The sequence below is a fragment of the Silene latifolia genome, chromosome Y (assembly GCF_048544455.1).
Source record: "Silene latifolia isolate original U9 population chromosome Y, ASM4854445v1, whole genome shotgun sequence".
NCBI lineage: Eukaryota > Viridiplantae > Streptophyta > Magnoliopsida > Caryophyllales > Caryophyllaceae > Silene > Silene latifolia.
This window is the reverse complement of record NC_133538.1, coordinates 62399836-62544014: the sequence shown is the minus strand read 5'-3', so window position 1 is coordinate 62544014 and position 144179 is coordinate 62399836. Positions and strand designations below refer to the sequence as shown.

General features: G+C 40.1%; 1 protein-coding gene and 1 pseudogene across 1 annotated transcript; one reads left to right on the top strand and one right to left on the bottom strand.

The window, feature by feature from the left end:
- Window positions 1-28114: 28114 nt before the first annotated feature.
- LOC141628199 (amino-acid permease BAT1 homolog) lies at window positions 28115-129573 on the bottom strand (annotated as a pseudogene).
- Window positions 129574-130437: 864 nt separating this feature from the next.
- LOC141628198 (uncharacterized) lies at window positions 130438-131978 on the top strand. Its single transcript, XM_074441371.1, has 4 exons — window positions 130438-130963; window positions 131061-131339; window positions 131433-131559; window positions 131756-131978. Exons 1-4 carry the CDS (start codon window positions 130438-130440, stop codon window positions 131976-131978), a joined length of 1155 nt encoding a protein of 384 aa, XP_074297472.1.
- The last annotated feature ends 12201 nt before the right edge of the window (window positions 131979-144179 follow it).

Genomic DNA, 144179 nt, shown 5'->3' with positions numbered 1-144179 from the left:
TACCCTAACCTAGTTATTCTTTTAAGGAGAGATTTGTGAGGCAAACATATTGAGAGTTTTAAGAGGCAGATCTAGAAAAACTCTGTGCTCATCTTTTGTAATCTGTAATTCTCCCGACATAGTGAATTATTCTCCCTCGCCCTGGTGGATGTAGCTATCACATTGATAGTGAACCACGTTAAATTCTTTGTGTCTTTTATTTTTGCATCTACTCCGTATCGCTTCCGCACAACAATTGGTATCAGAGCTTAGGTTTTTGGATCCAGGGAGGAGAAGATGGCAACTGACACTATAAGGATTGAGAAGTTCGACGGGAGGAATAGTTTTGCACTATGGCAGATAAAGATGAGGGCTTTGCTAAAGGAGCGGTGCATCTGGAAACCCTTGACGTCGGGTTTCTCCACGAAGGTGACGAAGACTGAAGCTTCGGCTGCGGTCTTTGAATCTAGGGTGACCGAGACGGAAGATCCTGCCTTGTTAACAATGGAGGAGAGGGCTCATTCATCGATCTTGTTGAGTTTGTCAGACGATGTCCTAACTGAGGTAGCCGATGAGTCGACTGCAATGGGGTTATGGCTGAAATTGGAGAGTTTGTACATGACAAAGTCGCTCACCAATAAGTTGTTGTTGAAACAACGTCTGTTCTCTTTCAAGATGCAAATAGGTATGTCACTTCGTGATCATCTAGACAAATATAATACTATATTACTAGATCTGCGTAATATAGATGTTAAGATTGAGGATGAAGATGCTGCTTTAATTCTGCTGGTTTCTTTACCTGCGTCGTATGAGAATTTTGTGGATTCTTTTGTTCTTGGTAAAGAAACATTGACCCTAGAGGAAGTGAAGTCAGCACTTTGCACTAGGGAGTTGCGACAAAAAGCAAATCTGTTGACTTAGAAAACGGATCGGGGCGGGTTTAGTTGTTGATAATACTAAAAAGGGTGGAGTTCGGAAGAAAAAGGCTAAGTCTAATATTCCGGACACCAATCTGCTGATAATTCATTATCTGTTATCTATGTAAAGAACCCGGGCATAAAAGACCTAGTTGTCCTAAGTTGAAAGCTAAGTCTAATGCGGTTGTAGTTCAAAGTAAGAATTTGGAGTACGATTCTGAGGCGGACTATGCACTTGTGGTTGATTCTGTTCGTCCTATTGATCGTTGGATTCTAGATTCGGGATGTTCTTATCATATGTGTCCACACAAGCATTGGTTTAATACTTATGAGTCCTTTAATGAGGGTCGCGTTGTTGTTGGTAACAATGCTACTTGTGAGGTAGTGGGTATTGGGTCAATCAAGGTGAAGACGACTGAGGGTAAGAAGTGTACTTTGACTAATGTGAGACATGTTCCAGCTTTAGGGAAGAATCTTATATCACTTGGTTTATTAAGTGATTTAGGATATGAGTTCCAGAGTATAGGGGAGATTTTGTCATCACGAAGGGTTCTAGTTTGGTCTTTGAAAGGTGTCAAACAAAATTCCTTGTATGTATTGCAAGGTGAAACACTGACTAATTTTGCAAGTTGTGCATCCGTAAATCACAAGAAGAAGACTAAGGTTTGGCATAAGCGGCTTGGTCATATGGGTGATAGAGGGATACACCAATTGTGCAAGAGGGATCTTCTTAATGGTGTCAAGGTGAGTAACCTTGAGTTTAATGAGCAGCGTGTGTTTGGTAAGAAACACAGATTTAAATTTAGCAAGAGTGTTCATAAAACAAAAGAAGTCCCGACCCTTCGAGTCTTGAGCTTAAGGTGGAGCATCCTTGAGCGGCCCGGTCCGGGGCTAAATGGACGCAGCCTAGTCCAGGCTTATTGGACGGGAGACCATCCGGGTATATTGGATGGTTATAGATTCGAGGTGGAGTCTATGGTGTTCTAGTGTGAGAGCTCAATTTTCTAGAACATGGCAGATATAAGTCTACTTGAGTGACTTGTATAGTGGTCGAGTGATTTGGAAGTCGTTTGCTAAATGCGACTGTCCGAGTCAAGGTGGAGAATTGTTAGAATGTGACTCGTATGTCGCATTACGTATGTCGAAGTTTGATTACGATGAGATAAATTAGACTAAGGAAGAAAAGGAATAAGAAAACAAATAGCTGCAAGACGGTCGACATGTCTGCGGGTCGCATGGGATCCTGGAATATGGCGTTTATGCATGCGTGATTTTCCTACGTGAGAATTGATCTTATTGGCTTGTTTTTAAGCCTTTGACTTTTTCTTTGGTTTCCTTATTTTAATAAAGTGAGTGGGTTTATCACGTCACTTTTATTTCCTTAGCTAAGTTGGTTTAGTTTATTCCGTGAGATTTGTTTATCATTATTTCCTAATTGTATTAGTCTTTGTTAGGGTAGTTTAATATATAAACACTACCCTAACCTAGTTATTCTTTTAAGGAGAGATTTGTGAGGCAAACATATTGAGAGTTTTAAGAGGCAGATCTAGAAAAACTCTGTGCTCATCTTTTGTAATCTGTAATTCTCCCGACATAGTGAATTATTCTCCCTCGCCCTGGTGGATGTAGCTATCACATTGATAGTGAACCACGTTAAATTCTTTGTGTCTTTTATTTTTGCATCTACTCCGTATCGCTTCCGCACAACATTGTAAGGTGGTCATACGCTAATTGTATATTTATAGGCACTTCTTGGCTCACGCTACTACACTTCCATGAGCATCATTTAACTAACAGTGGCTACATGACGACCTGATCGATACTTAGATTTAGGTTTCATGTTGGTCTTTAGCTTAATTCATCATTAATACATACTTGTCTTCATTGCAATTCTCCATCCTTTGCATTAACATTAATCACCATACATATCACTTTCAAGTTTCTTTCTTGTAAAAATTAAGGGTCTTATTTAATTTTTTTTTTCCTTCTTTCTTTTAATTTTTTTTAGTTTAGTTTTCGAAAAAAAAAAAATCTCATTTATGATCCATTGTAGAACTCTTTGTGTCACCCTCGTCACATTAAAAAACTACCCTGCTTCCAAATTGCTCTCGAACTCTTAAATTACCTTCAAATGGTCTTATCTCATAAAATCATAGTCGAACAAGAAATAGTGACTGCACTTTCATGCGTACATACGTTTTGGCCTCGATATGTTAGAGGAAGGAAAGATTAAGTGACGTACAGAAGAACCAAAGTACTAGTATATTCTTTTCCCAACGAGATGCTTGTCAAACTTTACGTACCTTTTTGCTTATGAATCATTCCTGGAACATGACAATAACCCCTATGAGATGTTAATAAGGAGTGTCCACTAAACCAAAAATAATTTCATAGCATTGGTTCCATTGTTAACGTGCATATCATTCAAGTTTGATAAAATGTAGGACCATTTTAGTCCTTTTTAAGTTGCATAAAAGAAAAAAACGAGCATATGTCTTTTTTATTAGTCACTTGTTCTACTTTTTACCTTTAACTAGTAGAATAGACTTGAAATACTTTAGGTCGTATCTCTTTAGTGTAGATCAATCAACCTTTTAGAATCAGCCTGAACGAGGGCGTGCATATGACCACCTTTTCCATCTCCTGTGGTGTGATAATTCCTTGATCGCCGTGTCTCTAGGTGACCACTAGGTTTGGAGATTCCATTTTTCTACCAGATTCGTCAACTTTCCATATTTCAAATGACTACCAAATGAGCACAACTCTTTATCTACCAGATTCGTCAATTTCCAAATTTTCAAATGACTACCAGATGAGCACAAACTCATATGACCATTTTAGCAAATATTGTCGTCCATTCCCATTAGTGCTAGAAAACTAGCTCAAAAATATTCAAACCAGATTCATAGTACACTCGTGGCCAAACATATCAAATAAAACACGGGAGCGCACACTCCATGCCCTTAAAATAAGGGAGGTGACCACTAGTCCCTTAGAATGAGCTTAAGATGTGAGTCCAAATTCCAATACAAGCTCAAAATTACTCACATCAAAGACTCTCATAAGTCAACCAGAATTCTAGTCAAAGTTGCAATCAACTCTAGTGACAGAAGTCTCAAAAAGTGAAAGACAAAAAAAAAATATGATCTCCAATGGATACAACTCCAATGTCAAAAGTCTCAGAAATTCTCAAGACGAAAAAAAATCCAGCCAAAGTTGCAATCGAATCCAATGTCAAAAGCCTCAAAAATTCACAAGGCAAAAAAAAAAAAAATCCTAGTCAAATTTGCAATTCAAATCCCAGAGTAGTCAGTTCTCCTTTCTCAGACGAGTCAATCCACACTTACATTGTCTCCATTCCTCTTGGGACGATCCTTTCATTCACTTAGGTGAGTGAGAGAGGCACACAAGTCTCCAGTGTCTTCTAACACCATAGAACCTTCTACTCCATTCCATTTATCACCCTCGTTCAGCATCTAAGAATTCGGGGGATGTACACTAAGTTTATACGGTCATATAAGTATTTTGTTTCTATGGTATTAGTTTTGCTTAATTAGTAGAGCTTGTTACTGTAAAGAGGGCAGAACTCGTCAAAAAATAACTCAAATTAATAGGTCAAATAAAAATGATACAATTATTCTCAATACCAGAGAAATTGTTAGAAGTTGCTTTTAAAGTAACAGTGTGAAGTCTTTCTACTTGGATCACATTTGGGTCAGGCCCCATATTTTTCAAAATCTTTTAAAAAAAAAAAAATCTCAATTCAAATGTTTTCAAAAAAAAAAAGAACTTTTTTACATTCATCATAGCTAGCATCATATCTAGGACATGCATTTTCAATTTAGGTGTCATATATTTGTCAATAATTACTCTCAGTCGACTACTTTGTCATTCATTTTCTAGATTCATTCAAAGTGAGGGCTTTCTCATAAAGTCCCACCACCCGTAAAATAAAATTTTGCGAATTTCAAAATCAATGATTGTCAAAAATTCATGTTTAATCTTTTTGCGAAATAAATTTTGCAATTCTCCAGCTCTTTTCGTGAAATAAAACTTTACGATCCTCAAATCAGCTTCTCTTTTCAAAATAAAATTTTGAATCACTTGGTTGGCAGGCCCTGACATGCATTCCGGGTTCTTAAAATAAAATTTTCTGAACTTGTCCTTTTTGTGAAATAAAATTTTGCAATTTTCAAATTTATCGGTCGGCGGGCCCTGACACGCATCTAAGTTTGTAAAATAAAATTTTACGATCTTACCCATCCTTTTTCAAAATAAAATTTTGAATCCCTTGGTCGGCAGGCCCTGACATGCATCTGAGTTATTAAAATAAAATTTCTGAACTTCCTTTTTGCGAAATAAAATTTTGCAAATCCTAGTTTGTAAAATAAAATTTTACATTCTAATCCCTTTTCAAAATAAAATTTTGAATTCCTCGGTCGGCGGGCCCTGACACGCATTCGAGCTTGTAAAATCAGATTTTGCAGGTACACTCTTAAGTGAAACAAAGTTTTGCTTAACCAGATTCCAGACCAGTCAAACAAAGTTTGGCATTCCAGATTCCAGACCAGCTAAACAAAGTTTGGCTATTCCAGATTCCAAACCGGCGAAACAAAGTTTTGCCTTGCCAGTTTCCAAATTGGTGAAACAAAGTTTTACCAGCTCCATTCCAGATTGACAAAACAAAGTTTTGTCATGCCAGTACCAGACAAGCTAAACAAAGTTTGGCTATACTGATTCAGATCAGGTGAAACAAAGTTTCACTATGCTGATTTTGCATCAATGAAACAAAGTTTCATTGCACCAGTTCCAGCTTCATTCCAGATTAGTGAAACAAAGTTTTACTAAGCCAGTTCCAGTTTCCAATTACTCCAAACAAGTAATATAAGAGGCCCAGGTACGTTTCTTATCTTTTATCTGTCCCGACCGGACTACTTTGACCTCCGTCTTACTCAGACTCGGTCAAAGTGGGGGCTTCTGTAGACACCTCAAAGTTGTCTACTAGCCTTACGGGTACCCGATGATGAGGCTAATATTAAAAGACTAAATGAAAATTGACAATGTTATAATTTACGGCTCTTTACGCTTATTTCCCGAAAACCACTCAAAATGGCATAAAACCATTCATAAATATTTGTCTCATTCATTCCAATTTAACACACCATTTGTAACCAAACCTTACCATTAATCACCCATTTTTGTTAATAGGCCCAAGTAATTAAGGCAAACCACCTTATTAATCAGTCCGTTGATAACTAAAGCTTATTAAACACGGAAGCCCACGACTATGTTAAGTATTTAGACAACGGCATAATAAATAAATAAGTGCACAATTTGACAGCTATGGGATATGTTTGTGTTGCGATCGAACAAAGGAATCTGGCTATTAAATCCAAGTGGACTTCAGGTCAAACACAAATAGTGGAAGGGGCATTATTAACTATAAAAGGGGACTTTCGCTTGATAATACGGGGGGCATCTGATATACACAAAACCAGCGACACACAAGTCGATCCAGACCCGGAAATTCTACTCTCTTTCAAATCAACTTTCTCAAATATACTATCCCAGTTTTAAATCAAATCATTCGAATAAATCATCCCAGTTCATATAAGCGCATAAGAGCCGTTAATTAACGACAAAGTCGAAATTCATTAATAGTCAAACATCCAGATAGGCCTGAGGTACCAGATTCAAATAAGTTTTTTCTTTACTCTTTTTTTTATTTAATTCTTATATTTTGTCTTTTTATTTAAATTCTATATTTTATTGTATTTACTAACCTAGTTAATTTGTTTTTGTAAATAATTTGTATTAAATTGTATAATTAACCTTCTTGTCGTCTTAATTTCGTCAAATATATAATATTACAAATAAATAGTGGAGGCCGTCAGTTTGATGGGCGATCCGGGTGCCTAACACCTTCCCTGATCGTACCTTTACCCCCGAATCCGCAATCTTTCGTTCATACCGGAGTGACGGATCAGTCCCCATACCAGGGATCAAAAGGGGCCTTTCTTGTTAACTTTATTTTTGTATGTTTTTTATAAAACCTACTGGCGACTCCATGCTATTTACTTATTTTCAAAAAGGAGATTTTTTCAGGGATCTCACACAACATGTCCATTCAAGACGAAGCAGTGAAGAAGGCAAGATCCAAAGGCTCTGCGCATCGTAGCATAGGAAATGGAAAGGTCTTCCCTATCTATGAAACGGTCTACAAAGTCAAACATTCATACACCCTTAGAGGTTACAACATGATCCACCTCGGCTTTGGTCAATCCTAGAAGGTCCCTAAATTTATTTTTATATCCTTGGGAGCTAAACGGTAGGGCCGGAAGATTTTCTATGTCCCACACTCCAATCGCTGCAAATTCTTCGGGAAAAGGGCAAATTTCGCCTCCGGGAAAGGCAAAAACGTGATAATCCGGGTTCCAATATTCAACACAAGCATCAAGAAACGGTCTTACCACTTTCACTTGTTTAAAACTAATGGTCGATACAAAACTGCCCATGTCATGCTTCTTTGTGTTTGAAAACTCATTGGTCCATTCCTTGAGTCGGTATTCAAAAGCATCCTTTTTTTTGGAAATATTTTTTTGAGAGAAATTATTATACTCCCTCCGTACCGGACCAAAGGTAACACTTACTATAAACGGACGTACCACACCAAAGGTAACATTCCTTATTTGGCCCACAACATTACCAAGTTATCCTTATACCCATTTGATATTTACACAAAATGCCATTACATACCCCACCTACCAACCCACAATTAAACCCACAATTATATACCCCACCTATTTTTTTCCCTCTTTACCCTTATTTTTTCCACTTTTTCTTAAATACTCCAATTTTCCCTACGTTACCTTTGGTGTGGTACGGAGGGAGTATTTGATATGCTACGGAGTAATAGAGGGGAGAATTATGAGAATAGAAACTAACCCAAGGTATTTATTTATACTATTCGGCCTTTCCTAATTTCGCTCAGGAAGAGACTAACTCAGGAAATAACGCAACAAAAGTTGCGCCCTTTGGAAGCACCACAGCTCCTGCTGCGCCCCATCCCCAGCCTTGTTCTCTGCTAATTCCGCGAGGATCATTCCTAATTTGGTTTTAGCTGTTGTTTCCTATTCCTATAAGGGTTGTATTTGGTAGATTCGGAAGTTTTCTTTCCATACCAAATTTTCTCGCCGCGGAATCCAATTCCAACACGGGTTCGCTTCTCGAGACGATATCGTCATTTCACATTTCCTCACAAGCACACTTACTCATTTCATTTCTTTTTATAATTTTGGGGAATCATTTCGCTACCTCACTTCTTTTTTTATTATTTTTTTCAACATTTTAACACTTACTTTCTTCCATTTTATTTCTTTTTTTTTAGGGGAAAGCACTCCCGTTGTCCGTCGGGCGTCGAATCATTGTTGCTCATTATGGGGCACTTTTTTTCTTTTTTCTACATTTTCTTCATTTCTACGCTATTTTCGACTTGGTCAAATTGCATTTTGTGCTGTTTGGGCCAGTTTTACTTTGCCACATGTCTTTCTATTTACAATTTTTTATGTGAATTTCGGCAGCATGACGACGTAAACCGTCAATATGCCAAACCTGTTTCCAAGCTAACCTGCAGGGACGATAGATTTTACACCTAACAGCAGTAAATGGCTCGCAGACCATCATAGATACACAGCAAAATGTTCATATATACAAACAAATTCGAGCTCATGCCCGAAAGCAAAGCAAAATATACAAAAATACAAGTCTAGCTATGACGATCAACCAGACGACCCCTCAACTCTGCCACCATCGCCTTGAGAATGGCGATGTCAGCATCTCGAAACTCCAGCTCCCTCGACAGGCAGCCTATCTCCTCGCGTTATTCCTCCCGCTCACGCTCCTTCTGAAAGTAAGAGAAGGCTGATAAGTAATAATAAACAAGGCGTAGAAGGGCAAGTACTCAAAAAAAAAACTTCTAATGGATATCATAAATAATAAAGGGAGGTCATACGTGCCGACTCACGCCACCTGAAAGAGCCTCTGCAGCCGTCGCTCGCAACCAGTTGGCCATCCTCCACAGTTCCACGTGCCTCGATGGTGCCACCTGCATTTTCAATAAAAAAAAAACAACAACAAGGATTAATATCCTGTTCTGACACGATGTTTTCAATAAAAATAAGAAAAGTCCAAACTGGGGGCTTACCCTCCTCACGTTGTGCTGCCACTCGTCGAGTCCAGCCTCTGTCACCGTCTCAGTGAAAGACGGAATCTCCATGGACACCGTCATACAAGCTTGGCCCAGGTACTCCAGCATCTTGGGAAAAGCTGGGGGCTCGATGCCGCCACCTCGATCTCCTGTCAAGCCAAGTTCGTCATTTCCGAGCTGTGTTGAAAAGGATTCATCATTTCTATTTCAAACAGCCATGAAAGAAGTATACTCACCACGATCGGCCATTACGCTAGACTCCTCCGCACGAACTCCGAATACTCAAGCTCGGGAATAAAAAGAGCGTCGCCATTCGCTCCCGCCAGTTCATGAAAGGATTCAATTAACCCTCTAATTAAAATCATTTAATTGATGATCTAAATTATTCTTTGATTTATTCATTAGATCTAGTGCATGCAAAACAAAATTAACAAGGTTTGGAGAAAACGATTTTATTACATTGATAATGGAAAAAATATGGGCACTAGGTTAGAACACCTTCCTAACCTAGATCTTGAGCTTAAACATATTAGGATGATCCTCCAAAATCTTCAAGTATTCATAGTGGAATACCTCCTCTTAGTTGCACCAAGACTATCCCACAATACTACAAATATTATTAACTAGATAATATTTGTAGTGACCTTAAATTATTAATTCTAATATTAGTTATATTACTACCATAGTAATGTTATGTGAATATTAGAATTTATGAACAAAATTTATGCATAAAACAATTTTTATGTAGAGAGAAGAAGAGATTTTGAGCATAAGAATCGTGATACAAAATGAGCACAATTCTCTTGTTAGTAGATAGAGGGGCAACCGGTTTTTGGCACATAGGGTAGTCTAATTTTTCTTCCCAATTTTTCCTTTTGTTCTTCACAAGAAAAGCTAGAAGAGGTGTAGGTATCTTTCATGAAATAGGGTCATCATTATGTTCCAATTAGCATAAAATAATCATCCACTAACCCTTACATAAACCGGTTTTGGCCACTTAAAATGGATACCATTTTATTTTTGTCATTTGTCATTTGTAATATGTGTGACATGTGACATGTAACATATCATTAGACATAATAATGCATATTTAACAAATTAAATATCATTATATATTAAATAAAATCACATTTAACAAATTAACAAGTAATTCCCAATTACATGTTTATAAAATGAGTCACATTAGGTCTAGTTAATTTAATCTACAATATTTTATAATTATAACTAACTAATTACTCTTATCTTAAATGTTTCATAAACAATAATCAATTTTAGTAATATAACCTTTTAATTACTAAATTGAATCTCATTTAATCATATTACAATAAGATATAATATTCTCTCTTATATATACCAATTTGTTAAATTTAAGGATTTAATGAATTTGTATCGTCATACAATCGATTAACTTTACAATTGAGGGAATCGTCCTTTAGGTGTGACCTTAAGGGATCAACTGACCACCACCGTCAAATAACAGTAATGTTAAACTCTAGTTAGCCAATCATTACCGATTAATGTTGATCAGTTGACTATATATATTGAATCATCCCTTATGTATTCTTATCATGAGTTTTAATAATGTGACCGCACCATTGTTGAGGACACTTACTCCAACAATCTCCCACTTGTTCGAGACAAGTGTGCATCACTAATTCTCTTGTCCTATTACATCATCTCCCACTCAATGCAAGGTGTCTTACAGGTCGTACTTGCATTAGATCATATCTATAGTGGTTTCCTAGATCTTGAGAGTAACTGTCTGACCGGAATTATCTACCGTAGATACTTTCCGAGCGTGGTCACGCATTTTCAGTACACTACTCCTTGAGTGGCCTTGAGATTTCAAATAACCCTGACAAGGGGTGGACAATTCTTATCGCACTATTCCCTTCGTACACCCACCCCTTTTGACAGAATGGCTTGGGGCAAAAATCAATGTCAATTAGAAACTGTGCCGACTTGGGCGAACAGTCTCTAGTCAAAGAATTGACTCAAAAGAATGCTATAGTCTGCCTATGTGATCGATTAGTCATCCCTTATGACCCTATGGCACTTGAACTTGTCATCAATCGACTCACACTCTAGTCACAAGGAGACGTCACCTCATATAAGTGACTAGGGGCGAATACTATGTTAATCGAGTTCACTTTAATAGGGTTCAATATTGTCTCTATAACCTATTTGGAAAAAACAAAGCATTAATGAAAAGAGTTTTGAATAAAACTCAAACGATGAGTGCATTATCACATATGTAAAATTGATACAATATCAATTACTACATAATCTATAATTCATTTTTAATCTCGTATATAGTGGATCATCTCAATTCAATTGAAATGGCATGACACATAATGCTAAGCCTATGAGAAGGCCTTGATTAGTAAGTCTTAGCAATATTTTGCACTTTACTAACTTTACTATATACTTTTTCCCTTTGTTATGTGTAATCTTTAATATAAAAACTTTTTGAGTATATGTGTCTAGATCCAATCTAGATATAGGCTATCTTGCTTTAGAATAGCTTCCACTGTCCTCACAGTGAGTAGGGATAGGACCTTCGGTTATTGGAACGAACTACCATAGTTCCTCCAATTCACAAAACCGAATCCTAATATCATCCCTTCCTTCTTGTGTATCTCATTATTGCAAGTGTACTCACTTTCTGATGTATATATCTCATTGTTCAACTGCCTAGGACGTTTCTAGCAGATATCCTCCTTAAATAATGTAGCCAATATGGTTCTCTAACCATCCTTATGTGTTTAGAATATGGTTTTCGTCTAACTCCTTGCACATAAATCCATCTCATTTCTAAATGGTTAGCTTCATATATATAGTACTTCCTGAGTACTAACTAATGAACTATGTGGCTATATAGAGACTTCTCTTACAGATTAGATTTATAACTTCTCGTCATACTCCAGGTATACGAAGTTTAAGAATGGTAATACATCTTAGCGTAATAAATTAATCCCGCAGCGGAAGCATGTGGATTTAGTTTCTACATGTTCAACACCTTTGAACTTGTCAAGACTCTTATCAATATAAGAATATTCATTTAACGCTAATATCCTCTTAGATCTATCTTTATAGGTCTGTATACCTTAGAGATGTATTATTCTTCTCCTAAGTATTTCATCATTGACAATGATCAATATGTCGTTCATATATAAGACTAGTAACCCAACTTTACTCCCACTAAACTCCATATATAAACAGAACTACTCGACAAATCGAGAAAAGTTTATTACATGATAGAAACACACCCTTCAATTTCTTGACTTCTACTTAAGATTTCTTCTTAAGTTCGTATCCTACCTTAGGATAGTTGCGAATTACAAAAGTCATGCAAGATGATTTTAAAATCCAACAGTCAAATATTATGAAATTCGAATTTTAACGAAGCGTTGCACTTTGGTGTAAACCTCTTACCACCAATCAACCAAGTCATGGAAACATCTTAATGTTTATGTTCAATTCGGATTTTTGCACAGTTGAAACTAGATAAAGCATTTTAATAAGTTACAGGTTTGTTATTTTCAAAAATAATATGACTCCTGTCCACTTTAGGTTTCAATGAAATAATTACTGATTTTGACCAAGAAGGAACATCTTCCTACATTTTATTCTCACTTTGTGGCTCTTGAACATTTTCTCCCACTCTGTCTTTAAGAAATAACCCTCTTTTCTTTAATAGACAGCATCACGAGCCACAAACCCTTTGTTTTCATGATCATATAGGAAGAGAGCACATGTTTACTACCGAAACAAGCTACAATTTAGGTACCATGCCTAACCATATCTCATATGAAAAATAGATGATTGCTTTAACCATGTTTTATAACATTGGAAAATTTAAATGCCAGACAAATTTTATAACAGAAACTACCTCCAACTATAATGTAAAGATTCAATCATATCGTAATGAAAATGAACTTGTGATACCATATCACTCTCTATTTGGTGTAAAATAAAGTCATTACTTCATGGTTCTCATTCTAAACAAAGTACTAATGCTTTGGTTTTTATGCTTCATAAGAAGAATTCATTGAATTTATTTAAAGAATTTCTCTTCTTACCTCATTAAGTGGATACCAAGTATCTACTCAGTTCGTCGGTAAAAGAGAAGAAGTATTAATTACATTCTCAGATTGAAAATATATTCGACCATACACATTGAAGTGTAATTAGGTGAATAACTTATTCTATTCGCTATACTTTTCAAGAAAAGTCTCGAAACATCTTGCTTTGAATACAAGATACGCACATTTCATGAGATTCACAATCAAATGGTGTGGGATACTAGTCAAAACTAGTTTTAAAGCAACTTTCAATCGAGAAATGAGAAATAATTTGGGATCACCAACTCGAGTCTTGTATATATATATGACATTTTATCTATAGTTTGAATATAATAACCTTGATTTGTATGGTCTCATCATAAACTTAATCGTGGTATGTGAGGGCACCACACTTGTTTTAATTGCATAATAGAAAACCCCTTGCGTTTTATATAAAAACTTGAATTATATTCTTATTTAGTGTACATCATAACAATTATTGAGGTACATTCTAAATACAAAACTATAATGAGTACGCTACAACATTCATATGTTCATGGATGAAATGACAACTACCCTAGCTCCATTCATGCAAATTTCTGAACTTATTATTGCGAATCGTCACACGATAATGCCAAATATCATGATGAAATCCACAAATTTGTATCAATTACTCATGATGTGGTAATTGGCAAGAATGCAATGTCAATGTCAGAGATATTCAGGAAGGAATATGTTGGAGTCACACGACCAACTTCCTAGATATTTACTTATTTGGGGTTTGTCTCTATTTTAGTGTCTAACACCTTCACTTTCGAGCCTAGTTCTATCATTAACAATTAAGATAGGTACTTACTTCTTATTTCTCCCATTGACTTCAAGAATTTCTACTTGATGAAAACTTATCTTCATTTAAATTCATAGTTAATCCTTCACAAGGGTTAACTCTACTGTGGTATTTGGTTTAATCAAAATTTCTAACAAATCAATTTACCAATTTAACATTTGTCATGTTCTTAATAATCTTAAGTGCTTGATGACAAGTGTTTAGTTTAAGCAATAAGACTTTTGAGCCGTGGATGCATAGATGATATTATCAAAACATATTTTGACTAATCATTACTTCTATTTACACTTCTTCACAAGAAATCATACATAGGCATGTTAGGAATTTAAGATGCTAATCTTATATGACATAGGACAACTCTTATGTCATTCTATGGAATAGAACGATTCCTATGGAACTAGTCCATTACCTATGATACGGTTCATTTGGGGATTTAGAAAGAGATTCTATTTGTCGTTAGTAATAGTGGTTTAGCGGAGACTCATGTTACAATCGAATTAATATCGTTTATTAATAGGAGAAATGATAAAGAACAACATAAAACAACGGAATATTGGGAAAAGAAACATCCATCGTTAAAATATGATAACATTTTAGCATGTTTTAGCATTTATATAATGACCTCCACCCAATTATATAAATGATTCCAAGATCCATCTTCACACAAACATGGGCACGGGAAACCGATATATCCCATACTTGTATAAATTTGTTGAATTAACTCTTTAATTGATTCTACCTTAAAACTCCCGGTCGATGAATTTCATAAATTTCATCTCTAGCCCCGGAACATAAGACTAGTCTTTATATCCCGTTGAGTCCAACCAAATTTCGCGTGTAATAACGTTTTATTACCCCACTTACCCAATGAAAAATAAAAGTATCCCGGGAAACCGAATCTACTCCAAATGTCAAAGGGATTTGTGAGTCCTACTATTTGGAAAGGCTAATCTCAATTTTAAATATGTCAGAGGTCTTGTCGATTTATTATCTATCACTTTTATGTGAACTATATTAGTGAACTAACGATAATTATAATCGATACTATTGAAAAGACGATATAAACATATATAAAAATGCATGTGATGTTAATGGCGATTTGGCAATGCATGCAACATATAAAGAAAAATGCAAAGCAATAAATAAATTTCCTAGTATGACCTTTCCTAAAATAGAAAATCTAATAATCTATTACAAATTCGGAAACTAACTCCTTTGGTCCCTAGAATCTTCATATGGCACGCCTTCTAAGAAAACTTCGTCTTGTCGAAACACCTTCCGAATGGCACCATCTTGAAGGAACTCCGGAAAAACAAATATAATAAAATACATAGCTATTCCTATTATACATTTGTAATATGAAAAACTAGTAAAAAATAAAAAATAAAAGTGATACGAGATCACAATAAAATTACAACCGAATCGGTAATCCCTTACATTACGGGTAATACCTATTAAAACTAAGGCCATACTAAGATAAAATTACATAATTCAAAATTATATAAATAAAATCTGACATTCATCAATAAAAATTGCAGAATTAATATATGTGTCTAACATGCCAAAATAATGTGCCAAATCGCCCTACTAAAACATTATATCTTTTATAATACGGTTTTTTTGGAAATGCGTGATAATAACTTATCACAAATCAATACTTAAATCAAATTTAAGCCCAAGTTAATTATCCTAACCTTTTTAGGACTCAAAAACTAGTCTTCACTAAACATTTGACGATAATTCAACTTGGTTATGTATTATTGCTTATTTAAACTTCTTTTAATCATAACAATTATGAAATAATTCCCAATAAATCATAAAAAAATTGGAAAAATTAAAAATCACATTTTTGTATATACTGGAATATTACCAAGATTCCAAAAACTTAATAAAATTTTCCCACAAAAATATTTATAATTTACTTTATTAATAAATCGTATAAAACATAACTTTTAATTACCATTTAATTCCAAATTAAACATAAAAATTATGAAAAAATCAAAATCAAAATTTTGAACATTCTTAAATAATTTCCAGAACCTGAAAATGGCAAAATTTCAACCAAAAATTTCAATTTAATTTTTATGACTAATAAAGTTGCCCTTTTATCGACTTTATCACATGAAAATCAATAAATATATCAAATCAATTAAAATTAATCAAACAACTTTATATCTGATGTCCATATCATATATACAACACTAGGGAAAAATTTCATGCCATAAAATTCATTTTAGCTATTTTGGCTAAAAATAGTCACTATTTATATCATTTTAACTATTAAAATTATAAATCATGCATAATAAAACACATTTATCTCAAATTTTACATACATTCTGTAAAATATGCATGTGACATTATATTAAAATTTCATGACCTGTTTTGAAGTTTAACTATTTTTAATCATTTAACCTCCATTTATACCATTTTTGTCACATAAAAATCATAAAACATGCAAAACTAATCACAGTGATCCGAAATTTTACATACGATATGAAAAATATGCATGTGAGGTCATACTAAAAAATCAAGGCCAGTAGTGAAGTTTAACTATTTTTAGTAAACAAAAGTTCATTTTATTCATTAAAATGTAATTGTTTCACTAAAAATCATTAAAATAAGCAATAATCATCCATAAATCATCAATATGACCTAAAAATATTTTAGAACCAGAATATACTATATGCAAAAAATTTCGTGGCTTTATCCTTATAAATCACAAATTTTAGTTTAATTAAGTTACATTTAACTAGGAAAAACCAAACCGATTATGCATGCACGACCTATGCTCTGATACTACTTGAAAGGATTCAATTAACCCTTTAATTAAACTCATTTAATTGATGATCTAAATTATTCTTTGATTTAGTCATTAGATCTAGTGCATGCAAAACAAAATTAATAAGGTTAGGAGAAAACGATTTTCTTACATTGATAATGGACGAAATATAGGCACTAGGTTAGAACACCTTCCTAACCTAGATCTTGAGCTTAAACATATTAGGACGATCCTCCAAAATCTTCAAGTATTCATAGTGGAATACCTCCTCTTAGTTGCACCAAGACTATCCCACAATACTACAAATATTATTAACTAGATAATATTTGTAGTGACCTTAAATTATCAATTCTAATATTAGTTATATTATTACCATAGTAATGTTATGTGAATATTAGAATTTATGAACAAAATTTATGCATAAAACAATTTTTATGTAGAGAGAAGAAGAGATTTTGAGCATAAGAATTATGATACAAAATGAGAACAATTTTCTTGTTAGTATATAGAGGGGCAACCGGTTTTTGGCACATAGGGTAGTCCAATTTTGCATCCCAATTTTGCCTTTTCTTCTTCACAAGAAAAGCTAGAATAAGTGTAGGTATCTTTCATGCAATAGGGTCATCATTATGTTCCAATTAACATAAAATAATCACCCACTAACCCTTACATAAACCGGTTTTGGCCACTTGAAATGGACACCATTTTATTTTTGTCATTTGTCATTTGTAATATGTGTGACATGTGACATGTAACATGTAACATGTCGTTAGACATAATAATGCATATTTATCAAATTAAATATCATTATATATTAAATAAAATCACATTTAACAAATTAAAAAGTAATTCCCAATTACATGAATATAAAATGGGTCACATTAGGTCTAGTTAATATAATCTACAACATTTTGTAATTATAACTAACTAGTTACTCTTATCTCAAATGTTTCATAAACAATAATCAATTTTAGTAATATAACCTTTTAATTACTAAATTGAATCTCATTTAATCATATTATAATAAGATATAATATTCTCTCTTATATATACCAATTTGTTCAATTTAAGGATTTAATCAATTTGTATCGTCATACAATCGATTAACTTTACAATTAAGGGAATCGTCCTTTAGGTGTGACCTTAAGGGATAACTGACCACCACCGTCAAACGACAGTAATGTCAAACTCTAGTTAACCAATCATTACCGATTAATGTTGATTAGTTGACTATATATATTGAATCATCCCTTATGTATTCTTATCACGAGTTTCAATAATGTGATCTCACCATTGTTGAGGACACTTATTCCAACAGTTCAGCTGTCCTCTTAGCCTCCAAAGGCTCCCTAAACATCGTTAGCGGAGGATCGAAGGTAACCACGAAAACGTCACGGAGGTACTGCCGAGCTAACCGCTTACCCAGGTACCACACAGGTCCCATGAGCGTCGTCAGAAGCAACCTACTCAAACTCCTAGGTCGGAGAACATCAGCTACGAAAGCTGGAGCGCCAGCATAGTCCTCCTAAGGTCTCGGTACCCACTAAAATGGATACCAGGGGTCATTCCTATGATCACTACTAATCAAGCAAATACGGTCGAAAGAAAGAAAGGGTGCTTACACTGTCAAGCTGCATAGCATTGACACCCTCCTATAGGTGTCATAAGAAGACCAATGGCTCTTCCGCCGACACATGATCCAGTCTCTGACAATGGGGTACTCCCCCGCCACGTCCATAGCTCTCGTCGGAGCAAAGTCGGGGAAGTACGAGTACACCCATGCCTGAAAAGAAGAAATGATCATTCATTTTGTCAAGAATAATCGTCTATGGCCATTCATTCAAAATGATCCTTTATTCAATTCAAAATTTCTCGAAGATTCATTTTCAAAACGATCTACCATCCACTTTACTTCAATTTTTCAAACCATACGTCTCACATTTCAAAATGATATATCATTATTCACTTCCTACTCAAATTCATTTCAAATGATCTTTCATTCACTCCCTATTCAAATTTATTTCAAATGATCTTTCATTTCCTATTCATTTTCTTTCTAAATAATCTTTTATTTATAGAGCGATCTATCACTTCTAAAGTTATCTAATAAAAGAGAGTTAAAGGAAGGTTCATACCTCAGGAATGAGACCTGGACCGACAACAGAAGGAGAAGTCCCCTTCTCCATCACCTCAGGATGAACCATGGCCCTCATGTACTGTGTGAGGACCACAAAGCTAGTAGTAACCCAGTCTATACGGCCTAGGCTACTCAAATTAGCAAGAAGAGGAAGGAGATTCGTCGACAGCCTCTTCCCATGTCTCCGAAGTAGATCGAAGACAGAAACCACCAGAGTCACAATCGGGCTTGCTGCTCAGCTGTACACGGTGGAGGAGGCACCGCACTACCACCTCCAGTCATCTGTACTCTCGCCGGGGTCTTACCGTCAAAGTAATCCTTGACGTAAGAACTTGAAACTAGGCCGGGTACCATAGCCGCAGCCTTGCCCGGGTTCCAGCCGATCAAACTCCTAGCCTCAGTTGAATCCGCTCTCATGGCCGTTGCAGGCCACACTATTGGCTCCTCTCCGCAAGGTAGGCCGGAGATTATGCCGTAGTCCTCCAAAGTAACCCCGACCTCTCCAAAGGGCATATGAAAAGTCGAGGTCGTATCCCAGAAGTGATCCAGGAAGGCTCGAAACAGGCACATGCTGGCCCGAATCTTCTTCCCCTCGATCTCATGCGAGCCCCTCACCAAAGCTCCAAAGGCTCCACGACCGATGATCGCCTTCTCCTCCTCTCACAATTTCTCAAAGACATCCATCATGGTCGTATATCCTGAAAACGACCTCGTATTCCCACCCTCCTGCATTTTCCGAAGATTCGTTAGGATCTAAGCTAAGTAAAGCAGATAAAATATAAAGAAAGACTCAATACAATACAAGACCAGATCTAAAGCTCACCATGCTTCTTGCTGTACGGAACGACAAGTAGCTCTCTGCTGCCCAAATGAGATACCAGACATCCTATTTATCAGCCCACTGAGGCGCAGGCACAAGCGGATGCCCTCTCCTCCTCTTGGTGACCCTCCTGGCCGCCTCTTCCTTTTCCTCTATCTCCTCCGTGGCCCCCATATGAACCACCATGGCCGTAAATGGATCGATATCCACCTCCATGGGGTCTCGCCCCGAAGTAGAAGGTACGTCCTCTGGAAAAAAAGAGCAAACTAAAGCATTTAGAGGCCATTTTAAGCCGTATTTTCAAACCATTTCTTTCACTAACATCAAGCAAGTCAACACATGTGATAAAGTCACGTTCCTACGTGTCTATGAAACACCCCCATACACCAAGGTGCCTTACCAAGACCACCTAATGCATAAGAATGCCACCATCTCGGTTACCCGAGGCATAGTAATCGAAAGCGACCATCATGAAACGTACTTTAAGTAAATAAAAGTGTTTACAACAATACCAAAACTGAAAGAATACGATACAAATGTTCCAAACCAAAACCAACAGATATAAATAAATTGCCATGACACTATAGCGGAAGACTACTACTCGGACTCGTGGTGCCTCATCCCCAGCTAACCAGCGCGCATCCATGTCATACCTGCTAAACAACTGCTCAACATCCCCGAATGGATCACCACAGTTTTCAAAACATTTAACGGGGTCAGTTACTGCATAAACAATATAAGATAAAACAACAACAGAAACACAATCACAATTCCCCAGCAGCGTCATATCACCAATCATCTGACTACTCACTAAAGTGTGTAGCCCTGCCAGAATACCCATCGCAACAGGTATTCTTCGCCGCCAGTGGGGGACTGCAACCGTTCCCACCTAAGCCCCGCTCATCTCCATCGAGCGAATAACCCATGTTCTTTAATGTGCACATCCCCCTTATGACGGGAACCACAAGGGGCAAATCAAGGGCGTGAAGCCACTCCCGCAAGTGACTCCACTCAGCCGAGGGCGCGTTTCGCGAACCACAGATAATCAACAACAACCAATTACAATATCAACAACACCAAAACCAATTACGATATATTCACATGTCAATCAACCATCCACCATCTCATAATCATGTATACAATAACTGAGTAACGAAACCCTGCATGGAATGCAATCACCAAAATCAACACAAGCAGCGGATCAAAAGCGTTCCTTTACGACATCACCTCCTATCAACATATAATCATACAATTACAATCTATCATCAACAATACTCCCAAACACCCCCAATACACCCAATTAGGGTTTATCCATAACTAACGAATTAACATAAAAACGGTACAAGGATCTTCCCCACAATACGACGATCTTAACGATATAAAGAACTCCGAAATCCCATGACTCTAGCCCTTGGATTTGATAGAAATGAGAGAAAAAGAATCGACGTTGCTTTGTTTTCTTTGTAAAAAGTTTAGATGTTAGGTAAAAGGTAAAAAGAACTGACGTAAGTAGTTTATATATCATTTCACGCATTGCTATGCTACCAAAACCTGGCAAAACCCGTATAAAACCCGACTTACTCGATCGAGTAGCCCCTACTCGATCGAGTTGCCTCTACTCGATCGAGTACCCAACATGAAGTACTCACTCCAGAACGCAAAACTCAGAGTAGGCCTTTCTTGATCGAGTACCCAACAGCTCACAAATCTGAGGTATTATAGTCTTCCCTCCTTAAAAATGAACTTCGTCCCCAAAGTTCAAATCCGTACTGAAAAACAAACTTACTAACTCAAATATAACACAACAAAAACTCAAAAACCAAAAACTAAAACCCAAACACAACTCATTATGACTCAAAACAAATACTAACTTTACCAAAACTTAAACAAAACCGTACCAAAACCTCATGCGATCATCTCCTACCTCCTAAAAGAAACATGGTTACGTCACCGTAACCACGCATACTTGATCAAAAAGAGACGGATACCACTCCTTCAGAACCTCTTCCGCCTCCCAAGTTTCTTCCTCAACATTGTGATTAGACCATAAAACCTTTAGCAACACTGTTTCCCCAGTTCTAGTCTTGCGAACCTTGCGATCTAGGATCTCTTTAGGCACTTCAAGGTAAGACAAGGATTCATCCAACTCAATGTTCTCAACCTCTAGCACATGAGAAGGATCATTCACATACTTTCGTAGTTGAGACACATGAAACACATTATGTATACGGTCCAAAGCTGGTGCCAAAGCTAACCGAGAAGCAACCTCTCCCACACGATCCAAAATCTCATCAGGGCCAATGAACTTTTGGCTTACCTTCCCTTTCTTACCGAACCGCATTACCCCACGCATAGGTGACACTTTCAAAATAACCTTATCCCCAACCTAAAACTCGATGTCCCGACGATGTAAGTCCGCATATCTCTTTTGTCGATCCTAGGCCGCTTTCATCTTTTGCTGAATCACTTTCACTTGTTCTATCATATCCTATACCATATGTGGTCCTAAAACCACTGCCTCAACAGTATCATCCCAGCAAATCAGACTACTACACCTCCTCCCATATAAAGCCTCAAACGGAGCCATCCCAATACTCGTATGGTAGCTGTTGTTGTAAGAAAACTCAATCAAATCCAACCTATCTTCCCAACTACCACCAAACTACATCACAAAAGCCCTTAACATATCTTCCAAAGTCTTGATTGTTCTCTTTGTCTGTCCATCTGTCGCAGGATGAAATGCAGTACACATCTTCAAGGTAGTTCCCATCAATTCCTGCAACTCTTGCCAAAACCGAGAAATGAACCTCGCATCCCGATCTGACACATTGTCCTTTGGCACTCCATGTAACCTCACTATGTTCTTGATGTAGCCATTTGCCAACTGCACCTTACTCCACGTATCTTACATGGGAATAAAATGAGCTGACTTAGTCAAACGGTCAACGCTCACCCATATCATGTTATTACCTTGCTGGCTCCTCGGTAGACCCACGATGAAATTCATGGAGATAGATTCCCAGTTCCACTCAGGTACCTCAAGAGACTGAATCTTACCCTGCATTCTTCGTTGTTCCCCTTTGACTCTCTGGCAAGTCAAACATCTAGCCACAAACTCAGCTGTCTCCCTCTTCATCCCCGGCCACCAAAACATGTTCTTAAGGTCTCTATAAAGCTTGTCACCACCTGGATGTACTGAATACGGTGTGTAATGAGCCTCTGTCACGATTACCTTTTTCAAGTCTTCATCCTTAGGTACACACCATCTCCCATCAAACCGAACACTCCTATCTGAATGAATAGAGAACCGGGACACCGTCCCTTTCTCTACTCCAGCTCACCACTCCTGAATATTAGGATCAAGAGCCTGTTTCCTGCGAATATCATCATAAAGATCCGGCTAAACTGTCAAATCACCTCTACCATCCCCTTTATGGATCACATGTATTCCCATCTTGGTAACTTCATCTTTCAACCTCATCAGTGACATAGGTGTGCATAGAGAATGCACACTCTTCCTGCTTAACACATCGGCCACCAGATTGGCCTTACCTTCATAGTATATTATATCCATGTCATAATCTCCTATAAGCTCCATCCACCTCCTCTATCTCATGTTCAACTCCTTTTGAGTAAAGATGTACTTGAGACTCTTGTGATCAGAAAATACCTTAAAGGTCGACCCATAAAGGTAGTGTCTCCAAATCTTGAGAGCAAACACAACTGCACCCAACTCTAGATCATGTGTCGGATAGTTCTCCTCATAAGACTTCAATTGCCCAGAAGCATAGGCAATGACTTTCCCGTTTTGCATCAACACACAACCCAAACCGTTCTTTGAAGCATCTGTATACACCTCGAAGTTCTCACTCCCTTCAGGTAAAGCTAAGACTGAAGTTGTGGTCAAACGCTCCTTTAATGTTTGGAACACCGTCTCACAACTTTCATCCCAACGAAACCTGTTCTCTTTCCTTATCAACGCTGTCATAGGCTTGACGATCTTAAAAAAGTCTTTCATGAACCATCGATAGTACCCTGCTAGACCCAAGAAACTTCTTATATCGGCCACATTCTTTGGTGCCTCCCAGTTAGACACTGCCTCAATCTTGCAAGGATCCACAACTACACTCTCCTTAGAGATCACATGACCCTAAAAAGCTACTTCTCTAACCAGAACTCACACTTAGACAACTTAGCATACAATTGGTTGTCACGGAGAGTTTGCAACACCAATTATAAATGCTCCTCATGCTCCTCCTTAGTTTGGAGTATACTAAGATGTCATCTATAAACACCACCACAAACTGATCTAAGTACTGGCTGAAAACCCGGTTCATCAGATCCATAAACGCTGCTGGCACATTTGACAACCCAAACGGCATCACCAGATACTCATAGTGACCATACCTCGATCGAAAAGCTGTCTTTGGTATGTCTTCAACCCGAATCCTCACCTGATGGTACCCCGATCTCAGATCAATCTTTAAAAAGACTCCGGCCCCATTCAACTGGTCAAAAATATCATCTGTCCTTGGTAAAGGATACTTGTTCTTTACTGTAACACTTTTCAACTCCCTATAGTCGATACACAACCTCAGGCTCCTATCCTTCTTCTTCACAAACAAAAATGGTGCACCCCACGGCGATACACTAGGTCTAATGTAACCCTTGTCCACCAAATCATTCAACTGTTTCTTCAGCTCCTCTAACTCCTTAGGACTCATAAGGTACGAGACCTTAGAGACCGGTCCCATCCCTGGTTTCAACTCCACACTGAAATCTATCTCTCTCTTTGGTGGTAAACACGACATCTCCTATGGAAAAACATCTGGAAACTCTCCTACCACTGGTATCTCGTCTGCCGTCGGCTCTACCATACTATAATCTTTCATATAGCATAGAATCAAAGGACACCCCTTACTCAAGTAAGACTTCAATGTCACCGTTGCAATCACTTTAATTTTGGGTTTGACAACACACCCACGATAAGACACACTAACTCCCTTAGGATCTCTCAAAGAAACTTTCTTTTGGTGACTGTCTATTCTAGCCTTATACTTACCCAACCAGTCCATCCCAACAATCATTTCAAAACCATCCATAGGAAATTCTAACAAATCCACTGAAAGATTAACCTGCCCAACTATCATGGATACCCCCTTAGATAGCCTCCCACAAGACACTGACTCCCCCAACGGTATAAAAACTTCTATCTTTTAAAGGCTCAAAATCTCTCAAACCCATAGACTTAGCATGGCCCGACGATACAAAAGAGTTCGACGCCCCCCGAATAAAACAAAACAAAGGTAGAAACATCGTTAACAAGAAAGGTACTGGTGATCACAGGTGCTCATCCTCAGCAGCTTGCTTGTCCTTCATAAATAGTTTGCCACTGGTCTTTTGTCCACCCCCTTGTATTGTACTAGCTGATGTAGAAGGCTTGGCAGGTGACCCCTGATTGTTGTTAGCCGCCGATTTCTGATAAGAATTACCGTCATTGCGGTTTAACCCACCGTTGTTGTTACTCTGCCCTCCTTGATTATTCCATGACCCAGGTGGTCGGTTGCTAGCATAGCTCTATGTTGGACCTTGCCAAAAGCTCCCCTGTGATGGCCTCTTAAAACCTCTCCCCACTGCACTAGTACACTCATGCCTCTTGTGACCCATACCACCACAGTTAAAACACGAGATACCCCAACTGTTGCTACTACCTCGACTACGCTCATAAGAAGATCCGTCACTTAAACCTGATCCCAAAGAATAAGCCCTTGCCTGGTTGTGGTTACCCCTCTTAAAACTAGACTGACCACCACCATTACTCTTAGCCTTTCTATTTTCTGGACCCCTCTCTTTATTTTCCTTGGCCATCTCGACCAACCTCTCAGCTCGTCCAGCCCTCTCATAAGCTTCTTTCACATCTGCATAAGTCCCCACCGGTAGCTTCTCTATGATCTGATAAGTCAACCCCTTCTCGAAGCGAAGTGCTAAATTCTCCTGATTTAGCCCCATATCCTCAGCATATCTGGCCTTTTTATTGAACTTGTGATAGTACTTGGTCACTGTCATATCTCCGGTCATCTTGAAGGAATCAAACTCATCACGGAGTTTGCTACAAACATGCTCCAGAACAAACTCCTGCCTCATAGCTCTTGTTGAACTCAGACCACGGGATTACAGTCTTACCCTGTTGTTGGACCATATAGATATATGTCCTATTGATTTTTGATAATGACAAGTATGTTGTGTTTATATATGTGGTACTTGTAATTGTTTGTTGAATGTTTATCTAAAGAAAGGAAGAGACAAAGTTATGGTAACTTGAACTATAACTTTGGAAGATGATGTGACTTATATTTACGCACATTTAGTCTCCGAACTAGCCTCGTTCTTATGCTTTATTGCATATATTAGGGTCGTTTCTTATCTATAGCTTCCTACTTTGCATATTCTATGAGGTTTTTTTTGTCATTGCTAGGAGAGGAATGCTAACCTTGCTTATATGGGGCAAAACGGAGCTTAATGGATCGCATCTAACGGCCAAGCAACAAAGAGGAGACCAATACTAAAGGCGTAAGTCAATAAAACAAGTATATGGGCAAAGATGAAGGACCTCCACAGCTCCCCAATGATCCCCACGGATTATGAGGCAGCCAATTGAAGAAGAAGCAAAGCTGCCCTTTGAGACGAGCGTCCCAGAAGGAGTCCGGGCGTCCCAAAGAGCAGGACGGGCCTCTCCAAGACTCAGCCCGAGCGTCCCACAAGCAGGACGGGCGTCATTCGTTACAGCATGGGCGTCCATCAAAGGGAGGTCGTGCGTTACCAAGCGGGACTTGCAAGGCGTTAAACTCATTTAAGGGGCTTAATCGTCATTTAAGCCCTTAGTTAACCTAATACTTGTACTTAGTATAAATACTCAATTGTAATAGGAGATTATCATCAACTTTTATTAGGAGTTTATCTTAGATTAATCCACGTTATTTAGTAGATTAATACAATGCAATTTACACAATTCAATCTTAATTACATTTTAATCTTTCCTTAATTGTTCAACTGTTCTTAGATCTAGTTGGGTAATATGAAGATTATTTGGGTTTATTGGAGAATTGACAACTCATCATCATCCATCAAGTTTTCCTCTATTATTCTTGCTTTCTATTTGATCATCCTATGTTGGTACAATTTCTCTACTCTTTACTTAATCCTTGTTTATTGTCTTACTCTTTCATCATGTTTAGACTTGTTAATATGATTGACACCATTGTTAGCATGTCTACCATGATAATGAGTGAGTAGTTTCTTAACTAGGGTTAATGGGGGATTAGGGGAGTTAATCATGGGGTAGATCTTTACTTACTAAGTTCATATGATTGTTTGCTTGTTGTAGTTTCAACTTATGGACATGTTATGCTTGATGAAATGCTTGATTGACAACCTAGCATGAATCTCTTATCTTTTAAACAAGACTTGTAAGACATAAACTAACTCAAGGCTTGTTAGACCATGCATATAGTTGAATAGGGAGAATTAAGTCGACTTGTAGGTGTTATAAAGTCTTGACTGACTTGGCTCCGAGACCCAAAACTTCCTAGGAATTGTAAGATATAAACTAACTTGATTCCACTATAACAGTAAATTGCTTGCATCTTGAGTGCGATCCCAACATGCCATGGCAGTGGATTCAGCTTCAACAATAGTCTCGAGGAGGTCATTAGTGACCATTGCATAGATCCGTTGAATGACCGTTGCATCAAGGACTTCCCACATCTTTTTTTCATCATTAGTCGCAGATGGTTTGGGTCCGCCGGATTTAAGCTTGATGATATGGTGTAGCACTCGATTCGACTTAGCATAGTTCGTAAAAAGTGCTACGCAATAAGGATATTGGTTGTTATCCATCCCGAGTTTGACGATAACATGGTTCTTGATATTATTGACGAAAAGAGGAGTTTTTCGTTCCAGTCATGGCGATATGGTGACGTGAGGTCGGATTTTGTGACGAGAGGTCGAGAGAGAAAGGATGTACCGCCGTGAGTGAGACGAGAAATGCTAGGGTTCAAGCGAACGAGAGATCGAGATGCCCTAGGAAGCTGATACATTATTCTTAAAGTAATAATAAAATAAGGTTATATGGACACAATTATGTTTGTAGTCAACCTGGCTGGTATCGATGATTAAGAGTCTTATACTTCTAATAATGATAACATCATAGCAATATCTCTTCCACATGTATGATAGCGTCAAGCCACATCAGATAAGGACTAAAGAAAATGAATCCAGGCAGGAGAGATCAATCAGATGATGTTGAATACACTAAAAAATGGTGTACTGCCATTCAAAATAAGTACTACTACAAGTAAATCACATTTCAAACATCTATGTTCTTCCCAGGACCTCTAAACCAATGTCTTGCACTAAAAATCCAAGATCCGACAACGACAAGCAGTAGACCACCCACTGCCACTGGAGTGTAATTGAGTGTCACGGTGGTGATGGGATAGGACACCAGGAGAGAAAACAGGACCGAAATTGTGACTACCCATAGTACGGCAACCCAACCTACATATCGTCCAAGAATAAAAGGTCCATGGAGGAAAGACTTCCGAGCCAAGGGCACTCTGAAAAAGATGGGCAATTCATAGGTAATGTATAGCCCAATGGTGGTTATCGATAGCATTGCTTCAAAGGCCACCAAACTTCCAAAAGACTGCGCAGGGAGATAAGTTGTGAGGATACCCTTGATTAAGATTTATACTGAATGGTGTCTAGGATAATGCATACTGTAATATACAGCCACCAAGCTGCCAAAACAGGGTTGTCTATTTGGTTTGAGAGGCCTGGATCGAAATATCAATATATGGACCAAATAATAAGAAAAATAAATTACTATACTAGCATTCCCTATCGTTAGTGCCATGCAAAAGGAGATGAAAGCAGACATCTAGACGACTAGACCCCACTGATAGGAACCTCTTGCTTGTTAACTTTATGCCAAACAGATGAAAAAGGCATTGCACCGTCCCTTAAGAATGCATATGCCATCCTATAAGTCATGTTTAGCAGTTTGTAAGGGTTCATCAAACTCACTATAAAAGAACAAACAAAATTGGAGACGTAGATCAATAAGAGCAATAATTACCTAGAATTACTTGTCACTGAACTCATCCCACGGAAAAATATTGCCACAGCAACTATGCCTAAGCATAATATACCACCAATTCCAGATTCATATCAGCCCTTGAATACACTATAGAACATCTGAGCTATGGCATACCCTCCTGCATCATTCTCGGTACTCAAAAGGGAGGGAATATCGGTCACTGCGAAGGTGATCCCGAGGATATAAGCCCAACCAACAACTATTGATATGTCAACTACACTAATGATTCCTTTTGGTCCATTCTTATCTGCATCCTTGGTTTCCTCGGTCTGAAATTGAAGGTTTAAAATGTAATATATGACGAATGATTGTTCTTTTCATATTATCATAAACATTATCCCACTAAGGATAGGTTATGTAATAATGCCCTCTGAAAGATGTACCAAAGCAAAAACTGAAAATTCATCATACAAAACACGTTCTTGAAAACTAAAGGGTATGTGCATTGTGAGTTTATAACACTTCAAGTATTTTGACTCTGACATAACAACTATGTTTACTCTCTCAGTCGTCAAAGGCTCCTATCTAAAGCACATTAGGGAGGTAAGATATATTATGAATGTCTCGGTGTTGAAAAAACAAAGATGATGTTTTCGAATGACATGTAATGGTTCTATTAGACATACTACTTCATAGTATCTATTGAGCCAAGATTTATCCTGCCTGGTCAGACAAATGTCAGGCAACAACCATCAGGCCAGGCCAGACAGGGGCAACCCAGAATCAAATACCTGTCACAGATATTGACACCAGCCAAGAAGGAAGAGCAGGTCTAGGATCTGCATCCTGCCTGCCTAGAAGAAATACATGTCTAGCATGATCAGATTATGTTTATATACATCAAGCAATGGTCAGGGTACAAAAAGACGGTTCCTACTTTCATGGAAGAACCACTCTACCAGCCCATAAAAGAGGAAGACGTAGTCAACCAAGCAAGACGTGCAAAGAAGCAATTACAAGGTCAATACCTACTTCCGGATTAATAGGGCACAAGGCCTATTAACCAGGAACGACCAAGCCATATTGAACATTGAAGATCATTGAAGCCTACTATAAATAGCAAAAGTAAAGAAGAAACAATGACATCATTCATTTACTTACTCACTGTCACTCTATTGTATACATTTTACTCAGTTGAGCATATGTACTTTCACACTATAAGTAGCCTAGCACACTTATATCCTGCCAACCCATATCAATTATAGTAAAATTCCTCATGGCTTGGTGCCCGTGTTTTTTTCCCTTATTCCCAGGGTTTTCCATGTACAAATCTTTGTGTCTTTTTCAATTGTTTACTCTTTACTTATTTATTACACTAGTCATGCATTATTTACTGAGTTAGATCACCCTGCAAAATAGTCCCCTGGCAAGACAATACATCCGTGTAAAATCTTGCTAAAACAATTAGCGCCCACCATGGGGCATCTAGCTCAATAATAATCAAAATCCAATCTCAAACAAACCAAATACTTTTACAAAAATGACTGGAGATAGTGTTGAACAATAGTTGGCTGCCGCCAAGCAACAACTACCGGAAATAGAACAGCTGAAATAGAAAATGGCTTAGGCTGAAGCTGAAGTCAAGAAGTTGAAGGGGTCAGAGTCCAATCTGAAACAAAAGCTGGAGAATAAAGCCTCAGGCTCAAAACTAAAGATCCAGCCTGGAACTCCATTTTCCTCTATGATCAGGAATATCGATTTCTCCACCTTTGGTACTCCAACCGCATCAAAAACTAAGGCAGAAGATCTTGATTCTGACTCAGAAGAGATTCCAAATAAAGAAACTGGTCCAGATCAAACCAATGTAGCCATAATAATGGCAATGGTCCAGGAGATCCAAAAGCTTTATGAGAAATTTGAGAAGATTCCTGGAGTACCTACCAGCATAGAAGAGGTCAACCCTGAAAGCTATGCTGACTCTCCCTTGGTGGACGAGATAGCGAAAGTAGACCTGCCAAAAACGTTTGTAGTACCATCAATCAGGTCCTATAATGGAACTGCAGATCCACAAAACCATGTAGCCTACTACAAGCAAAGGATGTTGGCAGAATCAATTCCCAGTGAACTACCACAAGTATGTATGTGCAAGCGCTTTGGAATAACCCTGGCCGGTCTTGCCCGACAATGGTACATAAACATGCCAAATGGAAGCATCAGATCCTCTGCAGACATGATAAACTCATTCAACCATCAGTCTGCCAACAACAGGGAGCTCGAGAAAAGATCCAGTGAATTGTACCGAATCAAACAAAAACCAGATGAATTAATCTGGGCATTCTTAACCAGATTTAATAAGGAGAAAGTGTCAATCCCTAGATGTGACGTTGGAACAGCTGTGGAAGCATTTAGGCAAGGACTGCCACTAGATAGTGATTTCTACAATGAGCTAACCATGAACCCTTGCGATACTTTCGAAGACGTTCAGGCAAAGGCACTTGGCTATATCAGGCTAGAAGAGGATAAGAGCTTCAAAGCAGAAACCACAACCAGTGTTGCAGGTTACGAAAGGTCTAGCAAGAAAAGTTCCAACCATAGAGGAAGCAGCTCCATGCCATCTCCCTATACTAGACCTGACAGATCAGAAGTCAACTATGCTCATAAGCAACGAGCTAACTCCTATACATATCCACGTATTCAGGAATATAAGTTATCCGTTGATTTTGCATGACTCATCAAGAGGCTTGACACCAAGAGAGACGTTGTCAAGTGGCCCAAAAAGACAGACTACCCCAACTCTAGAAAAGATACAACCAGATGGTGTGAATTCCGCATGGACATAGGACACACCACAGAGGAATGTCTGGGCCTACGCAGACAAGTGTCTTACCTCCTAAAGAAAGGATATTTGAAAGATCTAATGCCATCAAAGAACATGGATGACAACAGATCAAATAAGGATCGGAAAAGACCAAAACGTGATCTGCCTCCAGCACCACCAATCTATGAAGTCAAATTCATCAATGAAGGTTCTGAAACTTATGGCCTGACTAGCTCAGCTGCAAAGAAAATGGCCAGGGAGTCCAAAATTAAATCTCCTTTTAAACCTAAAAATTTACCTCAAATTACATTAGACGACACTAATATGCAGGGAATTTCAGACTAACATCACGATGGCTTGGTCACCACCATGCAAATTGGTACTGCTCGTGTTTTGAGGATCCTAGTAGATGGTGGCAGCTCAGTCAACCTGATCATGTTTGATGTCCTGAAGGCCATGAAGATTGACGAGGATTAGATCATAAAAAAGTCAAATGTCCTAGTAGGATTCAGTTGTGAAAACAGAAACACTTTAGGGGAAATATACCTGCCAACCTACATTGAAGGAGTCTCGTCATACAAAAGATTTGGAGTCCTAGACTACCTTTCATCCTATAATGCAATCCTGGGCAGGCCTTGGATCCATAATGTTATAGCCATTCCCTCAACCTACCACTAGTGCGTCAAAATTCCAACAGAATGGGGAATAGCAACAATTAAAGGTGAACAAAAATCCGCTCAGGAATGCTATACAGAGTAGCAATGACAGATAAGTCGCTCGCGTAGCAATTACAGTATCCTGTCAGGAGAACTTATGTGGCACAGACTCAAATGGAAACAGATCAGGTAATTTTAGACCCTGAGTATCCTGACAGGTATGTACTGGTAGGATCTGATGTCCATGATAATGCCAGGCCAGAACAGGTAAGCTTCCTTAAAAGTAAATCCACATGTTTTGCCTGGTCACATTTTGATATGACTGGCATAGTGTTGGAGCTTGTGTCCTCCACAAATTAGTGTGATAACATTTGTAAATCTCTTACAGCTTCAAAAGGGTATACTTCGTATATTTAATCAGTTGATTAACGTTTACCTAATAACGGTTCGCTTGCTAGAAAGTTTGACGTTATTATCATACAGATGGCGGTGATCAACTGGTCCCTAATGGTCACACCTATAGGATGTGTTTGAGAAATGTGGTTATAGAAATATAATCACATTGATGCCCAATATGACTAAATAGTTAGTCAGTGTGTTGATGAGATAATTATTTAATGAAAATTAAATAATATTAGTTGAGACGAATTAACTGTCAATTCGTAAATTAAATATAATAAGTTATATTTAATTAAATATATGTAATGTTAGCTTGGACGAATTAATCTGTTAATTCGTAATTAAATATAATCAGTTATATTTAATATCAACAAGATGAATGTGTCATAGTGGTAATAGTGAGGGTACACATACCAAGAGGTCATGGGTTCGATCCTCACTAGATGACAATTCAACACATTTTATATTTTTGGAAAGACCAAAAATAAGGAGAATATACTCCTTATTTCGGTTAGATGGTCGAAATTAGGAAAGGATTATTCTTTCCTAATTGACTCCAAATTTCGGTCAGTATAAGAAAGAAAGGGAGAAAATTATTCTACCCTAATTCTTTTTCTTGACCTTGCCTCTTCTCTCATCAGAAAAAACACAAAACAACTAAATTTTACAGAAAATTTTAGATCGATTCTAGCACAATCATTAGGGCATATCTCATATCGTCTTGGGTGCAACTGATAGGCGAATATCAAGTTTGATATTGTTCTTAGGCCAATTTTGCTAGGACCGAAGGTTAATTCTGAATCCTTTATACTTTGTTTATGTATTTTGTTTATGACTATTGATCATCACTATTAAATTCGTTATAATCCTTCAATATAAAGGGAAGTATACAGATTATTTCCCACACATAGATGCTAATGTGATCACCCATAATGTCAATATTGACACTTCTTTCAAGCCTGTACAGCATAACAGGAGGAAATTTGCCCCTAAACGTAATGTAATCATTAATGAAGACGTGGACAAACTCCTAGACATGGGAATGATCATGGAAGTAATGTACCCTGAATGGCTCACCAATGTGGTTGTGGTATAGAAGAAAAATGGCAAATGGAGAGTCTGTATATACTATACAGACCTAAACAAAGCCTGTCAAAAGATCTCTTCCCACTCCCTCACATTGACGCAATGGTGGATGCTACAGCTGGACATGAACTGCTAACATTCATGGATGTCTCAAGTAGATTCAACCAAATCAAAATGCATCTAGCTGATCAAGAGAACAACGCATTTACCACGGAAAGAGACATATATTCCTACACTACAATGCCCTTCGGCCTAAAGAATGCAGGGGCAACCTATCAGCGCCTGGTAAATATGATATTTAAAGATCAAATTGGTGACATAAAGAAAGTCTACATAGATGATATGGTGGTCAAATCAAAAAAGGGTGAGGATCATGTCAAGGACTTGGAAGTAACATTTAAAATCCTGGAATAGTTCAACATGAAACTCAACCCCTCCAAACGCCACTTTGGAGTATCGTCAGGCAAGTTCCTAGGATGCATGATGACAAAGAGAGGAATCGAGCCAAGCCTAGAACAAATAAAAGCCATTTTGGAACTAGAGTCACCTAAATCAGTCTAAGATATCTAGAGGTAGACAAGAAGAGTTACAGCCCTGAACAGATTCATATCCAGGTCATCCAAAAGATGCAAGTCATTCTACAACCTGCTCTGAAAGAACAAATCATTCCAATGGACACCTGAACACGAAACAGCCTTGCAGGAATTAAAATCTTACCTGTCCACTCCACCATTATTGGCCAAACCAAACAAAGGAGAACCACTGACAGTTTACCTGTCAGTCACTGAAACAGCAGTAAGTGGAGTCCTGGTTAAGGAGATTAAAGGCCAACAGCACCCCGTCTATTATGTAAGTAAAAGCCTCTTGGAGGCAGAAATAAGGTATGGATTACTTGAAAAATATGTACTTGCATTAATTGTATCCAACACAAAACTCAGACCTTACTTTGAGAGTCAGCCAATAATAGTCCGAACCAATTTACCTATCAAATTTGTACTGAGAAAACCTGAGTTATCAGGCATAATGGCAAAGTGGTCAGTCCAACTTAGTATTTATGATGTCACATTTTAACCTAGGACGGCAATAAAATCCCAGGCCTTAGCAGACTTTGTGGTTAATTTCAGTCCCAACCTAGAACAATACCTGATAAAAGAGATCAATCGACTAGACACACAAAAATCAGATCAGGACTGGATCCTGCACGTTGATGGAGCAACCAATATGAAAGGAACTAGCCTAGGGTTAGTACTAAAATCACCACAGGGGGATATAATAGCTTAGGCTGTTAGTTGTGAATTCAAAGTAACAAACAATGAGGCTGAATATGAAGCCCTGATTGCTGGACTCAAGGTATGTATAGATTTTGACGTGCAAAATCTCAAGGTAAAAACTGACTCACTTTTAATTTCAAATCAAGTCAAAGGAAACTATGTTGCAAGGGATTCAAAAATGATTTTATATTTGGAATATGTTAAAAATCTTTGCACAAAGTTTATTTCACTTGACATTGATCAGATACCAAGGGACTTAAACACCTAGGCTGATGCCCTAACCATCCTAAGATCAAATTTCAGACCTGTTGTATTTGACAAGATACCCATCGTTCACCTTCTTGAACCAGCCATTACCAAGCCTGATCAAACTTGTCCCATAATTGAGGACACAAACTCCTAGACCAAACCATACTATGATTGGTTCTTCCACGGGATATTACCTCAAGACAGGCATGAAGCAAGAGCCCTTAGAATTAAAGCATTCACTTACACTATCATCAATAACACATTGTTCAAAATATCTCAAGCTGGACCTTATCTGCGATGCCTGGAACCACATAAAACCAAACAAGTCATTAAGGACATACATGATGGATACTGTGGAAATCACGAAGAGGGCAGGAGCCTGACAAGCAAAGTTCTAAGGACAGGCTACTTCTGGCCAACCTTAAGGGCCGATTGCCTGGCATACAGCTTGAAATGTGAAGCATCTCAGCTTCACTCTCCGTTCATTCGTCAACCGTCTGAACTAATACATTTCATCTAAGCCCTCTCGTCATTCATGAAGTGGGGGATGGACATTGTAGGCAAATTACCACAAGCCCCTAGGCAAAAAACTTATATGTTAGCTTTTACTGACTACTTTTCCAAGTGGATAGAAGCTGATTCATACAGGAAAGTCAAAGAGAAGGACATCATATCATTTATCAAGAGAAATATATCATATGTCGTTATGGCATCCCCTCAGAAATAGTTTGTGACAATGACACATAATTTTTGGGAACGAAAATAATGGCCTTTTGTGCAAATGGAACATCAACCTGGCGACCTCTACACCAAGCTATCCAAAAGCCAACGGTCAGGCTGAATCCAACAACAAAGTGGTGATTAACTGCCTAAAAAAGAAGCTAAAGCAAAGAAAAGGCGGATGGGCTGAAGAACTCCCTCTACTCCTCTAGGCTGACAGAACTACACCTAAAACGTCAACTGGCCAGACACCTTATTCCCTAGTCGATGGTTGTGAGGCAGTAATCCCAGCAGAAATCCACGTGCCTACCTCTAGCTGCAGCCTGAATACTATTAAGGAAAACCAGCCATTGCTGCAAGGTAGCATGAGCTTAGCTGAAGAGCTAAGAGATGCAGCCAAGATCAGAATAGCATCCTACCAACAGACAGTAGCCAAAAGCTACAACAAAAACTTTCATGTCAGAGTATTCAGGGAAGGGGACCTAGTCCTTTGAAAAGTCTTTCCAAATACAAAAGACAAGACTGCAGGCAAACTTGCCCCTGAATGGGAAGGTCCTTTCCTGATCGATTCAATAGTTGGTCAGGGAGCTTACAGACTTCAGACCCTGGATGGAGAGATGATCCCTAGATCGTGGAATGTCTCTCACTTAAAGTTATTTCATGTATAAGTCCTTTTATTTTTGCCTGAACTAGGTAAGGCTATCAAATCAATTTCTTACCTGGCATGCTTCTATGTGTAACTGTTCTGAATAAAATAATCCATGTTTTTTCCTATGTGATTTCTTGCTACTTGAAATTTCCTGATTTTACCATAACCTAAACTTCCCAATAATTTCTTCACTGTACATCTCAAGTCATTATATTGAATCCTGAAAACTTGTTTTATGCTTTTTCTGCAATTATTTAGCATAATATACTTGTCTGCTTCAACAAATATTCTGGATTGAGGGCCACTCCACCCAACCTGAATAGCATCCCAAAAATGCTTTATAAATTATGACAAATAGAGATTAATAAAATCTCAACATTTTGTCACATATAGAATACATAAAAAACTGAACTCAGTACAAAAGACAGGTAAGATAGTGAAAAAAATCCGGACTACTTGTCATAAGCCCTCCTGACAGGTTGAGGGCCATAAGCCCTCCTGACAGGCAACTTCCCCTCCTTCTCAAAAAGCCCTCTAGACAGGTTGAGGGCCACAAGCCTCTAAACAGGCTGAGGGCCACAAGCCTCTAAACAGGCATCATCTTAACAGGCACAAACTTCAAACCAGGTACATAAGAAGAAGAATTAAAAACCTGCCTCAAATTGCATACTTATTCACAGTGCAAAAGCAAAGTTAATCCAGGGAATATCCCTCCCTGGTTGGGCCAAAAACCAAATAAAATATTCAAAGTTTTTTTCCAGGGAACATCTCCCGTCGATGCGCCAAAGACTTATCCTAAAGAAAAATAATTAACGTGCCTTGGAGGCAGTGGCAGAACCAATCCCTTCATCATATGTCTCTTCCTCATCATCATCTTTATCAGCTTCATCTCTACCAGAATCTGTAATACCCAGGATATTTAAGGACTCTGATGACCGACTCTCTGACCAAGAAAGACCTTAGGGAGGAATGAGTGAGAGATTAAGATGGGAACATATACTATATAATATTGGCTAGTCGGCCTAGTAGAGGCTACTAGGCCGAGTATCATCTATACTCGACCGAGTAGAGCCTACTCGGCCGAGTACTCCAGTACTCGACCGAGTATGGCTGCTGTTGACGCGTTAATATAAAACGCAAGTTCGCAAGATTCATTTCATTTCTCATCTCTCGAAAGTTCCTCTTTCTCAAACCCTAACCTATCTCTCTCCCCTATCATCCCTACCTCCATACACTCTCATGTTCTAGCCTACACTCCACCATGGGAAGGATGGGATTGCTTAGGAAGGATGCGTGTGAGGTCGTCCGTGTCATCGTCGATCCGCGTTATTAGGTAAGTTTCTGGCTTGTACCTCTTTTGGTAGGTTAATGAGGATAGTTGTATAATAGGGGATGGTTATCATTGTAGGATGCATGTCGGAGTCGTGCCTGGCTATATGTGGATGCTTGTCAAGGTTGGCCATGAGGTAGGGTTTCCCCTACTCAGTTACTGTTGATTGATTAAGATTGTGTTTGTTTTGTAATTGTATTATCTACTGATCATCGGAGTATGGGTGTTGTGGTGACGGTGGGATGTGGTTGTGTTGTGACGGTTGTGGTGTTGTGACAGCTGTGATGTTGTGGTGTGTGTGATTGTGGTGGAGTCACTTGCGGGAGTGGTTTCACACCCTAGTTCGCCCTCCGTGGAACCCGTCACGGGAGGGGATGTGCACATTAAGGGACAGGGATTGATAGTGGCTCGTTGATGAGCTGGACTTGGTGGGGATGGGCTGCGGTCCCCCACCGGCGGAGTGGATTACCTGTTGCGATGGGTAATCCGGCAGGGCTATACATTTTGGTGTGTAGTCAGTTATCGTGGAGGATTATCAGCCGGTTACATTGTTTGTTTGACTTTATTGATTAGACAGTACTGACCCCGTGTTGTTATTTTATGGAATCTGCTGTGATCAATTCGGGGATGGTGAGCAGTTGGCTTAGCAGGTGCTGTGAGTTTGTGGCTGCTGGGGTTGGAGGGATCGAGTCATCACGCTACCGGTTTAGAAGTGAAGAATCACGAGTTATAGTAGTCTCTATCAGTACATGTAATTAGTTTTGTATCGAGTTGTAAAGAGTACAGTAATGTATTATAAATGTTCTTTCATTGTCTATTTGATCTACTGCCTCGGGTAAACTTGATGGTAACACCTTCATATACTAGGACGGACCTTGGTAAGGCATCCTGGTGTACGGGGGTGTTACAAAGTGGTATCAGAGCCGACGATTTTGGAACCTGAACCAATGAATTCAATGAATATAGGGTGTCAACTAAAATGAACCTGATGTATGCACGTTGGGAGCCCCAGCCGATGCTTGATTTAGGGTGAGTAGGCGCCTTCACTTCAAAATCATGGCCCCATTGTACTTATGCCAGTCACGGGAAAAAGGGTAGCTAGTAAGAGTCGTTGCTTAACGGTGGTTGTTGCATGCATCTGTGGATGGAATAATGTGTATCAATGTGCGTGGAAAAAGCCTAGAATTGGTGAATGAGTTTGCCGAAATGTGTGATGAGGTTAAGTCAAATGATTGTTTGATAATGGCTGCGTTATATGATGATTGCTGTCTTGCAAACGTTTTGTCTAAGGTGAGTGTAACATGAATCGTGGAATGTGTAATGATGTGGTATATAGATTAAACTTTGCAGGTGAAGTAGTTAATTGTTATACATGTCTACTGGTTGTGTTTAAGTTGTTCTAATGACAATGTAAGGAATGTAGGTAGAAATGTTCATTGAATTGGTAATGGATATGCATAATTTTTGTTGATGCGTGTTTATGTGGTAGCAGTAAGCTCTAACAGTGACGAGTCCGTTGCACGGAACTCCGAACTATGCTACCTGTTTTGCAGGTGCATTAAAATTCGAGATTTTATCCCAGCTTTTTGAACACTCGGCCGAGTAGAAACGCATACTCGACCGAGTAGGCTACACTCGGCCGAGTATGATTGTGCTCGAACGAGTGCTCATTTAGTGAGAATTAAAATCGCTACTGTTCTTGAAAACTTGACCGAGTATACAGAATACTCGACCGAGTAGTCGACACTTGGCCGAGTAAACCCAATACTCGATCGAGTAATACTTTATCGGGATGTATCCGGGTTATACAAAAACCCTATTTTGGCTCATTCTTTTCTTATTTCTTCTTCCCACCTCTTTTTCTCCCTCCCTCTAAAACTCCATACTTCTTATCTCTCAAGCTCTTGGGCAATTTCTTGGTGGTTAATTGTTCTTACTTGCTAAAAATCTCTTCAAGGTAAGGTTTTAACTCAATTTCCTCCTTTATTATCAAAGTTATGGTATGATTTTGCTTATATTTCAAATCCCCATCATGTGTAACTGAAATCGATTCTTCTTCTTGCGATTCTTTAGATTTAATTGCATATAAACATCGTTTATACCGTTACTGGAGCAATTTCATGGTCTAAATTGGATTTTTTTTAAGTTTTAGAGTTTGCTAAAATCGAATTACTTCATCCTTTGTTTGATTATCATGCTGTTTCAGGCTTCTTGGTGTTGGTAATGATGTTTGAGTAAAATACCCGGTGTTTTGATGAGAAAAATTTGTCTTAAAAGTTTGTCTTAAAATGGTATACAATCGAAAAACAGTCCATCTTTCGCAAAGTTGTTGGTGTGTCAAGTACCCTTGTTAAAACTTGTCTTTTTGCAGTATGGTGAAAACCAGAGGTGTAACAAACAAGAGGACCCGTCCTAGTGCCCAATTTGAGACGGGTCAGTCTAGTCTAGATCTCGTAGTTCCACCGGGGAAGGCATATCCATCGGTAATCTTCTCTGATTTTAAGCAGCATAAGGCCTTTGTAGCCTTAATGAGTCGCCCTTTTCGCCCCACCCGCTGTGTTAATCCCAATATTTTAGAGACCTTGGTGATTAAGGAGGACATATCTCATATCTTTGAAATTTTGGGAATGGAGGGGTTATACCATTTGAGAAAGAAGTCCTACCCCCACCTGACTTTGGAGTTTTTGAGCTCTTACGAGTACAATGCAAAGGGGAAAACTTTCTCCTTCCGCCTCATGAATGAGGATCACGAGCTGACTTTGGATGAGTTTGCGGGTCATTTGGGTTTAGAGGCTGAGGGGACGGGATACCTTAGTGATGTGGCTAAGAATAGTGGAGCACCTAGCTACCTTTCTTACTTGACTGGTCGACCTGCCCCTAGTGCCAGTGCTATACATATAAATGATGTGCAGCATGTTTCCCTTCGTATGTTTCTGAGGATGATGACTTGTTTGTTGTATGCGAGAGATGACGTGAGCAAGCTTAATTCTCATGAGGTCATGTTGCTTATGTCTTACCTTAACCTGCACCGTAGGAAGCTGTTCTATTATAGTGCTCCGGGGGTGGTGTGCTCCAGTCTTGAGCGCATGGCACAGTCCCCGAACCGACACGTTGCTTACAGGGCCATAGTGACCCGCCTAGCTCAGCGTCTGACTGATTTTGAGGCCCCACCTCCCTCGGGGAATGAGTATGTTGAGACTGTGCCTACCATGAACGCCAAGTATTTGTGTCAGAATAGATGGTTGAGGAAGATGGCTTATGGGTCTTATGCCTGGAGAGTGAGAGGATCTATGTGGATGGTACTTCCCGACCCTGCCTATCTCCCTGTTGTTGACCACTTAGCTGAGTGGGAGCCTTGTGCTGTACCTAGACCTGAGCCCCAGACATATCTGATTGATCCTACCATTCTCTTGGATCTACCTGAGCCTCTCACGGTACTTGAGGGACAGCCGCCACCTCCCCCACCTCGTGAGCGCCGTCGGGTTAGGCAGTCTAGGGCAGACCCGGTCGAGCCTGAGCCCTCTTACTATGCCCCTGACTTCTACCCTCACCAGTACTCGCCCTACACCACGGTGCACGACCCTAGGATGCAGCCAAGTGACTTGACTGAGCGAATATCCACCACTTTGGTGCTCCGAAACATGCATGAGAATGACCTTTAATCAGGGCATAGGGACTCAGTTGGCACAGCCTGTTTGGTGGAGGGGACCTGGAGTGGACACGGGAGTCTTCCACAGCTACGGAGTTGATCCCGGTTTCTAGAAACCACCTGAGGAGACTGAGTTTGGCTGCCTCGCGGGACCGTGGGGAGCCAACTACGGCAGCCAGCTAGGTGGGGATTACTCAGCAGCGGCGGGTTTTCAGGGAGCAGGTAGCTCGGGTGCAGGTACTTCTGGTGCAAGTGGTGATGAGAACATGGAGGAGGGTCCTGGCTTTTGATCCTTTTGTTGTATTTCCTAGACTTGTTTCATTTGTGTTGGATACTTATCTTCCGGATTTATCTTTTACTTTTGGATGACTGTACTCGGCCATAAGGCCATTACTTATTTAACGCTCTATGTGGTGACTTATTTGACTTGGTTATGCTGGGTAGTGTGATAGTTGAATTTGGTTGCAGGTGAATTCGTGAATGAATTGTGTGGAATTGCCAGGAAAAGCTCTCTCCCTGTAAAAACTCGACCGAGTATGCTATTATACTCGACCGAGTAGAGCTTACTCGACCGAGTAGCCACTAACACTCGGCCAATTATTGCTGTTACAGGAACTTCTTCTGTTTCATATTTTAGTTCATCAGACTTCTTTTAGATATTTATATATCAAAGCTTGTGGGTGCCTAATAGTGTCGCTTAGCACAACCGATTGTCCCCGTATGAAGTGCGATCATGTTATATGTATGTATGTGCTTGGATAACACATTAAAATATGAATGTTTTGTCACCTTGCCATGGCTAACATGAATGCTCTTACATGGTTCAAAGTGCTGCAATGCGGTGTATATATACATATATAAGTGATGTGAGTATAATTATGTAATGACAAGAGTGTATTGTAGCTGTCACGAGTCCTAAACATATATATGTTTGGTTATCTAACGCAATCTTCCGTGGTGTCAGTGATTGATTACAGTTATAACAGGTCGAATTGGATGAGTGAAACTCAATGGCTATAATTTTGTAACATGAATTACGTGACTAAATACAGATAATTGATAAAGTTACTATTACTTAGTAATAACATTCCGAGAAATATATTACCTAATTTCCGTCAGATTCTGTTATTATGAGTTGTGGTTGTGTAATGTCATAGCTTAGGTTCCGTTAGCAGGAATCAATGTTGGTTGCAGTTTACGAGTAATGTCAGCAGGCGGATTTAAGTGTCAATTTAGGATCGGGGAAGTGGTTTAGTGGTGAACTTCGGGGACGAAGTTCCTTTTAGAGGGGAAGATTAATGTCGCAAATGCAAATGATTAAATTATGTCTATGTTATCGAAATTGTATTCATGTTACAGTGTTTTGGTACTTGGTGGCATTTTAAGTTATATGAACGAGCGTTTAAACCACTTTGTATGATCGTTAGTGGTTATAATACAGTTTTGTAAGACAGCGGGATGTGTATCTTGCCGATTGTTTGAACTGCTTTAACGAGATAGCGTGATACGGTCAATGGGATAGGAACACATTTTGCAGTGAATCTATGATTATTTTGCTGGATTTTTTGTAAGTGATAGTTGTGGGCCGGTAATACATGGAAGTTTAGTTTTGTGGTCGTACGGACGTTTGTCTGAATAATGTGATGTGGTGGTAGTGTAAATGATAGCCAAAGTTCGTATGTTTCATGTATGTGGATCGTCATCATAATGCGTGACCTCACTGTTGGAGTCGTGTGGGCTGAACTTCGGGGACAAAGTTCTTTTTAAGGGGGGAGGACTGTAATACCCAAGAAATTTAAGGACTTTGATGACCGACTCTCAGACCAAGAAAGACCTTAGGGAGGAATGAGTGAGAGATTAAGATGGGAACATGTACTATATAGGATTGGCTACTCGACCTAGCAGAGGCTACTCGGCCGAGTATCATCTATACTCGACCGAGTAGAGCCTACTCGGCCGAGTACTCCAGTACTCGAACGAGTATGGCTGTTGTTGACGCGTTAATATAAAACGCAAGTTCGCGAGATTCATTTCATTTCTCATCTCTCGACAGTTCCTCTTTCTCAAACCCTAAACTATCTCTCTCTCCTATCATCCCTACCTCCATACACACTCATGTTATAGCCTACACTCCACCATGGGAAGGATGGGATTGCTTACGAAGGATGCGTGTGAGGTCGTCGTCCGTGTCATCGTCAATTCGCGTTATTAGGTAAGTTTCTGCCTTGTGCCTCTTTTGGTAGGTTAATGAGGATAGTTGTATAATAAGGGATGGTTATCATTGTAGGATGCACATCGGAGTCGTGCCTGACTATATGTGGATGCTTGTGATAATTGGCTATGAGGAAGGGTTTCCCCTACTCAGTTACTGTTGATTGATTAAGATTGTGTTTGTTTTGTAATTGTGTTGTCTGCTGATCATCGGAGTATGGGTGTTGTGGTGACGGTGGGATATGGTTATGTTGTGACGGTTGTGGTGTTGTGACAGCTGTGATGTTGTGGTGTGTGTGATTGTGGTGGAGTCACTTACGGGAGTGGCTTCACACCCTAGTTCGCCCTCTGTGGAACCCGTCACGGGAGGGGATGTGCACATTAAGAGATAGGGATTGATAGTCGCTCGTTGATGAGCTGGACTTGGTGGGGATGGGCTGCGGTCCCCCACCGCCGGAGTGGATTACCTGTTGCGATAGGTAATCCGGCAGGGCTACACATTTCGGTGTGTAGTCAGTTATCGTGGAGGATGATCAGTCGGTTATATTGTTTGTTTGACTTTATTGATTAGACAGTACTGACCCCGTGTTGTTGTTTTGTGAAATCTTCTGTGATCCATTCGGGGATGGTGAGCAGTGGCTTAGCAGGTGCTGTTGGTTTGTGGCTGCTGGGCTTGGAGGGATCGAGTCATCGCGCTACCGGTTTAGAAGTGCAGAATCACGAGTTATAATATTCTCTATCAGTACATGTAATTAGTTGTAAAGAGTACGGTATTTTATTATAAATGTTCTTTCATTATCTATTTGATCTACTGCCTCGGGTAACCGAGATGGTAACACCTTCATATACTGGGACGGACCTTGGTAAGGCATCCTGGTGTACGGGGGTGTACAGAATCACTCCTGTCCTTAGTTGGAGGAGAGTCAAACACATCATCAGCATGCAGTATTTGAAGATCAGGGTAGGTAGCATTAAGGTCAGCCATCTCTTGCTCAGAGTTCCAGTATGGCCCGACTTCAGTAGGCTCCTTCATAGCATCAACCCGACCTTTGCCAAAAACAGTACAGGGCAGCATCCTTATAAATTCTTTGCACCGTGTCCCTCTCAACAGCCAGCTCGTCATTTGCTTTCAGAAGATCCTGTATAGCTTGCTTTTCAGCTTTGAGCTCATCCTGAACAATAGCAAGCTTTGCCTGGGCGGACTTCACTGCATTCTGAGCAGACCCTAGCTTGGATACTTCAGCAACCAATTTTACTTTGCCTGCCTCATTCTCTTTTTTCAAGGCCTCATTTTCCTCTTCTAGCGCCTCCAAGTTAGTCTTCAGAGCTTCAGCATCCTTTTTCAAACACTGCACCTCCCAGTCTAGGACATTCTTCTTTGCATTAGAAGACTTTAACTCACAAGCTCCCCTCAACATGTCATTCACATTCTGCACGAAATCATGAGCAGGTACGAAGAGCAGGGCTAAAAAATGAAAAATGGAATAAAGACCAGGAAAAAAGAGTTATACCCCCTGCAGCATAGCAACCAGGTTAGCAGCACAATCCCTGGAATGATACATAGAAGTCACAACCTGGGTAGATGATTCCTCAGCCTGGGACATGGAGTACGGATCGTCAACTAAGAAAGAATGAGCTTGAATCTGCTCCTTGAATTGGCAAACTGAATGTCACTAAGCCTTGCCCTAACTTCCCTAACCTCGCTTACACCTTCTCCAGCAGCCCCAACCCCTTCAGGAACCTCTTCTTGTGTTTTCCTTTTACTAGCCTGCCTGGATTCACCAGGTTCACCTACAGCCTGCGGAGGGGATAACAGTTGAGCCTGATGAGTAGAAACCTGAATCTGAAGAGTACTGTCATTCCTAGTAGCCTCACTGCTCCGAGACTTCTCCCCAGTAATTTGGGAAATTCCTGCCTTCACTTCCACCAGACCAAAACCATCGATCCTTGCAGAAGTCCTGGTAGGTACACGATGAAATCCTATAGCAGCAATATTGACGTATGTTCAAGCATAGAAATCAACACAGGAGAATAAGACTTACTTCCAGATGTTGAGACCCCTAAAGCCTTAACACCCTTAGCAGCCTTGTAAGTACTCACTCAGCTTAGGCTTCTTAAAATGAGGCAGAGGTTCTTGGCCAAGGCAAGCCGGCAAAGTCCTCTCCTCCTCTGGCAGTGCCAAGAAGGCTGCAATACGATCAGCCGACCCTTCAGCATCAGGATCATAAGCCCAATCAACCACTAAGGCACAATACAAGTAAGTTCGTATTAGAAATTTTATGTATCGATCATTATGTTCTAAATTATATGCAGGGAAATACTTACCACCCTCCACAGCTGGATAGGTGTGATAGTCCAGGTCAGGGGTAATAGAGTCACCCCTGACAAACATATAGGTCGTGGCCCAGCCTTTGTCATCGCCTGAATCAAAATTGGTTATCAAGTGAGCCATCTTCGCCCTGACGCAAAAATTGAAACGCCTAGTAGTATTGCTTTTCAGGTGATGGGCATTTTTGAAATCCTCAACAGTAATCACCAAGTTATGCTTGGCACACAAATGTTCAACAGGTTGAACAATTTTCCACACTATGAGCATGAGTTGGAAAGGAGCAACCTTTATAGCCCTCATAATATCAAACATAAATGGAGTAAAAGGAAGCCTACAGCCTCCCTTAAACGCCCATTCAAAAATGCAAAACCAGCCAGGACTACACCAATTGGCCCTGACTGGGCCACTCTCTGGAATCAAAACCTCAGCCTCACTAGGAAGGAGACCTCTACCCTTCAACTAATGCTCAAAAGAAGGTTTGAGGTGATTGGCCTCAGGAAATGAAGCAGACAACTGTTTCACAGGGGTAAAGCTGACACCTTTATGCATAATAGCCAAAATTTCCGCAGGAGGAGAAACCTCAATGACCTCATCCTCAGGAATGACATCAGGAATATCGACCACCACTGGATGTTGCTCAGCCTCAACAGTTTTTGGTGCATTAGTTCTCCTTCTCCCACCAGCCATCTTTTTGGATTAATTTGAAGTTTTTTGAGAAACGAAATTTATCTTGCAAAGAATTCAGAGAAAGAGGGAGAAAGTTTGGATATTTGAAGAAATGAAAGTAGGGAAAGAATAATTGACGACTCAAATCAATTTATATGCAGCAATCAAACTAACGAATAACACAAGTGGATGAGTTAAATCATGACTGTCCTAGGGTTTGATGAACCTACCCCATTTAATGTATAGTAGCCGTTAGGAAGTTGAATAGAACACAAACTCTAAAAACTCATTTACAACAAGTCTCTCATTTTTGCCTGGCCCGATATTTTATATTCCCATTCCTGGCCAGAACCAGCGGAAGTAAGGAGATAAGGGGCAATTATTGAGCAAAGATTTATCCTGCTTGGTCAAACAAATGTCAAGCAACAACCATCAGGTCAGGCCAGACAGGGGCAACCCAGAATCAAATCCTTATCACAGATATTGACACAAGCCAGAAGGGAAGAGCAGGTCAGGGATCCGCATCCTGCCTACCCAGAAGAAATACATGTCTAGCATGATCAGATACCGTTTATATACATCAAGCAACGATCAGGGTATAAGAAGACGGTTCCTACTTTCATGGAAGAACCACTCTACCAGCCCATAAAAGACAAAGACGATGTCAACTAAGCAAGACGTGTGAAGAAGCAGTTACTAGGTCAATACCCACTTCCGGATTAATAAGGCACAAGGCCTATTAACCAAGAACGGACATATTGAACGTTAAAGATCACTGAAGCAGACTATAAATAGGAAAAGGAAAGAAGAAACAAGAACATCATTCATTTACTTACTCACTCTGACTCCATTGTATACATTTTACTCAATTGAGCATACGTACTTTCACACTATAAGTAGCCTGGCACACTTATATCCTGCCAACCCATATCAATTATAGTAAAATCCCTTATGGCTTGGTCTGTGGTTTTTCCCCTTATTCCCAGGGTTTTCCACGTACAAATCTTTGTGTCTTTTTCAATTGTTTACTCTTTAATTATTTATTACACAAGTCAGGTATTATTTACTGAGTTAGATCACCCTGCAAAATACTCCCCTGACAAGACGATAAATCCGTGTAAGATCTTGCTAAGACAGTATCTGAATCCAAACCACATATCAAATCATTATCTTTAATATAATTATACATCAAAGCCGAATTTAAACTCCGCTTGTGAGTGTTTTTGGGCATTCACTACCGGTCCCAAGCCCAGACAAAGGAAGAGGGTTGTGGTACGTCTGTGGGATCCAGCATAAAAACTTAGTCACATTTTATGGACATGAATTGGAATTTGAACATCGTTGGGGCGTCTCCTTATAGAAGCGACGCGCTGCACTTCTTAGACCCGGATATAGTGAAACGTATGTGAGGATTCCTAGGTCGTCGCCCAGAAGCGACGCGCCATATTTACATCTGGGGGTGGTGTCAAATAGCAAGGTTGCGCTACATCTTCTAGGCCCGGATATAGTGAAAAATATGCAAGGGTTGTTAGGTCGTCGCCCGAAAGCGGCGCGCCAACTCGAAGTATGGGTGTGGTGTTAAATGGGTTTGGATCCAGGAAGCATGGTCAACATGGGGTAAAGAAATCGGGGCATGACTTTTGAGAGGGTAGTAGGTTACGTTTTGGTACTTGGAATATTGTCTCTTTGACAGGAAAACTAGCTGAGGTAGGGGATGGAACACCCCCATACTCCAAGTGCCTTACCAGGACCACTCAGGTATAAGGATGCAACCATCTCGGTTACCCGAGGCAATGATAATCAACAGACAATAACGAAACAGCATTTAAATAGTATAACTTTAGTGAAAGGTTACAGTTCAAAGCCAAAACCAAAATATGAATACAAGTTCTCAAAACCAACTGTCTAATCAACTAAATGAAATGTTTATTAAACTACTAAAGCTACAGCGGAAGACTTCTATCATAAGACGGTGGCACATCCTGCTATCCCGAGAACTCGACTCATACCGCTCAATAATCGCTCACCATCTCCGAATGGATCACCACGATTTTTAAAACATTAAACGGGGTCGATACTAATCACACAATTTATATAACCAACAACACAAGAAACAAACAAACTCAACGATCACACACACAATCACACCCACTCCAATTAATCTCCGACCGATCGTCCACTGGACCACCACGCCATGGGGGACCGCACCGTACCACCAAATCCTCGCTCATCATACCGAGCGATAACCCTGTCCCATTAATGTGCACATCCCCTCCCGTGGCGAGTTCCACGAAGGGCGAAACTAGGGCGTGAAGCCACTCCCGCAAGTGACTCCACTCAGCCGAGAACGCATCTCGAGAACCAGAGACAAACAATCACAACCATTAAGCAACAATCAAAACCAACAACCATCACAATACGAATACGATAATATTCAACAATCACACAACACCAATAATGCATTATGGGACTAATACTGAGTAGGGAAACCCTACCTGGAAAGCAACACAATTAGACGGTCTCACAGCTGGTATCAAAAGGCTTCCTCTACGAATCCTCCTCCTAACATACAAACATATAATCACTACCAATCACGAAATACAACAAAAACCCCCAAATCCCAAATTAGGGTTTAACCAACTTTAACGAAATACTATAAAAACGGTACGTAGATCTTACCCTCGACGCAAAGATCACAAAGGTATAAAGAAAGCTAAAAACCGACCTTCCAAGCTCCGGGATTTGTCAACAATGCGATTGATGCGAAGAACGTAGTTTTTTTCTCTTTTGAAAGAAATTAGGTTTTAAAAGTGTTTAAAGAAAAGTGGCGGAAGTAATTATATACTTAATCGCATTATTAACAAAACCCGAGAAATCATCACCCCGTAAACCGGCTACTCGATCGAGTAGCTGAGGTACTCGATCGAGTGCCCCCTTACTTTATCGAGTATCAACGTTACTCGATCGAGTACCCAACAGGTCAGAAACTATTTTTAAAACGCAATACACCCTTACTCGACAGATTAAGGCCTACTCGATAGAGTACCCAGAGACTCATAAAACCGTAGTATTACAGTCTTCCCTCCTTAAAAAGAACTTCGTCCCCGATGTTCAAACCACAACAAAACAAAGACACACACTACAACACTCCCGATTCAACAACCAAACAAAGCTCAACATAAAACATGTTACTAACCCATACTCAACCCGACTCAACCACAACAAACATACCGACACAACATAAAAAGGGTATAAAAAAACTCTTAAAACTCTTCGCGATCACCTCTCATACCCCCCCTAAAAGAAACAAGGTTACGTCCCCGTAACCATACATACCTGATCAAAAAGGAAAGGGTAACGCTCTCTCATGGCCTCCTCTGCCTCCCATGTAGCTTCCTCAGTCTCGTGGTTAGACCAAAGGATCTTAAGCAAAACTGTCTCACCACTCCTAGTCTTCCTAACCTTCCGGTCAAGAATCTGCTTAGGTACCTCAAGATATGATAAGGACTCATTTAGCTCTAAGCTCTCTGCCTCTAACACATGTGACAGGTCACTCACATAGTTCCATAGCTGAGATACATGAAACACGTTATGCACTCTCTCTAACGCAGCTGGTAAAGCCAGACGATATGCAACCTCTCCAACCCGCTCTAAGATCTCATAAGGCCCGATGAACTTCTGACTCATCTTGCCTTTCTTCCCAAATCTCATAACCCCACGCATAGGAGACACTTTCAGAAGAACCTTATCCTCAACCTGAAACTCTATATCCCGGTGATGTATATCTGCATAACTCTTTTGCCCATCCTGAGCTGCTCTCATCCGTTCCCTGATCATCTTAATCTGTTCAACCATCTCATGTACCATCTCTGGTCCTAGAACCATCGCCAAAGATCGTCTGTCCCAACAAATCGGACTCCTACATCTCCTCCCATATAAAGCCTCAAACGGTGCCATGCCAATACTAGTGTGATAGCTGTTATTGTAAGAAAAATCTATCAAATCCAACCTCTGTTCCCAGCTACCACCAAAGTCCATCACACAAGCTCGTAACATATCCTCAAGAGTCTTGATCGTTCTCTCAGTCTGACCGTCTGTCGCAGGATGAAATGTTGTACTCATCTTTAAAGTTGTTCCCAAAGACTCCTGCAACTCTTTCCAAAACCTTGAGATAAACCTCGCATCTCTGTCAGATACTATGTCCTTAGGGACTCCATGTAACTTAAGCACATTCTTCCAATAAGCCATAGCTAATTGTGCTTTAGTCCATGTATCTTTCATTGGCACAATGTGAGCTGACTTGGTCAGTCGATCCACTATTACCCATATCATGTTGTTACCCTGTTGACTCTTTGGCAAACCCGCGATAAAATCCATAGAAATGGATTCCCACTTCCACTCAGGTACCTCTAGAGACTGAATCTTACCTTGTGGTCGTCGCTGTTCCCCGTTAACTCTCTGGCATGTCAAACAACGGGCCACAAACACAGTTGTTTCTTTCTTCATCCCAGGCCACCAAAACGTGTTCTTTAAATCCTTGTATAGCTTGTGACCACCTGGATGTACTGAATATGGTTTACAGTGTGCCTCTGTCATGATAGTCTTTTTCAGCTCCTCATCATTAGGGACACGCCACCTACCATCAAACCTCAAACTACCCTCTGTATGAATAGAGAATCGAGACAGTGTCCCTTTCTCTACTCCAGCTCTCCACTCAACCATCTTAGGATCCAACGCATGTTTACCTCGAATCTCATCATAAAGATCAGGCTGTACTATCAAATCTCCCACGGCATCCCCTCTCTGCATCATATGTATCCCAAACTTCCCCACCTCATCTCTCAACCTCATCAAAGATTGAGCTGTACACAAAGAATGCACACTCTTCCTACTCAAAGCATCTTCAACAACATTGGCTTTCCCTTCATGGTAGATAATATCCATGTCATAATCGCCAATCAGCTCCATCGACCTCCTCTGTCTCATGTTCAACTCCTTTTGAGTGAAGATGTACTTGAGACTCTTGTGATCCGAAAATACCTTAAAGGTCGCCCCATAAAGGTAATGTCTCCAAATCTTGAGAGCAAACACCACTGCACCCAACTCCAGATCATGTGTAGGATAGTTCTCCTCATAAGGCTTCAACTGCCTAGAAGCATAGGCAATCACTTTACCGTTCTGCATCAACAAACATCCCAACCCATTCTTTGAGGCATCTGTATAAACCTCAAAGTTCTCGATCCGTTCAGGCAATGCTAAGATAGGAGATGTTGTCAAACGCTCCTTTAATGTTTGGAACACCGTCTCACAACTCTCATCCCAACGAAACCTGTTCTTTTTCCTCATCAAAGCTGTCATAGGTCTAGCTATCTTGGAGAAATCTTTCACGAACCGTCTGTAGTATCCAGCTAAACCCAAGAAACTCCTGATCTCAGCAACATTCTTTGGTGCTTCCCACTTTGTCACTGCCTCAATCTTTGCCGGATCCACAGCTACTCCCTCCTTAGAGATCACATGCCCCAGAAAAGCAACTTTCTCTAACCAGAACACACACTTGGGCAGCTTAGAATATAACTCATGCTCCCTCAAAGTCTGCAACACAATCCTTAGATGCTCCTCATGCTCCTCCTTAGTCTTGGAGTTGACTAAGACGTCAGCGATAAACACCACCACAAACTTGTCCAAAAAATGTCTAAAGATTCTGTTCATTAAATCCATAAACACAGCCGGTGCATTAGATAACCCAAACGGCATCACCACATACTCATAATGGCCATACCTCGACGTGAAAGCTGTCTTTGGTATGTCCACCTCGCTAATCTTCACCTGATGGTACCCCGACCTCAAATCAATCTTGGAAAAGACTGATGCACCAATCAACTGATCAAACAGGTCATCTATCCCTGGCAAAGGATACTTGTTCTTCACCGTCACTCGGTGTTAAACCACTTCACTACTTATTTTTCATTATTTTACGAGCACATAGTTACTTAAACAAATTTGTATCCAGCTTATCTAAATAAGAAAAACATTATTCTTTATACTTAATCTTTCCCTGTTATTCATTTACAATATTCCAAACTTATAGAGCTAGATACCCAAATTATTCTTTAATCAAGCCGGACCTATTCAGGGAAAATCCTGCTAAAACAATTGGCGCCCACCGTGGGGCATCTAGTTCTTCAACCAATAAAATTCCCTTTATCATTTTTTCGTTTAATATTCACACATAAAAATGGTGGAACTCACCCCAGAACAACAATTGACGGCTGCCTTGGCTAAAATCAAAGAATTAGAGGCAATTCAAGAGAAGGCAGTCCAAGCAGAAGCAGAAGTCAATAGGCTGAAGGAATCTGAGTCTAACCTGAGGAAAAAATTGGAAAATCAGGCCTCAGGCTCCAGGACCAGATTCGAGCCAGGAACCCCATTCTCATCCATTATCAAAAACAATGACTTCTCCAATTTTGGAACCCTGAAGAAGGATACATTATCCGGTACCCCAACCATTTCCAATGATGAAACAAACAAAATCAAGCAAAGAATAATGATGGCTATGCTTCAGAAATCCAAAACTCCACAACAAAATAGAAAATATACCCGAGTACTGCACTGTGGGTGAAGTGGAAATTGATAGCTTTGCTGACTCGCCCTTTGCAGATGAAATTGCAAAGATCGACCTCCCCAAGAAATTCATCGTCCCATCCATGAGAACCTATGATGGAACCTCTGATTCACAAAATCACGTTGCTATATTCAAACAGAAGATGTTGGCTGCCTCAATACCCAGTGAACTCAGGCAGGTCTGCATGTGCAAAGGCTTTGGTACAACTCGACCGGAGCAAAGATTACAATGGTTCATTAATCTCCCAAATGGAGGTATCAAGAATTTTGCACTTGATCAATGCCTTCAATCAACAATTCGCAAGCGCAGAGATATGGCCAAGAGACCCAGAACTGCTGTTCGGGGTAAAGCAACATCCTGAAGAATCTCTCAAAGAATTCCCGGCCGATTTGTCAAAGAGAAAGTGGCAATTCCTGTGTGTGATGAAGAAACAACGGTAGAAGCTTTCGTGCAAGGAGTCCCGCTGACAAAGTGACATCTATGCAGACTTGACCAAGAAGGCATGCCCAACCTTTCCACTGTTCAATCCATTGCCCTAGAGCATGTCAGATTGGAGGAAGATCTCAACTTCAGGACCAACTCGTCCGGAGGAAAGCAAGGCTATGGACACACTAACAGGAAAAGCTCCTACCGAAAGGAGGCAACCCCGATCGGACCCTATTCCGGGCCCGAACGATCCAAGTCAACATGGCACAAGAACATAAAGGTAACCTTTCTAGCCTACCAACTATTCCTGAATATAACTTCTCTATTAATACTCGCAGGATTAATCAAACGCCTGAAAGCCTCGGGAGATACGGTCGATGGCCCAAGAAATCCGACAACCCCGGAAAGATCCAACGAGATGGTGTGACTTCCACCAGGACATTGGGCACACTACAGAAGAATGCATCCAACTTAGGAAACAAGTGGCATATCTTCTAACGAAAGGCTATATAAAGGACTTAATCCAAAGACGAAAGAACAAAGATGAAGGATAAAACAAAAGAGATTCAGGGAACGCCAGAGATCCACCTCCTCCCCCCCCATCTATGAAGTCAAGTTCATAAATGGAGGATCGAGATCTATGGTCTAACCAAATTTCTACCAAAAGAATATCCAGGGAGTGTAGACTTGACCCCCTTCCAGTCCAAGTCATTGCCCGCTATTAATTTTGATGACTCGGACTGCAGGAATATCGATCTACACCATGACAAACTTGGTAATCACCATGCAAATTGGCACAACTAAGGTATCAAGAATCCTGATAGACGGAGGCAACTCAATCAACCTGGTGATGCTTGACGTCCTAAAAGCTATGAAGATAGATGAAGGAAAGATCATCAAGAAATCCAGCGTCTGGGCCGGATTCAAATGGAGAAACAAAGAACACCCAGGGAGAAATCGGCCGCCAACCTATGTCGAAGGCGTGGCTTCATATGAAAGATTTGGAGTAATGGATTGCCTATCCTCATATAACGTAATCCTGGCGCACCATGGATCCACAATGTCAAAGCAATCCCATCAACATACCATTAATGTGTGAAAATTCCAACGAGAATAGGGGATAACCACCATCGGGGAAAACAGAGGACGGCTCAGAATGCTACACCCGGGCTTTGAAACCTTCAAAGTCGAAAAGTCCCTTGCATAGCAATTAAAGTCACTTGTCGGGAAGAATATATTGCACAAACACGGATGGAAACAGAGAGGTCATTTTGGATTCGAGTTCTCCGACGGAAGGTACTTGTAGGGTCCGATGCACCTGGACTCGGTCGGACCCGATCCGGTCGCTTTCTTAAAACCAAAATGTCCTGTTTTGCTTGGTCGCATTTTGATATGACTGGCATAGGTGCTGATATTATAACTCATAAGTTGAAGATTGACAAATCATTTAAGCCTGTACAGCAAAAGAGGAGAAAATTTGTTGCAGAGAGGCATGAAATCATCAACCAAGAGGTTGACAAGCTACTGGACATGGGAATGATCAGGGAAGTAATGTACCCTGACTGGCTTGCAAATGTAGAAGTCATCCAAAAGAAAAACGACAAATGGAGAGTCTGTGTAGACTACACCGACCTAAACAAAGCCTGCCCAAATGATCCATTTCCCCTGCCACACATCGATGCAATGGTGGATGCCACTGCAGGCCACGAGATGTTAACATTCATGGATGCCTCCAGGTGGATTCAATCAAATAAAGATGCACCTGGACCAGGAAAGCACAAATTTCATCACATCGAGAGAGGAATATATTGTTATCTTTCGCTATGCCCTTTGGATTAAAGAATGCAGGTGCAACCTATCAAAGGCTAGTCAACATGATGTTCAAAGACCAAATAGGAGATACCATGGAAGTCTACATAGATGATATGGTAGTCAAGTTAAAAAAGGCAGAAGACCACGTCAAAGACTTGGAAGTAGCCTTTCAAATACTGGAGAAATTCAATATGAAGCTCAACCCACAAAAATGCCACTTCGGAGTCTCAGCAGGCAAATTCTTGGGCTATATGGTGACAAAAAGAGGAATAGAAGCTAGCCCTGAACAGATCAAAGCTATCCTGGAGCTAGAACCACCAAAGACGGTCAAAGACATACAAAAGCTAACTGGAAGAATAGCGGCCCTGAACAGATTCATTTCAAGATCATCAGAGAGGTGCAAATCATACTATAACCTGCTAAGGAAGAACAAGGACTTTCAATGGACCCCTGATCATCAGGCTGCCTTTGAAGACTTGAAAACATATCTATCCTCTCCTCCCCTACTAGCAAAACCACAAAGATGAACCCCGACAAAGATACCTTGATCCAAAAACTTCTTGTCGGTGCGGTCTTGGTCAAAGAAGCGGACGGACAACAACATCCCATGTCTACTACGTAAGTAAAAGTCTACTGGATGCGGAGATCGTGTATGGCCTACTTGAAAAATATGTTTTAGCTTTAATTATGTGTTGCACAAAATTAAGACCATACTTTGAAAGCCACCTTATAATAGTCGTAACCAATCTTCCTATCAAGTCCGTACTTAGGAAGCCGAATTGTCCTGGACGAATGTGCAAATGGTCATCCAAATAAGCACATACAACATAACATTTGAACCAAGGACAGCAATTAAGTCACAAGCACTAGCAGACTTTGTGGCTGATTTTAGTCCAACCCTAGAACCCGACCGATAAAAGAGGTAAATAAATGTACCAAACCAAACAGACCTAGAATGGACCCTATTTGTCGATGGTGCAGCCAATATGAGAGGCACGGGCCTGGGGTAGTACTAAAATCGCCACGGGGGATAAGATAGTACAGCCATAAGTCGTGCATTTGAGGCTACCAACAATGAGGCAGAATATGAAGCCCTAATAGCTGGATTAAAGGTATGTATTGACCTTGGTGTGCAAAACCTAAAGGTACGTACTGATTCCCTTCTTATTTCCAACCAAGTAACGGAATATATACTGCAAAAGACTGAAAAATGATACTCTATTTGGAAATTGTTCAAATTTTAAAAGCAAAATTCCGCAATTTTAATATTGACCAAATTCCCAGGGACTTGAATACCCAGGCCGATGCCTTAGCCGGCCTAGGATCCAACTTCAGTCCCCTTGACTTCAACAAAATACCCATCGTACATTTATTGGAACCTGCAATAAATAAACAAGATGAAAGTTTTCCAATTTATGTTGTTAATTCTTGGACAAAACCCTACTATGACTAGCTACAACAGGGAATCCTTCCCCTAAATAAACAAGATGCCAGAGCACTAAAAATAAAAGCTGCTTCATATACTATTATTAACAACGTGCTTTTTAAGAAATCGCAGTGGGCCATACCTCGGATGCCTGGAGCCACAAGAAGTCGAGCAGATATTATCGTAAATCCATGAAGGATACTTGTGGAAATCATAAAGGTGGAAGAAGTCCGGCAAGCAAAGTACTCGGAATAGTTATTATTGGCCCACCTTGAGGGCCGATTTCCTGGAATTTAGCTCTAAATGTAAAGCTTGTCAGATTCACGGACCATATATCCATCAGCCATCTGAGGAACTACATTCCATATCCGCGCCCTGGCCATTTATGAAGTGGGGCATGGATATAGTAGGGAAACTACCTCAAGCACCCGGACAAAAAGTCTTCATGCTAGCAATGACTGATTACTTCTCCAAGTGGATAGAAGCCGATTCATACAGGCAAGTCAAGGAAAAGGATGTCATAGCATTCATCAAACACAATATCATATGTAGATATGGCATCCCCTCTGAAATAGTATGTGACAATGGCACGCAATTCGTGGGAAAAAAGAACAAAGACCTTTCGTGCTCAATGGAACATTAACCTGGTAACATCCAGGCCAGGATATCCAAAAGCTAACGGTCATGCGAGAATCCAAGAACAAAGTAGTAATCACCGCATAAAAAAGAAGCTAGAAAGAAGGAAAGGCGGATGGGTGAAGAGCTCCCCCCTGGTCCTCCTGGGGCCGACAGAATTACGCCTAAAACATCCACATGCCAAACCCCCTACTCCTTGGTCTATGGATGTGAAGCAGTAATCCCGGCTAAGGTCGACATTCCATCAGCCAGATGCAGCCTGAACACAATAACAAGCAATATACCACTAATGGAGGACAACCTGGACTTAACGGAAGAGTTAAGAGATGCGAACAAAGATTAGATTGGCAAAGATATCAACAAAGAGTCGCAAAAAGCTACAACAAGACTGTCAAAGCCAGGGTATTCAGTGTAGGAGACCTTGTCCTCAGGAAAGTCTTCCAAAACACAAAAGAAAAGAATGCTGGCAATTTGGCCCCAACCTGTGAAGGTCCCTACCTAATTGACTCGATAGTCGGGCCAGGGAGCTTATAGATTACAAACCCTGGACGGCGAAATGATCCCAAGAGCTTGGAATATTGCACACTTAAAACTGTTTCACATATAGAATATATCTCCCGGTCCAAGTATAATTTTCATGTTCACATTTCTTGCCTGACCTGACGTGAAACTAAATGTATGATACTTGCCATTATATGAATAAATGCCTTATATAATTTCTTCTATTATGTGCCTAAATACTCGTCAATATTCGTATACTTATTTTTACCAAGTAGAATCTTCAATACTTGTTTTACATACTGCATTTATTTTAAAACAAATCTTAAAGATTGGGGGCCACCCCACCAATATCCAACTGATACCCTATTTTCAGTTGCAAAACAGGCCTTAAAATACTGAGCTCAACTTAACATACAAACCTGGAAAATCTATTCCTGGATTGTATAACATAGATGGGTCATAAGCCCTCCAGACAGGCGGGGGGACGTAAGCCCTCCGGGCATGTGCAATAACCCCACCCATAACACAATAAACGCGGATCCAAGACAAAATCGGCCCGATCCAGCCGAATAATCGGCGGATCCAAGAAGACATTCAATACTACAAATGCCTTATCAAAACACAAAAAGGAACCAACAAAGACCAAATATTTATTTACCCAAAATAGCTGGCCTTGCCACAAACCTAATTATCCATTCCGGAGACATCCCCCGGATGAGCCAAAAAATACCTAAATATTCATTCCAGGAACACCCCCGGATGGGCCAAAACAAAAAGAAGGAAAAAATAAAAACTCCAAACTAAGTAGGTTTCTCACGATGAATCGACTCACAACCATCCACCATTTCCCGATCACCGATTTTTCTTTGGAAGGAGGAGAGTCCACTTCTTCTTCCCGACCCATGTTCGCCAAATCGGATACCGAGTGTCCAATCTTTGTCTCATCCCGGTCCGGATCCCAATTAGCCCGGTCGATTCCGATCCCTCATAGCATCATCCCGGCCTTTCCCAAAAATTAATGAGCAAAGATCGCAAAAACCGCGCCTCCACTAATTCCTTCTCGGACCAAGCTCCTCATTCTTCCTCGTATGATCCTGCATTGCGTGCTTCTCGGCACCAACTCTCCCTTAATAGCCTCCAACTCCCGCCGACAACCTTCTCGGCATTCTTTGCGACCCACCTCACAAACTATAGCACCCTGGATGTCTCTCTAGCCGCGCAACGAGATTGAAGCACTACTTCATTACCCCTGGATGTGTGCAGCTCACGGTTAATCTTATCCAGTTTTTCTTCCAAGGTAAGAATCCTGGCCTGGCATCCCCGAATCGGCAAGCGAGCCAACCCGACATCCAATCCCTACAAGAAGCAAAATTAATCACTCGATACAAAGCAACACAAGAAGCACATGAACAATCGAAACATCCCTTAACAACTAACCTCCTTAGCCTCGAGAAAGCAACAGTTCAAAGCACCTTCGTCACAAGAGAAGTCGAATAGAAACCACTCTAGTAGACGACTCAAGGGTATTGCGCGACAAAAGCGGCCGCCCATCTTTGCAGAAAATTCATCTATCCGTGCCCGGGCAGCATCCATATCATGAATCCTGGTAGGCACTTGCCTGACACTCTTGATGGGTTGAGCCTGAATAGGCTCTCTCTCTCCCCCTTCCTCTTCAGGAATAACGTCTTCCCTTCTCCTTTTAGAAGCTTGAACAAACTCCGGTGATACTAGCCTGGGCGGTTCTTGGGGAGGCCGGACATCGAAAACCAAAATATCAAGCGTCTTATCGCTCCCACTAGCCTCCTCCTGGCTCTTGGACTGTTCAAAGCAATTCTAGCCACCCCACCTTTAAATCTTTTGCAGTAAAGCTAGCCAACCTAGCAGAAGACCTGAACACTGAATATATAAAGAATGCACATAAATATGAGAAGAGAAGACATAACAAGACAATAATCAAACACAAAAACATGCAGAAAACATACAGGAAAGAGCAGTGGAACTAGGCTTGCCTTTAGGCACCCCGACAAAGACACTCGACTTAGTCTTCATATACCGAGGCAATATTTCCCTGCCCAGACTAGCAGGCCAGGCCCTCTCTTCCTCAGGAATAGCGAGGAAAGCCTCTACCCTGGAAATAGCTTCCTCATCGAGGGGATCAGAGTTCCAATCAGAAGCTGCAAAAATCATCAAATACAAAGGTGAAAACTCAGAACATCCTAATTTCGTATAATATATATTGCAAATTAACAGTACAGGAAACCTACCACTTTCCAGAGGGGGATATCTCAGGTAATCAAAGCCTGACCCCAAGCTCTCAGTCCGGACAAACATGAAAGTCTTTGCCCAGCTTTTATCATCTCCAGAATCCAGGTTAGTGATTAATGGAGACATCTTCGACTTGATTCTTAAATTAAAACGACCAGGAGAAGGATTTTTCATATGATAAATTTCCTTGATATCGTTAATGGTAATTGTGAGATTGTGCTTAGCACATAAATTTTCAACAGAATGGATAAGTTTCCGAACCATTGGCATAATCTGAAAAGGTGATACTTCCATAGCACGAATGATATCGATCATTAAAGGGGTAAAAGGTAACTTACAGCCTGCTTTGAACGCCCATTAAAAATACAGAACCAACCAGGTGACACCCAGTTAGCTCTGACTGGACAAGATTCAGGGATCCATACCTCAGTCGAATCAGGAATAATATTTTTCTCCCTTAAAACCCTATCATAATTTGTTTTCAATAAGTTCTCTTCAGGAAAGTAAGGATCCAAAGATTGAAGAGCAGAAAAGATAGAATCCTGATATTTAAAAGCTATAGCACGAGCAGGAGGATCAATTTGAACAATCTCCTCCTCCTGGACGTCTTTAGGTTCAGGTTCATCAGCAGCTTTCTGGGGTGCAGAACGTTTTTTGGCTCCCATATCCTTTTCTACTTTAGTTTATTATGATGAATTTTATTTTATAAGTTAGCAGAATAAGAACTCGGGAGAAATAGGGAAGAATTTTAGAGAAAAATTTAGCAAAGAAAGTGGAAGAAAATTGGTGGAAAACAAACTCATCACAAGAATCGTATTTATAGAAGGAGTTTAACGGTGTAAAAACCCTAGGAATTGCAAAACTGTCAGCATGACATCACACAAATTAGCCGTTGCAAGTGTTTAACTCGGTAAAGTTGACATCTCACCCCTGGCCTGATCCAGCACGGGTAAAATGTCAAGGGGCAATTGTTAGGCCCAATTTAGCCTGGTCTGACTATAACCTGGCCTGACCTTCTAAGGCTGATTGGGGCAAACGGAGACCGGACAGTTCTAACCACTGTCAGGCAAATGAAGAATATTACAGGATGAATAGGCTACTTAGTCCCAGAAGAAAGGCCTGAAGGTAAGCACGGAATAGCCTGGCAGTACACCTAAACAGGCTGGATTAAGCTGAAGAGCAACAAAACGATTGTATGAAGATGAATGTTCATGTCCTATTCTCAAGGAAGACCAAGTCTAACCATGAAGCTATATCACCAATGAACCTGGACATACAAGAGGAGAATGAGTTGAAGAAATAATCAAAGGAGAACGAGTCAACCGAACTAATAGGGAATGTGCCCTATTAATCCGGTAACAGGTCCAACAAAAGAGGAAGACGTTGAAGATCAATGTAACGTTTATATTTGTATAACTATAAATATTGTAATCGGGCATTTGTAATTTGATTCATCATTCATCGGTGTTAAACCACTTCACTACTTATTTTTCATTATTTTACGAGCACACAGTTACTTAAACAAATTTGTATCCAGCTTATCTAAATAAGAAAAACATTATTCTTTATACTTAATCTTTCCCTGTTATTCATTTACAATATTCCAAACTTATAGAGCTAGATACCCAAATTATTCTTTAATCAAGCCGGACCTATTCAGGGAAAATCCTGCTAAAACAGTATGAATATCGTTAACAAGAAAAGTACCAGTGATAACATGTGCATCATCCTCAGCTGCTTTCTTGTCCATCATGAATAGCTTTCCACTGGTCTTATGTCCACCTCCCTGGACAGTACTGGCTGATGTGGTCGGCTTAGCACCCGACCCCTGATTGTTGTTGTTGTTCGTAGCTGGTTTCTGATAAGAATTATCGCCATTGCAGTTACCTCCACCCTGATAGCTCTAACTTCCCCGGTTAGACCATGACCCAGACGGTCTATTGCTCGCATAACTCTGTGCAGGTCCCTGAGAATAGCTCCCCCGAGCCGATCCCTGAAAAGCTTCATGCATACTCGTGCACTCATGTCTCTTGTGGCCTACACCGCCACATCCATAGCAGGTCATCCCCCAACTACCACTACTACTCATACGGCCACTCCCAAAGGAAGCCCCAGCACTGAACCCTGACCCAGAAGAAAACCCTCTAGTTTGATTGTGGTTGCCTTTCTTGTGACTAGATTGGCCACCTCCCTCACTCTCAGCCTTTCTTTTCTCACCCACTCTCTCTTGAGTAATCTCCACCAACCTTTCAGGTCTCCCAGCCCTCTCATAAGCTTCCTTAACATCAGTAAGGACTCCCACGGGTAGTTTATCCTCACTCAAACCCATATCCTCAGCATACCTAGACTTCTCATTAAACTGCTTGTAGTATTCAGCCACAGACATATCAGATGTCATCTTAAACCCATCAAACTCCTCTCTCAGCTTACTCCTCACATGTTCTGGTACAAACTCTTTCCTCACAACCCTCCGAAACTCTTCCCAAGGTATAGCAGGTAAGCCCTGGTTCGCATACATCTCCCTAGCACTCACCTTCACCTTATCCCACCACTCGCCAGCTGCTTCCCTCAGGTAGAATGCAGCTTGTTCTACTCTCATCTCATCAGGACAGTGAACCAGGTCTAGTATGTTCTCCATCTCTCGATGCCAGTTGTCAAGAAGGTTTGGTTCCCCAGTTCCCTTGTACTCTTTTGGGTTAAACCTCGCTATATAAAGGCTGATCTTAGAGTAATCAACCTCCTTATCCTTTCCCACTTTATTTAAGGACTACGTAAGAGCATCCTGATGCTCCAACATCTTAACGATATCATCTATGTTCATGGTCTCAGCTCTCGCATACAAAGCGTTTCTCTTGGGCGGCATCTTGAAACTATATAAGAAAGGGTAGATATAAACATACGCACTAAAACCTCAAAACACGATAGCAGACTGCCCAGAACACACTCGATCGAGTGCCTAAACCTACTCGATCGAGTAAAGGCTGCTCGATCGAGTGCCCACCATACTCGATCGAGTGCCTCGACATCAGACCCCAAACAGACCTTCTGATCTCTAACATACTCGACCGAGTAGGACCCCCTACTCGATCGAGTGCCCTATGTACTCGATCGAGTGCCCAAAAACACGATTCTGGTTGTAAAAACGCCAAATACCCCCCGATCGAGTGAGACCCACTCGACCGAGTACCTCACCTACTCGATCGAGTACCCCCTTACTCTATCGAGTCATGCTGACTTGTATATACTACCCGCATGTTATCTCACATATCCCAACATACTCTATGCAACTTTATAAACTCAACTTTATAATATAGTTAAGATGCAATTCTACCAAGCTTTTCATATGATCAACAAAACAACTATATCATATTATCAAACGCCACATAGTAAACATCCAACATGCTTCTTGTTCAAACAACAGTTCTATATACTTCACCAACCTTTCATTCACAATCTCAACCTTCTACTCCAAACATCCAACAATTACAACATACCTCATCACATCCACATACAAGCTAACAAGCATCACATACGACCTTGACATATACCCCCCATGTGACCGGTTCAAAATTGTAGGGCGAGTTCGCGACTTTAGGACGTCTGCCAAGCTTTTGCATGAGCTCCTACAGCCTTTACCCCGGGTTCATTTTAATTGACTCCATATGTTCATTAGATTCATTGGTTACAGGTTTCAGGATGGTCGCTCTGATACCATTTTGTAACACCCCCATACTCCAAGTGCCTTACCAGGACCACTCAGGTATAAGGATGCTACCATCTCGGTTACCCGAGACAATGATAATCATCAGACAATAACGAAACAGCATTTAAATAGTATAACTTTAGTGAAAAGTTACAATTCAAAGCCAAAACCAAAATACGAATACAAGTTCTCAAAACCAACTGTCTAATCAACTAAATGAAATGTTTATTAAACTACTAAAGCTACAGCGGAAGACTTCTATCATCAGACGGTGGCACATCCCAGCTATCCCAGTAACTCGACTCATACCTGCTCAATAACTGCTCACCATCCCTGAATGGATCACCATAGTTTTTAAAACATTAAACGGGGTCAATACTAATCACACAATTTATATAACCAACAACACAGTAAACAAACAGCTCAACGATCACACACACAATCACACCCACTCCAATCAATCTCCGTCACCGATCGTCAATGGACCCGGCCCACCCGGTGGGGGACCGCAGCCGTACCCACCAAATCCCCGCTCATCATACCGAGCGATAACCCTGTCCCATTAATGTGCACATCCCCTCCCGTGGCGGGTTCCACAGAGGGCGAAACTAGGGCGTGAAGCCACTCCCGCAAGTGACTCCACTCAGCCGAGAACGCATCTCGAGAACCAGGGATAAACAATCACAACCATTAAGCAGCAATAAAAATTAACAACCGTCACAATACGAATACGATAATATTCAACAATCACACAACACCAACAATGCATTATGGGACTAATACTGAGTAGGGAAACCCTACCTGGAAAGCAACACAATCAGACGGTCTCACAGCTGATATCAAAAGGCTTCCTCTACGAATCCTCCTCCTAACATACAAACATATAATCACTACCAATCACGAAATACAACAAAAACCCCCAAATCCAAAATTAGGGTTTAACCAACTTTAACGAAATACTATAAAAACGGTACGTAGATCTTACCCTCGACGCAAGGATCGCAAAGGTATAAAGAAAGGTAAAAACCGACCTTCCAAGCTCCGGGATTTGTCAACAATGCGATTGATGCGAAGAACGTAGTTTGTTTTCTCTTTTGAAAGCAATTAGGTTGTAAAAGTGTTTAAAGAAAAGTGACGGAAGTAATTATATACTTAATTGCATTATTAACAAAACCCGACAAATCATCACAACGTAAACCGGCTACTCGATCGAGTAGCTGAGGTACTCGATCGAGTACCCCCCTTACTCGATCGAGTATCAACGTTACTCGATCGAGTACCCAACAGGTCAGAAACTATTTTTAAAACGCAACACACCCTTATTCGACAGAGTAAGGCCTACTTGATAGAGTACCCAGAGACTCATAAAACCCTAGTATTACAGGGGAGATTATAAAAAGGAAGAGGGTGCATATAATGTGTCTACAAGAGATAAAGTGGGTCGGAGATAAAGCAAGGGTGGTAGTGCCTTGGGGTTATAGACTATGGTACATGAATGAGGACAAAAGTCGTAATGGAGTGGGTATTGTCATTGATAAAGATTAAATCGATGATGTGGTAGAAGTATCGAGAAAGAGTGATAGGATTATGAGCATTAAGCTTGTAGTCGGGGATTAGGTGCTAACTGTTATAAGTGCTTACACACCTCAACCAGGATTGTATGCTTCTTTTCGACGCGCCTTTTGGGATGACCTGGAAGAGGTTGTAGAATGATGTTAGAAATTTAATCTGATTAATTTACATATTCATATATGTGACATTTAATTTAGTCATAAAATTAAAAACTAGATCTTATGCATGCAAACTTAAATAAGAATAGAGAAGAAATCGTCTTTCTTACTATGGAATTTCGGATTAAAGGGCACAAGTAAGATCTCCTTCTTACTTGTTATTGAGCTTTCCTTATATGGATGAACAAAGATTCAATCTTAGAATCCCTCCCAAAGATGAATACCCAAGATAACCTCTTAAAAGATTAATATTATTAGAACTAAAATAATATTAATCTTATTAAAAATTGACCCAAAATATTTGTTTTGGTCTCTTGTTATTTCGGTCAAGAGGAAGGATTTTTGGAGTTTTTATCACTCAAATTTTTCATAAGATGTAGAGAGAATGTGTATAATTTCTTACACTAGAAATTATAATGTAAGTAGTGAATGAATAATTAGAGGGAAAAACCCTCTATTATTCCCTTTGAAAACCGGTGGGGAGGGGTGGAGGAGAGCCAATGCATGGGCAAGTTTTTCTACCCAAGAAATCATAGGCATGCATGGCTATATTAGGTTGCAATCATCATGTTTTCCACTTAAAAATAATCAACACAATTTTAACCTAATACTCCCTTCATTTCGGCACTTATATAAAATGGGAGGTCCATTTTATATTTGTCATTTGTCAATTGTCACATGTTACTAGTCATGTGAAATTGTCATGTATTTTTAACATATTAAAAATCAACGTATTAATAAAAATACGTCATGTACAAAAATCGACTTAGTAATTCTTAATTACTTATACCAAAATGGTTTATCAATTATAAATCACAACGTCTTGTATTTATAATAAATTATTCATTCAGTTTCAATTGTTTCGTAAACAATAATTTTATCTAAGTAATAAAACAATTTGATTACTTAGACCGTATCTTTATTTAATCGAATTACAATAAGACACGTCAATAATACTCACAAAATCGTCCGTCAATTTTAAGCAATTTAATTAACCCGTATCGTCATACGATCAATTAAATAATCAATTAAGAGTGTTGCCCTTTAGGTATGACCTAAGGGGATCAACTGATCACCACCGTCGCACGACAGTAATGTCAAACTCTAGTCAGCCAAGCATTACCGATATGTGTGGACCAGTTGACTGTAAAATATTACATCCCACATGTATTCTTAAAATGAGATTTAAACATGTGATCATCATGATCGACAGTTGTGATCGCATTATTGTCGGAGGACACATATTCTTAAAATCTCCCACTTGTCCTCGACAAGTGTGTGTAACACTCCCATACTCCAAGTGCCTTACCAGGACCACTCAGGTATAAAGATGCTACCATCTCGGTTACCCGAGGCATGATAATCATAAGACAATGAAGAAACATACTTTATTAAACAAGTTAAGTGATTACATAACAAAACCAACTCGTAAGCAAAATACAATCGCTCTCAAACTATAAACCAACGAAAAGGAACTGTCCTAACAAACACAAATGGAAGACTAAAGACTACGATATGTGATGACTCCATCCCCAGACTAGATCCCACGCGTATCCAAGATATACCGCTTGCAATCGCTGCTCACCACCCCCGAATGGATCACCACGCTTTTAAAACATTTAAACGGGGTCGAGACTAATCACACAATTTATATACATATCAACAATCCGATAAACAGACAGCTCACACCGTCACACATACATTCACACCAATCCCAACAATCTCAATCACCGATCGTCCACTTTGGACCCGACCACCGATGGGGGACCGCAGCCGTACCCACCAAATCCCCGCTCTTCATACCGAGCGATAAACCCATGTTCATTAATGTGCACATCCCCTTCCGTGGCGGGTTCCACGAAGGGCAAAACCAGGCGTGAAGCCACTCCCGCAAGTGACTCCACTCGGTAGAACGCATCTCGAGAACCATAGGCAACCAGTCACAATCACAATATCAACAACCGTCTGAATCTATCAACAATGTACAATCACAATCACAAATTAGTCACAATACAATTACTATAACAAACAATCAATCTCAACACATCAACAATCATACCATTATGGGACTAATATGCGAGTAGGAAATCCTGCCGTAAGCACACAATCGACGGTCTCTCTTCTTTGAGTCAAAAAGCTTCCTCTATGAACCCTCCTCCTATCATACAACATATAGAGGCTACCAAATCACATACTACACATAAACCCCCAAACCTCTAAATTAGGGTTTAACCAAATCAAAGGAAAGACAATAAAAAGGGTACATAGATCTTACCCTCGACGCAAGGAACTCAACGGTATAACCAACGACGCGAACTGACCTTCCAAACTCCGGGGATTGCTAATTATGCGATTAGAATGAAGAACTTGCTTGCTTTCTCTCTTAAACAGTAATTTAGGTTTTGCAAAAGTGATTTAGAATAATGACGACAAAGCTTATATACCTTAATCGCATAATTAACAAAACCCGAGAAAACTCCCCATGTAATACCGCTTTCACTCGATCGAGTAGCTAAGGTACTCGATCGAGTGCCCCTTACTCGATCGAGTACCCACGTTACTCGATCGAGTACCCAACAGTCGAAACTATTTTAAAACGCAACACACCCTTACTCGACAGAGTAAGGCCTACTCGATAGAGTACCCAAAGACTTATAAATACGGAGTATTACAGTCTTCCCTCCTTAAAAAGAACTTCGTCCCCGAAGTTCAACCCATACATAAAAACAACCATACTGACTCGACCAAGACACAACAACTTAGCTAAGGACTCAAGAACTCGACCGAACATAGAACATGAACTCTTGACACCCACTCCACCAACTATGTTTACTTCCACAACATGACTCACTATATCGTATCTACCACATATATATCTCTCACGACACCAACTCCATGCATAACCAACTACCATCCTCTAATGCTGCTAGCTCCATAATATCATCAACTATCAAATCCAATACCAAGACACTCATAGACATCAAACGGAATGTTACATTCTACCACCCTTAAAAGGAACTTCGTCCTCGAAGTTTACTCACACTCGTAACCTCATCATCCAACTGTCAACACTAGTGAAATATTCTCACACTCCTAAACATCACGCTACTACAAGCACGGTCATGACCTTTAATAAAATCACCCACAACACGAATCGATCTTATATTCTACATCAAGACTCAACTTCCGAATATATTATCATATGTACAACCATCAAAATCTGTTTTATCGCATCCTACTCCTCTTAAGACAAATGTTTCGCCCTCGTAACTCACTAATACCCAAACCATATCTATATCTCATTACCCTTTGTACCACCACATGTCAAAGATAACCGTCTATAAACCAAACACTCACCATTCTTATATCCAAGGCTCCCATACATAAACATTTCTCATTCCTCAACTCATTCGGCATAGCACCTAACCTATACCATAAACTCGTAGCAAATCACCATACCCACTCTTCATTATTACTGCCAAACAACATACCTCTCTATGTAAGGCACTTATCTCCCAGAAGCATAACTCAGGATCCGTACTCGTTACGTACACGCACACTAGATCCTCAAGTTCTTTCTTTCATTACCGTAAAACTCATACACAACTTAACATGACACTAATTCCCCAAACACCCTACACTCACTGTCTCAACAAAAGATTATGAACTACCTGCCGCTTTCAGATCATTACAACACATGTTCCACGAATCATTTTCCATTACCATGTCTACCGATGTCTCATCTGAAAACAAGATCAAAATTACTGTAACAACCTCTCACAACCGTGTCCCATCAACAGAATATCACTATAACATGACAACAACGAAAACATATACAACTCTATTTCATATCATATTCTACCTCATTCCCAACTTAACTCGGTAAAGAAAACATCAATCAACACACAATCGTCTATCTCGCACAAACCGAAACTCGCAGGAGCAACATCAAACAAAACAACAATCTATGTATAATCTGGTATGTACTTTCGAAACTCGAATCATAATCATCCCGCCTACTCCACCACAACCGGTGACGGCATCACAACACCGCCACCAACAGCCACACCGTAGTGCGAAAATACCCGCATCACAACACTAAATATCGTGCCCGGATCACCACCCGAGGCACCACAACCACACCGATAGACATCACAACTGCATACAATTCCCATAAATACGACTCAAAGATAACTTCTCAGACAAGAAAAACTTACTCAAATCGACTTTATTAAATCACCACGCAACATATTATATGAATGAACAGATAAGCATCTCATGAACATCATTTCTACCATTTCACGGAATACACATGTGTTATCAATACACATAAAATTATAACTAGCCATGTCAAATCAATCAAATTATTACCTTTTTGGATATCATTCAATTAAATTACCGTGTCCAACATATATATTACCGAACATTCATAAAACAACTTTATAATTATCACACCATACCACTTCTTGTGAGGTCAGAACCTCACACTAACATTTACACATAACATAGACTCGTAATCACAACCAACTAGTCAATCCTGACCACGTAAGTTACCACTCGATAAAGGTTACCTGTCGCCCGAGTTTAACTCATATGCCCCTCATAACATATTCCCCCATTCTCACAACCATCACTTCCTGCCAAATATAACCATACCTTTACTATTCAACTATTAACATCCGCTTCATCTAACCACATCTTATACCCTCTCCCAATCATACGCAACAATCAGGTCCCTACCAAATCAACCTCTTTAGAATTGCTACCTTTCTAATATACCATCACTCTTAACCACTAGTGATAACACCACAATGCCACCACTGCTCGTATATCAACCTCTTACACTCATATCAACATAACATGGTTTTTCTCCTATTTTTGGTTAACATTCCAAATAACGAACATCAAACCCATCCACAAAATTATCTCAACATTATTCCCAATACCATCTTATTTGTATTGTCATCCAACTCTCCACCAAATATCTCGTATCGTGCCAATACTCCACCAACTTCTTACTCCCTTAATTCCTCGAAACTCATTATCAATCATGTTGTCCTGAAACTCCTATATAACCTTTAGCTAACATCCTCGTGATACTATCACACATTTCGATGATTCCTTACCTTTATATCACATAACTCCGGTGAACATTTTCCTCAGCTTACTTTTATCCTTCTTTCCTCTTTACACTCAATAATACCAATTAATAGTCCAACTCCTTATTCCTTCTAGCTAACTCTTTAGAAATCCAGTTACCCCTTCGTTGCTCCAAAACTCAAATTCCATTATTTTCTACCGACATCATCTCACTCTTTCTTACCATGGATCTTCTCTTATTATGCTATCACTAACACTTGCCACTAATCTATCCATAGAATCAACGTTTAATGTTCAAACAATTGCATCTCCTTTTTACATCTCTAGAAATCGGAATTCATTTAATACCGTTAATTACCCAAGGAAATCACACAATAGTTTCATCTTTTAATAAACCAAACCTCCCAAATTCACTCATTGTCTACAAATACACCTCGTGACATGTCTCCACAAAGTTCACTATATATTACTCTTCTCAACCCCTTTAAACGAACTTTCACTACATATATCCATAACCCACACGACTCCTAACCATTTCCTTCCATAATTCTTTACACATCTCAAGCTGCCACTATCCACATCCTTACTTTCAATCTTTTATTCTCACGTTCATTATACTCACATCATCCCTTGCCCATATTCACTTACTTTTACATTACTCAACACACAATCATATCACTCATCCCGTCTCGCAAAACATGCGCCATGCCTCAATAAACTATACCAATCTTCCTTTTCTTTTTCCACCGTCTATCATAATCACATATAACTCATGTCCTCCCCACCGAACTCATACTCATCATAAGTGCCACTCTTTACATCATAAGATTGGGTAACTTACGCTTCAGGACCAACACATACGTAAAACAATGCATAAAGAAGTAATACAACACCTTTGAATTAAACATAATATGCAACGAATGTCAAAAGATAAACATATGACCCGAAACATGCATATGACCTGCACAGACCCCACTCGATCGAGCACCAGAACCTACTCGATCGAGTTTAGGCTACTCGATCGAGTGCCCAATCATGCTCGATCGAGTGCCCCGACTCCAAAACCCAAACAGACCTTCTGATCTCTGACTTACTCGACCGAGTAGCCCGGCTACTCGATCGAGTGACCCCATACTCGATCGAGTTCCCGAGGTACTCGATCGAGTGCCCAAAAACACGATTCTGGTCAAAATAACGACAAATACCCACTCGATCGAATAAAACCCACTCGATCGAGTCATGCAGACTCGTGAATACTACCCGCATGTTATCTCACATACCCCAACGTACTATGCATTCATTATTATTTCAACATTATGATTACAACTACGCATTCAAATCTGCGCGACTCCTCATACAATCAACAAAATAATCTACTTCGTGTTATCAAGTGCCACGTTATAAACAACCATCATGCTTTTCATCCAATTCGTTATGCAAAACACATATCATTGAACCTCTATTCTTCATGTTACTACTTACCAAAAGCCAAACATTACCATCTATCATGCTCATATAACATTCAACTTTCAATCATGTATTACCCGCATGTTTTAAACTTTCATAACTTTTTATAACACAACAACATTACAAATCCACTTCATCACATAAACACTTCCATAATCAAGAAATTCATATCCTTACGAAATTGCCACTTCATCTTTTCCAATCAATTCATCTAGTTCAATCATATACTTCATCTAACAAGCGCATATGATACGATAGTAGACAATTATACGAACTTAATATATAGCTTTACGCAAACAAAACTACGAAAACAAATCTTATCACACCCCTTAACCACATGTTATTAGGATTGCCTCACTATAAACCATTCGTCCTGCAACATCATTATTCATCACGCATCATCATATACGAAATACTTTCTTTTTCTACCATATCATTCGTCATTCTCATATACTTTTCCAACGATTCCAACGAACATGTAAACCAACTATCATGCAACATGCTTTCAACAAACCATATACAAAATCACATCGTCACCATCTTTGTCTACACATTCCCCATTCTCCACAATCATACATCCACTGGTTCATACCACACATTACTATATAGATACACAATACACAAGGTAAACACATAGCGATCCCGACTCGTATCCCAAGGTGACCGGTTCAAAATTGTAGGGCGAGTTCGCGACTTTAGGACGTCTCCCAAGTCTTTGCATTAGCTCCTACAACCTTTACCCCGGGTTCATTTTAATTGACTCCCTATATTCTTAGGATTTATTGGTTACGAGTTTCGGGATCGTCGCTCGATACCATTTGTAACACCCCCATACTCCAAGTGCCTTACCAGGGACCACTCGGGTATAAAGATGCTACCATCTCGGTTACCCGAGGCATGATAATCATAAGACAATGAAGAAACATACTTTATTAAACAAGTTAAGTGATTACATAACAAAACCAACCAAAGCAAAATACAACTGCTCTCAAACTATAAACCAACCGAAAGGAACTGTCCTAACAAACACAGCGGAAGACTAAAGACTACGATATGTGATGACTCCATCCCCAGACTAGATCCCACGTGTATCCAAGATATATCGCAAGCAATCGCTCATCACCCCGAATGGATCACCACGTTTTTAAAACATTTAAACGGGTCGATTAATCACACAATTTATATACATATCAACAATCCGATAAATGAAAGCTCACACCGTCACACATACATTCACACCAATCCCAACAATCTCAATCACCGACCGTCCACTTGGACCAGCCACCGATGGGGGACCGCAGGCCGTACCCACCAAATCCCCGCTCTTCATACCGAGCGATAAACCCATGTTCATTAATGTGCACATCCCCTTCCGTGGCGGGTTCCACGAAGGGCGAAACCAGGGCGTGAAGCCACTCCCGCAAGTGACTCCACTCGGTAGAGAACGCATCTCGAGAACCATAGGCAACCAATCACAATCACAACATCAACAACCGTCCGAATCTATCAACAATGTACAATCACAATCACAGTAGTCACAATATAATTACTATAACAAACAATCAATCTCAACACATCAACAATCATACCATTATGGGACTAATACCGGTAGGAAATCCTGCCCGTAAGCACACAATCGACGGTCTCTCTATCTTTGAGTCAAAAGCTTCCTCTATGAACCCTCCTCCTATCATACAACATATAGAGGCTACCAAATCACATACTACACATAAACCCCCAAACCTCTAAATTAGGGTTTAACCAAATCAAAGGAAAGACAATAAAAAGGGTACATAGATCTTACCCTCGACGAAGGAACTCAACGGTATAACCAACGACGCTTGAACCGACCTTCCAAACTCCCGGGATTGCTAATTATGCGATTAGAATGAAGAACTTGCTTGCTTTCTCTCTTAAACAGTAATTTAGGTTTTGCAAAAGTGATTTAGAACAATGACGACAAAGCTTATATACCTTAATCGCATAATTAACAAAACCCGAGAAAACTCCCCGTAAAACCGGCTACTCGATCGAGTAGCTAAGGTACTCGATCGAGTGCCCCCTTACTCGATCGAGTACCCACGTTACTCGATCGAGTACCCAACAGGTCAGAAACTATTTTAAAACGCAACACACCCTTACTCGACAGAGTAAGGCCTACTCGATAGAGTACCCAAAGGCTTATAAATACGGAGTATTACAGTGTGCGTCACCAATTCTCTTGTCCTATTACTATCTCCCACTCAATGCAAGGTGTCTTTCAGGTCATACTTGCAAGTGATCATATCGAGAGTGGTTTCCTCGATCTGGAGAATAACTGATTGACCGGAATTATCTACCATTGATACCATCCGAGCGTGGCCACGCATTTCCAGTTCATTACTCCTCGAGTGGCCCTGAGATATTGTTATAACCCTGACAAGGGGTGGACAATTCCTATCGCTCTTACTCCCTTCGACTAGCCACAGCCATCATAACCCAAAATATGCCCATTTAACCCCATTTACGAAGATCGTAGTAACATAAATCAAAGTTAATCTGAAACTGTGCCACCTTAGGCGAGCAGTATTTAGTCAAAAGAATCGACTCATTAAAATATTATAGTAGCTCTCGCCACGACCAGGCTATATAAATTTGCCAGAACTCTATAAGCGGTCATAAGGCCCGACAAAGTGTTCCTAACAGTCTGACTATGTGATCGACTAGTCATCTCATATGACTCTATGTCATTTGAACTTTCCATCAATCGCATCACACTCTAGTCACTTCGAGACGTCATCTTATGTAAGTGAATATGGGCGAATACAATGTTAATCTGTGTTCACTTTAACGAGGTTCAACTGTCTCTACAACCCGTTTGGATGTAACAATGTATAAGGTGAGTTAATAATAACTCAAGCGACAAATGTGGACATCATATTCGGGTAGTCAATACAATATTACTACCTTGTGATGTATATAAGTGTGAAAACACTTGTTGATTGCAATAGAAGTTTAACATACCATGTGTCCATGTGTTCATACTTCTTGTATTGCACTTTCCTTTATATTCATGCTATCTCTCATAGCATGAACTTTACCAAGTACACATCTAGGTTCCCAACCTAGGTTTAGGTTCTTTATCTTGAAAGAACTTTCTAGTTGTTTATCACATAACCAACGAATTGTGGTGGATGATATAACTTGCACTGGTCAAGTGTTCTACCAACTCGCAATGCACTAGGTATACGTTTTGTAGGGTCTTGCAATAATTGTCAAGATAATTAGCCTAGCACTTCTCATAAGTCCTAGCATATTAGAAAATACTAGTTTTGAGTAACTTCTTACTAACTTAGTATCCTTCCAACTCCTTATTTCACTTTAAGCTTAATTAGCTTAGGATCTTCATCCATCCTTACGCGTTTTCGAATTTCAATATGTGCAACTTCTTGTCACATAACAGAGTGTTCTGTCAAACACTAGAATAGCTCATTAGTTCTCCTCGAGAATTCATGACGATTCTTCTATGTCTTACCAATGACTCATCATGCTCTTAAGCATATGATTCATTATTGGACATGTGCATGATTATTCTATTGGCGGAAACATTAGTAATCTTTAATCATGTGATCAACCATTCTTAGGTTCATTGAATGGCCATGACTGCTTATAGTAATTCCATTTTCATCGATATGAATCACCTATGTTTCTCGTTGATTTAATGTGTATATCTCAATACTTATCCAACATTCCATGATGTGGTTGGATTCATCATAGTCCATTTTCATCCAGAATTGAAAACTCAAATACTTCTTTGTGAAAGATAGTACTAGCTCGTCATTCTCAATGAGTAATGAGTTATAAAGTTTATAAGATGATTGCTCCCACTAAATTTCATGTCTTCACATGATAATTTCAAACTCCCACTTAATTCCACATGTTTCGCAATTGACTACTCAATCGAAACATTTCAAGAATTGAAATACATTTTGCTTTGCCAAGTTATTAAGATTAAAACCATATATGTTCCCAACATATCCTTTCAAAATACCTATTTTGAAAAGGTTTCAGTCTTAAACTTTATGGAAAGAGATTTTAATCTCTAACTCATTCATTTTTATAATGATGCGTAGCAATGTCATTATTTAAATGTGAAATTCCATTTAATACATGTCCTTCTCAAAATACCCTTTTTCGGAAGGAGGTTTAAACCTTTCATTTTCATAATGAGGTTAAGTAATGACACTCGCGTGGTTAACAATTAACTTAGCTTTTGTAGATATCGGCATATCTTCCTTTGCAACTTTTAATCATAAATCTCATTTATATTCGAAGATGCAACTCTGTTTCATTTCGGCTCTTAAGTAAATATCAATATTGAAATTCTTGGTCATATGTTGTTCATAAACTAGCCAATCTCTTGTTAAGACTTTTCTTTAGTCATTTTCTTTCAAAACTTTCTTTTGGTCTCCTCGTGTAGTTATCTTAAGAACATATTCTTTTGATTACTTCACTTGGTCTCTTTTGTCAAGTAGATCTCATCTATTCGAGACCATAGATCTCATCTATTTATGTATACTATCTATTTAGGTATACAAATCATTCTTTCTTTCGTAGATCTTATTTACTCAAGCATACAAATTATTCTTTGTGTCTTCATTTTTCTCCCACTCTATCTTGAGAATAAATACACTAAATATTCAAAGATAGCTTATGAGACACAAATAATGATTTTGAAGTAGAAGGAGGACTATCTCATAGATTGACTAATAGATTTTAAATTTGATGAGTGTACTTGGTAATTGACATTTCTTTAGGAGAGTTCATCAACTCAACATCACTTTATAATTGATCATACACAAACCTTAAGCTTGTGGACATATAATGAATCCCATCATTATAGTTGTCTATTGGATCACTTTAAGTAGATGATCATATGTTTCTATGTGCAAGCATATAAAGACGAATTTTTAGAACAAGGAAATACGATAAAAGGGGTGACTTGGGTTGCAAGCCAAGCCACCATAATCCAAAATACAACCATTGTTTAGAAAGGATCAACCATTTCCATGTCGAACACGGAAATCAAAATAGTTCTAAAAATTCATAACATTAAAATAAAGACAATAAAAGCTAAGCTTCATCGGTAGCTACTCCTAGCTCCTTCATGATTTCACAAGCTTTCTTCTCTTTTCCATTGTCTTTGCTTGGAGGAGGCCCTATTTACAATAAAAAGAGGATACATTATCACAACTTTGTATCAAAATACCATAGTTGAATTATAAACATAAAAGAAAGGATAGTCATTTACCTACTGGAGTGATCTTTCCAGCTTTGATGTCACCAAGATACTTGGAACAATTCCTTTTCCAATGTCTAACACCATTACAATAATGGCATTTGTCAAGAGGACCCTTCTTGGTCTTGGAAGTGCTAGCTTCAAAAGTCTTAGCCTTGGTGGACATGGGAGCTTGCCTCTTACCCTTTTTCCCATTCTTTTTGAACTTCCCTTTGCTCTTAGTGCTTATATTAAGCACGTCCTTAGGTGGGTTAACATTCAACCCCATGTCTCTTTCGACTTGCACAAGTAACTTGTGCAACTTTTCAAGAGACACGTCCTTGTCTTGCATGTTAAAATTCACCCGGAATTGAACATATGCTTTGACTTTGGATAAGGAGTGTAGAATCCTATCTACAATGAGCTCTTTGGGGATTTCAACTTTTTGAATCTTCAAAGTCTCGACTAGCTCCAACAATTTGAGCACGTGAGGGCTAACCTTTTGGCCCTCCTTAAAATCGAGATCAAAGAATGCTGAGGCCGCCTCATATTGGACGATCCTCAAAGCTTGCGAAAACATTGTCACAAGTTTGGAATAGATTTCATAAACGGTGCCCATTTTAAAGGCTCTCCTTTGGAGATCCGCCTCCATAGCAAAAATCAACATATTTTTCATAGCGGCGGACTCTTTGTGGTAAGCCTCATATGCTTCCCTAGTGGCGGCACTCGACCTAGCATTAGGTTCGGGTGGAGAGGCCTCGGTGAGGTAACGAAGCTTGTCGTCACCTTGGGCGGCTAATTTGAGTTGGGCATCCCAATCGGAGAAATAAAGGTGGTCTACAAAACAAAATAGAAGGAATAAAACATTTGTCGTTTTCAAAATAATAATAACACTCGTAAATTTTTAATTTAAACAAGTTTTATTGAATTTATCTAATGACCTCTACCCAACTTTGATAAATGATTCCAAGACCCAAATTCATATTAACTTAGGCATCGGTAAAGCTGAATACAACCCTCATCAATATAACTCGGTGGATTAACTTTTTAATCGATTCTACTCTTAGAACTCTTGGTCGATAAATTTACATTAATATTTATCTTTAGCCCGAAACACATCTGGCAACCGTCGATAATACTTTCGTTGAGTTCAACCCAAATTTCGAATAAATGTGTCCATGATCCAAATTTACATCAACTTGGGCATCGGTAAAGCCGAATACAACCCTTATCTTTATAAATTCGGTGGGTAGACATTTATCACCCACTTCCCCTACGTAGCAAGGTTTGTACCCCAGTAAGGCAGAGTGCACTCCCTCACGAAATAGGTTTTCATGGTTTCTACTTTTTGGTAAGGCTAAGTCTCAATTGTTTATTTTAGCGAAAGGTCATGTCAATTTATTATCTATCACGTTTTAAGTGAACTAAAGCGGTGAACTACGATAATTGTAATTGACACGGTCGATAAAATCGATTTAAATGATAATGCATGTTTTAGTTATGGCGATTTAGCAATGCATGTAACATATAAATAAAATGCAAAGCATAAATAAAATCCTAGTATGGCCTTCCTAAAATAGTAAATCTAATAAACTATTACAAATTCGGAAACCAACTCCTTTGGTCCCTTGAACTTCGGTCTTGGCAGTATTTCAAGGCAACATTTTCTTTGATGGATCGCCTTTTCGAGTGGGACCGTCTTCAAGAAACTCCGGAATAAATAAATTACATAATAAATTACATAATTTCCTATTATACATTTATAATTAAAAATAAAAATAAATCTATTAAATTACAAAACGGTGATACGAGATCACAATAAATTACAACCGAATCGATATTCTCACACATTTCGGGTAATATCAATTAAAACTAAGGCCATACTAAGTAAAATTACATAATTCAAAAATTACATAAAATTAAAATATGACAATCATAAATAAAATGCAGCATTATAATATGTATAAACATGCCCAATTTTATGCTAAATCGCCTTTAAGGAGCCAATATCGTATATTAATCGGTTTTTACGGATTTGCGTGATTTAACCTTTTAAAAATCACAATAATTACATAAATTCATATTTATGTACAAGTTAATTACCCTAACCAACTTAGGACTCAAAATTAGTCTCCACTAACATTTGACAATAATTAACCTAGATTTCTTAATATTGTTCATAAATGGACCTAAAATACAAAATTATGCCATAAACTTCAAATTAAATCATAAAAATTTCAAATAATTTCAAAATTTGAAATTTAAACTCATGAACATTCTGGAAAAATACCATGACACTCATATATTCAAAACATAGGTTAAAAATTTCGAAAAATTATCGAGAAAAACAATGTTGCGGTTTATCGATTGTAACAATTATCACCTAACTTAGTTTATCATCCAAACATATGAACAAGTCTTGAATTATTCTTTAAGGCTTTCACAAGACAAATTATGGGGATTATCTTGTTATTGACTTATCATGCCCTAGGCATATATCACATCATGGCATGTGCGTCTGTTGGCATACATGATCATTCTAATGGCGGAAACATTAGAGGTCGATTTCATGTAATCAATAACTTAATAGGTTCAGTGAATGACTATGACTTCATCATAGTAATTCCACTTCCATCAACATGAATAGCCTATTCAACCTTGTCAATGTTCAACAGATATGAAAGATCTTATCATCATAAGATTCTCAATTCTATGCCAATATACTCTCACATAGATTCGGTAATCTAAAGTATATTGGACCCTTTCCTAGTCTCCCAATCACTCTTCAGAAGAGAGCATTGGTACATTATTCTCAATAAGTAATATGTTATCAACATATAAGACATAGGAAAATAATTCTAGCTCCCGCTTAACTTCATGTATAATCATGATCTTCAATCATGTGAATGATACCATTCTCAATTATCACATGAACAAAAAGTATAATCCTTTAAAGCTTGCTTAAGACCATTCTAGGATCACTTAAGAAAGCTACGCATAATATGTTAGAATTCTTAGATCTTTATCTAAGATTTTGTGTTCCAAACACATCGTTCTCTAAATTCCCATTTTAGAAAAGCGAATTTTTAAATATCATTTGCCATTCTTCATCAAAATGAAATGCGGCAATTCCTAACATAATTTGTTTTGATCAACATCTTCATGCCAATCTTATGCATTTGAATACTCTAAAGCTCTTTTTACCTTTAAAGAGACCCTCGCTTTAAAGTAAATATACTCTTGAGTAACAATTTTCGGATTGTAATGTTATGGCTCGTATGTAACAAGGTCATAATACTATCACTTTCGCAAAGCAATATTTTAACCAATAAGATATGTGCGATAAACTCCCACTGAAATATACTCCCATTCTATCTTTATAGATTATAGTTCCATTACTTTCACAAAGTAAGACATTAACTATAAGACATGTTTGTGACGATGCAATCTACTCCCACTCTATCTCTCAGAAATACCTCTATCTTTTTTTAGAGATAGCTTTATGAGTTACAAACATATATATGGTGTAGTATTAGGTGTTTATCTAGACTATATATTAGCTTTCAAAAGGCCATCCCTATCATGGCAGTTTGATTCATGTAATATACGAGTCTTATCCATGTCATCTGTTTAATAGACTCTCTATTCTAGGTATCTCATGGTTGACCATCCGTTTAGAATAATGTGTCCGTATGGTATCATAAATCCCTACTTTACGAATTCAATAGCTCATCCCAACTTTATAATTGGTCTTACATAAGTAAGTTGTTAATTTTAGTAACAATGACATAAGGAGAATCAAATTCATAGCTTATGGACATATAATGATCCAATCACTATATCTTGTCTATTTGATTAACTTGAGTTGTTAATCTAATGTTTAACTATGCAAGTAGCATATGATGGTGATTTTAGAACAAGTAATATAATAAAATAAGTGATTTGGGTTGAAAACCAAATCACAAATATCCAAAGCACAATAATTGTTTAAAGGATACAAACCAATTTCCAAGTCACACAAGGAAATAAAAATAGTTCTAAAAATCACAAATACATCATAAAATTAAAGACAAAGCAAATCAAAGCCAAGCTTCCATAGATCCATCACCACGGTCGGCTACCTCTAGCTTCCCATATGATTCTCTAAGCTTTATTTTTCCTTGCCTTTGTCCTTGCTAGGATGCCCTATTTACAATAAAAAGGGTAATCATCACAACTTGTATCATCATACCAAAGTTGAGATCGAAACATAAAAGATAGGGATAGTCATATACCTACTGGAATAACCTTTCCAGCTTTGATGTTACCAAGGTATTTGGAACAGTTTCTCTTCCAATGCCCAACACCACAACAATAGTGGCACTTGTCCCCGGAGGAGGCACTGTACTTGGGCTTGGAGGTACTAGCTTCACAAGCTTTACCTATATTCCTGTTGGCAGTTCGCTTCTTTCCCTTTTTCCCGCTTTTCTTGAAAGTTCCCTTGCTCTTATGATTGACATAAAGCACATCTTTGGTGGAGCTAACACTTAGCCCCATATCCCTTTCGGCTTGCACGAGCATTTTGTGCAACTCATCAAGGGAAACCTTCTTATATTGCATATTAAAATTCACCCGGAATTGAACATATGCTTTGATTTTGTTGAGGGAATGAAGAATCCGATCAATCACGAGTTCGTCGGGAATCTCCACCTTATACATTTTCAAGGTCTCAACATGCTCCATCAACTTGAGCATATGAGGGCTAACTTTTTTGCCCTCCTTTATGTTAATTTCAAAGAATGCGGAAGCCGCCTCATATTGTATGATCCTAGGAGCTTGTGAAAACATGTTCACAAGTTTCATGTAGATCTCATGAGCGGTGCTAATCTTTATAGCACTTCTTTGGAGTTCGGCCTCCATTGCAAAGATCAACACATTTTTGATCGCGGCCGACTCCTTTTGGTAAACCTCATAGGCTTGCCTAGCGGCGGCGGTGGACCTAGCATTAGGTTCGGTGGGAGATGCCTCGGTAAGGTAACGAAGCTTGTCGTCACCCTTCGCGGCCAAGCGATGTTGCGCGTGCCAATCGGCGAAATTGGACCCATTTTTTTCTAACTTACAACGATCCATAAAGGATCGGAGCCATGACACATTGGTGAGCGTGTTGGAACTAGTGGTTGCGGATGTAATTGGAGTTGCCATTGCAATTGAGAAAACGATTTTGACTACAAAATAGGAAGTGAAGGAATTAATGAACATCTATCGTTTTATAGTACTCGTATATTTTAATACAAGTATTTAAGCATTTATGTAGTGACCTCAACCCAACTATCATAAATGATTCCGAGATCCAAATTCATATTAATACGGGTACGGTGAGCCGAGTCATCCCTTATTAATATAACTCAGTGGATTAACGTCTTAATCGATTCTACTTCTAGAACTCTCGATCGATAAAAATTACTCTAATTTTCATCTTTAGCCCGGAACACATGCCACTACGGTCACGAATACTTCCGTTGAGCTCAATCCAAATTTCGATGTAATAACATTTTATTACCCACTTACCCAACGTAACAAGTTTAGTACCCCGGTGAGCCGAATCTACTTCCTTATGAAATTGGGATTCATGGTTTCTACAATTTCGTAAGGCTAATTCTCAATTATTATAGGTGAGAGGTCTTGTCAATTTATTATCTATCACGTTTTAAGTGAACTAAAGCGGTGAAATACGATAATTATAATTGACACGGTCGATGACTCGATATGAAATGCATGTTGTTGTTATGGCGATTTGGCAATGCATGCAACATATTAAAAGAAATGCAAAGCAATAATAAAATTCCTAGTATGGCCTTCCTAAAAATAGAAAATCAAATAAGCTATTACATATTCGGAAACCAACTCCTTTGGTCCCTTGAATCTTCATGTGGCACGCCTCTCAAAAGCACCGTTTTCGTCGGAACACCTTTCCGAATGGCACCGTCTTGAAGATACTCCATAATTACAAATAATAACAAAAATACAAAGCTATTCCTATTATACATTTGTAATATGAAAAACTAGTAAAATTAAAAGTGATACGAGATCACATTAAATTACAACCGAATCAATATTTCCTTTCATTACGGGTAATAACGATTAAAACTAAGGCCATACTAAGATTAAATTACATAAATCAAAATTATATAAAAAAAAGACATTCAACAATTTAAATATGCAGCATTATAATATGTATCTATCATGCCAAATTATGTGCCAAATCGCCCTATTTAACTTATATCGTACATATAACCCAGTTTTATGGAAATGCGTGATCGTAACTTCTTAAAATCACAAATTAACACTTAAATCACATCTAAGTTCAAGTTAATTATCCTAACACTCTTAGGACTCAAAAATTAGTCATCACTCAATTTTTGACAATAATTCAACTTGATTTATTTTTTATGCTCATTCTTTTACCTTAAAATCATAATATATATGAAATAAATCAAAATTAATTACAATAATTTCAAAATTTGAATTTTAAATTTTTGAATATTCTGTAATAATTCCATGACACTCATAATGTCAAAAATCATGGTTAAAATTTTAGAATTAATTTTGAGAAAATATAGTTGCATTTTATCGGTTTTATCTCATAAAACATCTAAAGTATCCAAAATTTAATCCAATAAATTTTACATTCTTAGATATGATTAGTGGGATATTTATGCAACCTAAACTAATTTCCTCATGCCTTGCAATTCGTTTTAGCTATTTTTGCTAAAATAGTCACTATTTATGCCATTTTTACTCTAAAAATTCATAAATCATGCTAAATGAGATCATTTAATCTCCAAATTTACATAAGCTCTGTAAATTATTAATGTGACAACATATTAAGATCTGATGGCCTAATTCGAAATTTAACTATTTTAAACCATTTTACCTCTTTTAATCCATTTTTATCTCATAAAAATCATAAATCATGGAATATTAATCCAATTAATACGAGATTTTACACACAACTTATAAAATATGCATGTGAGGTCATATAAAATTTCCAAGGTCAGAGAGTAAGGTTAACCATTTTTAGTCATTTTAACCTCTATTTATGCCATTTTTACAATAAAAATTCATAAATCATGAAATATTAATCACATTGATATGATATTTTATAAAATATTCATGTGAGATCATACTAAAATACCACGACCATTAGTGAAGGTTAACTTATTTTAGTGAATAAAAGTTCATTTTACTCATAAAAATGTAATAAAGTCACAAAAAATCATAAAATGAGCAATAAATTTCCATAAATCATAAAAATGACCTAAAAACATTTTAGGACCAGAATATATAACATGTATAATTATTTCGTGGCTTATTCATATAACTCACAAATTTTTAGTTTTATATGTTAACATTTTAACTCGGAAAAACAATAACCGATTATGCATGCAACATCCTATGCTCTGATACCACTTGTTAGGTTTGTTTACCTCTTATTAGACTCCTCTAATAGTAAACTAATTAACTTCTTAATTATTTATTCTTTAGATCTAGTGCATGCATAACTAAATGAAAGATTTATGAGAAAAACAATGTCCCTTACATTGTAAGATGGTTCGAAATATGGGACACAAGTAAGGTCACCTTCCTTCACTTGTTCTTGAGCTTAATGTGTTGGATGATCCTCCATAGACTCCAAGTATAGAAGCCACTCCTTAGATTGCACCCAAGACTTACCCTTAAACTAGTATACTAATTAACTAGATTATTATACTAGTACCCTTAATATTAATTCTAATATTATCCCTATTACTACACTAGTAATCTTTATTTGATATCAGAATGAATGAACAAATGCTAGTATATCTAAAAACTTGTTTTTAGAGAAATTTAGAGAATATGAGAATTTTTGCATGCAAGAGATGTATGAATGAATGAACAACCAAAAATGAGAACAAAATGTTCTCATAAGAGGAGATAGAGCCGGGTGGGAAGAGGCCAAAAATGGCATCTTTGCCTTTCGCTTTTTGTCTTCACAATGCATTAGGTATGTAAGCTAATATGTAGGGTATGATTGCATACTACTTTATCTCATAAAATAATTAATCACACACACCACCATGACTCCCTCCATTTCGTTCCATGTACCATAAAATGGAATACCATTTTATTTTGTCAATTTGTCATTTGTCACACAATATGTCACATGTAGTATTTTACATGTTATTAATTAATTTAATACATATTTATCACATAAATATCATTTTACAAGTTAATTAAATTACATACAACAAATTGACTAATGATACTTGATCATATGAATAAAATGGGTCATATAATTATAATTCACAACATCTTGTAATTATAATTAACCATTCATTCTTATCTCTATCGTTTCTCAAACAAAAAGCAATTTTAGTAATAAAACATTTTTATTACCAAAATAAATCTTATTTAATCTTATTACAATAAGATATCAATATTCTCTATCACAAGTAAATTGCTCAATTTTAAGGAATTGATTACCTTGTATCGTCATACAATTAATCAATTTATCCATTAAGGGAATTGTCCTTTAGGTGTGACCTTAAGGGATCAACTGAACACCAACGTCATATGACAGTAATGTCAAACTCTAGTCAGCCAATCATTACCGATTAATGACGATCAGTTGATTATATAATAAATCATCCCTCCGTATTCTTAATATGAGATTTAATTCTGATATTAAATAATGTGATCGCACTATTGTTGAGGACACATTTTCCAACAGTAAGTAGCGATATTTGGTCGGATTGCAAGGAGAAAGATATAGATGTAGCGTGGGATAAATTGGAGCATGTTGTAAAGGATTTAGCGATAGAGGTGTTAAGGGAATCTAAAGAAAATAGACCATCAAGTAAGGACACATCTTTGTGGAATGATGAGGTGAGACAAGCGATAAACACAAAGCGTGAATGTTATTAGGTTTTGAGGAAATGTATCAGTGATGAGAACTTTCAAAAGTACAAGGAGGCTAGACGAGCCGCCAAAAAAGGAAGTGCGTGATGCAAGGGCAAAAGTTAACCGAGAAGTGTATGCCAGGTTGGACACAAGAGAAGGAGAGAAGGGTATCTATAAACTGGCCCACATAAGAGACCAGAAGACGGGGGATATTGGGAGAGTTAGGTGTGTGGAAGATATGGATGACAAGGTTCTGGTTCAGGATAACGAAATAAAGGTTAGATGGAGTTTTTACTTTGATACTTCATTCAATGGACATCAGGAGCAAGGTTTTGGAGATTTACAAGTAACACCAAGCATGGTTAATCGGGAATTTGTGCGTAGAATACAAAAGAGTGAAGTTAGAAAGGCGCTATAGAAAATGAGGTCAAGGAAAGCATAGGGACCGGATAGTATACCCATAGAAGTTTGGAGGTGCTTGGGGGAGAGAGGAATCGAATGGGTAACGATGCTCTTTAACAAGATTTGGAGGAGCAACAAGATGCCATCAGGAGGAGAAGCACTCTTGTCCCTTTGTATAAGAATAAAGGTGATGTTCAAGAGTGCTCCACTTATCAGGGAATTAAACTTAAGAGTCATACGATGAAGTTATGGGAGCGGATAATCGAGCAAAGGCTTAGGAAATGTGTACACATCTCGGATAACCAGTTTGGATTTATCCTTGGGAGATCGACTATGGATGCTATTTTTATCATGAGACAGTTGATTAAACACCATCGGGACAAGAAGAAAGACCTGCATATGGTTTTTATTGACTTGGAAAAGGCATATGATAGGATACCGAGAGAAGTACTTTGGTAAGCTTTGGCGAGAAATAAAGGGTGTGTCTCGAAAATATATTGACCTCATAAAGGACATGTATGAGGGGGCTAGTGCAAGTGTTCGCACTAATGTTAGGAGAACGGAAGATTTTCCCATTACCATTGGGGTGCATCAAGGTTCCGCACTTAGTCATTTTGTCTTTTCTATAGTTATGGATGAGTTGAAAAGGGATATTCAGGACAATATCCCTTGGTGTATGATGTTTGCGGATGAAATTGTGTTGATTGATTAGACGAAAGAGGGGGTTGAGAGAAAGTTGGAACTATAAAGGCATACACTGGACACTCGTGGGTCTAGGCTAAGCAGAAGTAAGACCGAGTACTTGAGGTATCAGTTCAGTAACATGGCGAGGCCGAGATCGACAGAGGTGGAGAGTATTATTTTCGATGGAAATATTTTTGAGGGATCAGATTTCTTTAGATATCTAGGATCTATTATTCAAAAAGATGGGAAGTTAGACGGAGATGTGGCTCATAGAATTAAAGGGAGATGGTTGAAATGGAAAAGCGCTACAAGGTTTTTATGCGATTAAGATATGCCCCAAGGATTAAAGTGAAAATTTTATTGCATGGCGATTAAGCCTGCCTTACTTTACAGCTCCAAGTGTTGGGTCGTGAAACATTGTCACATTCAAAAGATGAGTGTGGCGTTGATGCGTATGTTGAGGTGGATGTGTGGCCATACAAGGAAATATCGATTAAGGAATGAGGTGATTAGGGAAAAGGTGAAAGTGGCGCCAATAGAGGACAAGATGATGGAAAAACAACTAAGATGGTTTAGCCATGTGAGAAGGAGACCTATGGACGCACCAGTTAGGAGACTGAAGACTCGGGGAACAGAAAAGGTTGCTAGGGGTAGAGGGAGACCAAAACAGATATGGTTGAGAGTGATACAGCACGATATGAGATTTCTCGGGCTTGATGAAGGAATGGTGACGGAGAGGGAACAATGGAGGGCAATGATCCATTTGGATTTTTAGTATTTGACATTATTTGATATATTTAATGTTTTTATTAATTTTTAAAATTTATTTGTTCTTTTCGAATTTATTACACCTTTCGACCAACAACTTTCTTATATATTAATACTTGGTTCACTTTTTAGGTATTCCGGACCCTTAAGTTTTACTTCATTTTTCAAAATCATTTTAATCTTTATTCTCGATTTAAATTCTAAGTTTTTATAAAATAAATCCGGACATCCATTTAAAAACATACAAGTTTACTTGGCTTTCGTATTATGTTTCACTCCCCTTTTGTTTTTTACCGTTTCTTTTCTATATTTTTTTCGTATTTTTGAGGTGTGCGTTCACTCATGGACGGTTCTAAAGGATGATTCATGTCGGCCGACCCCAAATTATCATTTTGGATTAAGGCTCTGTTGTGTTCTTGTTGTTGTTGTTGTTGTTGTTGTACACCAAAGCCGAATTTAAGGACGATAATGAATAAGTGTTTGTGTTGGAAATGAAGATAATTGTGACCATATGACATAATTAAGAGATATTCTTCTACTCATTATTCCTCTCCCTTTTTTGAGTAAGAAGTTATCATGATTTATGCTTCTTCAAAAGTCGAAGAGATAACAAGAATCCATACCATGTGAGCAGATGCATCATAACCTGTCAATGTCTATTGGCTCATTAGAAGTCTGTTTAGGTAATTTTCACCGTATTTAGGTTTTGTCAGGTCAATGTGGTCTTACTTGTTGTATATTGGTTGCACGTTTACGTCAATGCTAACTAATGAAATAAAGAACGTAATCAAAGGTGACACATAAGATTTGGTGACGCGGAAAACCCAACATGGGAACAACCGCGGGAGGGACGGTACCCTTCCAAGCATTGCACTAGCTTATTAATCAGGGATAGAGTACAATGAGACGGAATATAAATCTAGCTAGCACAATGTACTTCGTGTATATGTGATGTCTTGAATGCCCTTTCTTGAATGCTCATTTGGCTATTTATAGAGTAAGAACCCTAGATATGTCCTACTTAGTTTATGGAAAGTAATATTACTTCCATAACAACTCTTTCCATATCCAGCCGTCTCCCTCCATTCTCCCTGATCTCCCCGAGTTCTCCCTAAAATATCCCTGAAGTCTTTCCAAAATGCGGGACTCTTCCATCAATGGACTTCTTCACCTTTAGCCCAACTCCTCAGGCGAATCCTACTTCGCGTCCGGGCCCCTCTTGCTTGCTCTTCCTTCACGGCCCAATTCTTCAAAAGGAATTAAGTGGACTTGCCTCATTAGGACAATATGTAAATTTTGGCCCAAAAAGTTTGCCCCTAATTCCTTGTGAAATACGTCTCGAGGCATCGAATAAGGAATTACGTATCTATTTTGAAAATAACCTGCGCAATCTTTTGCACTCCTTCCTGCGTACTCATCATTAATATTGTCCCCTTACTCCCTCATTTCTCGCGCTCTCCCTCTCTCTCTTCCTTTATATTCTCAACCCCCAACTTAACCCCACAGTCTCAAAAACCCTTCCCCTTCAAAAACTTTCCACTTCCCAAAACTCTCCTCCTTCCTTTTGTTTTCTCCCACTGGACTGCGCCGCCGTTCCTCGCCGCCACTTTCAAGTATTCCTTTCTTACCACCTTTCTTTAACCTCTTCTTGCTCTCTCCTCCGACCATGGGAAGAACCCGTCACACCTCCTCGACCTCCATCCCTGCCGACCAAAACCCGGACCCCGTCTACCTTTCCCAGAACCTTTTTACTCACCCCCATGACTGCAACTCTGCTCTGACCACCACCGACATCCCTTTGATCAAGGGTTTGCTCAGTCTAGGTGATGGGGTCGACATCGTCATCCCAAAACCGGGTCAAAAGGCAGACGCCATCCGGCCGGGTTGCGTCTATCTCTATCTCTACCCGTTTAGATACGGCCTCCGCTTTCTTTTTCTAAAGCTTTTTCAAGACTTTATTTATACCAACAATTTCGCTATGGCACAAATTTCCGCCAATACTTGGAGGGTTCTCCTCTGATCTACTCCCTAACAGCTAGTCAGAATACCTGCAGCTCTATTTCCTTGGGCGATCTTGCTCATATGTATGACATCAAGTCCCTGGGAGGAGGCCAGTTCTCCTTTCAGGGCTCTGGGGAGACCCCCTTTCAGACACGTATCAAAATCCAGGGATGATAAGTGTTTTGAGGACTTCTTCTATATGAGAAAGGCTTCTATCCAGCCGCCTGCTAACTACATCTTCGAGAAATGGGTTATTACTTTAAGTAAGTAGGTCTCCTGACGCCTGACTTGTTCATCTCAATGCTTACTGGCTTACTTTGTTGCTTTCGTGCAGGTCCCTGCTACCTGACGCGTCTGGGCGACCCGATTGCTTCTCGCAACAAGCTATTCTGCATCCCTCAGTCTGAGAGAAAGTTTCCTGACCTGCTACCTGGTTTTTCACCTGCCTCCTCTTCTAACCCACATCAATCAGCCCACAGCATGTCTTCTGGTAAGCCACTTCACACTATTTTTGTTCATAATCTTGCTGCCTATCCGGTACCTCTGACATTTGATATTTTGGCTGCCTGTAGGTTCAAGAGTTGATCCCTTGGAGTCTATCCTCCAGAGTGCTAAATAAAAAAGATCTGCTGCGAGTCCTGACGTGACTTCTGCCTCCAAGAGGAGTGCCCCTGCTACTTCCTTCCAGTCTCCTCCTACCCATTCCAATGACATGCGTCTCGAACCTTTAGAAGTAAGCCCATTGTCCCGTCATCCTCCTACACCACCTGCTAGTCCTCCTGCTGCTGCTAGTGGTGGCATCATTGCTCACTTTCCATAGGGCTTTGGAAACATTGGCAAGGTACCATATTGGCCTGAGATTAACCAGCTACTCTTTCCTTCCTTGGTGGATGCCTTCTCAGAGTTCTCCCCAGAGGAGATGGCTGAAAATGACGTGCATAATGCTTTTATGGTGAGTATCTTCCTTCTTCTGCCTGTTCCAAGTTTCTTATCTTCAATCTTTGCTAATTTCAACTTTCTCTGCCCCCAGGCCTTCCAGACGGCCCTCTACAATAGGAGGATGATCAACATAGTGCAGACCACCAGCCGTGCTACCAGCGACAAGAACAGAGAGCTGACTGGGACTATTGCTGATCTGGAATGGCAGCGTGCCGACTTGAGAGGACGGGTGACTGAGCTGAAGGTTGATCTTGCTGGAACCAAGAAGAAGCAGAAAGAATGAGCTGATGAGCTGGCTCGCACCCAAGAGGTCTGCACCATGTTCTCTGACTCCTTGAAGCGTTCTGAGGAGAGGATCAGTGAGTTGATCACCCTGGCCACTAACATTGATGCCTATGCTACCTGGCGGGGAAAGATCAGCGAGATGCGTACTGCCCTTGAGGAGGCTCCAACTCAGCAGGCCATAGAGGAGGAGGAGGAGAGGCAGCTAGAGATGCTTTACCCCGTCTAACCTGATTTGAGTGTGTTGATGCCTGAGGTTGGCGAGGTGAATTCTCATGCACTAGCGGAGCAGATGGCCGCTGGAGGTGTCAGCTCACTTCAGGAGGCTGATGTTGCTGAGGAAGCTCAGGAGGCTGCTGTTGCCGAGGGCGTGCAAGTTGGTCCTGTACCTAAAATGGGAAGTCAGTAGGCGGAGGCAGGAGAGATGCCAGAAGTGGAGGTCATTAATGTGACCTAAATTATTTCAAATTAGTTGGATGGCCGTCTGACCCTGTGTGGTGCAGACTTGTAAAATTTGAAACATTTTCTCGTTTTTTGTTTTTTCTGCCATGGTGGCAGTTTCGAACTTGGGGCCGTACTTTTAGCCCAATATTTTGAAATGCCCCTTGCCTTACTTCGACAAGTTTAATTTTCGTTATATTTTGTATGTTTTGCTTCATGCCGTTATGTTTAGCTTAGGAAGTTGCCGTGTCAGCCTGCTGGGTGATTTAGGTAAGTCGTGTCAGCCTGAGAAGGCTGATTTAGACTCAGCTAGCTGCCGTGTTAGTCTACTGACTGTTTTAGGCGTATGCCGCATTGTAGGGGAGGTGGTCGTGTTAACCTTTGAGGCCGATTTAGACCAGTCGTGTCAGCCTGAAGAGGCTGATTTAGACTCAGCTAGCTGCCGTGTTAGTCTACTGACTGATTTAGGCGTATGCCGCAATTTGACTACTTAACGTTGTTCATGACGCAAGGTGTGTTCATCATGTTTAAAGCCAACATGGGCGTACCTTAGGCAAGTTTATCGTCATTCTAGGATCGATGGCACGTTGCAGGATTCTGGTAGCTCAGAGATCCCTGCGCTCCATATGTATGTGCATGCATACTGGGGCCCTGATTAATTGCAATTAGTGTGAGCTACTTCCAGGGGTGGTATCAGGGGTAGCTGGGTAAGAGTTCAGCTATCAGCCAGGATCCCTTTCGTATGTTCCACAGTCCGCCTGGTGAGGGTGCTCATGATGAAGAAAGTAGGTGAGGCATGTTGGAGTGCCATGTGCCTTTTCACCGCACGTTTGCAGTTGACAGTCCTGCTAGATACCCTTTCAATGAACCATAGACGTTAGAATTCAGAGAGATTCATTTAGAGAAGCCTGAAAACACAAATTTATCAGAGCGATGTGAAGTACCTGATGCCATCTCATGGGATAATAGAGCAATTGTGGTCCCAGGAAGCTTACAGACCACACAACTCCAATAGTTTTTAAATTTTGAAAGAAATAAAAGAAAAAGAAATTGACGCGAATTTGGTAGTATGCCTACTACCGTTTTTTTTTTCTTTTCTTCACACACTTCACTGTACACTAGTTTCTACTTATTATTAAAAGTGATACCTCTTCATATGAAGTATGTTCTATGGTTTGTGTATGATCTGACCGTCCATGGTCATTAATCTGTACGCCCCATGGCCAACAACTCCTTGTACCTGGTATGGTCCTTCCCATTTACAGGCGAATTTGCCTGCCTTACGGTTCTTTGTGTTTTGAAACACTTCACGGAGGACCAGGTATCCTACCTCCAGGAGCCTGACTTTCACATTCATGTTGTAACTTCTGGCGACTGACTTCTTGTAGGCAGCCAGACGTATTTTTACGCTTGTGCGCAGTTCGTCTATCGTGTCCAGACTCCTGATCATTTATGCGTTGTTCAGTTCCCCTGTCATACATCCATACATGTGGGTTGGAACTAGAACCTCTGATGAAATCACTGCTTCCGCGACAAACACCAGGCCGAAGGGTGTTTGGCATGTTGCTATCTTTGGCGTCGTTCTGTCTGACCATAACACTAGTGGCAACTCATTTTCCCACTTTCCTCCTAACTCCTTTAATCTCCTTCTCAAGTTATCCATGATTATTTTGTTGCTGGACTCAGCTTGCCCATTGGACTTTGGAGTCCTGGGTGCTGACTTTTTTAAAGTGATGTTCCATCTGGCACACTATCCCTCGACATCGTTGGAGATGAATTGTGAACCGTTGTCACATATGATTTCTAATGGGATACCAAACCTGCAGATGATATTTTGATTAATAAAAGAGATGACCTACTTGTCTTTTACTTCCGTGAATGCCTCTGCCTCTATCCAGTTGGAGAGGTAATCTGTCATTGCTACCATCCATATCATGTTTCTTGTGGCTCTAGGCAGAGGACGCACTATGTCCATTCCCCATGTCATAAATGGCCAAGGAGAAATGATGGGGTGTAAGGGTTTTGCCGCTGATGGATCATTGGTGCTGAGCGTTGGCAGGCATCACATTTGCGAGCATATTCTGCTGAATCTGCCCTCATCGTGGACCAAAATAGCCTTCTCTGAGGGCTATTTTTGACAGACTCCTGCCTCTGCATGGTTTCCATATTCGCCACTATGGAGGGCATGCAACACAGTCTGTGCTTCTTACTTGTCCAGGCATCGTAGGTAAGGTCCTGTTGTTGACTGCTTGAAAAGTATGTCATCAATTAGTATGAATTTGGAGGCTTTCATTTTAAAACCTCTTATCTCTTTTTTGTCGTCTGGCAGCTTGCCATGTCGTAGCCAATCTAAGTAAGGCGTCCGCCAATCCCAGTCATCTGCCTTGGTATCTGGCTGATCTGGTGATTTGCCAGCTGCCTGGTCAGCCTTCTGGTTGTTTGGCTGGGAAGCTATATGGCCTTCTGTTGTAATCTGAACTGCCAGCTCATCTTGTTGGTCCTTTAATTCTCCTCTGTCTGCTTCTTCTAATTTTTGGATAGACGGTTCCAGCATGTGCGCAATGAGAATATTGGACAGCTCGGTTGGCTTGAAGGTTTCCCCCAGAGTCGCTAAGGCATCTGCTTCCACATTTTGGTCTCTAGGGATCTGCTTGAGCTTACAGTCTTTGAATTTTTGTTTCAGCTCCTTTGCCACTTTTAAGTAGGCAATCATCTTTGAGTCCCTGGCTATGAATTCATCATTCACAAGATTAACTATTAGCAAAGAGTCAATGAATATTTGTAGGTTCCTGACTCCTAGCTCCAGGGCTAGCTGCATCCCTAGTATTAAGGCTTCATATTCAATTTCGTTATTAGTTGCCTTAAATTCACATCGTACTGCTTGTGCTATCAGAACTCCCTGCGGTCACCGCAGGATTAATCCTACACCTGCTCCCCTTTGGTTGGAAGCTCCATCAATGTGCATCTGCTAGACTTCTGCTTCCTTATTTCCTTTGAGGGTCAGGATCTCCTCGTCTGCCAGGTTCTGGATAGCTGGGCTGAAGTCTGATACAAAGTCTGCCAGTGCATGTGACTTGATTGCTGTCCTAGGATCATACCTGATGTCATATCCACTAAGGTGTACGGACCACTTTGACATTCTGCCTGATAGCTCAGGTTTCCTCATTATTGATTTCAATGGGTAGTTAGTCACGAAATTTATGGTATGGGACTCAAAGTAGGGGCGTACTTTATAAGATGCAACTACCAGTGCTAGTACTAATTTTTCAAGAGATGTATATCTGGTCTCTGCTGGAAGCAGAGACTTGCTTACGTAGTAGACTGGCTTTTTCTCTTTATCCTAATCTCTGACTAGAACTGCGCTTACTGCTACCTCTGTGACAGCTAAGTAGAGGAGCAATGGTTCTCCTGCCTCCGACTTTGATAATAATAATGGGCTGCTGAGATAATGCTTTAGCTCCCTGAATGCCTGATCGTGGTCTGCGGTCCACTCGAACTTCTGGCTCTTCCTTAGTATATCGTAGAATAATCTGCATTTGTCTGAGGATCTCGAGATGAATCTGCTCAAAGCTGCTACCTAGCCAGCTAGTCTCTACAAGTCCTTTGGTTTTCCAGGTGACTCCAGCTGCAATACAGCTTTGATTTGTTCGATGCTGGCTTCTATCCCCCTCTGGGTTACAATGTAACCTAAGAACTTGCCGGAGGACACCCCAAAGGTGCATTTAGATGGGTTCAGCTTCATTTTGTATTCTCTAAGGGTGTTGAACGTTCCTGCTAGATGTCGCATGTGATCTGCAGCTTTTTCTGATTTTACCACCATATCATCAATATACACCTCCATGGTTCTTCCTATCTATTCTTTGAACATGCGGTTGACCAGCCTTTGATATGTGGAGCCTCCATTCTTTAGGCCGAATGGCATTACATTGTAACAATATATTTCTCTTTCAGACATGAACGCTGTCTTTTCCTGATCTGATGGATCCATCTTGATTTGATTGTACCCACTCCAGGCGTCTACGAATGTCAACATCTCATGTCCAGCTATCGCATCCACCATTTTATCGATGTGTGGTAGCGGGAAAGGATCCTAGGGGCATGCCTTGTTCAGGTTAGTGAAGTCCACGCACACACTCCATTTTCCATTCTTCTGAGGTACCACTACTACGTTTGACAGCCACTCCGGGTATTTCACCTCTCTTATTTTGTTTGCTGCCAGTAGGCTGTCTACCTCCTGGTTGATCACCTTATTTCTCTCAGCTGCAAATTTCCTTTGTCTCTGCTGGATGGGTTTGTATTTTGGGTCCACACTGAGTTTATGTGTTATGATGGACAGATCTATCCCTATCATGTCGTCATGTGACCATGCAAAGTAGTCCATATTAGTCTGCAAAAATTCGATTAGGTGTTGTCTGAGGTCTCATGTGCACCAAGATCCAATTAGCACGGTCTTCTCTAGGTGCAGCTTGTCCAGGTTAATCTTATCTAGCTCCTCAGTTGGAGGCTCAATGTATTCGTCCTGGACGTGCTGCTTCTGTAATTGCTATGCTGGGGGGCTGGCAATGCACTTCAGTACTTTCTTATAGTAACTTCTAGCTTCCTCCTGGTCTCCTCGTCGTGTTTCTACTCCCCATGATATGGGGAATTTTATGTATTGATGATATGTTGAGGGAACTGCCTTCATCAGGTGCAGCAATGGTCATCCTGAAATGACGTTGTAGGTAGAGGGTCCATCTATGACTAAGTACCTAACCTGCTTGTTGACTCCTCCCACGTAGGTTGGGATAACTATCTCGCCCAACGAGCTGGCTGTCTTCCCACTGAACCCTACCAGCGGAATAGTCTTTTTTTGCAAATCCTTCTCGCTGAATCCCATGTTTTCTATGGTTTTCAACATGATCAGGTTGACTAAGCTACCAGTGTCTACCAGGACCTTTCTGACTGTGCAGTTGGCCATTGACAGGGTTATTGATGCGTGTCTTAAATATGATGTTTTACACCATATTTTACACGCATTTCAGAGCTCATTCATGTGGTTTAAGGCTACTATTTGCCCCATTTCGTCTACTTTCGTATTTTTATGTAATATTGCAGATTTATGCGAAAATGAGTAGATATTGAGCTAAATCCGTCCCCGAGTACCTTGCACTACATTTGACGTAAAGTATTTACTCAAGGGACGAGCTTGGTGCACATTTCGAGGTCCGAAAGACAAATCCACGAGAATTTAGAAGTCAAGTATCAGCGAAAGCAGTCGATCGACCGCTACCTATGGTCGATCGACCATACCACGACTTCCAGGAGCCACTATTCAGAGCTTACCAGTCGATCGACCGGCCTCAGTGGTCGATCGACCAAGCCGCTAATCTGCGTGAATTAAAAGATCGAGAATAAGCAAGCCCATAGTAGTTAGGTTTTGGAAATAAGAACTACGTTGTATTCTATTTAACGTAAGCTAGGTTTTGAGAACAGGCATCCAGTTTTTATCAAGCTTTAATTTAGTTTTAGTTCTACTTTCATAATTAGGGTTCGAGATTATTGTTCTTCGATTAATAAAGTTCCTTTCGCTTTCGGTTTGGATCTGGCTCTATAATTCCTTATCGGTATTATTCTGTTCAGCTTCATTGCTTATTTTATTCATAGTATAGAATTGCTAGTTAGTTTCCCGAAGCCGATTATCGTTTATTATTGCTTGTTATTTAACTGTTTTAAGCATGAGTTCAGTAGTTTATTTCGTTAATATTATTGTTGTTTTTATCAATATCATGAGTAGCTAAATACCTTGTGCTAGGATGTAGGGGAACTGTAGGTTAGGCGGCATTAGTTTGTAGACCCTGAAATCGCATACCGGTCGATTGACTGGCCACGTGGGGTTTTGCTTCGTTTTAATTGACTTAAATTCTATATTTGATGAATCGAGTGCACGCGACTAATTGAATGCTTAGTATTTGACTGACCCATTAGATCGGAAGATAGGGAAGGTTGTCAGACTACCAATTAAAATGACTAAACTATGCTAAGGTCGAAAGATAGGTAAAGTTTAGGTTATTAGTCACTTTTCACGACGAGAGTCAGTACTAGTGATATTAGGGACCCGTAGCGAGATCGAAAGACGCTGCTTGTTAAGAGTGGACCGAGAGGACCTCTTGTTTTCCCGCCTCATGTGTTTATTTCAGACCTACTTAGTATCTTTCTTAGAAACTATAGTGAACCGACCATCTCAGCACTCTTTTAATTCTTGATTTCATCTATTGTTTAGTTTATTTTACTTTTATTACCTTAGCTATAGACCACTCAAATCAATCAACCCCCACTTTCGTTACCTTAGGCTGAAATTAGACAACTAATAATTACATCTGCCTCTCTGTGGTTCGACCCTGTTACCACTAGCTTCTGTTAGTTTTAATAGGTATTGTTTGGGCTAAAAATAGCATAATAGAAAAGGCCCATTTGATAAGATAAAGATTACAAAAGAAGTGGTAAGGAGAAAGGGAGTCCGCGGTCAGGAAAAGGGGAGATGGGCTTGAGAAGGATCAAGAGCCCGTCATAGAAGGTGCCCGCGTTAAGGAAAGGAGTGTTAGGGATAAGTTAGGGAGAAGTCAGGGAGAAGTTAGGGAGATTGGGGAGAATTGGTAAAAGACTTCGGGTTAGGAAAAAAGTCCTTATGGAAATAATATTCCCTTTCCATATTCGAGGTAGGACATGTCTAGGGTTCTTACCCTATAAATAGCCAAGGAAGCAAATCAAAGAGGACATCTAAGACAACTCATTCAACACATCCGTATTCATTCATACAAATAATAATCAAGATCATATCTCAGCAAATAATATACGCTCATTCTGGATCTTGCAGGCCTGAGGCCTAGGGCCAGCAGGATTAGCTACGCATCACAATTGTAATCATCCTCCAATTCATATAGTGCAATACTTGGCAGGGTACCGCCCCTCCTGCGGTTGTTCCCACATTGGGTTTTCCGCGTCACCAAAATCTTACGTGTCAATTTACATTACGTACCTTATTTTTTTTCCGTTTACTTATTGACATACAAATCATCATACAATCGACCAACGAATATAGACTACATTGACCCTAATTAATCGATTTCGGTAAAAATACCTAAAAAGTTTGGCGCCCACCGTGGGGCATTGTGGTCGTCAATCGTTGATATCCTAGATATACAATGGAAAAGCAAGTATCTGAAGCCATGTCAGGGAGCAGGCAGCCATCGCCACCACCATCGTCTACCCAAAGTCCAACATCGACAGTGGCCACGCAGGCTCCCGGACACACCCCAAGAATCATACCGACAACAAAAGCCTCTCTACCTCCCAGGACCCCTGTTGTCTCAGCCCAGACCAGATCAGACAAAGGAACATCAAGCTCAGGCGTCACTCCGCCGCCCAGTCCCACGCAAATCCTGCTCGCCGGCGTGGAAAATCTTCAGAAAGCTATGGAAAACATGAGAGAAGACCAAAGGAGAGCAGATGCCGAGGTAAGAAGGAGAGACAGAGAGCTCTCGGCACAAATTGATCTCCTAAAGCAGCAATCCAGCACTCCAGCAAACAGGACAGGTGAAGGAAGATTTCCTTTGGTAGATCTGACACAAGGAGCAGCAGGCAGCAGGCAGATACCAGGTGAAATAATTACAAGATTGGATTTGGCTACGACACCGTCAGATGGAAGGATAACCCCACGAGGGTTAGGATACCTCACACTAGATAGGCGGCCCGGCCACCAGTGCGTAGGATACAAACAGGTGGCCTCCCCGTCAGCAGTCCTGCAACAATCGATCAGACACCTGTAGCAGGATCCGAGTCAAACCAGCAAGTGAACTAGCAGTAGGGGACAATCGTTGCCACAACCCCCTGGCAGCCAGAACTTATCAGAATCTTCAAGAGCCGGATCGGGAGGAATTTTGCGGACAAATGGCAAAGCGGACCCCGTTCGGCCAATATAACTAATCGGCGGTACTTGGAACTAAAGGAGATGCTTTGAGCGGGGCTACCACCCCCACTCGAGAAAGCTCTGACGCTATGCCGACTCACCATTCGTGGACACCATATCCATCACAACCATGCCAAAGGGATTCACAAACCCAAATATGCCTCTCTTCGACGGCACGAGACCCCTTTGATCATAGCACCCGGTATAAACGAAAAAATGATGACGGTAACAACCATAGGACAAGTTAAGGAAGCCTGCATGTGCAAAGGATTCGGTCCACCCTAACAGACCGCACTTCGATGGTTTGTAAGCACGCCAACAAAGTCGATATCTACATTTGCTTTGAACGGTAAACGCATTTACTCAACGTTCATCGCGACAGAAAAGCCACAAAAGCACGCAGGAGACCTGTACAGAATCGTCCAGGGGGCAGGAGAGAGCATTGGAGAATACAATACCAGATTTAACAATGAGAAGGTAGAAGTACGAGAATGTGATATCTCAACAGCAGTAGAAGCCTTCAGAAGAGGCCTGCATCACGACTCTGGCCTATACAAGCAGCTGACTATGCATCCTTGCCATAGTTTCGAAGCAGTGCAGGAGAAAGCAGCTGCCGCGATCAGACTGGAGGATGATATCCTAGCCAGAGCCAGCTTATAGAGCGCGCCAAGTATTTCTAGTACTTCAGCCGTGGAGAAATCAGGAAGAAAGCAAACCACCAACAAGAAGGACGAGAGATACAGATCATATGGGAGGGGAGTCAACAGAATCGAGGAAAACCAGCTACTCCCTACCCTGGCAGAGTATGGATTCACTACAGGTATCGGAGGAATCTTGAAGGCGCTCAGAGAGATGGGAGATGGAGTCAGGTGGCCCAACCCACCAGTAGGAGAGCAAGCTTGGAGAAAGGATAGCAAGAAGAAGTGTGAATTCCATCGTGATATTGGACACAACACTGAGGATTGCTACACATTGAGAAGAGAGATCAAGCGCCTGTACGAACAAGGAAAGCTGAGCCACCTGTTACCACGTGGGGGCAAGCAACAGGATAAGGTAGGTTCCGCCAAGCCGGCAGACCCACCCACATGCACTAAAATTATAAACGTGATAACAGGCGGCTCAGACTTAAGCGGCCTGACATACTCAGCAGCCAAGAGACATGCCACCGAGACCAAAGGAGACAGGCCAGCCAACTCTTGTAGAATTTCTCACAGCGACCTGCCAGCAGTAAGCTTTGATGAAGGAGATACATACGATGAACGAGAACACCATGATGCACTTATTATCACCTTGTCAATGGCCAATTGCACAGTAAGAAAGGTCTTGGTAGTTACAGGAAGCTCGGTCAACTTAATCATGCTGAAAACCATAGAGAACATGGGATTCAGCGAGAAGGATTTACAGAAGAAGACTATCCCGCTAGTAGGCTTCAAGGAGAAACAATTTCGCTAGGTGAGATAATCATCCCCACCTATGTTAGAGGAGTCAACAAGCAAGTCAGGTACCTGGTTATAGATGGCCCCTCTACTTACAACGTCATCCTAAGAAGACCATGGCTGCTCCAGATGAAATCAGTCCCTTCAACATATCACCAGTGCATAAAGTTCCCCACCCCATGGGGAGTAGAAACGATAAGAGGAGATCATGAGGAAGCTAGAGGCTGCTACAAGAAGGCACTCAAGTGCACTGCCAGCCCTCCCGCATAGCAATTACAGACCTATCCAAGACGAATACATCGAGCCCCCAAAGACGGAAGAGCCGGATCGGATTAACCTGGACAAGTGCACCCCGGAGAGAACCGTGCTCATTGGAGCAGGATGTACAGGAAGCTTACGACAGCAGCTAGTCAAGTTCTTACAAGATAACATGGATTGCTTTGCATGGTCACACGATGATATGATAGGCATAGATCCATCCATCATAACACACAAGCTTAGCGTGGACCCAATGTGTAAACCCATCCAAAGAGAGAAGGAGAAAGTTTGCGTGAGAGAAATAAAGTAATCAACCAGAAGTAGACGACTGCTGGCAAGAAAGAAGATAAGAGAAGTGAAATACCCGGAATGGTTGTCTAATGTAGTGGTGGTGCCTAAAAAGAATGGGAAGTGGAGAGTATGTGTGGACTTCATCGATGTCAACAAAGCATGTCCTAAAGATCCATTCCATTGCCTCATATTGATGCAATGGTAGATGCAATTTGGACACGAGATGCTAACATTTGGGATGCATGGAGTGGATACAATCGGATCAAGATGGATCCTGCGAGACCAGGAGAAGACTGACATTTATGTCCGAAAGAGGAATATATTGCTACAACGTCATGCCGTTCGGCCTAAAGAACGCAGGCTCCACATATCAAAGGTTGGTTAACCGTATGTTCAAAGAGCAAATAGGAAGAACCATGGAGGTGTACATTGATGACATGGTGGTGAAATCGAAAAAAAGCCAAAGATCATATGCGGCATCCGCGAAAAACATTCAAAGACCCTCGGGAATACAAGATGAAATTAAACCCATCTAAATGCACCTTCGGGGTATCTTATGGCAAATTCTTGGGCTATATTGTAACTCGAGAGAGGAATAGAAGCCAAGATCGAAAGCGGATCAAAGTCATCTTTACACACTGAATCACCCGAAAACCTAAGAATGTTCAAAGACTAGGCTGGAAAGGTAGCACCCTGAACAGTTCATTTCAAGATCTTCGGACAAATGCGGGCTATTTTACGACGTGCTAAGGAAAAGCCGGAAGTTTGAGTGAACCGGCGAACACGAGCAAGCCTTCGAGACACTGAGCACTATCTCGACCCCCGCCACTTGCCAAAAACCAAAGCCGGGTGAACCATTATTCCTATACCTAGCATCACGAAGTAGCGATGAGTCTTTGTCTGGTCGAGAGCAAGAAAAGGAGCGAGGAAGCCAATGTACTACGTAAGCAAGTCTCTGCTGCTGGCGGAGACCAGTACACATCTCTTGAAAAGTTAGTACTAGCATTGGTAGTAGCATCTCGCAAACTGCATCCCTATTTTGAGTCACACATCATACATGTTGTGACAAACTACCCGCTAAAAGCTATCATGAGGAGGCCCGAGCTATCGGGAAGAATGTCTAAATGGTGCAGTACACCTCGGTGGATACGACATCCAATACGACCCTAGAACAAAGAATCAAATCGCAGCCTTTGGCCGACTTCGTGTCGGACTTGATCCGGCCATCCAGAATCGGCGGATCGAGATCCTCACTTTAGAAGGAAGCAAGCGGACAGTAAGTCCGCGGATGCATATCGACGGAGCCTCCAACCAAAGGGGGCGGGTGTAGGATTAATTTTGCGATCACCACGGGAGATCGATACATCGCAAGTCGTAAGATGTGAATTCAAGGCAACCAACAATGAAACAGAATACGAGGCCTTGATATTGGGAATGAAGCTAGACTGAGTCGAGGTCGGACACTGCTCATATCCAGTGACTTCCTGTTAATAGTCAACCACGTGAATGATGAGTTTATAGCCGAGATTCAAGATGATAGCATACCTAAAAGTAGCAAAGGAATTAAAACAAACATTCGAATCTTGCAAGCTTAAACAGTCCCCGAGATCGAACGTGGAAGCGGACGCCCTAGCAACCCTAGGGGCAACATTCAAGCCAACAGAGCTATCCAAAGATTCCAATAGCACATATCTTTGGAACCCTCTATTCAGAAGGAAGACGGAATAGACAGGGGTCAACTGGAGGATCCACAAAGCGAAAAGAAAATCCAAGCAGTTACAGAGGAAGGTGAGAGCTCTCGGTCAAACAGGCGGACGCGCGACCGGGTAGCCGATCCAAAGTGACGACCGGAGCACACCTTACCCTAGATCGGGCCGCGCCATAACAAGCTACCGGATGATAAGAAGGAAGTAAGAGCTTTTAGAATAAAGGCCTCGATTCATACTTATTGATGATATATTATTCGAGAATATCGCTAGCGAGCCCCTACCTACGGTGCCTGGACAAGGAAGAAGCGCTTGATCGTGTTACATGCTCTCCACGAGTGGCGAATGTGGAAACCATGCGGGGCGGGAGTCGGCAAATAAAGCACTCAGACAGGGATATTATTGGCCTTCAATGAAAGCAGATGCAGCAGAGTATGCACGAAAATGTGATGCCTACCAGCGCTCAGCGCCCATGACCTACCAGCCAGCGAAGCCTCTGCACCCTATAATCTCTCCTTGGCCATTCATGGCATGGGGCATGGACATAGTAGGCCCCCTACCACGGGCCATAGGAAACAGAACCTGGATGCTAGCAATGACAGATTACTTCTCCAAGTGGATAGAGGCAGAAGCATTCACGGAGGTAAAAGACAAACAAGTCATTTCATTCATAAAACGAAACATCGTTTGCAGATTTGGTATCCCATCAGAAATCATATGTGACAATGACTCACAATTCATCTCCAACGATACCGAGGGATACTGTGCCAGGTGGAATATCACCTTAAAAAAGTCAGCACCTAGGACTCCAAAGTCCAATGGACAAGTCAATCCAAAGAATAAAATTATTATGAACAATCGAGAAGGAGGTTACGGGAGTTAGGAGGAAAGTGGGCGGATGAGTTGCCACTAGTGTTATGGTCTCGACGAACGACGCCAAAGGTAGCAACAGTCAAACACCCTTCATGTTTGATGTTTGGCGCGAGACGGCCATTCCATCAAGTTCTAATTGCCACTCACGGTATGAAAATATGACGAGGGAACTTAACAATGCGAGATGACCGACGAAGCCCGGACACAATTGACGAGTGCGAGCAAGCGCAAAAATCCGTCTGGCGCCTACAAACGATCGGTGGCCGGGAGTTACAACAAGAATGTGAAAGTCGGGTTCCTGGAGGTAGGAGACCTGGTTCTCTGAGAGGTGTTTCAAAACACCAAAAATTGAAAAGCAGACAAATTCGCCTACAAATGGGAAGGACCATACCAGGTAGAAGGAGTTGTTGGCCATGGCGCATCTGGACCGATGACTATGGACGGTCAAATCATACAACGCCCATTGAACATACTTCACCGAAGAGATATTACTTTTAATAATAAGTAGACTCCGACTTTCGAATAATGTACTATGATAAGCCGAATCATTTTTAAAGATAAAATAAAAATTCGGTAGTAGGCATCTTGCCGTTTCACTCTTATTTACTCGTATCTTTAAGTTATTTTTGAAACTTTAAACTACTATTGGATGGTGTGGTCTGGCGGCGTCACGGGACCACAATTGCTCTGGTACCCCATGAGATGGCGGCAATTACTTCACATCATTTTAATAGATTTTCTTATTTTTAGGCTTCTCTAAGCACATCATTTTGAATTCTGGTATCTATGGTACTTTGAAAGGATGTCTAGCAGGACTGTCAACTGCCAACGCGGGGTGACAAGGCACACGGCACTCCAACATGCCCAACCTATTTTCTCCACAAGGAGCACCCTCACCAGGCGGACTGGGGAGCATACGAAAGGGAGCCTGGCTGACTGCTGAATACGCTTATCCAGCTACCCCTGATACCACCCCCTGGACGTAGCTCGCACTAATCGCACTTAACCAGGGCCCCAGCATGCATGCAAAAACGAACATGGAACGTAGGGATATCTGCGCTACCAGAATCCTGCAGCGTCTCTATCTGGTCCTAGAATGACGATAAACTTGCCTCAATGACGCCCTTGTTGGCATTAAACGAGATGAACACACCTTGCGTCATGAACAAGGTTAAGTAGTCCAAAAACTGCAGCATACGCCTAAATCAGCCATTCGGCTAACACGGCAGCTAGCTTGGTCTGGATCAGTCTTTTCGGTGACCAGTGGTCTAAATCGACCTCCTAGGTTGACACGGCCACTCCTCCTCACATTGCGGCATACGCCTAAATCGACCATCGGTGACACACGGCTATATCCGAGTCATAACGTTATCCTTTTCAGGGTGACAGGACTCGTCTAAATCAGTCAAACAGACTGACACGACATAAACTTCCTAAAAACAGGGAAGATAAACAACAAACACACGATATGTAAGCTAAAACCTTGCCAAACTATGACAAGGGGCATTTCAAAATATGGCCAAAATGCGGCCCCAAGTTTAACCGCCACCCTGGCGGAGCAAACACAAGAACAAGTTTAAAACTTACAAAGTCTGCCACCTCTGGGCTAGACTGCCAAAAAAGTTTATCAAAACATAAAAATTTAATTATCGGTCACATTAATGACCTCCACCTCTGGCATCCCCTCCGCTCCGCCGACCTCTCATTTCGTCTACCGCTTCACTGAGCATCCTCGGCCGCCATAGCTCCCCGAGCTCCGTCGAAAGATTCTCGGACATTCCAAAGATCACCCCCGGCCTTTTGCTCGGCCAACGCATGAGAATTCACCTCACCAACCTCGGGCATCGGCATACTCGGATCGGGTTGAGCGGGGTAGAGCATCTCCAACGCTTCTCCTCTTCCTCTATGGTCTGTGGGTGGGAGCCTCCTCAAGGGCGACAGACGCATTCCACGATCTTTCCCGCCCGGTAGCATATGCAACAACATTGGTGGCCAGGGAAATCAGCTCACTGATCTTCTCATCAGAGCGCTTGAGGGAGTCAGAAAAAGTGCTGCACACGGCCTGGGTTCGAGCCAGCTGATCAACCCCCTCCTTCAAATTTTTCTTGGTGACAGCAAGCTCAGCCTTCAGCTCCACCACACGCTCCTTCAGATCAACCCGCTGCTGCGCCAGATCCGCGACAGTCTCCTTCAGCTCCTGATTCTTGGCACTGGTAGCACGGCTGGTCGTCTGCACTATGTTGATCATCTTCCTATTGTAGAGTGCAGACTGGAGGGTCTGGGATAGAGCAAATCAAGAGTCCGCAAGGAAATCGGTAGGCAAAATCCGAGTAAACAGACAAACAGGCGGGTAGAAAGTGAAGAATATTTACCATGAAGGCATTGTGCACGTCGTTTTCAGCCATCTCCTCTGGGGTAAACTCCGAAAAAGTTTCCTCAACAGGAGGAAAGAGCAGCTAATCGATCTCCGGCCAGTAGGGCACCTTGTCCATGTTCCCAAAGCCTTCTCGGAAATGAGCAATGATGCCCCCACTAGACGAAGCACGAGGACTGGCAGGGGGAGTAGGCGGATGGCGAGATAACGGATTAACCTCCAGGGGCACGCATGCAGCCGAACTGGAAACTGTGGGAGGAGTCTGAAAAGAGGCAGCCGGAGCACTCCTCTTGGAGGCAGAGGCCACATCAGGGATGGTAGAGGGTCTCTTTCTTTTAGCACTTTGGAGGATGAGTTCCAGTTGATCGACTTTTGAACCTGCAAGCACGCATAGCCTCAGGCGACAGAATGCTAAAAACGTCCGCAGAAACGGCATGCAAACGAAAGTGGTTACAGAAACCTTACCAGAACACATACTGTGGGCTGATTGAGGAGGATTGGAGGAAGAAGCGGTGAAAAACCAGGAAGCGAGTGCAGGAACTTTCTCTCGGACTCGAAAATCTTTGAACGACTTCTTTGCAGACAGGGATCTTGGCGCCGATACGGGTGAGGTCACAGGGGCCTGCACGAAGGCGATGAAGTAAGCTAGTAAGCAGCGAGATAAAACAAATAAGGTAACAGGAAAGCTACTTACTCGAAGTCAGAACCCATTTCTCGAAAATATAATCGGCAGGAGGCTGGATGGAGTCCTTCCTCACGTAGAAGAAGTCCTCAAACCATTTCTCATCGCGAGATTTTGACACATGTTTGAAGGGAGCCTCTCCACGGCCCCGGAAGGAGAATTGACCCCTGCCCAGGGACCTGATGTTGTACATATGGGCCAGATCGCCCAAGGTGACAGATTTGCCAGTACTCTGACCAGCGGCCAGAGAATAGAGAAGAACTCTCCAAATGGCGGCAGAGATTTGTGCCATGGCGAAATTATTGGTGAAGATAAAATCTTGAATGAGTTTAGGGAAAGGGAAACGGAGGCCATATCTAAACGGATATAAGTAGAAGCAAACCCACCCTAGACGGAGGGCGTCGGCTTTCTCACGGTTCGAGGATAGCGATATCCACCCCATCACCAAGCCCAAGCAGGTTCTTGATCGTCGGAATGTCGGCCGGAGTTAGGACGGAGTCACAATCATGTGGGTGTTTGAAAAGTCTCCGAGAAGGGAAAGTAGGGTCAAGATTACGGTCGGAGGGTGTAGGGGTTGACAAAGACTGCCGATTTTTACCCATGATGGAGAGAGAGAATGAAGATTAAAAGGAGAGAAGAAGGTGGATTACCTAGTGATGGAGACGGGGAGGGGAAACAGTGAAGCCGGTGGAGAATAAAGGGGAAGGAAGATTGAGGGTTTAAAAGAGATGAGTTTTTGGAATAATTTGAAGTGGTTAATGAGAGTGAAGAGGGACGTTGGAGTTATAAAGAGGAGAGAGGGAGTTGGGTGCGGAGAAAGAGGAGTATGGCGGCTGGAAATGATGCATGGGAAGAAGAGAAAAGACAGCGTAGGGTTTAGCATTTGGTTACGTAAAATTCCTTGCTCGATACTTGAAAGCGTACTTCGCAAGAAATTTGGGGCAAACTGTTTGGGCTAAAAATAGCATAATAGAAAAGGCCCATTTGATAAGATAAAGATTACAAAAGAAGTGGTAAGGAGAAAGGGAGTCCGCGGTCAGGAAAAGGGGAGATGGGCTTGAGAAGGATCAAGAGCCCGTCATAGAAGGTGCCCGCGTTAAGGAAATGAGTGTTAGGGAGAAGTTAGGGAGAAGTCAGGGAGAAGTTAGGGAGATTGGGGAGAATTGATAAAAGAGTTCGGGTTAGAAAAGAAGTCCTTATGGAAATAATATTCCCTTTCCATATTCGAGGTAGGACATGTCTAGGGTTCTTACCCTATAAATAGCCAAGGAAGCAAATCAAAGAGGACATCCAAGACAACTCATTCAACACATCCGTATTCATTCATACAAACAATAATCAAGATCATATCTCAGCAAATAATATACGCTAATTCTGGATCTTGCAGGCCTGACGCCTAGGGCCAGCAGGATTAGCTACGCATCACAATTGTAATCATCCTCCAATTCATATAGTGCAATACTTAGCAGGGTACCGCCCCTCCCACGGTTGTTCCCACATTGGGTTTTCCGCGTTACCAAAATCTTACGTGTCAATTTACATTACGTACCTTATTTTTTTTCCGTTTACTTATTGACATACAAATCATCAAACAATCGACCAACGAATATAGACTACATTGACCCTAATTAATCGATTTGGGTAAAAATACCTAAACAGGTATTATATATATTATTTTTGTTGGGGCTGGTGTCCTTAACAGTTAGTGCAAGGACTTATAAATCTCTAAAAGGATCAAAGGGCATACTTTTGGTATTATTATCAGTTGATCCACGTTTATCAATAACGGTTGGCTTGCTAGATAAGTTTGACGTTATTGTCATACAGATGGCGGTGATCAACTGGTCCCTAAAAGTCACACCTATAGGATACGTTTGAGAGACGTGACAGTATGAAAATACAGTCATGTTGATGCCAATTTTGACTAACCAGTTAGTCCGAGTTATTTGACTAGTAATTAGTCAAAATGTGATGTTGAGATATTTTATACGGATTAAATAAAATGGGCTAAGGCGAATTAAACAGTTAATTCGTAAATTAAATATAAACGATTTATATTTGATTAATGTATATTGAATTAATTATACAATATTGTCTTTGTCGGACATGTATTAATATTTCAACTAATCCGTGTTATTAGTCGATGTATTAATAACCGATAACCGATGACAGTTTATAATAAAAACCGCGTCATATACATTTTAGCGAGACGAGTCGGATCACGAGTTAAATGAGGAGAAAGTGGAAAGCCCACTCCCTCCTCTAGTGACCCGCGGACCGAGGCTAACAAAAGGAGAGGTTCCCTCTCCTTTGTAACCTAGTCATTTCATTTGCAAAGAAACTAGGGTTTTGGAGATCATTTCTCTCTGAAACCTAGATCTCACATCTCGAAAAACTCACATCAAGTTCTCTCAATATTGCAAGGCAATTAGAGAACGCATTTCTAGCACAAGGGCATATTCTTAGACGATCTTGGGTGCAACAATTAGGAGGAGGTCTACTTTGATCTATCATTGCCGAATTGCACTAGGACCGAAGGTTAATTCTTGTGCTTAATCGTTTTTCATTGTATTTCGTTTATGACCATATTTCACATGTTAAATTTACGTTATAGTCCTAAATTTAAAGGGTCTTATACGGATATTACCCCACAAGTGGTATCAGAGCGAGGCCACGTAAATTTTCATTGTGATTTTTCATAAAACGATTTTGAAACGATTGTTTTGTCTCGAAAACCGTGCCATGTATACACGGCTGTTTCGTTTTTTTGTTGAAACCGTGACATGTTTTTACACGGTTGATTTATCTTATTTTCGATTTGTTCTTTTACATATTGTTATTTTATACGGAGATTATAGCAATATGTCAAGTTTTGTCAGATTGTAAAATTGTTTTGATGCGGTTTTGATCAAAATTGAGATGTTTTTGTTTCGTCAAAACTGTTTTCACGAGGGTTTCATGTTTTCAGAATGTTTTTGCCCTCAATCGAGCATGTTTCCACTCGATCGAGAGCCCTTCCTTGTTGTTTTTGCTCGATCGAGTAATTGCAGTACTCGATCGACCTCTTTTAAAACCCCCACCGCTCGATCGAGAAGTCCTCGTACTCGATCGAAGCGATTTGCTTGATAAAGGCCCTCGATCGACCTCGATCTTGTCGATCGAGTACTTTCGATTAGCATACCTCTCGATCGACTAGCGATTGATCGATCGAGCCCTTTTGTTCCTCGATCGAGCACTCATGTCTCTGGATCGAGGGATTTTTATTCTGGCAGCTTTGAAAATTTATTCTTTTTGTTTTAAATTTTCTTTTGGCCTTAATATGTAATTTATACGGATATTGTACACTCGCTATGATTGTGAAACGGTTCACACACGTACCATTGAGTTATTTTAAAGCGTATTTAAAGTAGCGGATTGTAATAGATTAAAATTAAACTGATAGAAGCAGTTTTATCACATAAATTTTAATCGTTAAAAGGTGGTTTGGATAAATTTAACATAATTACGGAATTATGTCACGAATAAATTTGTTTTATTTGATGCATTTTATTTATCGTTAATTTTGAATGCTTTTGAATGCTTTTATTACGTATTTATTCATTTTTACAAACGGTTGTAACTTAGTGTGGCCTTAGTAGAACGTGTTACCGTAATGATGGAACACGGTCTTGGTTGTATTTTGAGATCTCGTATCTCCGATTTTGGATTTTTCACCTGTAATTACGGTTTTTCGTATTTAGAATGTAAATAGGTTTATATTTGTAAATTTTAAATTGTAATTTTTGAGAAGACCAAAGATGGAGATCGGATGCTCACTCCCGCTGCAAGGTCAAAGATGGAACATCAAGACAAGCTTTTCGGGTCCAACGGTGGATTCCAAAGTTGTATTATGTTTTTTTTACTAGGATAGGCCACACTAGGAATTTTATTTACGTATTGCATTCTTTTATTGATTTTTCGTAACGATAATTTGCATCATATTCCGCCTAAAACCAAACCACCTAATTATTGCATGAAAACTGACACATATAGAGGTCACGAGTTAGTTTTCTTTGACATTCTCATGTCACACGATCTATGCTAAGCCATCACCTAAATTAATTCATTCACGCAGACGCTAGTTATTTGTTCACTTAAAATGAATTAAAATTAAGTTGATGGGATCTTCCTCGTATAAACAAAATTGAGAACGGTCTTTATAGGTCAAACTCCAATGAGTCCCTTCTTCGTCGGTAGGCATAATATGACCCCTTCTACGTCGGGTAAGTTGGAACCGATTGACCTATTTTATCTCAACACTATGGTCACTCGTACGATCCTGTGATCATGGTGGACTATAGATAGGATTTACGGAAATCTATCGACCAAGAGTTCTTACGGAAGAATTAGCTAAACAGTTGGCTTATCAATTTACGGAAATTGAGTCTTGGGATCACTTGTATCATTCTTGAGGAAGATCAATTATGCAAGTGCTTGAGTCTACACGTTAAAATACATTTTAAATAGACTTAAATCACCTCGATGAGTTGCTTATTTCGTTTTTGTTTTTTCTTTCTTTTTCGATGTAGAACACGAATTTTTAAACTGCTATAACGAAATGGTTGGTCCTACTAACGACCCAATGCCAAGTGCCACATTGGACCGTGAGTCCGGCTTCGGATCTTCATGAATCGGATGAATCGGTCTACTCGATCAAGAATGATGGATCAAACTTCGCGGACCGGGAGGCGGCATTAAGGAATGCTTGCCGGCTTGACGGAAAGCTCAAATATCTAATTGAGCCCATCCCGCCAAACCCAGGTCCCACGGCTAGAGCTAATGAGATCGCCAAGTTTAACGATTTCTGTATGGAAGCGGGTGCGATTAAAAACGTACTCATTTTTGCAATGGAACCCAATTTGCAGAAACACTTCATAGCCCATGGTGCAAACAAGATTTTCACCACGCTCACTAAGGAATTCTCGAAAGCACCGAGAATCGTGACCTATGAGCATACCACTCGCTTCTTTGATGCGAGACTCCAGAAGGGCCAACCAGTTAGCCCACACATTCTCAGCATGATTGAGAATGTCGAGAAGCTGGAGACGCTTGATTGTAAAATCAGCGAGAACATTGTGATTGACCGCATGCTTCATTCACTCCAGGATGGTTTTGCGCTCTTTAGAGCGAATTACTATATGAATGATTTGAAGAAAAGTCCCCATGAACTGCACTCCCTTCTCGTACAGACCGAGAAGGACATGAAGTTCAGTGGGAGCATGAAACAGGATGTTCTCGTTGTGTCAAATAAGGGCAAGGGTAAGGGCAAAGCTAAAGCGGACCTAGCGATAGGTAAGGCGAAGTTTAAGAAGTCGAGGTTCGAGGCAAGAGTGGGCCTGGTGAGTCGAGCACCTCATCAGGCGCGACAAAGAGCAAGAATGAAAACATGGAATGCCATCATTGCCACAAGACTGGGCATTGGAGGCGTACATGTCCTGTTTATCATGAGGACATAAAAGCAGGTCGCGTTAAACCTGTTGGTATGTCTTCTCCTTCTACTTTTATTCATATGATTGAGATTAACCACGCAAGTTACGGAACTTGGGTACTAGATACTGGTTGTGGTTCTCATCTGTGTAATCATGTGCAGGGGTTCCGAAACATCGAACCCCTCGTAAAGGGTGAGGTGGACCTGCGTGTCGGGAATGGAGCACGAGTGGGCTGCCGTCTCGAGGGGAACATATGTGATCCGACTTCCTAGCGGATTTGAGTTATTTTTATATAACTTGCTATTATGTACCAGTCTTTCTAAAAACATTATTTCGGTTTACGCACTTGATAAACTTGGATTTTCATTTGTAATAGAGAATAATACTTGCATTTTCTCATTACACGATATGATTTACGACAAGGCAGTCTCCATGAACGGAATTTATGTTTTAGATCGGACCACCGAAATATTACACGTAATGAATAAAAAGTTAAAGGTTGGTGACAAAGATCAAACGTATCTATGGCACTGCCGTATGGGACACATTAATGAGAAACGCGTAAAAACAGGCTCATCAAAAATGGAGCTATCTCGGCCTTTGATTTTCAATCATTTGGCACGTGTGAATCATGTCTCATCGGTAAGATGACTCGTATTTCCTTCAAAGGTGTTGGAATGCGCGGCTGCGACCTATTATGACTCATACATACGGATGTGTGTGGGCCTATGTCAATCACCGCACGAGAAGGCTATAGGTATTTCATCACTTTCACGGACGATTTAAGTAGATATGGCTATGTCTACTTAATGAAGCACAAAAGTGAATCCTTTGAGAAATTCAAAGAATACCGAACAGTCTGAGAACCTCTTTGGGTAGAAAGATTAAAACAACGTGTTCGGATCGTGGTGGCGAGTATCTTTCTCACGAGTTTGATCAACACCTTAAGGACTGTGGGATTGCCTTACGTTAACTCCACCGGAACACCTCGGTTGAATGGTGTGTCCGAACGGAGAAATCGAACACTTCTTGATATGGTTCGATCCATGATGAGTCACACGGTATTACGATTCATTATGGGGTTATGCTCTTAAATCAAACTTGCTCTAATACTTAACCGAAGTCCGTCTAAATCTGTTGACAAGACTCCATATGAACTATGGAAGGGAACGGTCCCTAACTTGTCCTTTATACGGGTTTGGGGCTGCGAGGCTTATGTCAAGTGGAGACACGAGGATAAGCTCGCCCGCGATCGGTCAAGACATACTTTATAGGCTATCCTAAAGGAACACTTGGTCATTACTTCTATTCGCCAACCGAACAACGTGTTTTTGTTGCGGCTAGTGCGACATTCTTAGAGAAGGAATTTCTCGAGAATGCAAAGAGTGATAGAACCTTCGAATCGTTCGGAGATTCCCGGAACCAACTACCGAGCAACCATTGGAGGAACCAGTTCCTTCAATCCCGGCTGCGATTAATATTCCTGAGGAACCTAGGAGGTCGGGAAGAGTCTCTATTCCTCCGGACGGATACATTGGTATGGTCGAGGAACATGACATAGATGACATTCTACTCTTAACGAGTAGTGAACCCGCAACCTATAAAGGTGCCATGACTAGTTCTGACTCAAAGCTATGGCTTGAGGCCATGCAATCCGAGATGGACTCCATGTATGAGAACAACGTGTGGGATCTTGTTGACTTACCTGCTAAGGTTCGTCCCCTTCAATGCAAATGGCTTTACAAGATAAAGCATTTCGTGGAAGGTCAACAAGATATCTATAAAGCACGACTAGTTGCTAAAGGTTTCACCCAAGTGCCAGGTTTGCACTATGATGAGATCTTTGCACCCGTAGTCATCTTTGTGTTCCATTCGGATTATCTTAGCGATCGCCGCTTTTCATGACTATGAAATTTGGCAAATGGATGTGAAAACCGCCTTCTTAAACGGCTTTTTGGAGGAAGAGTTGTACATGGTACAACCCGAAGGTTTCATTGATCCAGAAAATCCTAAGAAAGTGTGCAAGCTTAAGCGTTCCATTTATGGACTTAAGAAAGCATCTCGGAGTTGGAATCATCGCTTCGACCGAGTGATAAAAGAAAATGGATTCATTCGATCGGTCGAGGAACCATGTCTGTATATCAAGTCGAGTGGGAGCAAGATTGTCTTTCTAATATTGTATGTTGACGACATACTCCTGATTGGGAATGACATACCTCTCTTAACTTCGGTGAAAGTATGGTTGAAGAACCATTTCCAGATGAAAGATCTGGGTGAGGCACAAAGAATTTTGGGCATCCGTATCTATCGAGATAGATCACGTCGGATGTTATCTCTCGATCGGGAGTCTTACATAGACAAAGTCCTAGAGAGATTCTGCATGACTAACTCCAAAGAGGTTTCTTCCTATGGCTCCGGGGGGTGCATTTGAGCAATTCTCGGCACCGAGACACAGGAAGAGAAAGAGCGCATGACACGGATTCCTTATGCTTCGGCTATAGGATCAATCATGTATGCCATGATATGCACACGTCCGGACGTGGCATATGCATTGAGTATGACAAGTCGATTCCAACACATCCGGGTGAATCACATTGGTCAGGGTCAAGAACATTCTTAAGTACCTACGGAGGACTAAAGATTGGGCATTGACTTATGGAGGCCCTCAAAAGCTATGCGCAACCTATTCTGCAGATGCTAGCTTCCAAACGGATCGAGATGACTCGAAATCTCGATGCTGGATTCGTTTTTACTCTTAATGGCGCTGCGATCACTGGAAGAGTTCCAAACAAACTGTTACAGCAGATTCTACGACTGAGTCCGAGTACTATGCCGCGTCTGAAGCTACAAAGGAAGCGATATGGATGCGTCAATTCTTACATGGACTATCTGTAGTGCCTAGTTCGAATGACCCGATCACCATCTATTGCGACAATAGTGGTGCCATCTTCCAAGCTAAGGAGCCAAAGTCTAGCAACAAGTCTAGACATGTACAACGGAAAGCTCATCTAATCCGAGATTACGTGGAGCAAAAGGAAGTAGTGATAGAAAAGATTGCTACAGATGATAACATAGCAGATCCTCTCACTAAACCATTACGACAAGATAAGCATGAAGGGCACGTTCTTTCCATCAGAATTAAACGTGTTCCTGAGTTATAGTACTCTTTTATGGATTAGATTCATTCTTTTTGTACTCTATACAACATCATCGTTTTGATATTTATATATATTTCTTTTTTCATGTGTAATTGTACGACAATTTTTGAACACCACAAAGTGAACTGAACAAACATTATATTTTTGGTCCTTAATTGCCCACGTGAGCTGATAACTCAAGGTAATTATTTTGTGACGTTGGTTGATGGTGGGTTCAACGAGCCATAAGTCAAACGGTTGGTGACCAATCACGAGGCGAGTTATACGGATTTCTCGTAGGACACAATTGTGACATCGACGTGGAGTCCTAAATGTTTTATAACATTCGGTGCCCGGTCGTGGATAGGACCTCCATGGTGATCCTAAGAGTCGATTCTTTTGACTATCGACTGTCTCTTGAGACTAAGGCAGATTTTGGGTGACTTTGGTTTCTTTTTCACGGTCATCCGTAACAGGGGGCCAAGTAGATTTTTTCTGGGTCATTTCATGTTGTGCTTAGATCGGAAGGAGTCGAGTTGAAGGAAATATTCAGCCTTTATCGGTACTCGATATTTCTCGGGGCCACTCGAGGAGTCAGAATCGAAATGCATGGCCATGCTCGGATACGGATTCGTTTTATCGATTAAGTTACTCTCTAGTTGGGGAAACCACTCATGATACTGGATCGATTGTAAAATACGACCTTTGCGGATCCGGATCCGCAAATTGTTTTACATTGAGTGGGAGAAATTTTAAATGAATATGAGAATCGGTTATCGCACATACACTTGTACGGACAAGTGGGAGTTCGTTGAGCCGTGTCCTCCGGTTAGTGCGGATAACGTCATTGCACATACACTTGTACGGACAAGTGGGAGCTTATTGGGGCTGGTGTCCTTAACAGTTAGTGCAAGGACTTATAAATCTCTAAAAGGATCAAAGGGCATACTTTTGGTATTATTATCAGTTGATCCACATTTATCAATAACGGTTGGCTTGCTAGATAAGTTTGACGTTATTGTCATACAGATGGCGGTGATCAACTGGTCCCTAAAAGTCACACCTATAGGATACGTTTGAGAGACGTGACGGTATGAAAATACATCATGTTGATGCCAATTTTGACTAACCGATTAGTCCGAGTTATTTGACTAGTAATTAGTCAAAATGTGATGTTGAGATATTTTATACGGATTAAATAAAATGGGCTAAGGCGAATTAAACAGTTAATTCGTAAATTAAATATAAACGATTTATATTTGATTAATGTATATTGAATTAATTATACAATATTGTCTTTGTCGGACATGTATTAATATTTCAACTAAACCGTGTTATTAGTCGATGTATTAATAACCGATAACCGATGACAGTTTATAATAAAAACCGCGTCATATACATTTTAGCGAGACGAGTCGGATCACGAGTTAAATGAGGAGAAAGTGGAAAGTCCACTCCCTCCTCTAGTGACCCGCGGACCGAGGCTAACAAAAGGAGAGGTTCCCTCTCCTTTGTAATCTAGTCATTTCATTTGCAAAGAAACTAGGGTTTTGGAGATCATTTCTCTCTGAAACCTAGATCTCACATCTCGAAAAACTCACATCAAGTTCTCTCAATATTGCAAGGCATTTAGAGAACGCATTTCTAGCACAAGGGCATATTCTTAGACGATCTTGGGTGCAACAATTAGGAGGAGGTCTACTTTGATCTCTCATTGCCGAATTGCACTAGGACCGAAGGTTAATTCTTGTGCTTAATCGTTTTTTATTGTATTTCGTTTATGACCATATTTCACATGTTAAATTTACGTTATAGTCCTAAATTTAAAGGGTCTTATACGGATATTACCCCACAATTTTTGGTATTCACAACGACGGGTATCAAATTTTGGCGCCGTTGTCGGGGAGGCAATTGTTCTAATTTTTAGTTGTTTTATTTTAGTCTGCTTCTTAATTTAAGAGATATTTGTTCCTTAAACTATTCTCATATTCTTTTTGTAGTTTCCTCTTATGCGCAGGTCACAGGGTGGTGAATTAGTACCGTTCAATCCTGAGATTGAGAAGACTTTGCGCGAGTTGAGACGATCATCTAGGATATTGCCGACTGAGGAAGAGCTGAGTACTCTGTCTAGTTACTACGAGAACGAGCTATTCGAGAAGGACCCACCTTCATCACCTATTTCTACTTCATCAGCTGAGACCGTCACTTCTCCAGATTTTCTAGAGATGGCTGAAGAAGCAACTATAGCAAGTCACTCTGAGATGACAGCTGCAAATCTATACAAGGGGTTCGAATTACCGGGAGCTGATAGGAAATTCGAACCGAAGCCTTCTTATATCAACTTGGTTGAGAGAAACCAATTTGGGGTAGCTGCAAATGAAGATGCAGCCAAGCATATGGAGATATTTATTGATTATTGCTCCTCTATACCCCCGCCGACCGGTGTGACCCAGGACCAGGTGAAGGAGACAATGTTTATATTCTCACTCCGTGATGCTGCAAGGGAGTGGTATAGAGACCTGGACCGAGCTGCTAATGGGATCACCGACTGGAATTCTTTGGCCTTGGCATTCTACAAGAAATATTTCTCTGCCTCGAAGACGAATGCTATTAGAGATCAGATCACGAGCTTTAAACAGGGTCCTGATAAGAACTTTCATGAGGCATGGGTCCGTTTCAAGAAGCTGGTGCGCACCATTCCGCATCATGGGTTTGAGAAGTGGAGCCTATGCAATAAGTTCTACAATGGGCTCTATGACAATCAAAGGGTTATCCTGGATGCGGCAGCCAGTGTCCGATTCCAGGAGAATATGGGAGAAACTAAGGGGTGGAAGATCATTGATGACTTGGCCACCCATAAAGCTGAGTATGGAAATTCCAGGGGAAATCAAAGGAGAGCTGCTAAATCTCCTTCTGTAGCTGCATTAGAGGCTCTCACGGCGAGATTTGAGAAGTATGAGTTGGGAGGAGCTTCAAAAAGAGGGATCTACCATGTAAATGCTGCTTCAGACGGTCCTTTCGTCTGCAAAAGATGTGGAGCTGAGGGACATGTTTCAGACAACTGTCATAATCCGTTTGAGTCCTGCGCTGCATTTCAACATTATAGGCAGACAAACACTTACTATGAGCCGAATGTCCATCCGAATCTGAGGTGGAGCAGCCAAAATGTCTTAAATCCAACTCAACCTTCACAGCAGCAACAGCAGCAGCAGAATTATGTGCCCCCTCATAAGCAACAACAGTTCCAAAAGCCCCCGTATGTCCCTCAGCAGTAACAACAATCCCAAAATTCTGAGTTTGCCGAACTGAAGAACTTATTGCTGAAAGAATCCCAAGCTAGAGAGGCCGGGATGAAGATGTTGAAGAGCCAAATTGCTTAATTGGCGAGCAAGAATACAACCCGAGCTCCGGGACATTTACCGACGCAGACAGAGCAGAAAGAGACCCTTAATGCTATCACCTTGAGGAGTGGGTCTACCCTTGATGGGCCCATTATGGTTGAGGACGTCACTGAAAAGGATGAGGCGGAACCAAGCAAGGAGAAGGTTGTGACGAACAAAAACAAGAAAATGACGATCAGCAGGTATGTCAGTCGATCGACTGACATACCCAGTCGATCGACTGGTCCGCGACAACCAGAAGCTACTGTTCCTGTAGAAGTCAGTCGATCGACTGACCAACCTGGTCGATCGACTGACAGTGCTGCTGATAGTGATTCTTTTCGTCCTCCAATGCCTAATAACTTGAGGGATCACTTGTTTCGGGGTACTACTGCCCCAAAAATATTGAGGACAGACCCGACTACTGATGGGACCGTTCCGGTTCCGAAGTATGACCCTTTATCGATTAATGGTTCACATTTCAGACGGTCTGAAGAAGAGTCAAGCTACAACAAGGAGAAGGTGGTGGATTTTCATCCTAAATCCACCGATGCCGGCATGAGAGATTTAGAGGAGATGGCTAAGTTGCTACTTTCAGCCCCCTATCCGGAGAGATTAGTGCCGACGAAGGAACAGGTATCATTTAATAAGTTTGAAAATGTTATTCGTAGTTTAAACGTACAAGTTCCTTTTCTGGAGTTAGTCAATCAAGTGCCTGCTTATATGAAATTCATGAAGCAACTCTAATCTAAAAAGAAGTCACTTGAAACTGTGCACACTGTCGCACTCACTGAGGAATCATGCTCTTATTTGACCCATACTGCACCCCTTAAGCTAGAAGACCCGGGTAGGTTTTCAGTCCCATGTAATATTGGCACTTTTCCTATTGAGAAGGCCTTATGTGACCTAGGAGCCAGTATTAGTGTGATGCCTTTGAGTCTTGCTAGGAAGTTAAAGTTGAATAGGTTTGCAGTCACCAACATGACAGTACAGATGGCTGACCGTTCTGCGGTCCAGCCAATAGGAGTCTTAGAGGACATTCCCGCGCAAATAGGGAAGTTCTTCTTCCCTGTTGACTTCGTAGTACTTGATATGCCCGAAGATGCCCACATTCCTATTATTCTAGGTAGACCATTCCTGCACACTGCTGGTGTAGTTATTGATGTTGGTTTGGGTACTTTGATCTTTAAGGTAGGGAAGCACTCCATTGTCTTTGCCCAGACAACTAGGAAGAAAGACCCCATGTGGCCCGTCACTTGCAATACGGTTTCTGAAAAGAAATATTATTTTATACTTCCGGATATGCCTATCTCTGTCCCTACTCATGTTGTGACACCTCCGCCCCATACTGGTAGCAAAGTGCAGGAAGATTCTTCTGTTTTAGATATTGCAGGAGTTGGTTTGGGGAAGGAAAAGTCGCATGTCGCTCCAGCTGTGAATGAGCCAATCGTTCAAAAAGACAGTCTAGGATGCCTTAGCTATGGCACGGATGAGGAGCCCGAAGATGAGCCAGTCAAAGCAACGGAGTCTAATCTGGATTCCGACGAGTCCGAAGAGGTCATTGAATGGGAAGATGTCCGACATGCTGATCCGTTGAGTTCTGCGGATACTGGAGCTGGGAAGATGAGCACTATTGAGGCTACCTCTTGTAGCCAGAAGCTGGCCAAGTGGGCCATTCCGTGGCCATTCTTAATCAACTATTAGTTGATTAAGACTTTTTCAAAAACATTACACTTTATTGCTTTCGTTGAACTTTTTATTGTTTTGTGTGCGCGAGACTTCGCATTTTAAGATTGCTTAGGATTTTTAGTACTTTATACCGTTACTTTGGGTTTTGCGCAATTTTTGGCGCGGTATTATGTGCGTTTGCAGGTTTATAGACCATATTAGCTCAAGTTCTCGAGCTAATTCAAAGAAATCAGGAAATTACAAGATTTTTCCGATCGATCGACCGCCTACCCTGGTCGATCGACTGAGGTGCGACTACCAGGAGCTTCTGTTCCTGGTCATTGCAGTCGATCGACTGCCTGCTATGGTCGATCGACCGTTGTCGCTGCTGTATCTGTTCACGACCTTTCCCCTTCTGTGTTTGGTCTTTTTGCTGAATTGAGGGAGTCATTCCTCCTCTTTATTTTCCGACATAATTTTGTTTTCTTCAATTTCTTCATCTTATTCACGTAATTACCGCTTCCACATTGCTTTCTCGGTTTTATGCGTGGTATTGTTGTCTTTTCAGGTACCTATTAGTAGCACTGCTAGCTACTGAAACCTCCTAGCTCACGCTGGTTTGGGGAGGTTTCCTTTTGCGGCGCTTAAAGTCTTGTGAGTCTCCATGTCTTCACTTCATGTCTTGTTTACTTAATTTTCTCGCAAATTCCCGTTTTCCTTTTCTTCATTACACGATTTTGCACAATGGGGACATTGTGCGATTTGGTTTGGGGAAGGGTTTTGCATTGCATTTCATATGTTTTTGCATTCACGTTTACATTTTGTCTTGCCTTGTTGTTTAATTTCTCCATATTTACAGAAAATTCAAAAATTGAAAAATTTCCACAAAATTCAAAAAATGCACGTTTATTTTAGCATATAGGTCGAGTCGGAACGGTAGTATTTCAATGATGACATTGCATTTGCATCTGTTTTATCGCCTAAGCCTTGCTAATTGACATGTTATTAGTAGAATCAATTGCATAGTCTACGAGTTTTTGTTAAATTACTTGTTGGACTTGAAACTTGGCAAACTACATCATTTTCTGAGATTTAGAGCCTATAACTGGTGACATTCATGACCAGTTTATCTAGGATATGAGTAGTTACTCCTTATGAGACATGTTTCATTAATTTGCATAAATATGAACTTAATCTGCTTAATACCTGTTTGCATTCGGTTTGTGGTTTGTTGACACTGCCAAAAATAGCCTTTTGTCCCGTTTACTACATCCTACATTTAGCCTGCCCTTGTCAAGCTAGTAGTTTAGTTTTTGGGATTGTTACTACTTTTTTGGTGGCATATGCTCATTTTGAGATGTTGTTGGGAAAATGGAAGAGGAAAGAAAGGAATAAAGAAAAAAAAGAGAAAAGAAAAATGATTCGAAAAAGAAAGAAAAAGAGAGTGCTGTACTGTTTAATGCAGTCGATCGACTGCTCTACTCGGTCGATCGACCGAATCCCGAGAAAAAAAAAAGAAATCAATTCGCATGATTCAAGTCTTTATTCAAATGGCGATTTTTGCTCCCATGTTTCATTTGTATCTTATGGGGAGTTGATTATTTCGGAGATTGTGAGTTTTGTGCTTGCTATAGCACCGTGTGGATTGAAGTTTGAGCAAGAAGTGGATATTGTCATATGGTTTTGTTACGGTACTAGCTTGATCACCTGTACATCCACGTTCCCATAAATGTTTTGCCTCTTCCTGCCCATTACCTCACATATCCCTTATTTACCTCGGCATGTGTCATGGTCATTTGTTCGGTTGGAATGCATATGTACGGTTGTAGAGATTACTTTCATATATATTGCAGGCATGTTCTTATAGGTCGTAGTTAGGTTAGTGTCACTAACAAAATAAATTCTTTCTATCTTTCACATATATTCACCTGTATTTATTGAGTGATTTGAGCGACCCGTGAGAGTCCAATTTGATAAGTCTCTATAGTTGACGGTTCAGCAGTTTTTGACGACTACATAACTCGTTTGCATGATTCACATATTTAATTGATTGTTGGTTTTTGCATTAAATTGGTTTAGGCTTTACATGTGCATTTCGCTCTGAGATTGAACTCGTTCCATTAGGTTTTAGGATCGAGTCAAGTTCTTGCTTGGGGACAAGCAAGGGTTTGGTTTGGGGAAGTTTGATGCATGTCTTAAATATGATGTTTTACACCCTATTTTACACGCATTTCAGAGCTCATTCATGTGGTTTAAGGCTACTATTTGCCCCATTTCGTCTACTTTCGTATTTTTATGTAATATTGCAGATTTATGCGGAAATGAGTAGATATTGAGCTAAATCCGTCCGCGAGTACCTTGCACTACATTTGACGTAAAGTATTTACTCAAGGGACGAGCTTGGTGCGCATTTCGAGGTCCGAAAGACAAATCCACGAGAATTTAGAAGTCAAGTATCAGCTAATGCAGTCGATCGACCGCCACCTATGGTCGATCGACCATACCACGACTTCCAGGAGCCACTGTTCAGAGCTTACCAGTCGATCGACCGGCCTCAGTGGTCGATCGACCAAGCCGCTAATCTGCGTGAATTAAAAGATCAAGAATAAGCAAGCCCATAGTAGTTAGGTTTTGGAAATAAGAACTACGTTGTATTCTATATAACGTAAGCTAGGTTTTGAGAACAGGCATCCAGTTTTTATCAAGCTTTAACTTAGTTTTAGTTCTACTTTCATAATTAGGGTTCGAGATTATTGTTCTTCGATTAATAAAGTTCCTTCCGCTTTCGGTTTGGATCTGGCTCTATAATTCCTTTTCGGTATTCTTCTGTTCAGTTTCATTGCTTATTTTATTCATAGTATAGAATTGCTAGTTAGTATCCCAAAGCCGATTATCGTTTATTGTTGCTTGTTATTTAACTGTTTTAAGCATGAGTTCAGTAGTTTATTTCGTTAATATTACTGTTGTTTTTATCAATATCATGAGTAGCTAAATACCTTGTGCTAGGATGTAGGGGAACTGTAGGTTAGGCGGCATTAGTTTGTAGACCCTGAAATCGCATACCGGTCGATCGACTGGGTTCCCTGGTCGATCGACTGGCCACGTGGGGTTTTTCTTCGTTTTAATTGACTTAAATTCTATATTTGATGAATCGAGTGCACGCGACTAATTGAATGCTTAGTATTTGACTGACCCATTAGATCGGAAGATAGGGAAGGTTGTCAGACTACCAATTAAAATGACTAAACTATGCTAAGGTCGAAAGATATGTAAAGTTTAGGTTATTAGTCACTTTTCAGGACGAGAGTCAGTACTAGTGATATTAGGGACCCGTAGCGAGATCAAAAGACGCTGCTTGTTAAGAGTGGACCGAGAGGACCTTTTGTTTTCCCGCCTCATGTGTTTATTTCAGACCTACTTAGTATGCTGTCGCCGAAACTATAGTGAACCGACCATCTCAGCACCCTTTTAATTCTTGATTTCATCTATTGTTTAGTTTATTTTACTTTTATTGCCTTAGCTATAGACCACTCAAATCAATTAACCCCCACTTTCGTTACCTTAGGCTGAAATTAGACAACTAATAATTACATCTGCCTCTCTGTGGTTCGACACTGTTACCACTAGCTTCTGTTAGTTTTAATAGGTATTATAAATATTATTTTTGGTATTCACAACGACGGGTATTAGTTATGATGAGTGTGTCATGGTGCGCCTGCTCGTCATGCTCATCTCCTTTGTCAAAAGCAACCGCAGGTAGATCACTATGAGAAATTCTACAAGAAGTCTCTGGCCTATCTCCTTTGGTCTCAGTAGCATGCCTTTTGGCTGCCGAATATGTTAGCCCACTTATGTCTGAGCCCCCTGTTATCACGTTTATTATTTTGGTGCACTTGGGTGGGGTTGCAGGTTTTGTGGAACCCACCTTATCCTGTTGTTTGCCCCCACGTGGTAATAGGTGGCCCAGATCTCCCTGTTCAATCAGGCGCCTGATCTCCCTACGCAATGTATAACAGTCTTCTGTGTTATGCCCGATGTCACGATGGAACTCGCACTTCTTCTTACTGTCTTTTCGCCATGCTTGTTCTTCTACTCGTGGTCTGGGCCATCTTACCCGGTCTCCCATCTCTCTGAGTGCTTTTAGGATTCCTCCGATGCCAGTTGTGAATCCATACTCCGCCAGTGTGGGGAGTTGCGGATTCTCCTCCCTGTTGTCGACTCTGTTAACTCCCCTCCCATATGGCCTGTATCTCTCATCCTTCTTGCTAGTTGACTGCTTCCTGCTTGATTTTTCCATGGCTGATGTGCTTGATATGCTTGGCGTACTTGGTATGCTAGCTCTTGCTAGGGTGTCCTCTTCCAGCCTGATTGCAACTGCTGCTTTCTCTTGTATTGCCTCGAAACTATGACAAGGATGCATAGTTAGCTGCTTGTATAGGTCAGATTCATGATGTAGGCCTCTTCTGAAGGCTTCTACTGCTGTCGACACGTCACATTCTCGTACCGCCACCTTCTCATTATTGAATCTGGTGTTGTATTCTCCAATGGTTTCGCCAGCTCCCTGGACGATTCTGTACAAATCTCATGCATGCTTCTGCGGCTTCCGGCTGCTTGCAAATTGTTGAATGAATGCGTTTACCAGGTCGGCAAATGTGGATATCGATCTGTTAGGCAGGCCTACGAACCATCGGAGTGTTGGTGCCGTCAACGTGGATCCAAACCCTTACACTTACAAGCTTCTTTTACTTGTTCTACTGCCGTCACTGTCATCATTTTCTGCTCGTATTGGCTCATATAGTCAAAGGGATTTGTAGTGCCATCAAAGAGAGGCATGTTTGGATTTGTGAATCCCTTTGGCATGGTGATAATGGATATGGCATCCACGAATGGTGAGTCAGCATAACTGTCGGGTGCCGCCTTTTCAAGTGGAGGCGGCAATCCTGAGACCCTGCTCAGCATCTCCCTCAGCTCCAGGTACTGCTGGTTGGTTAGACTTCCGGAGTCTTGGTTTTGTCTCTCTACTACCTGCTGGCTTGGGGTGCTGCTTCTTGGCCTGATCTCTTGAAGGTCCCGGTGTGGCGTGGTGGCTAATGGTGTTGAGGTTACGAGTGTTCCTTGATGCCAGCTTACCTACGGGCTACCTGCAAATCCTGCCAGGTGTCTGATCAGTTACCACGAAATTATCAACTGGGAGGTTACCTGATTGTGCTTCCACGTGGTTGGCTGGCTGCCAGCTGTCTGGTGTGAGGTATCCCAGTCCTCGTGGACTTATTATTTCTTCTGATGATACTGCTGTCAGATCCAATCTTGTCACCAGCTCGACTGGTATTTGTCGAAGCTGACTCCTGCTGCCTGATGCCCTCTGTGTTAGGTCCACTACCGGAGCCCGACCTTCCCTTTCTGTGCTTGTTGGAGTGACGGACTGCTGCTTCAGAAAGTCTATATGCGCCAAGAGTTCCCTGTCTCTTTTTCTTGCTTCAGCTTCAGCTTTCCTCTGGTCTTCTCGCATATTCTTCAGGGCCTTGTGAAGGTTTTCCACGCCAGCGAGCAAGATTTGCGTTGGACTGGGTGGTGGGGTGAGGCCTGAGCTTGTTGTACTTTTGTCCGATCTGGTCTGAGCTATGGCAGCAGAAGATTTGGGAGGTAAAGATGTTTTTGCCACAGGTGTGGTTTTTGAGGTGTGCCCAGGAGCCTTAGTTGATGCCGTCGATGCCGGATTCTGAATAGGGTTTGGAAGTAACGACGGTTGGCCGCTCCCTGACACGGCTGTTGATGTTTGTTTGTCCATTACATGTTTAAGTAATCAACGATTGACGACCACAATGCCCCACGGTGGGCGCCTAACAGTTTAGGTAATTTTTACCGTATTTAGGTTTTATCAGGTCAATGCGGTCTTACTCGTTGTATATTGGTTGGACGTTTACGTCAATGCTAAATAATGAAATAAAGAACGTAATTAAAGGTGACACGTTAGATTTGGTAACGCGAAAAAACCAACGTGGGAACAACCGCGGGAGGGACGGTACCCTTCCAAGTATTGCACTAGCTTATTAATGACGGATCGAGTACAATGAGACGGAATGTAAATCTAGCTAGCACAATGTACTTCGTGTATATGTGAGGTCTTGAATGCCCTTTCTTGATTGCTCCTTTGGCTATTTATAGGGTAAAAACCCCAGATATGTCCTACTTCGTTTATGGAAAGGAATATTACTTCCATAACAACTCTTTTCATATCTAGCCATCTCCCTCCATTCTCCCTGATCTCCCCGAGTTTCCCTAAAATCTCCCTGAAGTCTTTCCAAAATGCGGGACTCTTCCATCAATGGAATTCTTCACCTTTACACGTCTCCTGGCCCAACTCCTCAAGCGGATCCTACTTCGCGTCCGGGCTCCTCTTGCTTGCTCTTCCTTCACGGCCCAATTCTTCAACAGGAATTAAGCGGACTTGCCCCATTAGGCCAATATTTAAATTTTGGCCCAAACAAAGTCCAAGAACAAAAATGGATATCCTACTGTTGATCCATCCCCCATTATCAGTGTTGAAGTGGGTGAAAACAAACTTGGCACGAGCCTTCTTCGTTGCCACAAGCGGGATGAGTCTCATAAGTTCAAATACACCTAAAAAGAAACAAAAATCATTATAGCGACATCTTATGCAACAGAGTTTTGTATGAAACCATTCTCTCATGACCTATCGAAATAGGGTTATTTATAGGGTTGGTGAGCTAGTCTGTGAAATCGTCTCATATATGTTTTGTGTATGAAAAACGGCTTTTATAATTGCAATTGTCCAATCAATTAAAAATCAGACAAACAAAGAAATGATATCGACAAAATCCTGATACCTGCAACATTCCAGGCTGCAGCAAGCTGGCCAAAGAATGATAGCCATGAAATAGAAAGGTATGATGCTCGGCCTCGGGTACGGCGTACGGATACGGATACGAATCCTTGTATCCGACACTTAAATTCATAAAATCAAGGATACGAGGACGCGAATAACTAACGGATACGACAACATTTGGACACGGTCAACGTATCCACTTTTCAAATTTGGACACTGTCAATCTATTTCCAATTTAATATTTTTATTAGTTTATAATTAAAAAAATTAAAATAAAACTCAATATGTATAATTGCTTGTTGAAAATATAGGTGGGAAAGTATTATGCTTGCTTGAAATTGACAGTTGTAAAAGAGAATAAAAAAAGAAAAACCCAACCCACTTACTGTCCCACCTACTTCCTATTTATTAGTGATATATTCCTTCTAGTAAAAGCAAACATAAAAAATAATAAACAATTTCCTTTTCCCCATAAACCTACCACGTCTCTCTTTCTCCTTTCCTTCTAAAACATTAAAAAACAAGTCATCTCCTTCCGCTCGCCTTCTTCCATGGCTTCCAGAAACTTTTCTTCAATGGCGTCAGCCGTCAGGTACTCCTCTTCTAAAACCGTGTCCATCTTCTGCGACGATTTGGACTTCAGAGGTGTCCGTTTTTCAAGCTACCGACCGGACACGAATTCCGTGTCGGTATCCGTGTCGGATCGGCCGAAAATGGGTATTGTGGGTAAACAGGCGAGTCCGAGTGTCATAGATAGGAGACTATTCAAGATAGCATGCAAAAGAAGAAGTCTGCCATGAATACCAATAACGACGTACATAGAGGCCTCGTAACTGCCACCATTTTTGCCACCTATGCTTAGTAGAATGATCACTTGAATTAACTGTGCCAAAGAGAAATCCAGACTGGTTGTCACAGCCCACTGCCAATCAAAGATAATTAACCCTACTTCAGATGTTGTCTTAAACCCGAAAAAAGCCTGAGTGCTGACAATTAAGTGAAACTTTTGGTTTGTAGGGGCTTTGTTTATTGTGTAATTACCTGACCAACAATATTGAACCTGCAAAATTTAATATGACATCCAGGGGCGGATTTAGCCGAAGGGCTATCTGGGCTCAAGCCCAACCAGCCAAAAAAAAATATTTCACAAGTTTTTGAAAAGTCAAAAGTTAACTCCATAAACAAACAAGAAAGCCCCAAAGTGACGTATGCCTTTTCACTCCAACGCAATACCGCACCACATTTCATCAATCAGTTCACTGGTCACCAGGCTGACCACCGATCCACCGCCTCTTACAGTTGTCTCTCCGTCGTTCACCCCCTCCAATTTCTACTTTCATACTTTAATTAAGGTATCTCTCTTATTAATCTTATTATTCATCAATTATATCTTCCCTTTTAGTAATATTGATTATGCTATTAGGCAAATAGGGCTCTTTTGAAAGTCTAATTCTAGATAAATCTTTTGATTTTGAACTTTTGAATTTTTGATGATAATAAGAATGTCAAATTCGGTGTAGCCGTAGACCTGGTCCGCAGGCAAACGGAGTTATTATACTGTTAAACTTAAGGGAAAAGGAAGACGGTGTAGCCGTAGTCCGTAGTCGAACGGAATTTTTGTATGAGAATTATATGATAACTCATAACTGTGAAACATATATTCAGTATTTTTATGGTAATTTTCATTTAAGAAATTAATTTGTGATTAAAGTTTTGTTGTTGAACAGTTCCAGTTTAGTTTGGTCCTGTAAACATTTCCTGAAACGATTTATCTCATTGTAAATGATCATTGATCAATTTGGATACTTGATAGGTTATTGTGCTAATATTTGCACCAGTTTAATGTTTTTTGAATGATAGCCATCTTCCTGTAAATGATAATTGATCAATTTCATGTTGGTCATCTTCTAAATGATTTATCTCATTGTAAATGATCATTGATCAATTTCTATCGTTGCTTCATTTTAGGACTGAACTGAGACCATGTTTAATGTTTTTAGAATGATAGCCATCTTCCTGTAATTGATAAAGTACTTGGATTCTAAACATATTTTTGTGCTGTAAACTAGTGTGAATAATTTATATGTTTTTCTATCACAAGGTTTGTGAATGATGACGGATAATCGAGATCCCAAGCGTTACAAGACCTTGTTTTCATGGTTTAAAAATGACTCTTCTCCATCAATTCCCGTTGATCAACAAGAAGGAATTGAATTAGATGATGGCCAACATGAAAGGGCGAACAACCAAGAGGGTCTAAGTGAACAACAAGAAGATGATCAAGATTATAATGTTACATTACTTGAACAAGACCCGGGAAAACGTTGTGCTATAGGTATGTATCCTTTGAATGAACAAGATAATGTTCGAAGAGCTTATGTGGCACATGGACCTTATCAACCGTATTTAAGAGAGTATCCATGTACACATCATGGAAATCAAGGTCGAATGTTTAGTCACAAATGGTTCAAAGAGTGGCCTTGGCTTGAATATTCTCTTGCTAAAGATAAAGTGGATTGCTTTCCATGTTTCTTGTTTGACACATATCCATCTCATCATCCATCTTTCACCGAAACTGAATTTAATGGCTTGAAAAATGTGATGTCTAAGCAATCGGGCATCATTCGTCATATAGAAGGTATAATGTTAATACACAATGCTTCAATGCGTAGGTGGGAAAATTTGATAAACCCTTCAAAGCGTATAGAGCGGGTTATTAACATTATCTGAACAAGAGTTAGCAAAGAATCGACTTCGGCTTGTTGCTACAATAGAAGTTGTTAGACTGTTAGCACGACAGGGATGTTTTTTTAGAGTCCATGATGAGTCGGTTGATTCTCCTAATGGTGGCAACTTTGATGCTGTTTTGAATTCTTTCAAAAGAATAATTGATGAAGTCAACAAAGTAGAGTATAGTGCTCCTGGAAATGCCAAATATACATGTCCAACTATTCAAAAACAAGTTGCAAACATTCTTTCCAACAAAGTTAGAGCTAAGATTCGTGCTGAAGTAGGTAATTCTAAATTTGCGATTCTGGTTGATGAAGCTCTTGATGTGTCAAATAAGGAGCAAATGGCCATAATTCTTTGATTTGTTAACAATGAAGGGTCACTGAAAGAACGTTTCTATCAGGTGCTTAGTGTCGAGGATACTTGTTCTCAAACTTTGAAAGATGAAATATCAAAGGTCCTTAGACTATATGGTCTTCATGTAAAAAATATGCGTCGCCAAGGGTATGATGGTGCAAGCAATATGCGTGGTCAATTTAATGGGCTACAAGCTTTATTTCTGAAAGAATGTCCATACGCATATTATATACATTGTTATGCTCCTCGCTTGCAATTGTGTTTAAATGCCGCCGCTAAAAGGATGCATGACTTGTGGCAATTTTTTTCTACTTTGACTATGATTTTCAATTTCGTCTATTAGACATTCTATGTTGAAGGCTTGCAGAGAGGCTGAAATTGCAGATTTTGTAGCTGCCGCTACACTTGAGATGGGTTCAGGAAAAAATCAAACTAGCTCTCTGCAAAGAGGCGGAGCTACTAGGTGGGGTTCTCACTTGCGTTCTATTTCAAATCTTATTAAATTGTTTGGAGCAGCACAATCAACTATTAATGACTTGTATCTAAATGGAGTAGACAAAGTATAAGGGGAAGCAAAAGCAGTAGGTAAGTGTTAAGCCTGATATTCCCACGATAAATACAGGGTATAATTGTGCCATGGCCTGGCGTTCAGACAAAAGCCTAAAGATAATTCAGGCTAGGCACCAGGCAGGAGAGGACAACGGTCAAACAAGGAGACATCAGTTGACCAAGTCAGCAAGGAATATGTGGAGTAATTATCATATAATTATGGTAATTATATCAGCATTAAAGGAGAATAATTAGTCATAATCATGGAGCATTTATCCGGCTATTTAGGCGCATTCAAGACAACAATCAAGGGAGTCATTAATGGAAAATATTATATTGTGTCATTAATTAAAGGAGAATATCTTGCGGTTACATGAAGATGGCTATATAAGAGAAGCTGAAGACCATTTGAAGACACATCCTATTGTGCATTATCATACAAGAAGAACTTACAAAACCCTACTATCACAACACTTAGAGCAAAAATACATTGTTCAAGCCTTGTTTTTTTTTGCAAAAAGTTATCATTTCATTTCATGTAATGAAAGAAAATTACAATTTTGCAAGACTATCACACTAAAAAACAAGGTGACTAAACTGCAAAGCAGCCAAGCAAACTAACCCTATTCTAGGTTAAAAGATTAGAGATTACAAGCTGATGAGAAGTGGACTTATTTTTACTAAAGATCCGAACTAAAACTTGATGCTTGATGGTTTGAACAATTGTTGAAACATCCTAAGCCTGGCTCTGAAAAACTCGAGAGTTGCTGTCCCTCCAATGTTGATAGGTAGTAGCCGCTAAAGTTACTTTAAACTAGACCCTACGCCACGTTGCTTGTAGCCCTGCAGCATTTATCAACTCATAATCAAGGTTCTGGGCACTCCTCTAATTAAACTCTTTAATTATTTATCTAAATTACTCATTAAATTAGATGTTGATCTAGTGCATGCATTACATAATATAAATAGAAAAGTAAGAACAAAGTTCCTTACATATGAAGAAATCGGTTTTAAGGGCACAAGGGAGGACTCCTTCTCACTTGTTCTTGAGCTATAAATTGAAGGATGATCCTCCTAAATTCCAATGTGAACCCCCGCAATAACACGGAAAATATAACTTATAAATTCAAGCGGAAATTAGGAAATTTTTGAAACTTTTAAAGCTTATAGCGCGGGTTCATTAAAATCTAAAACATAAATAAAGAATGCGGAAGTAAGGTTAAGTTTATACAAGCGTGATAGTCAAAGGTGAAGGAAAATATATCCCTCGAATGACAAAAGATAAAAGGTGAGTCTAAGCAATCCTAATAAACCAACTACTAGTCCAAGGTTTAGTTCTCGCTAGCCCACAAGTCTTCCCCACGTAAGCATCTTCACAACCTGTGATTCATGTAAACATGAACGCCACAGTCAGTGGGGAGTAAGTCAAGGTTCTCCCAGCCAGAAAATGACGAAACACAGATAAACAAGATCATATTAGAACATCATAGATATAACCATTCGATGCAAGCATTGAGACATGAGACTAACATTCAAAACATGCGAAGTCAATCATAGATAAGGCATATGATACATACATATGAGGCAATCTAACCAAAACGTCATAAATGATAATACAACTATAACCACGATAGAATATCATATGTCACAGATAAATAAGATTAACATCATAATACATGTGAATGGAAACCTTAGCCATGAACTCTGAAAGCCAAATAACATACAATCCACGAAATGGGACTACTAACATCACATATAAAGCAAAGCATCCGGCTCAGAAGCTACCTTTAAAGCATGTCCGAGACCCAAATCCTTAAGTACCTTGGGTCAGCAGTTACCTTAAAAACATGTCTAAGGACACGACCTCTAAAGTATCTGCCTCAGCGGTTACCTTTTAAACATGTCCAAATACTAAAAACAAGTGCCCGACTCAGAGGTTACCTATCAATCCAACACATGAGATAAAGTGAGTCAAAAATTTAAAATAGTGAGCCCACAAATTACACGTTGGTGAGCCCAACACCAATACTCACAAAAATAAAACAGCAAGCAGAGGAAGAAAAATAAGGGGAGAGCACAGATCATTCACTACCCCCGTACCCGCACAAAACAGTCCTAAGGACGGTATAAAACAGGGCTCTGACAGTCCGAAACTCGAGATTTTCAGGCGGCAAAGATTGCATATGCAGGTGACAACTTTTACATGAAAACACAGGCAGGGAAAAACGGACCGAGGGCTATTTAATCCGTCCCAAAACTGTCCTAGAAATGCATATAACTCGGCCGCATGTGCCCGCCTAAATTTCAGGCCTTTAAATATCTCTACTTCGACTGCTCACGGCGCTATACAAACCAAAACCCAAAACGGTACTTAAGACAGAATCCATACGGTAGTCACGATATAACACCACATCTAATGACTCGGTTTCGATTCAGTCTTTAGGACGAAACTAAAAACAAGGTTGGGACGAGGATAAGCATGCTTGAGGCATGGATACACACCAACAAAACTCTTGCATAAACAACTCAGTAAAAACCCAGCAAGATGACATGAAATTAATCGAAGGGACAACAAGCAACGAACCATACTAAAAGTTCTTAACCGGCTATAACATGAACCAAGCCATGAAAGCAACCAAGTGACCATGTAAACTAACCACAAGTATTACAAAAATCGATTCGATATACGAGGAAACATATAAAGGTTTAAACTTTACGATAAACAAGTTAAAACCGAGTAAGAAAGGGCGAGTTTCCCGACATTTTGTCGAGTAACCTATCACCGTTACCTTAAACTCTCCTTATTCTTCGAATAAACGGTTCCCAAAGCTTGAGTCTTCCACCGGGTCTTCGAAACCTTCATCAAGGAGCAAGAAAACGAAAGGGTTGAGGCAAAAACCGAAACTTTTATAAGACGGTGAAAAACGAAACCATCACAAAAATGAGACTTTAATACCTTGAAAGAAGGAGGAAGGAAAGAGGAAGAGAATGGTACAAAAATTAAGAGGAATGGTGAAGAAATGGAGGAGAAATCTGGGTTTGGAGCTCGACAAAAATGGAGGTGTATGAGTCTGCTGGTTTCGTTGCTGTTGCAGGGTAAAAACGAAAACAGTAGGGGGTGGGGTACGGTAGTGTACGAGAGAGGGAGTATATAATAATAATAATAATAATAATAATAATAATAATAATAATAATAATAATAATAATAATAATAATAATAATAATAATAATAATAATAATAATAATAATAATAATAATAATAATAATAATAACAATAATAATATTAATATTAATATTAATATTAATATTAATATTAATATTAATATTAATATTAATATTAATATTAATATTAATATTAATATTAATATTAATATTAATATTAATATTAATATTAATATTAATATTAATATTAATAATTATTATTATAAAATTATATATACAAAAGTAGAGTGTGAGAGGGTAGGTGAGATTGCTGTGTTGTCGGAATCGGGTTGGTCTGAAATTAAAAATAGTCTCGCATATGAAAATGTGACGGTCTATTGCTAGAAGGAAATTCGTCTTAATCCTACTACAGTTTAAGACGGAGCTTTATTATTATTATTATTGTCGCTATTAATATTATCCGACTAAAATACGTATTTTTTTAATATAAATAAGCTTTAATAAATTACTTTTATGAAAATCGTGTTAAAAATAAAATTAATAAAATTAAATAATTCAAAAATATAAAATAAATAAATTGAACGGTTAAATAAATTATAAATATCAAAACGAGAAATTCGAGGTTCTTACAATCACCTCACCTTTTAAAAAGTTTCGCTCTCGAAACTTAAAGTAGAAAATGAAACGTTATAAAGATAAAATTGGACTTTTGAAATTGGTAAATAAAACATTAAAAGGTTACTTATTGTAAAAAAATAAAAGTTCATTCAAAATTTTCAAGTAGAATTTTCCAACAGCACCAGATTCTCGTCAAAGGAACGGAAGTGTTCTCGTTGCGCATTCAAGAACATCACACTCCAAATCGAATATAAGGTTAAAGTACCAAATCATTTGCAGAAATACGAAATCAAAATACTTTCAAAATATTTATGAAGAGTTTTCAAAGGTATAGGTCTCCTTCATGAAACGAAATTGCTCTTGTCGTGCACACAAGAGCGCTATCTTTCGAAGTCAAAGACAAGTTTAAAAACAAATAATTTGCCGACAAGTGTAGAACAAGTTATTAAACACCTTAAATAATGAGCTCTAACATCCTATCAACATTAAAACCAATTGAAAATGGTAATCCACTCAAATTTTCTTTTATAAAAGCCAAAATAAAGATAAAAGTTTCATTTCTAAACTTATAAAGGAGTCAAGTTCTTGAAATTATAACATTAAACTTTGACAAATAATCATAAATGAACCAAAGTTAGTTAGAAATTGAGCAAAATTAAAAGTAACTCGGGTTTACCAATTAAAAATCAATAAAAAAAAGTCTATACTTAAAGAACAAAAAAAGGAACTAAATCAAATTTTCATTTTCAAACCTTTAAAATAGGTAAAGTGTTGTAAAAGTGATATAAATTTTTAAGAACGAACCAAAAATGGTGGTTTAAAATGTTTAGAAATTGTAGAAATTGAAAAGCAACTTAGAAATCATAAATACAAAGTACGCTATAAAGATCCAAACTTAACCAACAATAGAGCTATGATGAACACCCTAAGTTTAAGAGTCGAAGTAAGGTCAACAAAGATATCAAAGATAGAATTTTTATAAGCCTCTAGACCAAAATTCAAAAGGTAAAGCACAACCAAAAGAGTAGGAGATGCATGAACGATAGAGCTTATGGTCAAGGAAAAAGGAAAGGTACGAAGGTGAGTTGAGAGGAAGAATTACAAATGAATTCCAAGGGTAAAACGGAATGAATGATATAAGAGAAACTCCGAAGGTAAATCAAAAGGAGTTTAGAAGAAGGATGTGCATCACGGGATAAAAGTAAGATAAGGTTGATCAAGGATAGAAAACACACCCATAACGGTGTCAGGAGGAACGATGGCTCCGACTTGATTCTTGACACAAAAGACTCTTCTTGGCTTAGCTTCCGGATCATGAGGAGGAGAAGTCTTCTTCTTCTCGGGGCAATCCTTGATGAAATGACCGGGCTTCTTGCAAAGGTAACACTTCAAAGGCATATCATAGCACCCAATTCCGGGGTGATAAGCTTGCCTACACTTGAAGCACTTGCGGGTCTCCTCAGGGTTGTATTCCGACGAGGGAGCTTGTCCACCTTGCACTTGTCCTCTTGGAAAGGGCTTCTTCTTCTTGTTGTTAGCAGATGACGAAGATGGGGGCATAAAGGATCTCTTGCCACGGGAGTTAGGACGATGATTTACTTGAGCATTGGCATCTTGTTGATTCCGGAGAATTTGAGTAAGAGCTTCCATGACAGTATTCTCCACCTTGGTTGGTCGCACCATCTTCTCGTGACACCAAATACATCAATCAAGTTAGCACCTAACAAATAACATACACTAAGAGACTACCAACTTAGGTCCTTAGTTCTACCCATCTCTCATTCATTATTAAAGGTCAAGTTCAAATTTAAACTGGGGTACATGTGTGTGCGTCGGGAGCAACAAAGGCTCTGATACCAACTGTGAACCCCCGCAATAACGCAGAAAATATAACTTATAAATTCAAGCGGAAATTAGGAAATTTTTGAAACTTTTAAAGCTTAAAGCGCGAGTTCATTAAAATCTAAAACATAAATAAAGAATGCGGAAGTAAAGTTAAGTTTATACAAACGTGATAGTCAAAGGTGAGGGAAATTTGTTGGAGCTTGTGTCCTCCACAAATTAGTGTGATAACATTTGTAAATCTCTTACAGGTTCACAAGGGTATACTTCCGTATATTTAATCAGTTGATTAACGTTTACCTAATAACGGTTGACTTGCTAGAAAGTTTGACGTTATTATCATACAGATGGCGGTGATCAACTGGTCCCTAAAGGTCACACCTATAGGATGTGTTTGAGAAATGTGGTTATAGAAATATAATCACATTGATGCCCAATATGACTAAAAAGTTAGTCAATGTGTTGATGAGATAATTATTTAATGAAAATTAAATAATATTAGTTGTGAGGAATTAACTGTCAATTCGTAAATTAAATATAATAAGTTATATTTAATTAAATGTATATAATGTTAGCTTGGACGAATTAATCTGTTAATTCGTAATTAAATATAATCAGTTATATTTAATATCAAAAAGATGAATGTGTCATAGTGGTAATAGTGAGGGTACACATACCAAGAGGTCATGGGTTCGATCCTATAAGGAGCTGATAGTCCTTATTTCGGTCTGATTGCCGAAAATTAGGAAAGTATTATTCTTTCCTAATTAACTCGATAATTCGGTCAGTATAAAAAGAAAAGGGAGAGAATTATTTCTACCCTAATGCTTTTTCTTGATCTTGCCTCCTCTCTCTCATCACAAGAAAACAAAAACAACTAAATTTTACAGAAAATTTGAGATCGATTCTAGCATAATCAAAGGGCATATCTCATATCGTCTTGGGTGCAACTAATAGGTGAATATCAATTTTGATATTGTTCTTAGGCCATATTTTCTAGGACCGAAGGTTAATTCTAAATCCTTATACTTTGTTTATGTATTTCGTTTATGACCTTTAATCATCATTGTTAAATTCGTTATAATCCTTCTAGTTTAAGGGAAGTATACAGATTATTTCCCACAAGTGGTATCAGAGCACTAGGCCACGATTTTAATCTTGATGATTTTCATAAATTTGTATGTGAACAATGAGAATTTTCGGAAAAAAATTTTAGGGTTTCGAATTTTTGGTTCGGCAAAATTTTTTTTTTTGTGCCGATTTGTTTTTTTTTTCGCCGTTTTTTTTTGTTCTTTTAGTTTGATGATATTTTTCCATTTTATTTTTCATATTATAGTTTATAATCAGTTAAAATTATCATATGAAGAATTGGTAGTTTTTGATTTAATGCAGATTAAGTTAAAATTAAATGGAATCGTCATGTTTATGATAAAAAGATTGTTTTTGCTATATAGTTTTTGGCATATAAATTAATCATGTTTATTATTTCATATGCTAAATCATGTTCTAATAGCAAAGGTAAACAATTTAGTCATCAAATCTTGTTTTGGGGCATATTGCCGCAAAAGAAAGAAAAAAAAAAAGGGAGGCCGTTTTTAGGGTTTGCCGTATAAAACAAAAAAAAAAAAAAAATTATTTTTGTTTTTGTTTTTTTTTTTTGGTAAACCGAGAAAAGAGAAAAAAAAAGGATGGAAAGTTTTTTTTCTTGTTTTTCCTAATTGCCGTATAAAAAAAAAAGGCTGCTATTTTTTTCAGCCGTGTGGAGCTGAAATTAAAAAAAAAAAAAAAATTCTTGTTGTTTATTTTTTTTCAGCCGAGACCATATATTTTTTGGTTGTTGTTTTTTTTATTTTGGCCAATTAGTTATTGTGAATCGGTTCACAATTTAAAGATACCGAGTTATTTTAAAGCAGTTTAAAATTTTGACGGAGAGAATTCATATTACAAGATTAATATGGATTAAAAATGAAATTAATGTGATTAAATTGCGGAATTGTCACTTAATTTAATTTAAATAGGTGGTTTGGATAAATTAATCAACATAATTAAGGTATTGTGTTATGAATGTTTAATTTATTTTAGTTGATGCTTTTAATTTTGTTGAATGAATTTTATTTTATTTACGTATTTATTTTTGCAATCGGTTGTAATTTGTAATACTTAGTGTGGCCTTAGTCAAATTATGTTTTCGTAATGAATGAAACATGATTTTTATGTAATTATGAGATCTCGAATCTCCTTTATTTTAGTTTTGGGTTTTGAAATTAGAATGTAATAAATAGGTCAATTATGTAATTTTATTTATTGTAATTTCAAAGAAGACTAAAGATGGAGATTGGAGCTCACTCCCGCTACATGGATCAAGATGGAACATCAAGACAAGCTTCTCGGGTCCAAGGATGGATTCCAAACTTGTATTTATTGTTCATTTTGATAGGATAGGCCACACTAGGACTTTTTTTTTTTTACGTTTTCATTCTTATTGCTTTTCATTCACATGTTAGTTTTATGCATCATATTCCGCCTAAAACCAAACCACCTACTACTAAAATGCATGAAAATTGACTCATATAGGTTGTATGGTAGTTTTCATGGACATGCAGATGTCACAGTCTTTAAGCCATCACCTTAGTTTAATCATTCTCGCATGCTAGATTATAGTTCACTTAATATGAATTAAAATAAAGTTGATGGGATCTTCCTCTAAAACGGAAATTGAGATTAGTCTTTATAAGGGCAAACATCTATGAATCCCTTCTTCGTCGGTAGGCCTAATATGACCCCTTCTACGTTGGGTAAGTAGTTGTGTTGACTTAGTTTACCTCAACATCATAATCCGAAGAGTTTCTCGTGATTATGATGGACTATAGATAGAATTTACAGAAATTTATCGACCAAGAATTCTAACGGTAGAATTAGTTAAAAGGTTAGCTTATCAATTTACAGAGAATTGATTCTTGGGGTCATTTATATAATTCTTGAGGGAGGTCAATTGTATAAATGTTTTTGAGTCTTCGCGTTATGACATTAGTTCATTAGACTTAAAATAAAAACGATGCACATGCTTATTATTTTATTCTTCTTTCGCAGTGTAGAACACGTTTATTATCAATAATACTGTTACAACAAATGGCTGGAAATAACGCAATCCCAATGCCTAGTGCCACACTAGATCGTCGTCCCGGCTTAAGATGTTCATGGACAAAATGAATCACCACTCGATCAAGAATGATGGGTCCAATTTTGCGATCGGGAGGCGGCACTACGGAATGCGCCGCCATCACGATGGTAAGCTCGTATTTAATCGAGCCAATACCGGTCAACCCAGGCCCAAATGCAGGAATCAACGAGTCACTCGCTTATAGTGATTTCGTTATGGAAGCGGGTGCGATAAAGAACGTACTCATCTTTGCAATGGAAACCAATTTGCAGAGACGCTTCATTGCCCAAGGTGCAAACAAGATTTTCACCACGCTCACTAACGAGTTCTCAAAGGCACCGAGAATCGTTACATATGAGCATACCTGTCGCTTCTTTGATGCGAAACTCCAGATGGGCCAACCGGTTAGCCCACACATTCTTCACATGATCGAGAATGTCGAGAAGTCGGAGGCACTGAATTGTAAAATCAGTGAGAGCATTGTCATTGACCGAATGCTTCATTCTCTTCACGATGGTTTTGCCCTTTTCAGGGCGAACTACTACATGAATGACTTGAAAGAGAGACCTCATGAGCTACACTCCCTTCTCGTACAGACCGAGAAGGGTATGAAATTGAGTGGGAGCATGAAGCAGGATGTTCTCACGATTTACAACAAAGGTAAAGGTAAGGGCAAGGCTCATGGCGACCTAGCTGTAGGTAAGCCAAAGTTTAAGAAGCCAGGAAACGGTAAGAGTGCGCCTGGTGAGACTAGTGGCTCACAGGGCAAGGCAAAGAGCAAGGGCGGTGACATAGAGTGCCACCATTGTCACAAGACTGGACATTGGAGGAGGAACTGTCCCGTCTACCGTGAGGACATCAAGCCAGGCCGCGTCGTTCCTGTTGGTATGTCATCTTATATTCATATGATTGAGATTAACCATGCAAGTTTCGGAACTTGGGTACTAGATACTGGTTGTGGTTCTCATGTGTGTAATCATTTGCAGGGCCTAAAGAACATCATACCTCTCGAAAAAGGTGACGTGGACCTGCAAGTCGGGAATGGAGCACGAGTTCTTTCGCCTCGAAGGGAACATATGTAATCCAACTCCCTAGTGGTTTTGAGTTATCTTTAAATAACTGTTACTATGTACCCAGTTTATCTAAAAATATTATTTCTGTTTCCGTACTTGCTAAAGACGGTTTTACATTTTCAATAAAGGATAATAGTTGTATTTTCTCTTTTAATGAAATGATTTATGGCAAAGCAGTTTCCATGAATGGAATTTATATCTTAGATCAAACCACGGAAGTATTACACATGAATAATAAGAAATTAAAGGTTGGTGACAAAGATCAAACCTATCTATGGCATTGTCGAATGGGACACATAAATGAGAAACGCGTGAAGAAACTCGTCGATAATGGGACTATTCCCGCATTCGGATTTTCTACATATGGCATGTGTGAATCATGTCTCATTGGCAATATGACTCGAATTTCCTTCAAAGGTGTTGGAATGCGCGCTAGTGACCTATTAGGACTCATACATACGGACGTATGTGGACCTATGTCAATTACCGCTAGAGATGGCTATAGATATTTTATCACTTTCACGGACAATTTGAGTAGATACGGATATGTCTACTTAATGAAGCATAAAAGTGAGTCCTTTGAGAAATGCAAGGAATACCAGAATAGGGTACAGACCAACTGGGTAGAAAGATTAAAGCACTTCGTTTAGATCGGGGTGGCGAATATCTTTCAAATGAGTTTGATCAACACCTGAAAGACTGTGGAATCGTTTTGCAGTTAACTCCACCTGGAACACCTCAATTTAATGGTGTGTCCGAACGGAGAAATCGAACCTTACTTGATATGGTTCGATCCATGATGAGTCACACCGTAGTGCTCGATTCATTATGGGGTTATGCTCTTTTGTCAGCTGCTCTTATACTTAACCGAAGTCCGTCTAAAGCTGTCGACAAGACTCCATATGAAATGTGGAAGGAACAAAGACTCAACTTATCCTTTATTCGGGTTTGGGGCTGCGAGGCTTATGTCAAGTGGAGACACGAGGATAAGCTCGGCCCGCGATCGGTCAAGACATACTTTATAGGTTATTCAAAAGGAACATTTGGTCATTACTTCTATTCGCCTACCGAACATCGAGTTTTTGTTGCGGCTAGTGCGACGTTCTTAGAGAAATAATTTCTCGAGAACAAGACGAGTAATAGAACCTTCGAGCTGTCGGAGATTCCAGAACCAACGACCGAGGAACAGATGGAGGAAGTTGTGCCTCCAACTGATGATACGGTTAATATTCCTGAGGAACCTAGGAGGTCGGGTAGAGACTCTCATCCTCCGGACAGATACATTGGTATGGTCGAGGAGAATGATGTTTTACTTCTAGAAAGTAATGAACCCGTAACCTATAAAGGTGTTATGGCCTGTTCCGACTTAAACCTATGGCTCGAAGCCATGCAATCCGAGATGGACTCCATGTATGAGAATAACGTATGGGATCTAGTTGATTTACCTAATAAGGTAAAACATCTACAGTGCAAATGGCTTTACAAAATAAAGTGTTCTGTAGACGCGCAACCAGATATCTATAAGGCACGACTTGTGGCAAAAGGTTTCACTCAAGTGCAAGGATTGCATTATGATGAGATTTTTGCACCTGTAGTCATGTTACGTTCCATTCGGATAATCTTAGCGATTGCCGCATTTCATGATTATGAGATTTGGCAAATGGATGTGAAAACCGCCTTCTTAAACGGTTATTTGGAGGAAGAGTTGTACATGGTGCAACCCGAAGGTTTCATAGATCCTAAACATCCTAAGAAAGTATGCAAGCTTAAGCGTTCCATTTATGGACTTAAGCAAGATTCTCGGAGTTGGAATCATCATTTCGACCAAGTGATAAAAGAGTATGGCTTTATTCGATCGGTCGAAGAACCATGCTTATATATCAAGTCGAGTGGGAGCAAGATTGTATTTTTGATATTATATGTCGATGACTTACTCGTGATTGGGAATGACATTCCTCTCCTATCTTCGGTTAAAGAATGGTTGAAGAACCATTTCCAGATGAAAGATCTGGGTGAGGCACAGCGTATTTTGGGAATCCGTATCTACCGAGATAGATCACGACGGACGTTATCACTTAGTCAGGAGTCTTATTTGGATAAGGTTCTTGAGAGGTTCAGCATGATCAACTCCAAGAAGGGGAACCTTCCTATGACGACCGGGATGCAGTTGAGCAAGTCTCAATCACCCACGATGCCTGAAGGGATAGAGCGCATGAGTCGTATTCCTTATGCATCTGCAATAGGATTGATCATGTATGCCATGATATGCACACGTCCAGACGTGGCATATGCATTGAGTATGACGAGTCGGTACCAAAAGACTCCAGGTGAAACACACTGGATAGCAGTCAAAAATATCCTCA

Bases quoted from the DNA above. Each gene is read 5' to 3' on its own strand.
- LOC141628198 (XM_074441371.1), top strand. From the start codon at position 130,438: ATGACGGATAATCGAGATCCCAAGCGTTACAAGACCTTGTTTTCATGG. The intron at 130,964-131,060 runs GTATAATGTTAA...TATCTGAACAAG, and splicing joins CATCATTCGTCATATAGAAG to AGTTAGCAAAGAATCGACTT. The intron at 131,560-131,755 runs GTATGATGGTGC...TTCGTCTATTAG, and splicing joins AAAAATATGCGTCGCCAAGG to ACATTCTATGTTGAAGGCTT.